Genomic DNA, 144,179 nt, shown 5'->3' with positions numbered 1-144,179 from the left:
GAACAGGACAGGTATGTTGACAGGATTGGAACAGATAGGTGTGGTGACATGGCTGGAACAGGACAGGTACGTTGACAGGATTGGAACAGATAGGTGTGCTGACATGGCTGGAACAGGACAGGTATGTCGACAAGATAGGAACAGGCAGATGTGCTGACATGGTCAGAATAGTACTGGTATGTTGACTTGATTGGAACAGGCAGATGTGGTGAAATGGTCAGTGCTGGTCGGGTATTTTGACAGGATTGGAACAGATAAGTGTCGTGATATGATCGGAACAAGACAGGTATGTTGAAAGGATTGGAGCAGATAGGTGTGGTGACATGGTTGGAACAGGACAGGTATGTTGACAGGATTGGAAGAGGTAGATCTGGTGACATGGTCAGAACAGGACAGGTATGTTGACAGGATTGGAACAGATAGGTGTGGTGACATGATCGGAACAGGAGAGGTATGTTGACAGCATTGGAAAAGGCAGATGTGGTGACATGTTCGAAACACGACAGGTATGTTGACAGGAATGGAACAGATAGGAGTGGTGACATGGCTGAAACACGACATGTATGTTGACAGGATTGGAACAGGTAGGTGTGGTGACACAGCTGGAGCAGGACAGGTATATTGACAGGATTGGAGCAGATTGGTGAGGTGACATGGCTGGAAGAAAACAGGTATCTTGACAAGATTGGAACAGGTAGTTGAGGTTTCATTGTCGGACCAGGACAGGTATGTTTACAGGATTGGAACAGATAGGTGCAGTTACATGGGTGTAATAGGGGAAGTATGTTGACAAGATTTGTACAGGTAGGTGTGGTGACAGGGTCGGAACAGTACAGTTATCTTGACAGCATTGGTACAGATAGGTGTGGTGACATGGCTGGAACAGGACAGGTATGTTGACAGGATTGGAATAGATCGGTGTGGTTAAATGTCTGGAACAGGACAGCTATGTTGACAGGATTGGAACAGATAGGTGTGGTACATGGCTGGAACAGGACAGGTATGTTGATAGGATTGGAACAGTTAGGTATGGTGACATGGTCGGAACAGGACAGGTATGTTGACAGGATTGGAACAGATAGAAGTGGTGACATGGCTTGAACAGGACTGGTATTTTGACAGGATTGGAGCAGATAGGTGTGGTGACATGGCTGGAACAGGACCAGTATGTTGACAGAATTGGAACAGATAGGTGTGGTGACATGTCTGAAGCAGGACAGGTATGTTGACAGGATTGGAACTGATAGGTGTGGTGACATGGTCGGAACAGGACAGGTATGTTTACAGGATTGGAACAGATAGGTTTGGTGACATGATCGGAACAGGACAGGTATGTTGACAGCATTGGAACAGGCAGATGTGGTGACATGGTCAAAACAGGACAGGTATGTTGACAGGAATGGAACAGATAGGAGTGGTGACATGGCTGAAACAGGACAGGTATGTTGACAGGATTGGAACGGATAGGTGTGGTGGCATGGCTGGAACAGAATAGATCTGTTGACAGGATTGGAACAAGCAGGTGTGGTGACATGGCTGGAAAAGGACAGGTATGTTGACAGGATTGGCTCAGGCAGATGTGCTAACATGGTCAGAACAGGACAGGTATGTTGACAGGATTGGAACAGACAGATGTGGTGACATGGTCTGAACAGGACAGGTATGTTGACAGGATTGGAACTGATTGGTGTGTTGACATGTCTGAAACAGGACAGGTATGTTGATAGGATTGGAACGGATAGGTGTGGTGGCATGTCTGGAACAGGACAGGTACGTTGACAGGATTGGAACAGATATGGGTGGTGACTTAGCTGGAACAGTACAGGCATGTTGACAATATTGGAACAGGTAGGTGTGGTGACATGGGTGGAGCAGGAGAGGTATGTTGACAGGATTGGAACAGGCAGATGTGGTGACATTCTCAAAACAGGACAGGTATGTTGACAGGATTGTAGCAAATAGGTGAGGTGACATGGCTGGAAGAAAACAGTTATCTTGACAAGATTGGAACAGGTAGTTGATGTTTCATGGTCGGACCAGGACAGGTATGTTTACAGGATTGGAACAGATAGGTGCAGTGACATGGCTGTAACAGGGGAGTATGTTGACAAGCTTTGTACAGGAAGGTGTGGTGACAACGTCGGAAAAGTACAGTTATGTTGACAGCATTGGAACAGATGGGTGTGGTGACATGGCTGGAACAGGACAGGTATATTGACAGGATTGGAATAGATAGGTGTTTTGAAATGTCTGGAACAGGACAGGTATGTTGACTGGATTGGAACATATAGCTGTGGTGACATGATTGGAACAGGACAGGTATGTTGATGGGATTGGAACAAATAGGTGTGATGACTTAGTCAGAACAGGACAGGTATGTTGACAGCATTGGAACAGGCAGATGTGGTGACATGGTCAGAACAGGACAGGTATGTTGACAGGAACAGAACAGATAAGTGTCGTGATAGGATCGGAACACGACAGGTGTGTTGACAGGATTGGAACAGATAGGTGTGGTGACATGGCTGGAACACGACAGGTGCGTTGACAGGATTGGAACAGATAGGTGTGGTGACATGGGTGGAGCAGGACAGGTATGTTGACAGGATTGGAACAGGCAGATGTGGTGACATTGTCAAAACAGGACAGGTATGTTGACAGGCATGGAGCAGATAGGTGACGTGACATGGCTGGAAGAAAACAGGTATCTTGACAAGATTGGAACAGGTAGTTGAGGTTTCCTGGTCGGATCAGGACAGGTATGTTTACAGGATTGGAACAGATAGGTGCAGTGACATGTCTATAACAGGGGAGTATGTTGACAAACTTTGTACAGGTAGGTGTGGTGACAACGTCGAAAAGTACAGGTATGTTGACAGGATTGGCTCAGGCAGATGTGCTAACATGGTCAGAACAGGACAAGTATGTTGACAGGATTGTAACAGATAGGTACGGTAACGTAGCTGGAACAGGACAGGTATGTTGACAGGATTGGAACAGATAGGTGTGGTGACATGGCTGGAACAGGACAGGTACGTTGACAGGATTGGAACAGATAGGTGTGCTGACATGGCTGGAACAGGACAGGTATGTCGACAAGATAGGAACAGGCAGATGTGCTGACATGGTCAGAATAGTACTGGTATGTTGACTTGATTGGAACAGGCAGATGTGGTGAAATGGTCAGTGCTGGTCAGGTATTTTGACAGGATTGGAACAGATAAGTGTCGTGATATGATCGGAACAAGACAGGTATGTTGAAAGGATTGGAGCAGATAGGTGTGGTGACATGGTTGGAACAGGACAGGTATGTTGACAGGATTGGAAGAGGTAGATCTGGTGACATGGTCAGAACAGGACAGGTATGTTGACAGGATTGGAACAGATAGGTGTGGTGACATGATCGGAACAGGAGAGGTATGTTGACAGCATTGGAAAAGGCAGATGTGGTGACATGTTCGAAACACGACAGGTATGTTGACAGGAATGGAACAGATAGGAGTGGTGACATGGCTGAAACACGACATGTATGTTGACAGGATTGGAACAGGTAGGTGTGGTGACACAGCTGGAGCAGGACAGGTATATTGACAGGATTGGAGCAGATTGGTGAGGTGACATGGCTGGAAGAAAACAGGTATCTTGACAAGATTGGAACAGGTAGTTGAGGTTTCATTGTCGGACCAGGACAGATATGTTTACAGGATTGGAACAGATAGGTGCAGTTACATGGGTGTAATAGGGGAAGTATGTTGACAAGATTTGTACAGGTAGGTGTGGTGACAGGGTCGGAACAGTACAGTTATCTTGACAGCATTGGTACAGATAGGTGTGGTGACATGGCTGGAACAGGACAGGTATGTTGACAGGATTGGAATAGATCGGTGTGGTTAAATGTCTGGAACAGGACAGCTATGTTGACAGGATTGGAACAGATAGGTGTGGTGACATGGGTGGAGCAGGACAGGTATGTTGACAGGATTGGAACAGGCAGATGTGGTGACATTGTCAAAACAGGACAGGTATGTTGACAGGCATGGAGCAGATAGGTGACGTGACATGGCTGGAAGAAAACAGGTATCTTGACAAGATTGGAACAGGTAGTTGAGGTTTCCTGGTCGGATCAGGACAGGTATGTTTACAGGATTGGAACAGATAGGTGCAGTGACATGTCTATAACAGGGGAGTATGTTGACAAACTTTGTACAGGTAGGTGTGGTGACAACGTCGAAAAGTACAGGTATGTTGACAGGATTGGCTCAGGCAGATGTGCTAACATGGTCAGAACAGGACAAGTATGTTGACAGGATTGTAACAGATAGGTACGGTAACGTAGCTGGAACAGGACAGGTATGTTGACAGGATTGGAACAGATAGGTGTGGTGACATGGCTGGAACAGGACAGGTACGTTGACAGGATTGGAACAGATAGGTGTGCTGACATGGCTGGAACAGGACAGGTATGTCGACAAGATAGGAACAGGCAGATGTGCTGACATGGTCAGAATAGTACTGGTATGTTGACTTGATTGGAACAGGCAGATGTGGTGAAATGGTCAGTGCTGGTCAGGTATTTTGACAGGATTGGAACAGATAAGTGTCGTGATATGATCGGAACAAGACAGGTATGTTGAAAGGATTGGAGCAGATAGGTGTGGTGACATGGTTGGAACAGGACAGGTATGTTGACAGGATTGGAAGAGGTAGATCTGGTGACATGGTCAGAACAGGACAGGTATGTTGACAGGATTGGAACAGATAGGTGTGGTGACATGATCGGAACAGGAGAGGTATGTTGACAGCATTGGAAAAGGCAGATGTGGTGACATGTTCGAAACACGACAGGTATGTTGACAGGAATGGAACAGATAGGAGTGGTGACATGGCTGAAACACGACATGTATGTTGACAGGATTGGAACAGGTAGGTGTGGTGACACAGCTGGAGCAGGACAGGTATATTGACAGGATTGGAGCAGATTGGTGAGGTGACATGGCTGGAAGAAAACAGGTATCTTGACAAGATTGGAACAGGTAGTTGAGGTTTCATTGTCGGACCAGGACAGGTATGTTTACAGGATTGGAACAGATAGGTGCAGTTACATGGGTGTAATAGGGGAAGTATGTTGACAAGATTTGTACAGGTAGGTGTGGTGACAGGGTCGGAACAGTACAGTTATCTTGACAGCATTGGTACAGATAGGTGTGGTGACATGGCTGGAACAGGACAGGTATGTTGACAGGATTGGAATAGATCGGTGTGGTTAAATGTCTGGAACAGGACAGCTATGTTGACAGGATTGGAACAGATAGGTGTGGTACATGGCTGGAACAGGACAGGTATGTTGATAGGATTGGAACAGTTAGGTATGGTGACATGGTCGGAACAGGACAGGTATGTTGACAGGATTGGAACAGATAGAAGTGGTGACATGGCTTGAACAGGACTGGTATTTTGACAGGATTGGAGCAGATAGGTGTGGTGACATGGCTGGAACAGGACCAGTATGTTGACAGAATTGGAACAGATAGGTGTGGTGACATGTCTGAAGCAGGACAGGTATGTTGACAGGATTGGAACTGATAGGTGTGGTGACATGGTCGGAACAGGACAGGTATGTTTACAGGATTGGAACAGATAGGTTTGGTGACATGATCGGAACAGGACAGGTATGTTGACAGCATTGGAACAGGCAGATGTGGTGACATGGTCAAAACAGGACAGGTATGTTGACAGGAATGGAACAGATAGGAGTGGTGACATGGCTGAAACAGGACAGGTATGTTGACAGGATTGGAACGGATAGGTGTGGTGGCATGGCTGGAACAGAATAGGTCTGTTGACAGGATTGGAACAAGCAGGTGTGGTGACATGGCTGGAAAAGGACAGGTATGTTGACAGGATTGGCTCAGGCAGATGTGCTAACATGGTCAGAACAGGACAGGTATGTTGACAGGATTGGAACTGATTGGTGTGTTGACATGTCTGAAACAGGACAGGTATGTTGATAGGATTGGAACGGATAGGTGTGGTGGCATGTCTGGAACAGGACAGGTACGTTGACAGGATTGGAACAGATATGGGTGGTGACTTAGCTGGAACAGTACAGGCATGTTGACAATATTGGAACAGGTAGGTGTGGTGACATGGGTGGAGCAGGAGAGGTATGTTGACAGGATTGGAACAGGCAGATGTGGTGACATTGTCAAAACAGGACAGGTATGTTGACAGGATTGTAGCAAATAGGTGAGGTGACATGGCTGGAAGAAAACAGTTATCTTGACAAGATTGGAACAGGTAGTTGATGTTTCATGGTCGGACCAGGACAGGTATGTTTACAGGATTGGAACAGATAGGTGCAGTGACATGGCTGTAACAGGGGAGTATGTTGACAAGCTTTGTACAGGAAGGTGTGGTGACAACGTCGGAAAAGTACAGTTATGTTGACAGCATTGGAACAGATGGGTGTGGTGACATGGCTGGAACAGGACAGGTATATTGACAGGATTGGAATAGATAGGTGTTTTGAAATGTCTGGAACAGGACAGGTATGTTGACTGGATTGGAACATATAGCTGTGGTGACATGATTGGAACAGGACAGGTATGTTGCTGGGATTGGAACAAATAGGTGTGATGACTTAGTCAGAACAGGACAGGTATGTTGACAGCATTGGAACAGGCAGATGTGGTGACATGGTCAGAACAGGACAGGTATGTTGACAGGAACAGAACAGATAAGTGTCGTGATAGGATCGGAACACGACAGGTGTGTTGACAGGATTGGAACAGATAGGTGTGGTGACATGGCTGGAACACGACAGGTGCGTTGACAGGATTGGAACAGATAGGTGTGGTGACATGGGTGGAGCAGGACAGGTATGTTGACAGGATTGGAACAGGCAGATGTGGTGACATTGTCAAAACAGGACAGGTATGTTGACAGGCATGGAGCAGATAGGTGACGTGACATGGCTGGAAGAAAACAGGTATCTTGACAAGATTGGAACAGGTAGTTGAGGTTTCCTGGTCGGATCAGGACAGGTATGTTTACAGGATTGGAACAGATAGGTGCAGTGACATGTCTATAACAGGGGAGTATGTTGACAAACTTTGTACAGGTAGGTGTGGTGACAACGTCGAAAAGTACAGGTATGTTGACAGGATTGGCTCAGGCAGATGTGCTAACATGGTCAGAACAGGACAAGTATGTTGTCAGGATTGTAACAGATAGGTACGGTAACGTAGCTGGAACAGGACAGGTATGTTGACAGGATTGGAACAGATAGGTGTGGTGACATGGCTGGAACAGGACAGGTACGTTGACAGGATTGGAACAGATAGGTGTGCTGACATGGCTGGAACAGGACAGGTATGTCGACAAGATAGGAACAGGCAGATGTGCTGACATGGTCAGAATAGTACTGGTATGTTGACTTGATTGGAACAGGCAGATGTGGTGAAATGGTCAGTGCTGGTCAGGTATTTTGACAGGATTGGAACAGATAAGTGTCGTGATATGATCGGAACAAGACAGGTATGTTGAAAGGATTGGAGCAGATAGGTGTGGTGACATGGTTGGAACAGGACAGGTATGTTGACAGGATTGGAAGAGGTAGATCTGGTGACATGGTCAGAACAGGACAGGTATGTTGACAGGATTGGAACAGATAGGTGTGGTGACATGATCGGAACAGGAGAGGTATGTTGACAGCATTGGAAAAGGCAGATGTGGTGACATGTTCGAAACACGACAGGTATGTTGACAGGAATGGAACAGATAGGAGTGGTGACATGGCTGAAACACGACATGTATGTTGACAGGATTGGAACAGGTAGGTGTGGTGACACAGCTGGAGCAGGACAGGTATATTGACAGGATTGGAGCAGATTGGTGAGGTGACATGGCTGGAAGAAAACAGGTATCTTGACAAGATTGGAACAGGTAGTTGAGGTTTCATTGTCGGACCAGGACAGGTATGTTTACAGGATTGGAACAGATAGGTGCAGTTACATGGGTGTAATAGGGGAAGTATGTTGACAAGATTTGTACAGGTAGGTGTGGTGACAGGGTCGGAACAGTACAGTTATCTTGACAGCATTGGTACAGATAGGTGTGGTGACATGGCTGGAACAGGACAGGTATGTTGACAGGATTGGAATAGATCGGTGTGGTTAAATGTCTGGAACAGGACAGCTATGTTGACAGGATTGGAACAGATAGGTGTGGTACATGGCTGGAACAGGACAGGTATGTTGATAGGATTGGAACAGTTAGGTATGGTGACATGGTCGGAACAGGACAGGTATGTTGACAGGATTGGAACAGATAGAAGTGGTGACATGGCTTGAACAGGACTGGTATTTTGACAGGATTGGAGCAGATAGGTGTGGTGACATGGCTGGAACAGGACCAGTATGTTGACAGAATTGGAACAGATAGGTGTGGTGACATGTCTGAAGCAGGACAGGTATGTTGACAGGATTGGAACTGATAGGTGTGGTGACATGGTCGGAACAGGACAGGTATGTTTACAGGATTGGAACAGATAGGTTTGGTGACATGATCGGAACAGGACAGGTATGTTGACAGCATTGGAACAGGCAGATGTGGTGACATGGTCAAAACAGGACAGGTATGTTGACAGGAATGGAACAGATAGGAGTGGTGACATGGCTGAAACAGGACAGGTATGTTGACAGGATTGGAACGGATAGGTGTGGTGGCATGGCTGGAACAGAATAGGTCTGTTGACAGGATTGGAACAAGCAGGTGTGGTGACATGGCTGGAAAAGGACAGGTATGTTGACAGGATTGGCTCAGGCAGATGTGCTAACATGGTCAGAACAGGACAGGTATGTTGACAGGATTGGAACAGACAGATGTGGTGACATGGTCTGAACAGGACAGGTATGTTGACAGGATTGGAACTGATTGGTGTGTTGACATGTCTGAAACAGGACAGGTATGTTGATAGGATTGGAACGGATAGGTGTGGTGGCATGTCTGGAACAGGACAGGTACGTTGACAGGATTGGAACAGATATGGGTGGTGACTTAGCTGGAACAGTACAGGCATGTTGACAATATTGGAACAGGTAGGTGTGGTGACATGGGTGGAGCAGGAGAGGTATGTTGACAGGATTGGAACAGGCAGATGTGGTGACATTGTCAAAACAGGACAGGTATGTTGACAGGATTGTAGCAAATAGGTGAGGTGACATGGCTGGAAGAAAACAGTTATCTTGACAAGATTGGAACAGGTAGTTGAGGTTTCATGGTCGGACCAGGACAGGTATGTTTACAGGATTGGAACAGATAGGTGCAGTGACATGGCTGTAACAGGGGAGTATGTTGACAAGCTTTGTACAGGTAGGTGTGGTGACAACGTCGGAAAAGTACAGTTATGTTGACAGCATTGGAACAGATAGGTGTGGTGACATGGCTGGAACAGGACAGGTATGTTGACAGGATTGGAATACATAGGTGTGGTGAAATGTCTGTAACAGGACAGGTATGTTGACTGGATTGGAACATATAGCTGTGGTGACATGGTTGGAACAGGACAGGTATGTTGACAGGATTGGAACAGGTGGGTGTGGTGACATCGTTGCAACAGGACAGGTATGTTGACAGGATTGGAAGAGGCAGATGTGTTGGCATGGTCAGAACAGGACAGGTATGCTGACAGGATTGGAACAGATAGGTGTGGTGACATGGTCGGAACAGGACCGGTACGTTGACAGGATTGGAACAGATAGGTGTGGTGACATGGCAGGAACTGGACAGGTATGTTGATAGGATTGGAACAGATAGGTGTGGTTACCTGGTTGGAACAGGACAGGTATGTTCACAGGATTGTAACAGATAGGTACGGTAACATAGCTGGAACAGGACAGGTATGTTGACAGGATTGGAACAGATAGGTGTGGTGACATGGCTGGAACAGGACAGGTATGTTGACTGGATTGGAACATATAGCTGTGGTGGCATGGTTGGAACAGGACAGGTATGTTGACAGGATTGGAACAGGTGGGTGTGGCGACATGGTCGGACCAGGACAGGTATGTTGACAGAGTTGGAACAGATAGGTGTGGTGGCATGGCTGGAACAGGACAGGTATGTTGACAGAATTGGAACAGGTAGGTGTGTTGACATGGTTGGACCAGGACAGGTATGTTGACATGATTGGAACAGATAGTTGTGGTGACATGGCTGGAACAGGACAGGTACGTTGACAGGATTGGAACAGATAGGTGTGGTGACATGATCGGAACAGGAGAGGTATGTTGACAGCATTGGAAAAGGCAGATGTGGTGACATGGTCAAAACAGGACAGGTATGTTGACAGGAATGGAACAGATAGGAGTCGTGACATGGCTGAAACAGGGCAGGTATGTTGACAGGATTGGAACAGATAGGTGTGGTGACATGGTCGGAACAGGACCGGTATGTTGACAGGATTGGAACAGATAGGAGTGGTGACATAGCTGAAGCAGGACAGGTATGTTGACAGGATTGGAACAGATAGGTGTTGTGACATGGTCAGAACAGGACAGGTATGTTGACAGCATTGGAACAGGCAGATGTGGTGACATGGTCAAAACAGGACAGGTATGTTGACAGGAATGGAACAGATAAGTGTCATGATATTATCGGAACAGGACAGGTATGTTGACAGGATTGGAACGGATAGGTGTGGTGGCATGGCTGGAACAGAATAGGTATGTTGACAGGATTGGAACAAGCAGGTGTGGTGACATGGCTGGAAAAGGACAGGTATGTTGACAGGATTGGCTCAGGCAGATGTGCTAACATGGTCAGAACAGGACAGGTATGTTGACAGGATTGGAACAGACAGATGTGGTGACATGGTCTGAACAGGACAGGTATGTTGACAGGATTGGAACTGATTGGTGTGGTGACATGCCTGGAACAGAATAGATATGTTGACAGGATTGGAACAGATTGGTGTGGTGACATGGCTGGAACAGGATAGGTACGTTGACAGGATTGGAACAGATATGGGTGGTGACTTAGCTGGAACAGTACAGGCATGTTGACAATATTGGAACAGGTTGGTGTGGTGACATGTGTGGAGCAGGACAGGTATGTTGACAGGATTGGAACAGGCAGATGTGGTGACATTGTCAAAACAGGACAGGTATGTTGACAGGATTGTAGCAAATAGATGAGGTGACATGGCTGGAAGAAAACAGGTATCTTGACAAGATTGGAACAGGTAGTTGATGTTTCATGGTCGGACCAGGACAGGTATGTTTACAGGATTGGAACAGATAGGTGCAGTGACATGGCTGTAACAGGGGAGTATGTTGACAAGCTTTGTACAGGAAGGTGTGGTGACAACGTCGGAAAAGTACAGTTATGTTGACAGCATTGGAACAGATAGGTGTGGTGACATGGCTGGAACAGGACAGGTATGTTGACAGGATTGGAATAGATAGGTGTGTTGAAATGTCTGGAACAGGACAGGTATGTTGACTGGATTGGAACATATAGCTGTGGTGACATGGTTAGAACAGGACAGGTATGTTGACAGGATTGGAACAGGTGGGTGTGGTGACTTAGCTGGAACAGTACAGGCATGTTGACAATATTGGAACAGGTAGGTGTGGTGACATGTGTGGAGCAGGACAGGTATGTTGACAGGATTGGAACAGGCAGATGTGGTGACATTGTCAAAACAGGACAGGTATGTTGACAGGATTGTAGCAAATAGGTGAGGTGACATGGCTGGAAGAAAACAGGTATCTTGACAAGATTGGAACAGGTAGTTGATGTTTCATGGTCGGACCAGGACAGGTATGTTTACAGGATTGGAACAGATAGGTGCAGTGACATGGCTGTAACAGGGGAGTATGTTGACAAGCTTTGTACAGGAAGGTGTGGTGACAACGTCGGAAAAGTACAGTTATGTTGACAGCATTGGAACAGATGGGTGTGGTGACATGGCTGGAACAGGACAGGTATATTGACAGGATTGGAATAGATAGGTGTTTTGAAATGTCTGGAACAGGACAGGTATGTTGACTGGATTGGAACATATAGCTGTGGTGACATGATTGGAACAGGACAGGTATGTTGACAGGATTGGAACAGGTGGGTGTGGTGACATCGTTGCAACAGGACAGGTATGTTGACAGAGTTGGAACAGATAGGTGTGGTGACATGGCTGGAACAGGACAGGTATGTTTACAGGATAGGAACAGATAGGTGTGGTGACACGGGCGGAACAGAACAGGTATGTTGATGGGATTGGAACAAATAGGTGTGATGACTTAGTCAGAACAGGACAGGTATGTTGACAGCATTGGAACAGGCAGATGTGGTGACATGGTCAGAACAGGACAGGTATGTTGACAGGAACAGAACAGATAAGTGTCGTGATATGATCGGAACACGACAGGTGTGTTGACAGGATTGGAACAGATAGGTGTGGTGACATGGCTGGAACACGACAGGTGCGTTGACAGGATTGGAACAGATAGGTGTGGTGACATGGGTGGAGCAGGACAGGTATGTTGACAGGATTGGAACAGGCAGATGTGGTGACATTGTCAAAACAGGACAGGTATGTTGACAGGCATGGAGCAGATAGGTGACGTGACATGGCTGGAAGAAAACAGGTATCTTGACAAGATTGGAACAGGTAGTTGAGGTTTCCTGGTCGGATCAGGACAGGTATGTTTACAGGATTGGAACAGATAGGTGCAGTGACATGTCTATAACAGGGGAGTATGTTGACAAACTTTGTACAGGTAGGTGTGGTGACAACGTCGAAAAGTACAGGTATGTTGACAGGATTGGCTCAGGCAGATGTGCTAACATGGTCAGAACAGGACAGGTATGTTGACAGGATTGTAACAGATAGGTACGGTAACGTAGCTGGAACAGGACAGGTATGTTGACAGGATTGGAACAGATAGGTGTGGTGACATGGCTGGAACAGGACAGGTACGTTGACAGGATTGGAACAGATAGGTGTGCTGACATGGCTGGAACAGGACAGGTATGTCGACAAGATAGGAACAGGCAGATGTGCTGACATGGTCAGAATAGTACTGGTATGTTGACTTGATTGGAACAGGCAGATGTGGTGAAATGGTCAGTGCTGGTCGGGTATTTTGACAGGATTGGAACAGATAAGTGTCGTGATATGATCGGAACAAGACAGGTATGTTGAAAGGATTGGAGCAGATAGGTGTGGTGACATGGTTGGAACAGGACAGGTATGTTGACAGGATTGGAAGAGGTAGATCTGGTGACATGGTCAGAACAGGACAGGTATGTTGACAGGATTGGAACAGATAGGTGTGGTGACATGATCGGAACAGGAGAGGTATGTTGACAGCATTGGAAAAGGCAGATGTGGTGACATGTTCGAAACACGACAGGTATGTTGACAGGAATGGAACAGATAGGAGTGGTGACATGGCTGAAACACGACATGTATGTTGACAGGATTGGAACAGGTAGGTGTGGTGACACAGCTGGAGCAGGACAGGTATATTGACAGGATTGGAGCAGATTGGTGAGGTGACATGGCTGGAAGAAAACAGGTATCTTGACAAGATTGGAACAGGTAGTTGAGGTTTCATTGTCGGACCAGGACAGGTATGTTTACAGGATTGGAACAGATAGGTGCAGTTACATGGGTGTAATAGGGGAAGTATGTTGACAAGATTTGTACAGGTAGGTGTGGTGACAGGGTCGGAACAGTACAGTTATCTTGACAGCATTGGTACAGATAGGTGTGGTGACATGGCTGGAACAGGACAGGTATGTTGACAGGATTGGAATAGATCGGTGTGGTTAAATGTCTGGAACAGGACAGCTATGTTGACAGGATTGGAACAGATAAGTGTGGTACATGGCTGGAACAGGACAGGTATGTTGATAGGATTGGAACAGTTAGGTATGGTGACATGGTCGGAACAGGACAGGTATGTTGACAGGATTGGAACAGATAGGTACGGTAACATAGCTGGAACAGGACAGGTATGTTGACAGGATTGGAACAGATAGGTGTGGTGACATGGCTGGAACAGGACAGGTATGTTGACTGGATTGGAACATATAGCTGTGGTGGCATGGTTGGAACAGGACAGGTATGTTGACAGGATTGGAACAGGTGGGTGTGGCGACATGGTCGGACCAGGACAGGTATGTTGACAGAGTTGGAACAGATAGGTGTGGTGGCATGGCTGGAACAGGACAGGTATGTTGACAGAATTGGAACAGGTAGGTGTGTTGACATGGTTGGACCAGGACAGGTATGTTGACATGATTGGAACAGATAGTTGTGGTGACATGGCTGGAACAGGACAGGTACGTTGACAGGATTGGAACAGATAGGTGTGGTGACATGATCGGAACAGGAGAGGTATGTTGACAGCATTGGAAAAGGCAGATGTGGTGACATGGTCAAAACAGGACAGGTATGTTGACAGGAATGGAACAGATAGGAGTCGTGACATGGCTGAAACAGGGCAGGTATGTTGACAAGATTGGAACAGATAGGTGTGGTGACATGGTCGGAACAGGACCGGTATGTTGACAGGATTGGAACAGATAGGAGTGGTGACATAGCTGAAGCAGGACAGGTATGTTGACAGGATTGGAACAGATAGGTGTTGTGACATGGTCAGAACAGGACAGGTATGTTGACAGCATTGGAACAGGCAGATGTGGTGACATGGTCAAAACAGGACAGGTATGTTGACAGGAATGGAACAGATAAGTGTCATGATATTATCGGAACAGGACAGGTATGTTGACAGGATTGGAACTGATTGGTGTGGTGACATGCCTGGAACAGAATAGATATGTTGACAGGATTGGAACAGATTGGTGTGGTGACATGGCTGGAACAGGATAGGTACGTTGACAGGATTGGAACAGATATGGGTGGTGACTTAGCTGGAACAGTACAGGCATGTTGACAATATTGGAACAGGTTGGTGTGGTGACATGTGTGGAGCAGGACAGGTATGTTGACAGGATTGGAACAGGCAGATGTGGTGACATTGTCAAAACAGGACAGGTATGTTGACAGGATTGTAGCAAATAGATGAGGTGACATGGCTGGAAGAAAACAGGTATCTTGACAAGATTGGAACAGGTAGTTGATGTTTCATGGTCGGACCAGGACAGGTATGTTTACAGGATTGGAACAGATAGGTGCAGTGACATGGCTGTAACAGGGGAGTATGTTGACAAGCTTTGTACAGGAAGGTGTGGTGACAACGTCGGAAAAGTACAGTTATGTTGACAGCATTGGAACAGATAGGTGTGGTGACATGGCTGGAACAGGACAGGTATGTTGACAGGATTGGAATAGATAGGTGTGTTGAAATGTCTGGAACAGGACAGGTATGTTGACTGGATTGGAACATATAGCTGTGGTGACATGGTTAGAACAGGACAGGTATGTTGACAGGATTGGAACAGGTGGGTGTGGTGACTTAGCTGGAACAGTACAGGCATGTTGACAATATTGGAACAGGTAGGTGTGGTGACATGTGTGGAGCAGGACAGGTATGTTGACAGGATTGGAACAGGCAGATGTGGTGACATTGTCAAAACAGGACAGGTATGTTGACAGGATTGTAGCAAATAGGTGAGGTGACATGGCTGGAAGAAAACAGGTATCTTGACAAGATTGGAACAGGTAGTTGATGTTTCATGGTCGGACCAGGACAGGTATGTTTACAGGATTGGAACAGATAGGTGCAGTGACATGGCTGTAACAGGGGAGTATGTTGACAAGCTTTGTACAGGAAGGTGTGGTGACAACGTCGGAAAAGTACAGTTATGTTGACAGCATTGGAACAGATGGGTGTGGTGACATGGCTGGAACAGGACAGGTATATTGACAGGATTGGAATAGATAGGTGTTTTGAAATGTCTGGAACAGGACAGGTATGTTGACTGGATTGGAACATATAGCTGTGGTGACATGATTGGAACAGGACAGGTATGTTGACAGGATTGGAACAGGTGGGTGTGGTGACATCGTTGCAACAGGACAGGTATGTTGACAGAGTTGGAACAGATAGGTGTGGTGACATGGCTGGAACAGGACAGGTATGTTTACAGGATAGGAACAGATAGGTGTGGTGACACGGGCGGAACAGAACAGGTATGTTGATGGGATTGGAACAAATAGGTGTGATGACTTAGTCAGAACAGGACAGGTATGTTGACAGCATTGGAACAGGCAGATGTGGTGACATGGTCAGAACAGGACAGGTATGTTGACAGGAACAGAACAGATAAGTGTCGTGATATGATCGGAACACGACAGGTGTGTTGACAGGATTGGAACAGATAGGTGTGGTGACATGGCTGGAACACGACAGGTGCGTTGACAGGATTGGAACAGATAGGTGTGGTGACATGGGTGGAGCAGGACAGGTATGTTGACAGGATTGGAACAGGCAGATGTGGTGACATTGTCAAAACAGGACAGGTATGTTGACAGGCATGGAGCAGATAGGTGACGTGACATGGCTGGAAGAAAACAGGTATCTTGACAAGATTGGAACAGGTAGTTGAGGTTTCCTGGTCGGATCAGGACAGGTATGTTTACAGGATTGGAACAGATAGGTGCAGTGACATGTCTATAACAGGGGAGTATGTTGACAAACTTTGTACAGGTAGGTGTGGTGACAACGTCGAAAAGTACAGGTATGTTGACAGGATTGGCTCAGGCAGATGTGCTAACATGGTCAGAACAGGACAGGTATGTTGACAGGATTGTAACAGATAGGTACGGTAACGTAGCTGGAACAGGACAGGTATGTTGACAGGATTGGAACAGATAGGTGTGGTGACATGGCTGGAACAGGACAGGTACGTTGACAGGATTGGAACAGATAGGTGTGCTGACATGGCTGGAACAGGACAGGTATGTCGACAAGATAGGAACAGGCAGATGTGCTGACATGGTCAGAATAGTACTGGTATGTTGACTTGATTGGAACAGGCAGATGTGGTGAAATGGTCAGTGCTGGTCGGGTATTTTGACAGGATTGGAACAGATAAGTGTCGTGATATGATCGGAACAAGACAGGTATGTTGAAAGGATTGGAGCAGATAGGTGTGGTGACATGGTTGGAACAGGACAGGTATGTTGACAGGATTGGAAGAGGTAGATCTGGTGACATGGTCAGAACAGGACAGGTATGTTGACAGGATTGGAACAGATAGGTGTGGTGACATGATCGGAACAGGAGAGGTATGTTGACAGCATTGGAAAAGGCAGATGTGGTGACATGTTCGAAACACGACAGGTATGTTGACAGGAATGGAACAGATAGGAGTGGTGACATGGCTGAAACACGACATGTATGTTGACAGGATTGGAACAGGTAGGTGTGGTGACACAGCTGGAGCAGGACAGGTATATTGACAGGATTGGAGCAGATTGGTGAGGTGACATGGCTGGAAGAAAACAGGTATCTTGACAAGATTGGAACAGGTAGTTGAGGTTTCATTGTCGGACCAGGACAGGTATGTTTACAGGATTGGAACAGATAGGTGCAGTTACATGGGTGTAATAGGGGAAGTATGTTGACAAGATTTGTACAGGTAGGTGTGGTGACAGGGTCGGAACAGTACAGTTATCTTGACAGCATTGGTACAGATAGGTGTGGTGACATGGCTGGAACAGGACAGGTATGTTGACAGGATTGGAATAGATCGGTGTGGTTAAATGTCTGGAACAGGACAGCTATGTTGACAGGATTGGAACAGATAGGTGTGGTACATGGCTGGAACAGGACAGGTATGTTGATAGGATTGGAACAGTTAGGTATGGTGACATGGTCGGAACAGGACAGGTATGTTGACAGGATTGGAACAGATAGAAGTGGTGACATGGCTTGAACAGGACTGGTATTTTGACAGGATTGGAGCAGATAGGTGTGGTGACATGGCTGGAACAGGACCAGTATGTTGACAGAATTGGAACAGATAGGTGTGGTGACATGTCTGAAGCAGGACAGGTATGTTGACAGGATTGGAACTGATAGGTGTGGTGACATGGTCGGAACAGGACAGGTATGTTTACAGGATTGGAACAGATAGGTTTGGTGACATGATCGGAACAGGACAGGTATGTTGACAGCATTGGAACAGGCAGATGTGGTGACATGGTCAAAACAGGACAGGTATGTTGACAGGAATGGAACAGATAGGAGTGGTGACATGGCTGAAACAGGACAGGTATGTTGACAGGATTGGAACGGATAGGTGTGGTGGCATGGCTGGAACAGAATAGGTCTGTTGACAGGATTGGAACAAGCAGGTGTGGTGACATGGCTGGAAAAGGACAGGTATGTTGACAGGATTGGCTCAGGCAGATGTGCTAACATGGTCAGAACAGGACAGGTATGTTGACAGGATTGGAACAGACAGATGTGGTGACATGGTCTGAACAGGACAGGTATGTTGACAGGATTGGAACTGATTGGTGTGTTGACATGTCTGAAACAGGACAGGTATGTTGATAGGATTGGAACGGATAGGTGTGGTGGCATGTCTGGAACAGGACAGGTACGTTGACAGGATTGGAACAGATATGGGTGGTGACTTAGCTGGAACAGTACAGGCATGTTGACAATATTGGAACAGGTAGGTGTGGTGACATGGGTGGAGCAGGAGAGGTATGTTGACAGGATTGGAACAGGCAGATGTGGTGACATTGTCAAAACAGGACAGGTATGTTGACAGGATTGTAGCAAATAGGTGAGGTGACATGGCTGGAAGAAAACAGTTATCTTGACAAGATTGGAACAGGTAGTTGAGGTTTCATGGTCGGACCAGGACAGGTATGTTTACAGGATTGGAACAGATAGGTGCAGTGACATGGCTGTAACAGGGGAGTATGTTGACAAGCTTTGTACAGGTAGGTGTGGTGACAACGTCGGAAAAGTACAGTTATGTTGACAGCATTGGAACAGATAGGTGTGGTGACATGGCTGGAACAGGACAGGTATGTTGACAGGATTGGAATACATAGGTGTGGTGAAATGTCTGTAACAGGACAGGTATGTTGACTGGATTGGAACATATAGCTGTGGTGACATGGTTGGAACAGGACAGGTATGTTGACAGGATTGGAACAGGTGGGTGTGGTGACATCGTTGCAACAGGACAGGTATGTTGATGGGATTGGAACAGATAGGTGTGATGACTTTGTCAGAACAGGACAGGTATGTTGACAGGATTGGAAGAGGCAGATGTGTTGGCATGGTCAGAACAGGACAGGTATGCTGACAGGATTGGAACAGATAGGTGTGGTGACATGGTCGGAACAGGACCGGTACGTTGACAGGATTGGAACAGATAGGTGTGGTGACATGGCAGGAACTGGACAGGTATGTTGATAGGATTGGAACAGATAGGTGTGGTTACCTGGTTGGAACAGGACAGGTATGTTCACAGGATTGTAACAGATAGGTACGGTAACATAGCTGGAACAGGACAGGTATGTTGACAGGATTGGAACAGATAGGTGTGGTGACATGGCTGGAACAGGACAGGTATGTTGACTGGATTGGAACATATAGCTGTGGTGGCATGGTTGGAACAGGACAGGTATGTTGACAGGATTGGAACAGGTGGGTGTGGCGACATGGTCGGACCAGGACAGGTATGTTGACAGAGTTGGAACAGATAGGTGTGGTGGCATGGCTGGAACAGGACAGGTATGTTGACAGAATTGGAACAGGTAGGTGTGTTGACATGGTTGGACCAGGACAGGTATGTTGACATGATTGGAACAGATAGTTGTGGTGACATGGCTGGAACAGGACAGGTACGTTGACAGGATTGGAACAGATAGGTGTGGTGACATGATCGGAACAGGAGAGGTATGTTGACAGCATTGGAAAAGGCAGATGTGGTGACATGGTCAAAACAGGACAGGTATGTTGACAGGAATGGAACAGATAGGAGTCGTCACATGGCTGAAACAGGGCAGGTATGTTGACAGGATTGGAACAGATAGGTGTGGTGACATGGTCGGAACAGGACCGGTATGTTGACAGGATTGGAACAGATAGGAGTGGTGACATAGCTGAAGCAGGACAGGTATGTTGACAGGATTGGAACAGATAGGTGTTGTGACATGGTCAGAACAGGACAGGTATGTTGACAGCATTGGAACAGGCAGATGTGGTGACATGGTCAAAACAGGACAGGTATGTTGACAGGAATGGAACAGATAAGTGTCATGATATTATCGGAACAGGACAGGTATGTTGACAGGATTGGAACGGATAGGTGTGGTGGCATGGCTGGAACAGAATAGGTATGTTGACAGGATTGGAACAAGCAGGTGTGGTGACATGGCTGGAAAAGGACAGGTATGTTGACAGGATTGGCTCAGGCAGATGTGCTAACATGGTCAGAACAGGACAGGTATGTTGACAGGATTGGAACAGACAGATGTGGTGACATGGTCTGAACAGGACAGGTATGTTGACAGGATTGGAACTGATTGGTGTGGTGACATGCCTGGAACAGAATAGATATGTTGACAGGATTGGAACAGATTGGTGTGGTGACATGGCTGGAACAGGACAGGTACGTTGACAGGATTGGAACAGATATGGGTGGTGACTTAGCTGGAACAGTACAGGCATGTTGACAATATTGGAACAGGTTGGTGTGGTGACATGTGTGGAGCAGGACAGGTATGTTGACAGGATTGGAACAGGCAGATGTGGTGACATTGTCAAAACAGGACAGGAATGTTGACAGGATTGTAGCAAATAGATGAGGTGACATGGCTGGAAGAAAACAGGTATCTTGACAAGATTGGAACAGGTAGTTGATGTTTCATGGTCGGACCAGGACAGGTATGTTTACAGGATTGGAACAGATAGGTGCAGTGACATGGCTGTAACAGGGGAGTATGTTGACAAGCTTTGTACAGGAAGGTGTGGTGACAACGTCGGAAAAGTACAGTTATGTTGACAGCATTGGAACAGATAGGTGTGGTGACATGGCTGGAACAGGACAGGTATGTTGACAGGATTGGAATAGATAGGTGTGTTGAAATGTCTGGAACAGGACAGGTATGTTGACTGGATTGGAACATATATCTGTGGTGACATGGTTGGAACAGGACAGGTATGTTGACAGGATTGGAACAGGTGGGTGTGGTGACTTAGCTGGAACAGTACAGGCATGTTGACAATATTGGAACAGGTAGGTGTGGTGACATGTGTGGAGCAGGACAGGTATGTTGACAGGATTGGAACAGGCAGATGTGGTGATATTGTCAAAACAGGACAGGTATGTTGACAGGATTGTAGCAAATAGGTGAGGTGACATGGCTGGAAGAAAACAGGTATCTTGACAAGATTGGAACAGGTAGTTGATGTTTCATGGTCGGACCAGGACAGGTATGTTTACAGGATTGGAACAGATAGGTGCAGTGACATGGCTGTAACAGGGGAGTATGTTGACAAGCTTTGTACAGGAAGGTGTGGTGACAACGTCGGAAAAGTACAGTTATGTTGACAGCATTGGAACAGATGGGTGTGGTGACATGGCTGGAACAGGACAGGTATATTGACAGGATTGGAATAGATAGGTGTTTTGAAATGTCTGGAACAGGACAGGTATGTTGACTGGATTGGAACATATAGCTGTGGTGACATGATTGGAACAGGACAGGTATGTTGACAGGATTGGAACAGGTGGGTGTGGTGACATCGTTGCAACAGGACAGGTATGTTGACAGAGTTGGAACAGATAGGTGTGGTGACATGGCTGGAACAGGACAGGTATGTTTACAGGATAGGAACAGATAGGTGTGGTGACACGGGCGGAACAGAACAGGTATGTTGATGGGATTGGAACAAATAGGTGTGATGACTTAGTCAGAACAGGACAGGTATGTTGACAGCATTGGAACAGGCAGATGTGGTGACATGGTCAGAACAGGACAGGTATGTTGATCGGATTGGATGCAGATAGATGTGGTGACATGGCTGGACCATGACAGGTATGTTGACAGGATTGGAACAGATAGGTGTGGTGACATGATCGGAACAGGACAGGTATGTTGATCGGATTGGAGCAGATAGGTGTGGTGACATGGCTGGACCATGACAGGTATGTTGACAGGATTGGAACAGATAGGTGTGGTGACATGATCGGAACAGGACAGGTATGTTGATCGGATTGGATGCAGATAGATGTGGTGACATAGCTGGAACAGTGCAGGTATGTTGACAGGATTGGAACAGGTAGGTGTGGTGACATGGCTGAAACACGACTGGTGTGTTGACAGGATTGGAACAGATAGGTGTGGTGACATGGCTGGAACACGACAGGTGCGTTGACAGGATTGGAACAGATAGGTGTGGTGACATGGGTGGAGCAGGACAGGTATGTTGACAGGATTGGAACAGGCAGATGTGGTGACATTGTCAAAACAGGACAGGTATGTTGACAGGCATGGAGCAGATAGGTGACGTGACATGGCTGGAAGAAAACAGGTATCTTGACAAGATTGGAACAGGTAGTTGAGGTTTCCTGGTCGGATCAGGACAGGTATGTTTACAGGATTGGAACAGATAGGTGCAGTGACATGTCTATAACAGGAAAGTATGTTGACAAACTTTGTACAGGTAGGTGTGGTGACAACGTCGAAAAGTACAGGTATGTTGACAGGATTGGCTCAGGCAGATGTGCTAACATGGTCAGAACAGGACAGGTATGTTGACAGGATTGGAACTGATTGGTGTGTTGACATGTCTGAAACAGGACAGGTATGTTGATAGGATTGGAACGGATAGGTGTGGTGGCATGTCTGGAACAGGACAGGTACGTTGACAGGATTGGAACAGATATGGGTGGTGACTTAGCTGGAACAGTACAGGCATGTTGACAATATTGGAACAGGTAGGTGTGGTGACATGGGTGGAGCAGGACAGGTATGTTGACAGGATTGGAACAGGCAGATGTGGTGACATTGTCAAAACAGGACAGGTATGTTGACAGGATTGGAGCAAATAGGTGAGGTGACATGGCTGGAAGAAAACAGGTATCTTGACAAGATTGGAACAGGTAGTTGAGGTTTCATGGTCGGACCAGGACAGGTATGTTTACAGGATTGGAACAGATAGGTGCAGTGACATGGCTGTAACAGGGGAGTATGTTGACAAGCTTTGTACAGGTAGGTATCGTGACATGGTCGGAACTGGACAGGTATGTTGACAGGATTGGAACAGACAAGTGTGTTGACATGGTTGGAACAGGACAGGTATGTTGACAGGATTGGAACAGGTGGGTGTGGTGACATCGTTGCAACAGGACAGGTATGTTGATGGGATTGGAACAGATAGGTGTGATGACTTTGTCAGAACAGGACAGGTATGTTGACAGGATTGGAAGAGGCAGATGTGTTGGAATGGTCAGAACAGGACAGGTATGTTGACAGGATTGGAACAGATAGGTGTGGTGACATGGCAGGAACTGGACAGGTATGTTGATAGGATTGGAACAGATAGGTGTGGTTACCTGGTTAGAACAGGACAGGTATGTTCACAGGATTGTAACAGATAGGTACGGTAACATAGCTGGAACAGGACAGATATGTTGACAGGATTGGAACTGATAGGTGTGGTGACATGGCTGGAACAGGACAGGTACGTTGACTGGATTGGAACATATAGCTGTGGTGGCATGGTTGGAACAGGACAGGTATGTTGACAGGATTGGAACAGGTGGGTGTGGCGACATGGTCGGACCAGGACAGGTATGTTGAAAGGATTGGAGCAGATAGGTGTGGTGACATGGCTGGACCATGACAGGTATGTTGACAGGATTGGAACAGATAGGTGTGGTGACATGATCGGAACAGGACAGGTATGTTGATAAGATTGGATGCAGATAGATGTGGTGACATAGCTGGAACAGTGCAGGTATGTTGACAGGATTGGAACAGGTAGGTGTGGTGACATGGCTGAAACACGACAGGTGTGTTGACAGGATTGGAACAGATAGGTGTGGTGACATGGCTGGAACACGACAGGTGTGTTGACAGGATTGGAACAGATAGGTGTGGTGACATGGGTGGAGCAGGACAGGTATGTTGACAGGATTGGAACAGGCAGATGTGGTGACATTGTCAAAACAGGACAGGTATGTTGACAGGCATGGAGCAGATAGGTGACGTGACATGGCTGGAAGAAAACAGGTATCTTGACAAGATTGGAACAGGTAGTTGAGGTTTCCTGGTCGGATCAGGACAGGTATGTTTACAGGATTGGAACAGATAGGTGCAGTGACATGTCTATAACAGGGGAGTATGTTGACAAACTTTGTACAGGTAGGTGTGGTGACAACGTCGAAAAGTACAGGTATGTTGACAGGATTGGCTCAGGCAGATGTGCTAACATGGTCAGAACAGGACAGGTATGTTGACAGGATTGGAACTGATTGGTGTGTTGACATGTCTGAAACAGGACAGGTATGTTGATAGGATTGGAACGGATAGGTGTGGTGGCATGTCTGGAACAGGACAGGTACGTTGACAGGATTGGAACAGATATGGGTGGTGACTTAGCTGGAACAGTACAGGCATGTTGACAATATTGGAACAGGTAGGTGTGGTGACATGGGTGGAGCAGGACAGGTATGTTGACAGGATTGGAACAGGCAGATGTGGTGACATTGTCAAAACAGGACAGGTATGTTGACAGGATTGGAGCAAATAGGTGAGGTGACATGGCTGGAAGAAAACCGTTATCTTGACAAGATTGGAACAGGTAGTTGAGGTTTCATGGTCGGACCAGGACAGGTATGTTTACAGGATTGGAACAGATAGGTGCAGTGACATGGCTGTAACAGGGGAGTATGTTGACAAGCTTTGTACAGGTAGGTATGGTGACATGGTCGGAACTGGACAGCTATGTTGACAGGATTGGAACAGACAAGTGTGGTGACATGGTTGGAACAGGACAGGTATGTTGACAGGATTGGAACAGGTGGGTGTGGTGACATCGTTGCAACAGGACAGGTATGTTGATGGGATTGGAACAGATAGGTGTGATGACTTTGTCAGAACAGGACAAGTATGTTGACAGGATTGGAAGAGGCAGATGTGTTGGAATGGTCAGAACAGGACAGGTATGTTGACAGGATTGGAACAGATAGGTGTGGTGACATGGCAGGAACTGGACAGGTATGTTGATAGGATTGGAACAGATAGGTGTGGTTACCTGGTTAGAACAGGACAGGTATGTTCACAGGATTGTAACAGATTGGTACGGTAACATAGCTGGAACAGGACAGATATGTTGACAGGATTGGAACTGATAGGTGTGGTGACATGGCTGGAACAGGACAGGTATGTTGACTGGATTGGAACATATAGCTGTGGTGGCATGGTTGGAACAGGACAGGTATGTTGACAGGATTGGAACAGGTGGGTGTGGCGACATGGTCGGACCAGGACAGGTATGTTGACAGAGTTGGAACAGATAGGTGTGGTGGCATGGCTGGAACAGGACAGGTATGTTGACAGGATTAGAACAGGTATGTGTGTTGACATGGTTGGACTAGGACAGGTATGTTGACATGATTGGAACAGATAGGTGTGGTGACATGGCTGGAACAGGACAAGTACGTTGACAGGATTGGAACAGATAGGTGTGGTGACATGATCGGAACAGGAGAGGTATGTTGACAGCATTGGAAAAGGCAGATGTGCTGACATGGTCAAAACAGGACAGGTATGTTGACAGGAATGGAACAGATAGGAGTGGTGACATGGCTGAAACAGGACAGGTATGTTGACAGGATTGGAACAGATAGGTGTGGTGACATGGTCGGAACAGGACCGGTATGTTGACAGGATTGGAACAGATAGGAGTGGTGACATAGCTGAAACAGGACAGGTATGTTGACAGGATTGGAACAGATAGGTGTCGTGATATGATCGGAACAGGACAGGTATGTTGAAAGGATTGGAGCAGATAGGTGTGGTGACATGGCTGGACCATGACAGGTATGTTGACAGGATTGGAACTGGTAAGTGTGGTGACATGGCAGGAACTGGATAGGTATGTTGATAGGATTGGAACAGATAGGTGTGGTGACATGATCGCAACAGTACAGGTATGTTGACAGGATTGGAACAGGTAGGTGTGGTGACATGGCTGTAACACGACAGGTGTGTTGACAGGATTGGAACAGATAGGTGTGGTGACATGGCTGGAACACGACAGGTGTGTTGACAGGATTGGAACAGATAGGTGTGGTGACATGGGTGGAGCAGGACAGGTATGTTGACAGGATTGGAACAGGCAGATGTGGTGACATTGTCAAAACAGGACAGGTATGTTGACAGGATTGGAACAGGCAGATGTGGTGACATTGTCAAAACAGGACAGGTATGTTGACAGGAATGGAGCAGATAGGTGAGGTGACATGGCTGGAAGAAAACAGGTATCTTGACAAGATTGGAACAGGTAGTTGAGGTTTCAAGGTCGGACCAGGACAGGTATGTTTACAGGATTGGAACAGATAGGTGCAGTGACATGGCTGTAACAGGGGAGTATGTTGACAAGCTTTGTACAGGTAGGTGTGGTGACAACGTCGGAAAAGTACAGTTATGTTGACAGCATTGGAACAGATAGGTGTGGTGACATGGCTGGAACAGGACAGGTATGTTGACAGGATTGGATTAGATAGGTGTGGTGAAATGTCTGGAACAGGACAGGTATGTTGACTGGATTGGAACATATAGCTGTGGTGACATGGTTGGAATAGGACAGGTATGTTGACAGGATTGGAACAGGTGGGTGTGGTGACATCGTTGCAACAGGACAGGTATGTTGACAGAGTTGGAACAGATATGTGTGGTGACATGGCTGGAACAGGACAGGTATGTTGACAGGACTGGAACAGATATGTGTGGTGACACAGGCGGAACAGAACAGGTATGTTGATGGGATTGGAACAGATAGGTATGATGACTTAGTCAGAACAGGACAGGTATGTTGACAGGATTGGAAGAGGCAGATGTGGTGACATGGTCAGAACAGGACAGGTATGTTGACAGGATTGGAACAGATAGGTGTGCTGACATGTTCGGAACAGGACCGGTATGTTGACAGGATTGGAACAGATAGGTGTGGTGACATAGCTGGAACAGGACAGGTACGCTGACAGGATTGGAACAGGTTGGTCTGGTGACATGGTCAGAACAGGACAGGTATGTTGACAGGATTGCAACTGATTGGGGTGGTGACATGTCTGAAACAGGACAGGTATGTTCATAGGATTGGAACGGATAGGTGTGGTGGCATGTCTGGAACAGAATAGATATGTTGACAGGATTGGAACAGGTAGGTGTGGTGACATGGCTGGAACAGGACAGGTACGTTGACAGGATTGGAACAGATATGGGTGGTGACTTAGCTGAAACAGTACAGGTATGTTGACAATATTGGAACAGATAGGTGTGGTGACATGGCTGGAACAGGACTGGTATGATGACAGGATTGGAGCAGATTGGTGTGGTGACATGGCTGGAACAGGACAGGTATGTTGACAGGATTGGAACAGGTAGGTCTGGTGACATGGTCAGAACAGGACAGGTATGTTGACAGCATTAGAACAGGCGGATGTGGTGACATGGTCAAAACAGGACAGGTATGTTGACAGGAATGAAACAGATAATTGTCGACGTATGATCGGAACAGGACAGGTATCTTGAAAGGATTGGAGCAGATAGGTGTGGTGACATGGCTGGAACAGGACATGTATGTTGACAGGATTGGAACAGATAAGTGTCGTGATATGATCGGAACAAGTCAGGTATGTTGAAAGTATTGGAGCAGATAGGTGTGGTGACATGGTTGGAACAGGACAGGTATGTTGACAGGATTGGAAGAGGTAGATGTGGTGACATGGTCAGAACAGGACAGGTATGTTGACAAGATTGGAACAGATAGGTGTGGTGACATGATCGGAACAGAAGAGGAATGTTGACAGCATTCGAAAAGGCAGATGTGGTGACATGGTCAAAACAGGACAGGTATGTTGACAGGAATGAAACAGATAATTGTCGACGTATGATCGGAACAGGACAGGTATCTTGAAAGGATTGGAGCAGATAGGTGTGGTGACATGGCTGGAACAGGTCATGTATGTTGACAGGATTGGAACGGATAAGTGTCGTGATATGATCGGAACAAGTCAGGTATGTTGAAAGTATTGGAGCAGATAGGTGTGGTGACATGGTTGGAACAGGACAGGTATGTTGACAGGATTGGAAGAGGTAGATGTGGTGACATGGTCAGAGCAGGACAGGTATGTTGACAAGATTGGAACAGATAGGTGTGGTGACATGATCGGAACAGAAGAGGAATGTTGACAGCATTCGAAAAGGCAGATGTGGTGACATGGTCAAAACAGGACAGGTATGTTGACAGGAATGGAAGATAGGAGTGGTGACATGGCTGAAACAGGACATGTATGTTGACAGGATTGGAACAGGTAGGTGTGGTGACACAGCTGGAACAGGACAGGTATATTGACAGGATTGGAACAGATTGGTGAGGTGACATGGCTGGAAGAAAACAGGTATCTTGACACGATTGGAACTGGTAGTTGAGGTTTCATTGTCGGACCAGGACAGGTATGTTTACAGGATTGGAACAGATAGGTGCAGTGACATGGGTGTAATAGGGAAAGTATGTTGACAAGATTTGTACAGGTAGGTGTGGTGACAAGGTCGGAAAAGTACAGTTATGTTGACAGCATTGGTACAGATAGGTGTGGTGACATGGCTGGAACAGGACAGGTATGTTGACAGGATTGGAATAGATCGGTGTGGTGAAATGTCTGGAACAGGACAGCTATGTTGACAGGATTGGAACAGATAGGTGTGGTACATGGCTGGATCAGGACAGGTCTGTTGAAAGGATTGGAACAGATATGTGTGGTGACATGGCTGGAACAGGACAGGTACGTTGATAGGATTGGAACAGATAGGTATGGTGACATGGTCGGAACAGGACAGGTATGTTGACAGGATTGGAACAGATAGAAGTGGTGACATGGCTGGAACAGGACTGGTATTTTGACAGGATTGGAGCAGATAGGTGTGGTGACATGGCTGGAACAGGACAGGTATGTTGACAGGATTGGAGCAGGTATGTCTGGTGACATGGTCAGAACAGGACAGGTATGTTGACAGGATTGGAACAGATAGGTGTGGTGACATGGCTGGAACAGGACAGGTATGTTTACAGGATAGGAACAGATAGGTGTGGTGACACGGGCGGAACAGAACAGGTATGTTGATGGGATTGGAACAAATAGGTGTGATGACTTAGTCAGAACAGGACAGGTATGTTGACAGCATTGGAACAGGCAGATGTGGTGACATGGTCAGAACAGGACAGGTATGTTGATCGGATTGGATGCAGATAGATGTGGTGACATGGCTGGACCATGACAGGTATGTTGACAGGATTGGAACAGATAGGTGTGGTGACATGATCGGAACAGGACAGGTATGTTGATCGGATTGGAGCAGATAGGTGTGGTGACATGGCTGGACCATGACAGGTATGTTGACAGGATTGGAACAGATAGGTGTGGTGACATGATCGGAACAGGACAGGTATGTTGATCGGATTGGATGCAGATAGATGTGGTGACATAGCTGGAACAGTGCAGGTATGTTGACAGGATTGGAACAGGTAGGTGTGGTGACATGGCTGAAACACGACAGGTGTGTTGACAGGATTGGAACAGATAGGTGTGGTGACATGGCTGGAACACGACAGGTGCGTTGACAGGATTGGAACAGATAGGTGTGGTGACATGGGTGGAGCAGGACAGGTATGTTGACAGGATTGGAACAGGCAGATGTGGTGACATTGTCAAAACAGGACAGGTATGTTGACAGGCATGGAGCAGATAGGTGACGTGACATGGCTGGAAGAAAACAGGTATCTTGACAAGATTGGAACAGGTAGTTGAGGTTTCCTGGTCGGATCAGGACAGGTATGTTTACAGGATTGGAACAGATAGGTGCAGTGACATGTCTATAACAGGAAAGTATGTTGACAAACTTTGTACAGGTAGGTGTGGTGACAACGTCGAAAAGTACAGGTATGTTGACAGGATTGGCTCAGGCAGATGTGCTAACATGGTCAGAACAGGACAGGTATGTTGACAGGATTGGAACTGATTGGTGTGTTGACATGTCTGAAACAGGACAGGTATGTTGATAGGATTGGAACGGATAGGTGTGGTGGCATGTCTGGAACAGGACAGGTACGTTGACAGGATTGGAACAGATATGGGTGGTGACTTAGCTGGAACAGTACAGGCATGTTGACAATATTGGAACAGGTAGGTGTGGTGACATGGGTGGAGCAGGACAGGTATGTTGACAGGATTGGAACAGGCAGATGTGGTGACATTGTCAAAACAGGACAGGTATGTTGACAGGATTGGAGCAAATAGGTGAGGTGACATGGCTGGAAGAAAACAGGTATCTTGACAAGATTGGAACAGGTAGTTGAGGTTTCATGGTCGGACCAGGACAGGTATGTTTACAGGATTGGAACAGATAGGTGCAGTGACATGGCTGTAACAGGGGAGTATGTTGACAAGCTTTGTACAGGTAGGTATCGTGACATGGTCGGAACTGGACAGGTATGTTGACAGGATTGGAACAGACAAGTGTGTTGACATGGTTGGAACAGGACAGGTATGTTGACAGGATTGGAACAGGTGGGTGTGGTGACATCGTTGCAACAGGACAGGTATGTTGATGGGATTGGAACAGATAGGTGTGATGACTTTGTCAGAACAGGACAGGTATGTTGACAGGATTGGAAGAGGCAGATGTGTTGGAATGGTCAGAACAGGACAGGTATGTTGACAGGATTGGAACAGATAGGTGTGGTGACATGGCAGGAACTGGACAGGTATGTTGATAGGATTGGAACAGATAGGTGTGGTTACCTGGTTAGAACAGGACAGGTATGTTCACAGGATTGTAACAGATAGGTACGGTAACATAGCTGGAACAGGACAGATATGTTGACAGGATTGGAACTGATAGGTGTGGTGACATGGCTGGAACAGGACAGGTACGTTGACTGGATTGGAACATATAGCTGTGGTGGCATGGTTGGAACAGGACAGGTATGTTGACAGGATTGGAACAGGTGGGTGTGGCGACATGGTCGGACCAGGACAGGTATGTTGAAAGGATTGGAGCAGATAGGTGTGGTGACATGGCTGGACCATGACAGGTATGTTGACAGGATTGGAACAGATAGGTGTGGTGACATGATCGGAACAGGACAGGTATGTTGATAAGATTGGATGCAGATAGATGTGGTGACATAGCTGGAACAGTGCAGGTATGTTGACAGGATTGGAACAGGTAGGTGTGGTGACATGGCTGAAACACGACAGGTGTGTTGACAGGATTGGAACAGATAGGTGTGGTGACATGGCTGGAACACGACAGGTGTGTTGACAGGATTGGAACAGATAGGTGTGGTGACATGGGTGGAGCAGGACAGGTATGTTGACAGGATTGGAACAGGCAGATGTGGTGACATTGTCAAAACAGGACAGGTATGTTGACAGGATTGTAGCAAATAGGTGAGGTGACATGGCTGGAAGAAAACAGTTATCTTGACAAGATTGGAACAGGTAGTTGAGGTTTCCTGGTCGGATCAGGACAGGTATGTTTACAGGATTGGAACAGATAGGTGCAGTGACATGTCTATAACAGGGGAGTATGTTGACAAACTTTGTACAGGTAGGTGTGGTGACAACGTCGAAAAGTACAGGTATGTTGACAGGATTGGCTCAGGCAGATGTGCTAACATGGTCAGAACAGGACAGGTATGTTGACAGGATTGGAACTGATTGGTGTGTTGACATGTCTGAAACAGGACAGGTATGTTGATAGGATTGGAACGGATAGGTGTGGTGGCATGTCTGGAACAGGACAGGTACGTTGACAGGATTGGAACAGATATGGGTGGTGACTTAGCTGGAACAGTACAGGCATGTTGACAATATTGGAACAGGTAGGTGTGGTGACATGGGTGGAGCAGGACAGGTATGTTGACAGGATTGGAACAGGCAGATGTGGTGACATTGTCAAAACAGGACAGGTATGTTGACAGGATTGGAGCAAATAGGTGAGGTGACATGGCTGGAAGAAAACCGTTATCTTGACAAGATTGGAACAGGTAGTTGAGGTTTCATGGTCGGACCAGGACAGGTATGTTTACAGGATTGGAACAGATAGGTGCAGTGACATGGCTGTAACAGGGGAGTATGTTGACAAGCTTTGTACAGGTAGGTATGGTGACATGGTCGGAACTGGACAGCTATGTTGACAGGATTGGAACAGACAAGTGTGGTGACATGGTTGGAACAGGACAGGTATGTTGACAGGATTGGAACAGGTGGGTGTGGTGACATCGTTGCAACAGGACAGGTATGTTGATGGGATTGGAACAGATAGGTGTGATGACTTTGTCAGAACAGGACAAGTATGTTGACAGGATTGGAAGAGGCAGATGTGTTGGAATGGTCAGAACAGGACAGGTATGTTGACAGGATTGGAACAGATAGGTGTGGTGACATGGCAGGAACTGGACAGGTATGTTGATAGGATTGGAACAGATAGGTGTGGTTACCTGGTTAGAACAGGACAGGTATGTTCACAGGATTGTAACAGATTGGTACGGTAACATAGCTGGAACAGGACAGATATGTTGACAGGATTGGAACTGATAGGTGTGGTGACATGGCTGGAACAGGACAGGTATGTTGACTGGATTGGAACATATAGCTGTGGTGGCATGGTTGGAACAGGACAGGTATGTTGACAGGATTGGAACAGGTGGGTGTGGCGACATGGTCGGACCAGGACAGGTATGTTGACAGAGTTGGAACAGATAGGTGTGGTGGCATGGCTGGAACAGGACAGGTATGTTGACAGGATTAGAACAGGTATGTGTGTTGACATGGTTGGACTAGGACAGGTATGTTGACATGATTGGAACAGATAGGTGTGGTGACATGGCTGGAACAGGACAAGTACGTTGACAGGATTGGAACAGATAGGTGTGGTGACATGATCGGAACAGGAGAGGTATGTTGACAGCATTGGAAAAGGCAGATGTGCTGACATGGTCAAAACAGGACAGGTATGTTGACAGGAATGGAACAGATAGGAGTGGTGACATGGCTGAAACAGGACAGGTATGTTGACAGGATTGGAACAGATAGGTGTGGTGACATGGTCGGAACAGGACCGGTATGTTGACAGGATTGGAACAGATAGGAGTGGTGACATAGCTGAAACAGGACAGGTATGTTGACAGGATTGGAACAGATAGGTGTCGTGATATGATCGGAACAGGACAGGTATGTTGAAAGGATTGGAGCAGATAGGTGTGGTGACATGGCTGGACCATGACAGGTATGTTGACAGGATTGGAACTGGTAAGTGTGGTGACATGGCAGGAACTGGATAGGTATGTTGATAGGATTGGAACAGATAGGTGTGGTGACATGATCGCAACAGTACAGGTATGTTGACAGGATTGGAACAGGTAGGTGTGGTGACATGGCTGTAACACGACAGGTGTGTTGACAGGATTGGAACAGATAGGTGTGGTGACATGGCTGGAACACGACAGGTGTGTTGACAGGATTGGAACAGATAGGTGTGGTGACATGGGTGGAGCAGGACAGGTATGTTGACAGGATTGGAACAGGCAGATGTGGTGACATTGTCAAAACAGGACAGGTATGTTGACAGGATTGGAACAGGCAGATGTGGTGACATTGTCAAAACAGGACAGGTATGTTGACAGGAATGGAGCAGATAGGTGAGGTGACATGGCTGGAAGAAAACAGGTATCTTGACAAGATTGGAACAGGTAGTTGAGGTTTCAAGGTCGGACCAGGACAGGTATGTTTACAGGATTGGAACAGATAGGTGCAGTGACATGGCTGTAACAGGGGAGTATGTTGACAAGCTTTGTACAGGTAGGTGTGGTGACAACGTCGGAAAAGTACAGTTATGTTGACAGCATTGGAACAGATAGGTGTGGTGACATGGCTGGAACAGGACAGGTATGTTGACAGGATTGGATTAGATAGGTGTGGTGAAATGTCTGGAACAGGACAGGTATGTTGACTGGATTGGAACATATAGCTGTGGTGACATGGTTGGAATAGGACAGGTATGTTGACAGGATTGGAACAGGTGGGTGTGGTGACATCGTTGCAACAGGACAGGTATGTTGACAGAGTTGGAACAGATATGTGTGGTGACATGGCTGGAACAGGACAGGTATGTTGACAGGACTGGAACAGATATGTGTGGTGACACAGGCGGAACAGAACAGGTATGTTGATGGGATTGGAACAGATAGGTATGATGACTTAGTCAGAACAGGACAGGTATGTTGACAGGATTGGAAGAGGCAGATGTGGTGACATGGTCAGAACAGGACAGGTATGTTGACAGGATTGGAACAGATAGGTGTGCTGACATGTTCGGAACAGGACCGGTATGTTGACAGGATTGGAACAGATAGGTGTGGTGACATAGCTGGAACAGGACAGGTACGCTGACAGGATTGGAACAGGTTGGTCTGGTGACATGGTCAGAACAGGACAGGTATGTTGACAGGATTGCAACTGATTGGGGTGGTGACATGTCTGAAACAGGACAGGTATGTTCATAGGATTGGAACGGATAGGTGTGGTGGCATGTCTGGAACAGAATAGATATGTTGACAGGATTGGAACAGGTAGGTGTGGTGACTTAGCTGAAACAGTACAGGTATGTTGACAATATTGGAACAGATAGGTGTGGTGACATGGCTGGAACAGGACTGGTATGATGACAGGATTGGAGCAGATTGGTGTGGTGACATGGCTGGAACAGGACAGGTATGTTGACAGGATTGGAACAGGTAGGTCTGGTGACATGGTCAGAACAGGACAGGTATGTTGACAGCATTAGAACAGGCGGATGTGGTGACATGGTCAAAACAGGACAGGTATGTTGACAGGAATGAAACAGATAATTGTCGACGTATGATCGGAACAGGACAGGTATCTTGAAAGGATTGGAGCAGATAGGTGTGGTGACATGGCTGGAACAGGACATGTATGTTGACAGGATTGGAACAGATAAGTGTCGTGATATGATCGGAACAAGTCAGGTATGTTGAAAGTATTGGAGCAGATAGGTGTGGTGACATGGTTGGAACAGGACAGGTATGTTGACAGGATTGGAAGAGGTAGATGTGGTGACATGGTCAGAACAGGACAGGTATGTTGACAAGATTGGAACAGATAGGTGTGGTGACATGATCGGAACAGAAGAGGAATGTTGACAGCATTCGAAAAGGCAGATGTGGTGACATGGTCAAAACAGGACAGGTATGTTGACAGGAATGAAACAGATAATTGTCGACGTATGATCGGAACAGGACAGGTATCTTGAAAGGATTGGAGCAGATAGGTGTGGTGACATGGCTGGAACAGGTCATGTATGTTGACAGGATTGGAACGGATAAGTGTCGTGATATGATCGGAACAAGTCAGGTATGTTGAAAGTATTGGAGCAGATAGGTGTGGTGACATGGTTGGAACAGGACAGGTATGTTGACAGGATTGGAAGAGGTAGATGTGGTGACATGGTCAGAGCAGGACAGGTATGTTGACAAGATTGGAACAGATAGGTGTGGTGACATGATCGGAACAGAAGAGGAATGTTGACAGCATTCGAAAAGGCAGATGTGGTGACATGGTCAAAACAGGACAGGTATGTTGACAGGAATGGAAGATAGGAGTGGTGACATGGCTGAAACAGGACATGTATGTTGACAGGATTGGAACAGGTAGGTGTGGTGACACAGCTGGAACAGGACAGGTATATTGACAGGATTGGAACAGATTGGTGAGGTGACATGGCTGGAAGAAAACAGGTATCTTGACACGATTGGAACTGGTAGTTGAGGTTTCATTGTCGGACCAGGACAGGTATGTTTACAGGATTGGAACAGATAGGTGCAGTGACATGGGTGTAATAGGGAAAGTATGTTGACAAGATTTGTACAGGTAGGTGTGGTGACAAGGTCGGAAAAGTACAGTTATGTTGACAGCATTGGTACAGATAGGTGTGGTGACATGGCTGGAACAGGACAGGTATGTTGACAGGATTGGAATAGATCGGTGTGGTGAAATGTCTGGAACAGGACAGCTATGTTGACAGGATTGGAACAGATAGGTGTGGTACATGGCTGGATCAGGACAGGTCTGTTGAAAGGATTGGAACAGATATGTGTGGTGACATGGCTGGAACAGGACAGGTACGTTGATAGGATTGGAACAGATAGGTATGGTGACATGGTCGGAACAGGACAGGTATGTTGACAGGATTGGAACAGATAGAAGTGGTGACATGGCTGGAACAGGACTGGTATTTTGACAGGATTGGAGCAGATAGGTGTGGTGACATGGCTGGAACAGGACAGGTGTGTTGACAGGATTGGAACAGATGGGTGTGGTGACATGGCTGGAACACGACAGGTGTGTTGACAGGATTGGAACAGATAGGTGTGGTGACATGGGTGGAGCAGGACAGGTATGTTGACAGGATTGGAACAGGCAGATGTGGTGACATTGTCAAAACAGGACAGGTATGTTGACAGGCATGGAGCAGATAGGTGAGGTGACATGACTGGAAGAAAACAGGTATCTTGACAAGATTGGAACAGGTAGTTGAGGTTTCATGGTCGGACCAGGACAGGTATGTTTACAGGATTGGAACAGATAGGTGCAGTGACATGGCTGTAACAGGGGAGTATGTTGACAAGCTTTGTACAGGTAGGTATCGTGACATGGTCGGAACTGGACAGGTATGTTGACAGGATTGGAACAGACAAGTGTGTTGACATGGTTGGAACAGGACAGGTATGTTGACAGGATTGGAACAGGTGGGTGTGGTGACATCGTTGCAACAGGACAGGTATGTTGATGGGATTGGAACAGATAGGTGTGATGACTTTGTCAGAACAGGACAGGTATGTTGACAGGATTGGAAGAGGCAGATGTGTTGGAATGGTCAGAACAGGACAGGTATGTTGACAGGATTGGAACAGATAGGTGTGGTGACATGGCAGGAACTGGACAGGTATGTTGATAGGATTGGAACAGATAGGTGTGGTTACCTGGTTAGAACAGGACAGGTATGTTCACAGGATTGTAACAGATAGGTACGGTAACATAGCTGGAACAGGACAGATATGTTGACAGGATTGGAACTGATAGGTGTGGTGACATGGCTGGAACAGGACAGGTACGTTGACTGGATTGGAACATATAGCTGTGGTGGCATGGTTGGAACAGGACAGGTATGTTGACAGGATTGGAACAGGTGGGTGTGGCGACATGGTCGGACCAGGACAGGTATGTTGAAAGGATTGGAGCAGATAGGTGTGGTGACATGGCTGGACCATGACAGGTATGTTGACAGGATTGGAACAGATAGGTGTGGTGACATGATCGGAACAGGACAGGTATGTTGATAGGATTGGATGCAGATAGATGTGGTGACATAGCTGGAACAGTACAGGTATGTTGACAGGATTGGAACAGGTAGGTGTGGTGACATGGCTGGAACACGACAGGTGTGTTGACAGGATTGGAACAGATGGGTGTGGTGACATGGCTGGAACACGACAGGTGTGTTGACAGGATTGGAACAGATAGGTGTGGTGACATGGGTGGAGCAGGACAGGTATGTTGACAGGATTGGAACAGGCAGATGTGGTGACATTGTCAAAACAGGACAGGTATGTTGACAGGCATGGAGCAGATAGGTGAGGTGACATGACTGGAAGAAAACAGGTATCTTGACAAGATTGGAACAGGTAGTTGAGGTTTCCTGGTCGGACCAGGACAGGTAAGTTTACAGGATTGGAACAGATAGGTGCAATGACATGGCTATAACAGGGGAGTATGTTGACAAGCTTTGTACAGGTAGGTGTGGTGACAACGTCGGATAAGTAAAGTTATGTTGACAGCATTGGGACAGGTAGGTGTGGTGACATGGCTGGAACAGGACAGGTATGTTGACAGGATTGGAATAGATAGGTGTGGTGAAATGTCTGGAACAGGACAGGTATGTTGACTGGATTGGAACATATAGCTGTGGTGACATGGTTGGAACAGGACAGGTATGTTGACAGGATTGGAACAGGTGGGTGTGGTGACATCGTTGCAACAGGACAGGTATGTTGACAGAGTTGGAACAGATAGGTGTGGTGACATGGCTGGAACAGGACAGGTATGTTGACAGGATTGGAACAGATATGTGTGGTGACACGGGCGGAACAGAACAGGTATGTTGATGGGATTGGAACAGATAGGTGTGATGACTTAGTCAGAACAGGACAGGTATGTTGACAGGATTGGAAGAGGCAGATGTGGTGACATGGTAAGAACAGGACAGGTATGTTGACAGGATTGGAACAGATAGGTGTGGTGACATGGTCGGAACAGGACCGGTATGTTGACAGGATTGGAACAGATAGGTGTGGTGACATGGCAGGAACTGGACAGGTATGTTTACAGGATTGGAACAGATAGGTGTGGTTACCTGGTTGGAACAGGACAGGTATGTTCACAGGATTGTAACAGATAGGTACGGTAACATAGCTGGAACAGGACAGGTATGTTGACAGGATTGGAACAGATAGGTGTGGTGACATGGCTGGAACAGGACAGGTATGTTGACTGGATTGGAACATATAGCTGTGGTGGCATGGTTGGAACAGGACAGGTATGTTGACAGGATTGGAGCAGGTGGGTGTGGCGACATGGTTGGACCAGGACAGGTATGTTGACATGATTGGAACAGATAGGTGTGGTGACATGGCTGGAACAGGACAGGTACGTTGACAGGATTGGAACAGATAGGTGTGCTAACATGGCTGGAGCAGGACATGTAAGTCGACAAGATAGGAACAGGCAGATGTGCTGATATGGTCAGAATAGGACAGGTATGTTGACAGGATTGGAACAGGCAGATGTGGTGAAACGGTCAGTACTGGTCGGGTATGTTGACAGGATTGGAACAGATAGGTTTTGTGACATGGCTGGAACAGGACAGGTATGTTGACAGGATTGGAACAGGCATATGTGGTGACATGGTCAGAACAGGACAGGTATGTTGATAGGATTGGAACAGGCAGATGTGGTGACATGGTCAGAACTGGACAGGTATGTTGACAGGATTGGAACAGATAGGTGTGGTGACATAGTTGGACAGGACAGGTATGTTGACAGGATTAGAACAGACAGGTGTGGTGACATGGCTGGAACAGGACAAGTATGTTAACAGGACTGGAACAGATAAGTGTGGTGACATGATCGGAACAGAACAGGTATGTAGACAGGATTGGAGCAGGCAGATGAGGTGACATAGCTGGAACAGGGCAGGTATGTTGACAGGATTGGAACAGACAGGTGTGGTGACATGGCTGGAACAGGACAGGTATGTTGACAGGATTGGAACATATAGCTGTGGTGACATGGTTGGAACAGGACAGGTATGTTGACAGGATTGGAACAGGTGGGTGTGGTGACATCGTTGCAACAGGACAGGTATGTTGACAGAGTTGGAACAGATAGGTGTGGTGACATGGCTGGAACAGGACAGGTATGTTGACAGGATTGGAATAGATATGTGTGGTGACACGGGCGGAACAGAACAGGTATGTTGATGGGATTGGAACAGATAGGTGTGATGACTTAGTCAGAACAGGACAGGTATGTTGACAGGATTGGAAGAGGCAGATGTGGTGACATGGTCAGAACAGGACAGGTATGTTGACAGGATTGGAACAGATAGGTGTGGTGACATGGCAGGAACTGGACAGGTATGTTTACAGGATTGGAACAGATAGGTGTGGTTACCTGGTTGGAACAGGACAGGTATGTTCACAGGATTGTAACAGATAGGTACGGTAACATAGCTGGAACAGGACAGGTATGTTGACAGGATTGGAACAGATAGGTGTGGTGACATGGCTGGAACAGGACAGGTATGTTGACTGGATTGGAACATATAGCTGTGGTGGCATGGTTGGAACAGGACAGGTATGTTGACAGGATTGGAACAGGTGGGTGTGGCGACATGGTCGGACCAGGACAGGTATGTTGACAGGATTGGAACAGATAGGTTTGGTGACATGGTTGGAATAGGACAGGTATTTTGACAGGATTGGAATAGATTGGTGTGGTGAAATGTCTGGAACAGGACAGGAAAGTTGACAGGATTAGAACAGGTGTGTGAGGTGACATGGTCGGACCAGGACAGGTATGTTGACAGGATTGGAACAGAGAGGTGTGGTGACATGGCTGGAACAGGACAGGTATGTTGACAGGATTGTAACAGATAGGTACGTTGACAGAGCTGGAACAGGACACGAATGTTGACAGTATTGTAACAGATAGGTGTGGTGACATGGGCGGAACAGAACAGGTATGTTGACAGAATTTGGAACAGATAGGTGTTGTGACATGGTCAGAACAGGACAGGTATGTTGTCAGTATTGGAACACGCAGATGTGGTGACATGGTCAAAATAGGACAGGTATGTTGACAGGAATGGAACAGATAAGTGTCGTGATATAATCGGAACAGGACAGGTATGTTGAAAGGATTGGAGCAGATAGGTGTGGTGACATGGCTGGAACAGGACAGGTATGTTGACAGCATTGGAACAGATAGGTGTGGTGACATGGCAGGAACTGGACAGGTATGTTGATAGGATTGGAACAGATAGGTGTGGTTACCTGGTTGGAACAGGACAGGCATGTTGACAGGATTGTAATAGATAGGTACGGTAACATAGCTGGAACAGGACAGGTATGTTGACAGGATTGGAACAGGTAGGTGTGGTGACATGGCTGGAACAGGACAGGTACGTTGACAGGATTGGAACAGGTTGGTCTGGTGACATGGTCAGAACAGTACAGGTATGTTGACAGGATATGACAGAAGGTGTGCTGACATGGCAGGAACAGCACAGGTATTTTGACAGGATTGGAACAGGTAGGTGTGTTGACATGGCTGGAACAGGACAGGTATGTTTACAGCATTGGAACAGATAGCAGTGGTGACATGGTTGGAACAGGACAGGTATGTTGACAGGATTGGAACAGATAAGTGTGGTGACATGATCGGAACAGGACTGGTGTGTTGACAGGATTGGAACAGATAGGTGAGGTGACATGCCTGGAACAGGACAGGTATGTTGACAGGATTGGAACAGATAGGTGTGGTGACCTGGTTGGAACAGGGCAGGTATGTTGACAAGATTGTAACAGAGAGGTACGGTGACATAGCTTGATCAGGACACGTATGTTGACAGGATTGTAACAGATAGGTTTGGTGACATGGGCGGAATAGAACAGGTATGTTGACAGGTTTGGAACAGATAGGTGAGGTGACCTGGTTGGAACTGGACAGGTATGTTGACAGAATTGGAACAGATTGGTATGGTGACATAGCTGGAACAGGACAGGTATGTTGACAGGATTGGAACAGATAAGTGTGGTGACATGGTCGGACCAGGACAGGTATGTTGACAGAGTTGGAACAGATAGGAGTGGTGACATGCTGGAACAGGACAGGTATCTTGTCAGGATTGGAACATGTAGGTCTGGTGACATGGTCAGAACAGGACAGGTATGTTTACAGGATTGGAACAGGTAGGTGTGGTGACATGGCTGAAACAGAACTAGTATTTTGACAGAATTGGAACAGATAGGTGTGGTGACATGTCTGAAACTGGACAGGTATGTTGACTGGATTGGAACGGATAGGTGTGCTGGCATGTTCGGAACAGGACAGGTATGTTGACAGGATTGGAACAGGCAGATGTGGTGACATGGACAGAACAGGACAAGTATGTTTACAGGATTGGAACAGATGAGTGTGGTGACATGATCGGAACAGGACTGGTATGTTGACAGGATTGGAGCAGATAGGTGTGGTGACATGGCTGGAACAGGGCAGGTATGTTGACAGGATTGTAACAGGTAGTTGTGGTGACGTGGTCAGAACAGGACAGGTATGTTGACAGGATTGATACTGATAGGTGTGGTGACATGGTCGGACCAGGACAGGTATGTTTACAGGATTGGAACAGGTAGGTGTGGTGACATGGCTGGAACAGGACAGGTACGTTGACAGTTTTGGAACAGATAGGAGTGGTGACATGGCTGAAACAGGACAGTTACGTTGACAGGATTGGATCAGTTAGGTGTGGTGACATGGCTGGAACTGGACAGGTATGTTGACAGGATTGGAACAGGTAGGTCTGTTAACATGGTCAAAACAGGACAGGTATGTTGACAGCATCGGAACAGGCAGATATGGTGACATGGTCAGAACAGGACAGGTACGTTGACAGGAATCGAACAGATAAGTGTGGTGATATGATCGGAACAGGACAGGTATGTTGAAAGGATTGGAGCAGATACGTGTGGTGACATGGCTGGAACAGGACAGGTATGTTGACAGGATTGGAACAGATAGGTGTGGTGACCTGGTTGGAACAGGGCAGGTATGTTGACAAGATTGTAACAGAGAGGTACGGTGACATAGCTTGAACAGGACACGTATGTTGACAGGATTGTAACAGATAGGTTTGGTGACATGGGCGGAATAGAACAGGTATGTTGACAGGTTTGGAACAGATAGGTGAGGTGACCTGGTTGGAACTGGACAGGCATGTTGACAGAATTGGAACAGATTGGTATGGTGACATAGCTGGAACAGGACAGGTATGTTGACAGGATTGGAACAGATAAGTGTGGTGACATGGTCGGACCAGGACAGGTATGTTGACAGAGTTGGAACAGATAGGTGTGGTGACATGCTGGAACAGGACAGGTATCTTGTCAGGATTGGAACATGTAGGTCTGGTGACATGGTCAGAAGAGGACAGGTATGTTTACAGGATTGGAACAGGTAGGTGTGGTGACATGGCTGAAACGGAACTAGTATTTTGACTGAATTGGAACAGATAGGTGTGGTGACATGTCTGAAACTGGACAGGTATGTCGACTGGATTGGAACGGATAGGTGTGCTGGCATGTTCGGAACAGGACAGGTATGTTGACAGGATTGGAACAGGCAGATGTGGTGACATGGACAGAACAGAACAAGTATGTTGACAGGATTGGAACAGATGAGTGTGGTGACATGATCGGAACAGGACTGGTATGTTGACAGGATTGGAGCAGATAGGTGTGGTGACATGGCTGGAACAGGGCAGGTATGTTGACAGGATTGTAACAGGTAGTTGTGGTGACGTGGGCAGAACAGGACAGGTATGTTGTCAGGATTGGAACATGTAGGTCTGGTGACATGGTCAGAACAGGACAGGTATGTTGACAGGATTGGAACTGATAGGTGTGGTGACATGCTGAAGCAGGACTATTATGTTGACAGAATTGGAACAGATATGTGTGGTGACATGGTTGGAATAGGACAGGTATGTTGACAGGATTGGAATAGATTGCTGTGGTGATATGTCTGGAACAGGACAGGTATGTTGACAGGATTAGAACAGGTGTGTGAGGTGACATGGTCGGACCAGGACAGGTATGTTGACAGGATTGGAACAGAGAGGTGTGGTGACATGGCTGGAACAGGACAGGTATGTTGACAGGAATGGAACAGATAAGTGTCGTGATATGATCGGAACAGGATAGGTATGTTGAAAGGATTGGAGCAGATAGTTGTGGTGACATGGCTGGAACAGGACAGGTATGTTGACAGGAATGGAACAGATAAATGTCGTGATATGATCGGAACAGGACAGGTATGTTGAAAGGATTGGAGCAGATATGTGTGGTGACATGGCGGGAACAGAACATGTATGTTGATAGGATTGGAAAAGATAGGTGTGGTGACATGGCAGGAACTGGACAGGTATGTTGATAGAATTGGAACAGATAGGTGTGCTGACCTGGTTGGAACAGTACAGGTATGTTGACAGGATTGTAACAGATAGGTACGGTGACATAGCTGGAATAGGACACAGATGTTGACAGGATTGTAACAGATAGGTGTGCTGACATGGGCCTAACGAAACAGGTATGTTGATAGGATTGGAACAGATAGGTGTGGTGACCTGGTTGGAACAGGATAGGTATGTTGACCGGATTGGAACAGATAGGTGTGGTGACATGGCTGTAACAGGACAGGTATGTTGACAGGATTAGAACAGTTGTGTGTGGTGACATGGTCGGACCAGGACAGGTATGTTGACAGGATTGGAACAGATAGGTGTGGTGACATGGATGGAACAGGACAGGTATTTTGACAGGATTGTAACAGATAGGTACGGTGACAGAGCTGGAACAGGACACGTATGTTGACAGGATTGTAACAGATGGGTGTGGTGACATTGGCGGTGCAGAATAGATATGTTAACGGGATTGGAGCAGGTAGGTGTGGTGCCATGGCTGGAACAGGACAGGTATGTTGACAGGATTGGAACAGGCAGATGTGGTGACTTTGTCAGAACAGTTCAGGTATGTTGAAAGGATTGGAACAGATAGGTGTGGTGACATAGCTGGAACAGGACAGGTATGATGACAGGATTGGAACAGGCAGATGTGGTGACATGGTCAGAACAGGACAAGTATGTTGACAGGATTGGAACAGATAAGTGTGGTGACATGATCGGAACAGGACTGGTGTGTTGACAGGATTGGGGCAGATAGGTGTGGTGACATGGCTGGAACAGGACAGGTATGTTGACAGGATTGTAACAGGTAGGTCTGGTGACATGGACATAACAGGACAGGTATGTTTACAGGATTGATACTGATAGGTGTGGTGACATGGTCGGAACAGGACAGGTATGTTTACAGGATTGGAACAGGTAGGTGTGGTGACATGGCTGGAACAGGACAGGTATGTTGACAGCATTGGAACAGATAGGTGTGGTGACATGGCAGGAACTGGACAGGTATGTTGATAGGATTGGAACAGATAGGTGTGGTTACCTGGTTGGAACAGGACAGGCATGTTGACAGGATTGGAACAGGTAGGTGTGGTGACATGGCTGGAACAGGACAGGTACGTTGACAGGATTGGAACAGGTTGGTCTGGTGACATGGTCAGAACAGTACAGGTATGTTGACAGGATATGACAGAAGGTGTGCTGACATGGCAGGAACAGCACAGGTATTTTGACAGGATTGGAACAGGTAGGTGTGTTGACATGGCTGGAACAGGACAGGTATGTTTACAGCATTGGAACAGATAGCAGTGGTGACATGGTTGGAACAGGACAGGTATGTTGACAGGATTGGAAAAGATAGGAGTGATGACATGGTCAGAACAGGACAGGAATGTTGACAGGATTGGAACAGGCAGATGTGGTGACATGGTCAGAAAAGGATAGGTATGTTGACAGGATTGGAACAGATAAGTGTGGTGACATGATCGGAACAGGACTGGTGTGTTGACAGGATTGGAACAGATAGGTGAGGTGACATGCCTGGAACAGGACTGGTTTGTTGACAGGATTGGAACAGATAGGTGTGGTGACATGTCTGAAACTGGACAGGTATGTTGACTGGATTGGAACGGATAGGTGTGGTGGCATGTTCGGAACAGGACAGGTATGTTGACAGGATTGGAACAGGCAGATGTGGTGACATGGATAGAACAGGACAAGTATGTTCACAGGATTGGAACAGATGAGTGTCGTGATATGATCGGAACAGGATAGGTATGTTGAAAGGATTGGAGCAGATAGTTGTGGTGACATGGCTGGAACAGGACAGGTATGTTGACAGCATTGGAACAGATAGGTGTGGTGACATGGCAGGAACCGGACAGGTATGTTGATAGGATTGGAACAGATAGGTGTGGTTACCTGGTTGGAACAGGACAGGTATGTTGACAGGATTGTAATAGATAGGTACGGTAACATAGCTGGAACAGGACAGGTATGTTGACAGGATTGGAACAGGTAGGTGTGGTGACATGGCTGGAACAGGACAGGTACGTTGACAGGATTGGAACAGGTTGGTCTGGTGACATGGTCAAAACAGGACAGGTATGTTGACAGGAATGGAACAGATAAATGTCGTGATATGATCGGAACAGGACAGGTATGTTGAAAGGATTGGAGCAGATATGTGTGGTGACATGGCGGGAACAGAACATGTATGTTGATAGGATTGGAAAAGATAGGTGTGGTGACATGGCAGGAACTGGACAGGTATGTTGATAGAATTGGAACAGACAGGTGTGCTGACCTGGTTGGAACAGAACAGGTATGTTGACAGGATTGTAACAGATAGGTACGGTGACATAACTGGAATAGGACACAGATGTTGACAGGATTGTAATAGATAGGTGTGCTGACATGGGCCTAACAAAACAGGTATGTTGATAGGATTGGAACAGATAGGTGTGGTGACCTGGTTGGAACAGGATAGGTATGTTGACAGGATTGGAACAGATGGATGTGGTGACATGGCTGGAACAGGACAGGTATTTTGACAGGATTAGAACAGTTGTGTGTGGTGACATGGTCGGACCAGGACAGGTATGTTGACAGGATTGGAACAGATAGGTGTTGTGACATGGCTGGAACAGGACAGGTATTTTGACAGGATTGTAACAGATAGGTACGGTGACAGAGCTGGAACAGGACACGTATATTGACAGGATTGTAACAGATGGGTGTGGTGACATGGGCGGTGCAGAATAGATATGTTAACAGGATTGGAGCAGGTAGGTGTGGTGCCATGGCTGGAACAGGACAGGTATGTTGACAGGATTGGAACAGGCAGATGTGGTGACTTTGTCAGAACAGTTCAGGTATGTTGAAAGGATTGGAACAGATAGGTGTGGTGACATAGCTGGAACAGGACAGGTATGATGACAGGATTGGAACAGGCAGATGTGGTGACGTGGTCAGAACAGGACAAGTATGTTGACAGGATTGGAACAGATAAGTGTGGTGACATGATCGGAACAGGACTGGTGTGTTGACAGGATTGGGGCAGATAGGTGTGGTGACATGGCTGGAACAGGACAGGTATGTTGACCGGATTGTAACAGGTAGGTCTGGTGACATGGACAGAACAGGACAGGTATGTTGACAGGATTGATACTGATAGGTGTGGTGACATGGTCGGAACAGGACAGGTATGTTTACAGGATTGGAACAGGTAGGTGTGGTGACATGGCTGGAACAGAATAGGTATGTTGACAGGATTGGAACAGTTAGGTGTGGTGACATGCTGAAGCAGGACTATTATGTTGACAGAATTGGAACAGATCGGTGTGGTGACATGTCTGAAACAGGACAGGTATGTTGACAGGATTGGAACAGATATGTGTCGTGATATGATCGGAACTGGACAGGTATGTTGAAAGGATTGGAGCAGATAGGTGTGGTAAACATGGCTGGAACAGAAAATGTATGTTGACAGGATTGGAACAGATAGGTGTGGTGACATGGCAGGAACTGGACAGGTATATTGATAGGATTGGAACAGATTGGTGTGGTGACATTGTTGGAACAGGACAGGTATGTTGACGGGATTGGAACAGGTGGGTGTGGTGACATTGTCTAGCCAGAACAGGTGTGTTGACAGAGTTGGAACAGACAGGTGTGGTGACATGGCTGGAACAGGGGAAGTATGTTGACAAGATTTGTACAGGTAGGTGTGGTGACAAGGTCGGAACAGTACAGGTATGTTGACAGGATTGGAACAGATAGGTGTGGTGACATGGTTGGAATTGGACAGGTATTTTGACAGGATTGGAATAGATTGGTGTTGTGAAATGTCTGGAACAGGACAGGAAAGTTGACAGGATTAGAACAGGTGTGTGAGGTGACATGGTCGGACCAGGACAGGTATGTTGACAGGATTGGAACAGAGAGGTGTGGTGACATGGCTGGAACAGGACAGGTATGTTGACAGGATTGTAACAGATAGGTACATTGACAGAGCTGGAACAGGACACGAATGTTGACAGTATTGTAACAGATAGGTGTGGTGACATGGGCGGAACAGAACAGGTATGTTGACAGAATTTGGAACAGATAAGGTGTTGTGACATGGTCAGAACAGGACAGGTATGTTGTCAGCATTGGAACACGCAGATGTGGTGACATGGTCAAAATAGGACAGGTATGTTGACAGGAATGGAACAGATAAGTGTCGTGATATGATCGGAACAGGACAGGTATGTTGAAAGGATTGGAGCAGATAGGTGTGGTGACATGGCTGGAACAGGACAGGTATGTTGACAGCATTGGAACAGATAGGTGTGGTGACATGGCAGGAACTGGACAGGTATGTTGATAGGATTGGAACAGATAGGTGTGGTTACCTGGTTGGAACAGGACAGGCATGTTGACAGGATTGTAATAGATAGGTACGGTAACATAGCTGGAACAGGACAGTTATGTTGACAGGATTGGAACAGGTAGGTGTGGTGACATGGCTGGAACAGGACAGGTACGTTGACAGGATTGGAACAGGTTGGTCTGGTGACATGGTCAGAACAGTACAGGTATGTTGACAGGATATGACAGAAGGTGTGCTGACATGGCAGGAACAGCACAGGTATTTTGACAGGATTGGAAAAGGTAGGTGTGTTGACATGGCTGGAACAGGACAGGTATGTTTACAGCATTGGAACAGATAGCAGTGGTGACATGGTTGGAACAGGACAGGTATGTTGACAGGATTGGAAAAGATAGGAGTGATGACATGGTCAGAACAGGAGAGGTATGTTGACAGGATTGGAACAGATACGTGCAGTGACATGGCTGGAACAGAAGAGGTATGTTGACAAGATTTTTACATGTAGGTGTGGTGACAAGGTCGGAACAGGACAGGTATGTTAACAGGATTGGAACAGATAGGTGTGGTGGCATGTTCGGAACAGGACAGGTATGTTGACAGGATTGGAACAGGCAGATGTGGTGACATGGATAGAACAGGACAAGTATGTTTACAGGATTGGAACAGATGAGTGTGGTGACATGATCGGAACAGGACTGGTATGTTGACAGGATTGGAGCAGATAGGTGTGGTGACATGGCTGGAACAGGGCAGGTATGTTGACAGGATTGTAACAGGTAGTTGTGGTGACGTGGTCAGAACAGGACAGGTATGTTGACAGGATTGATACTGATAGGTGTGGTGACATGGTCGGAACAGGACAGGTATGTTTACAGGATTGGAACAGGTAGTTGTGGTGACATGGCTGGGACAGGACAGGTACGTTGACAGTTTTGGAACAGATAGGAGTGGTGACATGGCTGAAACAGGACAGTTACGTTGACAGGATTGGATCAGTTAGGTGTGGTGACATGGCTGGAACTGGACAGGTATGTAGACAGAATTGGATCAGGTAGGTCTGTTAACATGGTCAAAACAGGACAGGTATGTTGACAGCATTGGAACAGGCAGATATGGTGACATGGTCAGAACAGGACAGGTACGTTGACAGGAATCGAACAGATAAGTGTGGTGATATGATCGGAACAGGACAGGTATGTTGAAAGGATTGGAGCAGATAGGTGTGGTGACATGGCTGGAACAGGACAGGAATGTTGACAGGATTGGAACAGATAGGTGTGGTGACCTGGTTGGAACAGGGCAGGTATGTTGACAAGATTGTAACAGAGAGGTACGGTGACATAGCTTGAACAGGACACGTATGTTGACAGGATTGTAACAGATAGGTTTGGTGACATGGGCGGAATAGAACAGGTATGTTGACAGGTTTGGAACAGATAGGTGAGGTGACCTGGTTGGAACTGGACAGGTATGTTGACAGAATTGGAACAGATTGGTATGGTGACATAGCTGGAACAGGACAGGTATGTTGACAGGATTGGAACAGATAAGTGTGGTGACATGGTCGGACCAGGACAGGTATGTTAACAGAGTTGGAACAGATAGGTGTAGTGACATGCTGGAACAGGACAGGTATCTTGTCAGGATTGGAACATGTAGGTCTGGTGACATGGTCAGAACAGGACAGGTATGTTTACAGGATTGGAACAGGTAGGTGTGGTGACATGGCTGAAACAGAACTGGTATTTTGACAGAATTGGAACAGATAGGTGTGGTGACATGTCTGAAACTGGACTGGTATGTTGACTGGATTTGAACGGATAGGTGTGCTGGCATGTTCGGAACAGGACAGGTATGTTGACAGGATTGGAACTGGCAGATGTGGTGACATGGACAGAACAGGACAAGTATGTTGACAGGATTGGAACAGATGAGTGTGGTGACATGATCGAAACAGGACTGGTATGTTGACAGGATTGGAGCAGATAGGTGTGGTGACATGGCTGGAACAGGGCAGGTATGTTGACAGGATTGTAACAGGTAGTTGTGGTGACGTGGGCAGAACAGGACAGGTACATTGACAGGATTGGAACAGGTAGGTGTGGTGACATGTCTGGAACAGGACAGGTACGTTGACAGGATTGGAACAGATAGGAGTGGTGACATGGCTGAAACAAGACATTTACGTTGACAGGATTGGAACAGTTAGGTGTGGTGACATGGCTGGAACAGGACAGGTATGTTGACAGAGTTGGAACAGATAGGTGTGGTGACATGCTGGAACAGGACAGGTATCTTGACAGGATTGGAACATGTAGGTCTGGTGACATGGTCAGAACAGGACAGGTATGTTGACAGGATTGGAACTGATAGGTGTGGTGACATGCTGAAGCAGGACTATTATGTTGACACAATTGGAACAGATAGGTGTGGTGACATGTCTGAAACAGGACAGGGATGTTGACAGGATTGGAACAGATATGTGTTGTGATATGATCAGAACAGGACAGGTATGTTGAAAGGATTGGAGCAGATAGGTGTGGTAGACATGGCTGGAACAGAACATGTATGTTGACAGGATTGGAACAGATAGGTGTGGTGACATGGCAGGAACTGGACAGGTATATTGATAGGATTGGAACAGATAGGTGTGGTGACCTGGTTGGAAGAGGACAGGTATGTTGACAGGATTGGAACAGGTGGGTGTGGTGACATGGTCTAGCCAGAACAGGTGTGTTGACAGAGTTGGAACAGATAGGTGTGGTGACATGGCTGGTTTAGGGGAAGTATGTTGACAAGATTTGTACAGGTAGGTGTGGTGACAAGGTCGGAACAGTACAGGTATGTTGACAGGATTGGAACAGATATGTGTGGTGACATGGTTGGAATCGGACAGGTATGTTGACAGGATTGGAATAGATTGCTGTGGTGATATGTCTGGAACAGGACAGGTATGTTGACAGGATTAGAACAGGTGTGTGAGGTGACATGGTCGGACCAGGACAGGTATGTTGACAGGATTGGAACAGAGAGGTGTGGTGACATGGCTGGAACAGGACAGGTATGTTGACAGGAATGGAACAGATAAGTGTCGTGATATGATCGGAACAGGATAGGTATTTTGAAAGGATTGGAACAGATAGGTGTGGTTACCTGGTTGGAACAGGACAGGTATGTTGACAGGATTGTAATAGATAGGTACGGTAACATAGCTGGAACAGGACAGGTATGTTGACAGGATTGGAACAGGTAGGTGTGGTGACATGGCTGGAACAGGACAGGTACGTTGACAGGATTGGAACAGGTTGGTCTGGTGACATGGTCAAAACAGGACAGGTATGTTGACAGGAATGGAACAGATAAATGTCGTGATATGATCGGAACAGGACAGGTATGTTGAAAGGATTGGAGCAGATATGTGTGGTGACATGGCGGGAACAGAACATGTATGTTGATAGGATTGGAAAAGATAGGTGTGGTGACATGGCAGGAACTGGACAGGTATGTTGATAGAATTGGAACAGATAGGTGTGCTGACCTGGTTGAAACAGAACAGGTATGTTGACAGATTGTAACAGATAGGTACGGTGACATAGCTGGAATAGGACACAGATGTTGACAGGATTGTAACGGATAGGTGTGCTGACATGGGCCTAACAAAACAGGTATGTTGATAGGATTGGAACAGATAGGTGTGGTGACCTGGTTGGAACAGGATAGGTATGTTGACAGGATTGGAACAGATAGGTGTGGTGACATGGCTGGAACAGGACAGGTATGTTGACAGGATTAGAACAGTTGTGTGTGGTGACATGGTCGGACCAGGACAGGTATGTTGACAGGATTGGAACAGATAGGTGTGGTGACATGGCTGGAACAGGACAGGTATTTTGACAGGATTGTAACAGATAGGTACGGTGACAGAGCTGGAACAGGACACGTATGTTGACAGGATTGTAACAGATGTGTGTGGTGACATGGGCGGTGCAGAATAGATATGTTAACAGGATTGGAGCAGGTATGTGTGGTGCCATGGCTGGAACAGGACAGGTATGTTGACAGGATTGGAACAGGCAGATGTGGTGACTTTGTCAGAACAGTTCAGGTATGTTGACAGGATTGGAACAGATAGGTGTGGTGACATAGCTGGAACAGGACAGGTATGATGACAGGATTGGAATCAGGCAGATGTGGTGACATGGTCAGAACAGGACAAGAATGTTGACAGGATTGGAACAGATAAGTGTGGTGACATGATCGGAACAGGACTGGTGTGTTGACAGGATTGGGGCAGATAGGTGTGGTGACATGGCTGGAACAGGACAGGTATGTTGACAGGATTGTAACAGGTAGGTCTGGTGACATGGACAGAACAGGACAGGTATGTTGACAGGATTGATACTGATAGGTGTGGTGACATATTCGGAACAGGACAGGTATGTTTACAGGATTGGAACAGGTAGGTGTGGTGACATGGCTGGAACAGGACAGGTATGTTTACATGATTGGAACAGTTAGGTGTGGTGACGTAGCTGGAACAAAACAGTTATCTTGACAATATTTAACAGGAAGTTGAGGTTTCATGGTCGGACCAGGACAGTTATGGTGACAGGATTGGAAAAGATAGGAGTGTTGACATGGCTGGAACAGAACAGGTATGTTGACTGGATTGGAACATATAGCTGTGGTGACATGGTTGGAACAGGACAGGTATGTTGACAGGATTGGAACAGGTGGGTGTGGTGACATGGTCGGAACAGGACAGGTATGTTGACAGAGTTGGAACAGATAGGTGTGGTGACATGGCTGGAACATGTCAGGTATGTTGACAGGATTGGAACAGGTAGGTGTGTTGACATGGTTGGACCAGGACAGGTATGTTGACAGGATTGGAACAGATAGGTGTGGTGACATGGCTGGAACAGGACAGGTACGTTGACAGGATTAGAACAGATAGGTGTGCTGACATGGCTGGAACAGTACAGGTATGTCGACAGGATTGGAACAGGCAGATGTGCTGACATGGTCAGAATAGGACAGGTATGTTGACAGGATTGGATCAGGCAGATGTGGTGACATTGTCAGAACTGGATGGATATGTTGACAGGATTGGAACAGATAGGTGTGGTGACATGGCTGGAACAGGACAGGTATGTTGACAGGATTAGAACAGTTGTGTGTGGTGACATGGTCGGACCAGGACAGGTAGGTTGACAGAATTGGAACAGATAGGTGTGGTGACATGGCTGGAACAGGACGGCTATGTTGACAGGATTGTAACAGATAGGTACGGTGACAGAGCTGGAACAGGACACGTATGTTGACAGGATTGTAACAGATGGGTGTGGTGACATGGGCGGAACAGGACAGGTATGTTGACAGGATTGGAACAGGCAGATGTGGTGACATGGTCAAAACAGGACAGGTATGTTGACAGGAATGGAACAGATAGGTGTGTTGACGTGGCTGGAACAGGACAGGTATGTTGACAGGATTGGAACAGATAGGTGTGGTAACAACGCTGGCACAGGACAGGTGTGTTGACAGCATTGGAACTGATAGGTGTGGTGACATGGTCGGAACAGGACAGGTATGTTGACAGGATTGGAACAGAGAGGTGTGGTGACATGGCTGGAACAGGACAGGTATGTTGACAGGATTGTAACAGATAGGTACATTGACAGAGCTGGAACAGGACACGAATGTTGACAGTATTGTAACAGATAGGTGTGGTGACATGGGCGGAACAGAACAGGTATGTTGACAGAATTTGGAACAGATAAGGTGTTGTGACATGGTCAGAACAGGACAGGTATGTTGTCAGCATTGGAACACGCAGATGTGGTGACATGGTCAAAATAGGACAGGTATGTTGACAGGAATGGAACAGATAAGTGTCGTGATATGATCGGAACAGGACAGGTATGTTGAAAGGATTGGAGCAGATAGGTGTGGTGACATGGCTGGAACAGGACAGGTATGTTGACAGCATTGGAACAGATAGGTGTGGTGACATGGCAGGAACTGGACAGGTATGTTGATAGGATTGGAACAGATAGGTGTGGTTACCTGGTTGGAACAGGACAGGCATGTTGACAGGATTGTAATAGATAGGTACGGTAACATAGCTGGAACAGGACAGTTATGTTGACAGGATTGGAACAGGTAGGTGTGGTGACATGGCTGGAACAGGACAGGTACGTTGACAGGATTGGAACAGGTTGGTCTGGTGACATGGTCAGAACAGTACAGGTATGTTGACAGGATATGACAGAAGGTGTGCTGACATGGCAGGAACAGCACAGGTATTTTGACAGGATTGGAAAAGGTAGGTGTGTTGACATGGCTGGAACAGGACAGGTATGTTTACAGCATTGGAACAGATAGCAGTGGTGACATGGTTGGAACAGGACAGGTATGTTGACAGGATTGGAAAAGATAGGAGTGATGACATGGTCAGAACAGGAGAGGTATGTTGACAGGATTGGAACAGATACGTGCAGTGACATGGCTGGAACAGAAGAGGTATGTTGACAAGATTTTTACATGTAGGTGTGGTGACAAGGTCGGAACAGGACAGGTATGTTAACAGGATTGGAACAGATAGGTGTGGTGGCATGTTCGGAACAGGACAGGTATGTTGACAGGATTGGAACAGGCAGATGTGGTGACATGGATAGAACAGGACAAGTATGTTTACAGGATTGGAACAGATGAGTGTGGTGACATGATCGGAACAGGACTGGTATGTTGACAGGATTGGAGCAGATAGGTGTGGTGACATGGCTGGAACAGGGCAGGTATGTTGACAGGATTGTAACAGGTAGTTGTGGTGACGTGGTCAGAACAGGACAGGTATGTTGACAGGATTGATACTGATAGGTGTGGTGACATGGTCGGAACAGGACAGGTATGTTTACAGGATTGGAACAGGTAGTTGTGGTGACATGGCTGGGACAGGACAGGTACGTTGACAGTTTTGGAACAGATAGGAGTGGTGACATGGCTGAAACAGGACAGTTACGTTGACAGGATTGGATCAGTTAGGTGTGGTGACATGGCTGGAACTGGACAGGTATGTAGACAGAATTGGATCAGGTAGGTCTGTTAACATGGTCAAAACAGGACAGGTATGTTGACAGCATTGGAACAGGCAGATATGGTGACATGGTCAGAACAGGACAGGTACGTTGACAGGAATCGAACAGATAAGTGTGGTGATATGATCGGAACAGGACAGGTATGTTGAAAGGATTGGAGCAGATAGGTGTGGTGACATGGCTGGAACAGGACAGGAATGTTGACAGGATTGGAACAGATAGGTGTGGTGACCTGGTTGGAACAGGGCAGGTATGTTGACAAGATTGTAACAGAGAGGTACGGTGACATAGCTTGAACAGGACACGTATGTTGACAGGATTGTAACAGATAGGTTTGGTGACATGGGCGGAATAGAACAGGTATGTTGACAGGTTTGGAACAGATAGGTGAGGTGACCTGGTTGGAACTGGACAGGTATGTTGACAGAATTGGAACAGATTGGTATGGTGACATAGCTGGAACAGGACAGGTATGTTGACAGGATTGGAACAGATAAGTGTGGTGACATGGTCGGACCAGGACAGGTATGTTAACAGAGTTGGAACAGATAGGTGTAGTGACATGCTGGAACAGGACAGGTATCTTGTCAGGATTGGAACATGTAGGTCTGGTGACATGGTCAGAACAGGACAGGTATGTTTACAGGATTGGAACAGGTAGGTGTGGTGACATGGCTGAAACAGAACTGGTATTTTGACAGAATTGGAACAGATAGGTGTGGTGACATGTCTGAAACTGGACTGGTATGTTGACTGGATTTGAACGGATAGGTGTGCTGGCATGTTCGGAACAGGACAGGTATGTTGACAGGATTGGAACTGGCAGATGTGGTGACATGGACAGAACAGGACAAGTATGTTGACAGGATTGGAACAGATGAGTGTGGTGACATGATCGAAACAGGACTGGTATGTTGACAGGATTGGAGCAGATAGGTGTGGTGACATGGCTGGAACAGGGCAGGTATGTTGACAGGATTGTAACAGGTAGTTGTGGTGACGTGGGCAGAACAGGACAGGTACATTGACAGGATTGGAACAGGTAGGTGTGGTGACATGTCTGGAACAGGACAGGTACGTTGACAGGATTGGAACAGATAGGAGTGGTGACATGGCTGAAACAAGACATTTACGTTGACAGGATTGGAACAGTTAGGTGTGGTGACATGGCTGGAACAGGACAGGTATGTTGACAGAGTTGGAACAGATAGGTGTGGTGACATGCTGGAACAGGACAGGTATCTTGACAGGATTGGAACATGTAGGTCTGGTGACATGGTCAGAACAGGACAGGTATGTTGACAGGATTGGAACTGATAGGTGTGGTGACATGCTGAAGCAGGACTATTATGTTGACACAATTGGAACAGATAGGTGTGGTGACATGTCTGAAACAGGACAGGGATGTTGACAGGATTGGAACAGATATGTGTTGTGATATGATCAGAACAGGACAGGTATGTTGAAAGGATTGGAGCAGATAGGTGTGGTAGACATGGCTGGAACAGAACATGTATGTTGACAGGATTGGAACAGATAGGTGTGGTGACATGGCAGGAACTGGACAGGTATATTGATAGGATTGGAACAGATAGGTGTGGTGACCTGGTTGGAAGAGGACAGGTATGTTGACAGGATTGGAACAGGTGGGTGTGGTGACATGGTCTAGCCAGAACAGGTGTGTTGACAGAGTTGGAACAGATAGGTGTGGTGACATGGCTGGTTTAGGGGAAGTATGTTGACAAGATTTGTACAGGTAGGTGTGGTGACAAGGTCGGAACAGTACAGGTATGTTGACAGGATTGGAACAGATATGTGTGGTGACATGGTTGGAATCGGACAGGTATGTTGACAGGATTGGAATAGATTGCTGTGGTGATATGTCTGGAACAGGACAGGTATGTTGACAGGATTAGAACAGGTGTGTGAGGTGACATGGTCGGACCAGGACAGGTATGTTGACAGGATTGGAACAGAGAGGTGTGGTGACATGGCTGGAACAGGACAGGTATGTTGACAGGAATGGAACAGATAAGTGTCGTGATATGATCGGAACAGGATAGGTATTTTGAAAGGATTGGAACAGATAGGTGTGGTTACCTGGTTGGAACAGGACAGGTATGTTGACAGGATTGTAATAGATAGGTACGGTAACATAGCTGGAACAGGACAGGTATGTTGACAGGATTGGAACAGGTAGGTGTGGTGACATGGCTGGAACAGGACAGGTACGTTGACAGGATTGGAACAGGTTGGTCTGGTGACATGGTCAAAACAGGACAGGTATGTTGACAGGAATGGAACAGATAAATGTCGTGATATGATCGGAACAGGACAGGTATGTTGAAAGGATTGGAGCAGATATGTGTGGTGACATGGCGGGAACAGAACATGTATGTTGATAGGATTGGAAAAGATAGGTGTGGTGACATGGCAGGAACTGGACAGGTATGTTGATAGAATTGGAACAGATAGGTGTGCTGACCTGGTTGAAACAGAACAGGTATGTTGACAGGATTGTAACAGATAGGTACGGTGACATAGCTGGAATAGGACACAGATGTTGACAGGATTGTAACGGATAGGTGTGCTGACATGGGCCTAACAAAACAGGTATGTTGATAGGATTGGAACAGATAGGTGTGGTGACCTGGTTGGAACAGGATAGGTATGTTGACAGGATTGGAACAGATAGGTGTGGTGACATGGCTGGAACAGGACAGGTATGTTGACAGGATTAGAACAGTTGTGTGTGGTGACATGGTCGGACCAGGACAGGTATGTTGACAGGATTGGAACAGATAGGTGTGGTGACATGGCTGGAACAGGACAGGTATTTTGACAGGATTGTAACAGATAGGTACGGTGACAGAGCTGGAACAGGACACGTATGTTGACAGGATTGTAACAGATGTGTGTGGTGACATGGGCGGTGCAGAATAGATATGTTAACAGGATTGGAGCAGGTATGTGTGGTGCCATGGCTGGAACAGGACAGGTATGTTGACAGGATTGGAACAGGCAGATGTGGTGACTTTGTCAGAACAGTTCAGGTATGTTGACAGGATTGGAACAGATAGGTGTGGTGACATAGCTGGAACAGGACAGGTATGATGACAGGATTGGAACAGGCAGATGTGGTGACATGGTCAGAACAGGACAAGAATGTTGACAGGATTGGAACAGATAAGTGTGGTGACATGATCGGAACAGGACTGGTGTGTTGACAGGATTGGGGCAGATAGGTGTGGTGACATGGCTGGAACAGGACAGGTATGTTGACAGGATTGTAACAGGTAGGTCTGGTGACATGGACAGAACAGGACAGGTATGTTGACAGGATTGATACTGATAGGTGTGGTGACATATTCGGAACAGGACAGGTATGTTTACAGGATTGGAACAGGTAGGTGTGGTGACATGGCTGGAACAGGACAGGTATGTTTACATGATTGGAACAGTTAGGTGTGGTGACGTAGCTGGAACAAAACAGTTATCTTGACAATATTTAACAGGAAGTTGAGGTTTCATGGTCGGACCAGGACAGTTATGGTGACAGGATTGGAAAAGATAGGAGTGTTGACATGGCTGGAACAGAACAGGTATGTTGACTGGATTGGAACATATAGCTGTGGTGACATGGTTGGAACAGGACAGGTATGTTGACAGGATTGGAACAGGTGGGTGTGGTGACATGGTCGGAACAGGACAGGTATGTTGACAGAGTTGGAACAGATAGGTGTGGTGACATGGCTGGAACATGTCAGGTATGTTGACAGGATTGGAACAGGTAGGTGTGTTGACATGGTTGGACCAGGACAGGTATGTTGACAGGATTGGAACAGATAGGTGTGGTGACATGGCTGGAACAGGACAGGTACGTTGACAGGATTAGAACAGATAGGTGTGCTGACATGGCTGGAACAGTACAGGTATGTCGACAGGATTGGAACAGGCAGATGTGCTGACATGGTCAGAATAGGACAGGTATGTTGACAGGATTGGATCAGGCAGATGTGGTGACATTGTCAGAACTGGATGGATATGTTGACAGGATTGGAACAGATAGGTGTGGTGACATGGCTGGAACAGGACAGGTATGTTGACAGGATTAGAACAGTTGTGTGTGGTGACATGGTCGGACCAGGACAGGTAGGTTGACAGAATTGGAACAGATAGGTGTGGTGACATGGCTGGAACAGGACGGCTATGTTGACAGGATTGTAACAGATAGGTACGGTGACAGAGCTGGAACAGGACACGTATGTTGACAGGATTGTAACAGATGGGTGTGGTGACATGGGCGGAACAGGACAGGTATGTTGACAGGATTGGAACAGGCAGATGTGGTGACATGGTCAAAACAGGACAGGTATGTTGACAGGAATGGAACAGATAGGTGTGTTGACGTGGCTGGAACAGGACAGGTATGTTGACAGGATTGGAACAGATAGGTGTGGTAACAACGCTGGCACAGGACAGGTGTGTTGACAGCATTGGAACTGATAGGTGTGGTGACATGGTCGGAACAGGACAGGTATGTTGACAGAATTGGAACAGTTATGTCTGCTGACATGGCTGGAACAGGACAGGTGTGTTGACAGCATTGGAACAGGTAGATGTGGTGACATGGTCGAAACAGGACAGGTATGTTGACAGGATTGGAACAGATAGGTGTGGTGACATAGCTGGAACAGGACAGGTATGTTGACAGGATATGAACAGAAGGTGTGGTGAGATGGCAGGAACAGGACAGGTATTTTGACAGGATTGGAACAGGTAGGTGTGGTGACATGGCTGGAACAGAACAGGTATGTTTGCAGTATTGGAACAGGTAGCAGTGGTGACATGGTCGGAACAGGACAGGTATGTTGACAGGATTGGAACAGGCAGATGTGGTGACATGGTCCGAACAGGACATGTATGTTGACAGGATTGGAACAGATAGGGGTGGTGAAATGGTCGGAACAGGACAGGTATTTTGACAAGATTGGAAGAGGTAGGTGTTGTGACATAGCTGGAACACTACAGGTATGTTGACAGGATTAGAACAGTTGTGTGTGGTGACATGGTCGGACCAGGACAGGTAGGTTGACAGAATTGGAACAGATAGGTGTGGTGACATGGCTGGAACAGGACGGCTATGTTGACAGGATTGTAACAGATAGGTACGGTGACAGAGCTGGAACAGGACACGTATGTTGACAGGATTGTAACAGATGGGTGTGGTGACATGGGCGGAACAGGACAGGTATGTTGACAGGATTGGAACAGGCAGATGTGGTGACATGGTCAAAACAGGACAGGTATGTTGACAGGAATGGAACAGATAGGTGTGTTGACGTGGCTGGAACAGGACAGGTATGTTGACAGGATTGGAACAGATAGGTGTGGTAACAAAGCTGGCACAGGACAGGTGTGTTGACAGCATTGGAACTGATAGGTGTGGTGACATGGTCGGAACAGGACAGGTATGTTGACAGAATTGGAACAGTTATGTCTGCTGACATGGCTGGAACAGGACAGGTGTGTTGACAGCATTGGAACAGGTAGATGTGGTGACATGGTCGAAACAGGACAGGTATGTTGACAGGATTGGAACAGATAGGTGTGGTGACATAGCTGGAACAGGACAGGTATGTTGACAGGATATGAACAGAAGGTGTGGTGAGATGGCAGGAACAGGACAGGTATTTTGACAGGATTGGAACAGGTAGGTGTGGTGACATGGCTGGAACAGAACAGTTATGTTTGCAGTATTGGAACAGGTAGCAGTGGTGACATGGTCGGAACAGGACAGGTATGTTGACAGTATTGGAACAGGCAGATGTGGTGACATGGTCCGAACAGGACATGTATGTTGACAGGATTGGAACAGATAGGGGTGGTGAAATGGTCGGAACAGGACAGGTATTTTGACAAGATTGGAAGAGGTAGGTGTTGTGACATAGCTGGAACACTACAGGTATGTTGACAGGATTGGAATAGGTAGGTGTGCTGACATGGCTGGAAGAGGACAAGTATGTTGCCAGGTTTGGAACAGATAGGTGCAGTGACATGGCTGGAGCAGGAGAGGTATGTTGACAAGATTTGTACATGTAGGTGTGGTGACAAGGTCGGAACAGGACAGGTATGTTGAGAGGATTGGAACGGATAGATGTGGTGATATGGCTGGAAAAGGACAGGTATGTTGACAGGATTGGAATAGATAGGTGTGGTGACATTGCTGGAACAGGATAGGTATGTTGACAGGATCGGAACAGGTGTGTGTGGAGACATGGTCGGACAAGGACAGGTATGTTGACATGATTGGAACAGATAGGTGTGGTGACATGGCTGGAACAGGACAGGTATGTTGACTGGACTGGAAGATATAGGTGTGGTGACATTGTTGGAAGAGGACAGGTATGTTGACAGGATTGGAACAGATAAGTGTGGTGACATGGTCGGACTAGGACAGGTATGTTGACAGAGTTGGAACAGATAGGTGTGGTGACATTGCTGGAACAGGATAGGTATGTTGACAGGATCGGAACAGGTGTGTGTGGAGACATGGTCGGACAAGGACAGGTATGTTGACATGATTGGAACAGATAGGTGTGGTGACATGGCTGGAACAGGACAGGTATGTAGACTGGACTGGAAGATATAGGTGTGGTGACATTGTTGGAAGAGGGCAGGTATGTTGACAGGATTGGAACAGATAAGTGTGGTGACATGGTCGGACTAGGACAGGTATGTTGACAGAGTTGGAACAGATAGGTGTGGTGACATTCTGGAACAGGACAGGTATGTTGTTATGATTGGAACAGATATGTGTGGTGACATGGCTGGAACAGGACAGGTATGTTGACAGGATTGGAACAGGCAGATCTGGTGACATGGTCAAAACAGGACAGGTATGTTGACAGGAATGGAACTGATAAATGTCGTGATATGATCGGAACAGGACAGGTATGTTGACTGGACTGGAAGATATAGGTGTGGTGACATTGTTGGAAGAGGACAGGTATGTTGACAGGATTGGAACAGATAAGTGTGGTGACATGGTCGGACTAGGACAGGTATGTTGACAGAGTGGGAACAGATAGGTGTGGTGACATGCTGGAACAGGACAGGTATGTTGTTAGGATTGGAACAGATAGGTGTGGTGACATGGGCGGAACAGGACAGGTATGTTGACAGGATTGGAACAGATATGTGTGGTGACATGGTTGGAACAGGGCAGGTATGTTGACAGGATTGGAACAGGCAGATCTGGTGACATGGTCAAAACAGGACAGGTATGTTGACAGGAATGGAACAGATAAATGTCGTGATATGATCAGAACAGGACAGGTATGTTGAAAGGATTGGAGCAGATAGGTGTGGTGACATGGCGGGAACAGAACATGTATGTTGACAGGTTTGGAAAAGATAGGTGTGGTGACATGGCAGGAACTCGACAGGTATGTTGATAGAATTGGAACAATTAGGTGTGCTGACCTGGTTGGAACAGAACAGGTATGTTGACAGGATTGTAACAGATAGGTACGGTGACATAGCTGGAACAGGACACATATGTTGACAGGATTGTAACAGATAGGTGTGCTGACATGGGGCCAACAGAACAGGTATGTTGATAGGATTGGAACAGATAGGTGTGGTGACCTGGTTGGAACAGGATAGGTATGTTGACAGGATTGGAACAGATAGGTGTGGTGACATGGCTGGAACAGGACAGGTATGTTGACAGGATTAGAACAGTTGTGTGTGGTGACATGGTCGGACCAGGACAGGTATGTTGACAGGATTGGAACAGATAGGTGTGGTGACATGGCTGGAACAGGACAGGTATGTTGACAGGATTGTAACAGATAGGTACGGTGACAGAGCTGGAACAGGACACGTATGTTGACAGGATTGTAACAGATGGGTGTGGTGACATGGGCGGAGCAGAAGAGGTATGTTGACGGGATTGGAACAGATAGGTGTTGTGACATGATCGGAACAGGACAAGTATGTTGACAGGATTGGAACAGGCAGATGTGGTGACATGGTCAAAACAGGACAGGTATGTTGACAGGAATGGAACAGATAGGTGTGTTGACATGGCTGGAACAGGACAGGTATGTTGACAGGATTGGAACAGGTAGGTGTGGTGACATGGCTGGAACAGGACAGGTGTGTTGACAGCATTGTAACAGATATGTGTGGTGACATGGTCGGAACAGGGCAGATATGTTGACAGGATTGGAACAGATAGGTCTGGTGACATGGCTGGAACAGAACAGGTGTGTTGACAGCTTTGGAACAGGCAGATGTTGTGACATGGTCGAAACAGGAATGGTATGTTGACAGGATTGGAACAGATAGGTCTGATGACATTGCTGGAACAGGACTGGTATGTTGACAGGATTGGAACAGACAGGTGTGGTGACATAGCTGGAACAGGACTGGTATGTTGACAGGATTGGAACAGATAGCAGTAGTGACATGGTCGGAACAGGACAGGTATGTTGACAGGATTGGAAAAGATAGGAGTGGTGACATGGTCGGAACAGGACAGGTATGTTGACAGGATTGGAACAGATACGTGCAGTGACATGGCTGGAACAGAAGAGGTATGTTGACAAGATTTTTACATGTAGGTGTGGTGACAAGGTCGGAACAGGACAGGTATGTTAACAGGATTGGAACAGATATGTGTGGTGACATGTTCGGAACAGGGCAGGCTTGTTGACAGGATTGGATCAGATCTGTCTGGTGACATGGCTGGAACAGAACAGGTGTGTTGACAGCATTGGAAAAGGCAGATGTGGTGACATGGTCGAAACAGGAATGGTATGTTGACAGGATTGGAACAGATAGGCGTGGTTACATTGCTGGAACAGGACTGGTATGTTGACAGGAAATGAGCAGAAGGTGTGGTGACATGGCAGGAACAGGACAGGTATTTTGACAGTATTGGAACAGGTAGGTGTGGTGACATGGCTGGAACAGGACAGATATGTTTACAGGATTGTAACAGATAGGTACGGTGACATAGCTGGAACAGGACAGGTATGTTGACAGGATTGGAAATGATAGGAGTGGTGACATAGTCGGAACAGGACCGGTATGTTCACAGGATTGGAACAGAAGGTGTGGTGACATGGCTGTAACAGGACAGGTATGTTGACAGGATTGGAACAGATAGGTTTGGTGACATGTTCAGAACAGAACAGGTATGTTGACAGGATTGGAACAGATAGGTGCAGTGACATGTTCGGAACAGGACAAGTATGTTGGCAGGATTGGAACAGATAAGTGTGGTGACATGTTCAGAACAGGACGGGTATGTTGACAGGATTGGAACAAATAAGTGTGGTGACATGATCGGAACAGGACTGGTAGGTTGACAGGTTTGGAACAGACAGGTGTGGTGACATGGCTGGAACAGGACAGGTATGTTGACAGGATTGGAACAGATAGGTGTGGTGATAGGATCGGAACAAGACAGGAATGTTGACAGGGTTGGAGCAGGCAGATGTGGTGACATAACTGGTACAGGGCAGGTATGTTGACAGGATTGGAACAGATATGTGTGGTGACATGGTCGGAACAGGGCAAGTGTGTTGACAGGTTTGTAACAGGCAGATGTGGTGACATGATCGGTACAGGACAGGTATGTTGACAGGATTGGAACAGATAGGTGTGGTGACATAGCTGGGACAGGACAGGTATGTTGACAGGATTGTAACAGATAGGTGTGGTGACATAGCTGGAACAGGACAGGTATGTTGACAGGATTGGAACTGATAGGTGTGGTGACATGGTCGGAACAGGACATGTATGTTGACAGGATTGGAACAGATAGGGGTGGTGAAATGGTCGGAACAGGACAGGTATTTTGACAGGATTGGAAGAGATAGGTGTTGTGACATAGCTGGAACACTACAGGTATGTTGACAGGATTGGAACAGGTAGGTGTGCTGACATGGCTGGAAGAGGACAAGTATGTTGCCAGGTTTGGAACAGATACTTGTGGTGAGATGGCTGGAACAAAACAGGTATCTTGAAAAGATTGAAACAGGTAGTTGTGGTTTCATGGTCGGACCAGGACAGGTCTTTTTATAGGATTGGAACAGATAGGTGCAGTGACATGGCTGGAACAGGAGAGGTATGTTGACAAGATTTGTAAATGTAGGTGTGGTGACAAGGTCGGAACAGGACTGGTATGTTGAGCGGATTGGAACGGATAGATGTGGTGATATGGCTGGAAAAGGACAGGTATGTTGACAGGATTGGAATAGATAGGTGTGGTGACATTGCTGGAACAGGACAGGTATGTTGACAGGATCGGAGCAGGTGGGTGTGGTGACATGGTCGGACAAGGACAGGTATGTTGACATGATTGGAACAGATAGGTGTCGTGACATGGCTGGAACAGGACAGGTATGTTGACTGGACTGGAAGATATAGGTGTGGTGACATGGTCAGAACAGGACAAGTATGTTGACAGGATTGGAACAGATAAGTGTGGTGACATGATCGGAACAGGACTGGTATGTTGACAGGATTGGAACAGGTAGGTCTGGTGACATGGACAGAACAGGACAGGTATGTTGACAGGATTGATACTGATAGGTGTGGTGACATGGCCGGAACAGGACAGGTATGTTTACAGGATTGGAACATGTAGGTGTGGTGACATGGCTGGAACAGGACAGGTATGTTGACATGATTGGAACAGTTAGGTGTGGTGACATAGCTGGAACAAAACAGTTATCTTGACAATATTGGAACAGGTAGTTGAGGTTTCATGGACGGACCAGGACAGTTATGGTGACAGGATTGGAACAGATAGGAGTGGTGACATGGCTGGAACAGGACAGGTATGTTGACTGGATTGGAACATATAGCTGTGGTGACATGGCTGGTACAGGACAGGTATGTTGACATGATTGGAACAGTTAGGTGTGGTGACATAGCTGGAACAAAACAGTTATCTTGACAATATTGGAACAGGTAGTTGAGGTTTCATGGACGGACCAGGACAGTTATGGTGACAGGATTGGAACAGATAGGAGTGGTGACATGGCTGGAACAGGACAGGTATGTTGACTGGATTGGAACATATAGCTGTGGTGACATGGTTGGAACAGGACAGGTATGTTGACAGGATTGGAACAGGTGGGTGTGGTGACATGGTCGGACCAGGACAGGTATGTTGACAGAGTTGGAACAGATAGGTGTGGTGACATGGCTGGAACAGGACAGGTATGTTGACAGGATTGGAACAGATAGGTCTGGTGACATGGCTGGAACAGAACAGGTGTGTTGACAGCATTGGAACAGGCAGATGTGGTGACTTGGCTGGAACAGGACAGGTGTGTTGACAGCATTGTAACAGATATGTGTGGTGACATGGTCGGAACAGGGCAGATATGTTGACAGGATTGGAACAGATAGATCTGGTGACATGGCTGGAACAGAACAGGTGTGTTGACAGCATTGGAGCAGGCAGATGTGGTGACATGGTCGAAACAGGAATGGTATGTTGACAGGATTGGAACAGATAGGTGTGGTGACATTGCTGGAACAGGACTGGTATGTTGACAGGGTATGAACAGAAGGTGTGGTGACATGGCAGGAACAGGACAGGTATTTTCACAGGATTGGAACAGGTGGGTGTGGTGACATGGCTGGAACAGGACAGGTATGTTTACAGGATTGAAACAGATATCAGTGGTGACATGGTCGGAACAGAACAGGTATGTTGACAAGATTGGAACAGATAGGTGCAGTGAAATGGCTGGAACAGGAGAGTTATGTTGACAAGATTTGTACATGTAGGTGTGGTGACATGGTCGGAACAGGACAGGTATGATAACAGGATTGGAACAGATAGGTGTGGTGACATGATCGGAACAGAACAGGTATATTGACAGGATTGGAACAGATAGGTGTGGTGACATAGTTGGACAGGACAGGTATGTTGACAGGATTGGAACATACAAGTGTGGTGACGTGGCTGGAGCAGGACAGGTATGTTGACAGGATTGGAACAGACAGGTGTGGTGACATAGCTTGAACAGGACTGGTATGTTGACAGGATTGGAACAGATAGCAGTAGTGACATGGTCGGAACAGGACAGGTATGTTGACAGGATTGGAAAAGATAGGAGTGGTGACATGGCCGGAACAGGACAGGTATGTTCAAAGGATTGGAACAGATAGTTGTGGTGACATGGCTGTAACAGGACAGGTATGTTGACAGGATTGGAACAGATAGGTTTGGTGACATCCTCGGAACAGGACAGGTATGTTGACAAAATTCGAACAGATAGGTGCTGTGACATGTTCGGAACAGAACAGGTATGTTGACAGGATTGGAACAGATACGTGCAGTGACATGGCTGGAACAGGAGAGGTATGTTGACAAGATTTTTACATGTAGGTGAGGTGACAAGGTCGGAACAGGACAGGTATGTTAACAGGATTGGAACAGATAGGTGTGGTGACATGGTCAGAACAGGACAGGTATGTTGACCCGATTGGAACAGGCAGATGTGGTGACATGGCTGGAACAGGTCAGGTGTGTTGACAGCATTGGAACAGATATGTGTGGTGACATGTTCGGAACAGGGCAGGCTTGTTGACAGGATTGGAACAGATCGGTCTGGTGACATGGCTGGTACAGAACAGGTGTGTTGACAGCATTGGAAAAGGCAGATGTGGTGACATGGTCGAAACAGGAATGGTATGTTGACAGGATTGGAACAGATAGGCGTGGTTACATTGCTGGAACAGGACTGGTATGTTGACAGGAAATGAGCAGAAGGTGTGGTGACATGGCAGGAACAGGACAGGTATTTTGACAGGATTGGAACAGGTAGGTGTGGTGATATGGCTGGAACAGGACAGATATGTTTACAGGATTGTAACAGATAGGTACGGTGACATAGCTGGAACAGGACAGGTATGTTGACAGGATTGGAAATGATAGGAGTGGTGACATTGTCGGAACAGGACAGGTATGTTCACAGGATTGGAACAGAAGGTGTGGTGACATGGCTGTAACAGGACAGGTATGTTGACAGGATTGGAACAGATAGGTTTGGTGACATGTTCAGAACAGAACAGGTATGTTGACAGGATTGGAACAGATAGGTGCAGTGACATGGTCGGAACAGGACAAGTATGTTGGCAGGATTGGAACAGATAAGTGTGGTGACATGGTCAGAACAGGACTGGTAGGTTGACAGGTTTGGAACAGACAGGTGTGGTGACATGGCTGGAACAGGACAGGTATGTTGACAGGATTGGAACAGATAGGTGTGGTGATATGATCGGAACAAGACAGGTATGTTGACAGGGTTGGAGCAGGCAGATGTGGTGACATAACTGGTACAGGGCAGGTATGTTGACAGGATTGATACTGATAGGTTTGGTGACATGGTCGGAACAGGACAGGTATGTTTACAGGATTGGAACAGGTAGGTGTGGTGACATGGCTGGAACAGGACAGGTAAGTTGACATGATTGGAACAGTTAGGTGTGGTGACATAGCTGGAACAAAACAGGTATGTTGACAAGATTGGAACAGGCAGATGTGGCGACATGGTCAGAACAGGACCGGTATGTTGACCCGATTGGAACAGGCAGATGTGGTGACATGGCTGGAACAGGACAGGTGTGTTGACAGGATTGGAAAAGATAGGAGTGGTGACATGGTCGGAACAGGACAGGTATGTTGACAGGATTGGAACAGATAGGTGTGGTGACATGGCTGTAACAGGACAGATATGTTGACAGGATTGGAACAGGCAGATGTGGTGACATGGTCAGAACAGGACAGGTATGTTGATAGGATTGGAAGAGATAGGTGTCGTGACATGGCTGGAACTGGACAGGTGTGTTGACAGAGTTGGAACAGATAGGTTTGGTGACATAGCTGGAACAGGACAGGAATGTTAACAGGATTGGAACATATAGGTGTGGTGACATGGTCGGAACAGGACAGGTATGTTGACTGGATTGGAACAGATAGGGGTGGTGACATGGTCCGAACAGGACATGTATGTTGACAGGATTGGAACAGATAGGGGTGGTGAAATGGTCGGAACAGGACAGGTATTTTGACAGGATTGGAAGAGATAGGTGTTGTGACATAGCTGGAACACTACAGGTATGTTGACAGGATTGGAACAGGTAGGTGTGCTGACATGGCTGGAAGAGGACAAGTATGTTGCCAGGTTTGGAACAGATACTTGTGGTGAGATGGCTGGAACAAAACAGGTATCTTGAAAAGATTGAAACAGGTAGTTGTGGTTTCATGGTCGGACCAGGACAGGTCTGTTTATAGGATTGGAACAGATAGGTGCAGTGACATGGCTGGAACAGGAGAGGTATGTTGACAAGATTTGTACATGTAGGTGTGATGACAAGGTCGGAACAGGACAGGTATGTTGAGAGGATTGGAACGGATAGATGTGGTGATATGGCTGGAAAAGGGCAGGTATGTTGACAGGATTGGAATAGATACGTGTGGTGACATTGCTGGAACAGGACTGGTATGTTGACAGGATCGGAACAGGTGGGTGTGGTGACATGGTCGGACAAGGACAGGTATGTTGACATGATTGGAACAGATAAGTGTCGTGACATGGCTGGAACAGGACAGGTATGTTGACTGGACTGGAAGATATAGGTGTGGTGACATTGTTGGAAAAGGACAGGTATGTTGACAGGATTGGAACAGATAAGTGTGGTGACATGGTCGGACTAGGACAGGTATGTTGACAGAGTTGGAAGAGATAGGTGTGGTGACATGCTGGAACAGGACAGGTATGTTGTTAGGATTGGAACAGATAGGTGTGGTGACATGCGTGGAACAGGACAGGTATGTTGACAGGATTGGAACAGATGTGTGTGGTGACATGGCTGGAACAGGACAGGTATGTTGACAGGATTGGAACAGGTAGGCCTGGTGACATGGTCAGAACAGGACAGGTATGTTGACAGCATTGGAACAGGCAGATGTGGTGACATGGTCAAAACAGGACAGGTATGTTGACAGGAATGGAACAGATAAATGTCGTGATATGATTGGAACAGGACAGGTAAGTTGAAAGGATTGGAGCAGATAGGTGTGGTGACATGGCGGGAACAGAACATGTATGTTGACAGGATTGGAACAGATAGGTGTGGTGACATGGCAGGAACTGGACAGGTATGTTGATAGAATTGGAACAGATAGGTGTGGTGGCATGGTTGGAACAGAACAGGTATGTTGACAGGATTGTAACAGATAGGTACGGTGACATAGCTGGAACAGGACACGTATGTTGACAGGATTGGAACAGATAGGTGTGGTGACCTGGTTGGAACAGGATAGGTATGTTGACAGGATTAGAACAGGTGTGTGAGGTGACATGGTCGGACCAGGACAGGTATGTGGACAGGATTGGAACAGATAGGTGTTGTGACATGATCGGAACAGGACAAGTATGTTGACAGGATTGTAACAGGCAGATGTGGTGACATGGTCAAAACAGGACAGGTATGTTGACAGGAATGGAACGGATAGGAGTGGTGACATGGCTGAAACAGGACAGGTATGTTGACAGGATTGGAACAGATAGGTGTCGTGACATGATCGGAACAGGACCGATATGTTGACAGGATTGGAACAGATAGGAGTGTTGACATGGCTGAAACAGGACAGATATGTTGACAGAATTGGAACAGATAGATGTTGTGACATGGTCAGAACAGGAGAGGTATGTTGTCAGCATTGGAACAGGCAGTTGTGGTGACATGGTCAAAACAGGACAGGTATGTTGATAGGATTGGAACAGATAGGTGTGGTGACATAGCTGGAACAGGAAAGGTATGCTGACAGGATTGGAACAGATAGGTGTGGTAACATATTTGGAACAGGACAGGTATGCTGACAGGATTGGAACAGATAGGTGTAGTGACATGGATGGAATAGGACAGGTACGTTGACAGGAGTGGGCAGATAGGTGTGGTTACATGGTCGGAACAGGACAGGTCGGTTGACAGGATTGGAACAGGTAGGTGTGGTGAAATGGCTGGAACAGGACAGGTATGTTGACAGGATTGGAACAGATATGTGCGGTGACATGGCTGGAACAGGACAGGTATGTTGACAGGATTGGAACAGATAGGTGTGGTGACATGGTCGGAACAGGACAAGTATGTTGGCAGGATTGGAACAGATAAGTGTGGTGACATGGCTGGAACAAGACAGGTATGTTGACAGGATTGGAACAGATAAGTGTGGTGACAGGATCGTAACAGGACAGGTTCGTTGACAGGATTGGAATCAGATAGGTGTGGTGACATAGCTGGAACAGGACAGGTATATTGACAGGATTCGAACAGATAGGTGTGGTGACATAGGTTGAACATGACAGGTGTGTTGACATGATTGGAACAGGCAGATGTTGTGACATGGTCGGAACAGGACAGGTATGCTGACAGGATTGGAACTGATAGGTGTGGTGACATGATCGGAACAGGACAGGTATGTTGACAGGATTGGAACAGACATGTGTGGTGACATGGCTGGAACAGGACAGGTATGTTGACAGTATTGGAACAGATAGGTGTGGTGACATGGGTGGAACAGGAAAGGTATGTTGACAGGATTGGAACAGATAGGTGTGGTGACCTGGTTGGAACAGGACAGGTATGTTGACAGGATTGGAACAGATTGGTATGGTGACAGAGCCTGAACAGGACAGGTATGTTGACAGGGTTGGAACTAATAAGTGTGGTGACATGGTCGGACTAGGACAGGTATGTTGACAGAGTTGGAAGAGATAGGTGTGGTGACATGCTGGAACAGGACAGGTATGTTGTTAGGATTGGAACAGATAGGTGTGGTGACATGCGTGGAAAAGGACAGGTATGTTGACAGGATTGGAACAGATGTGTGTGGTGACATGGCTGGAACAGGACAGGTTTGTTGACAGGATTGGAACAGGTAGGTCTGGTGACATGGTCAGAACAGGACAGGTATGTTGACAGCATTGGAACAGGCAGATGTGGTGACATGGTCAAAACAGGACAGGTATGTTGACAGGAATGGAACAGATAAATGTCGTGATATGATTGGAACAGGACAGGTAAGTTGAAAGGATTGGAGCAGGTAGGTGTGGTGACATGGCGGGAACAGAACATGTATGTTGACAGGATTGGAACAGATAGGTGTGGTGACATGGCAGGAACTGGACAGGTATGTTGATAGAATTGGAACAGATAGGTGTGGTGGCATGGTTGGAACAGAACAGGTATGTTGACAGGATTGTAACAGATAGGTACGGTGACATGGCTGGAACAGGACAGGTATTTTGACAGGATTGTAACAGATAGGTACGGTGACAGAGCAGGAACAGGACACGTATGTTGACAGGATTGTAACAGATGGGTGTGGTGACATGGGCGGAACAGAACAGGTATGTTGACGGGATTGGAACAGATAGGTGTGGTACCTGGTCAGAACAGGACAGGTATGTTGACAGGATTGGAAGAGGCAGATGTGGTGACATGCTCAGAATAGGACAGGTATGTTGAAAGGAATGGAACAGATAGGTGTGGTGACATGATCGGAACAGGACAGGTATGTTGACAGCTTTGGAACAGGCAGATGTGGTGACATGGTCAAAACAGGACAGGTATGTTGACAGGAATGGAACGGATAGGAGTGGTGACATGGCTGAAACAGGACAGGTATGTTGACAGGATTTGAACAGATAGGTGTCGTGACATGGTCGGAACAGGACCGATATGTTGACAGGATTGGAACAGATAGGAGTGTTGACATGGCTGAAACAGGACAGATATGTTGACAGAATTGGAACAGATAGATGTTGTGACATGGTCAGAACAGGACAGGTATGTTGTCAGCATTGGAACAGGCAGTTGTGGTGACATGGTCAAAACAGGACAGGTATGTTGATAGGATTGTAACAGATAGGTACGGTAACATAGCTGGAACAGGACAGGTATGTTGACAGGATTGGAACAGGTAGGTGTGGTTACATGGCTGGAACAGGACAGGTACGTTGTCAGGATTGGAGCAGGTTGGTCTGGTGACATGGTCAGAACAGGAAAGGTATGCTGACAGGATTGGAACAGATAGGTGTGGTGTCATAGCTGGAACAGGACAGGTATGTTGACAGGATTGGAACGGATAGGTATGGTGGCATGGCTGGAACAGAATAGATATGTTAACAGGATTGGAACAGGTAGGTGTGGTGACATGGCTGGAACAGGACAGGTATGTTGACAGGATTGGAACAGGCAGATGTGGTGACTTTGTCATAACAGTACAGGTATGTTGACAGGATTGGAACAGATAGGTGTGGTGACATAGCTGGAACAGGAAAGGTATGCTGACAGGATTGGAACAGATAGGTGTGGTAACATATTTGGAACAGGACAGGTATGTTGACAGGATTTGAACAGATAGGTGTGGTGACATGGCTGGAATAGTTCAGGTATGCTGACAGGATTGGAACAGATAGGTGTAGTGACATGGATGGAATAGGACAGGTACGTTGACAGGAGTTGGCAGATAGGTGTGGTTACATGGTCGGAACAGGACAGGTCGGTTGACAGGATTGGAACAGGTAGGTGTGGTGACATGGCTGGAACAGGACAGGTATGTTGACAGGATTGGAACAGGCAGATGTGGTGACTTTGTCATAACAGTACAGGTATGTTGACAGGATTGGAACAGATAGGTGTGGTGACATAGCTGGAACAGGAAAGGTATGCTGACAGGATTGGAACAGATAGGTGTGGTAACATATTTGGAACAGGACAGGTATGTTGACAGGATTTGAACAGATAGGTGTGGTGACATGGCTGGAATAGTTCAGGTATGCTGACAGGATTGGAACAGATAGGTGTAGTGACATGGATGGAATAGGACAGGTACGTTGACAGGAGCTGGCAGATAGGTGTGGTTACATGGTCGGAACAGGACAGGTCGGTTGACAGGATTGGAACAGGTAGGTGTGGTGACATGGCTGGAACAGGACAGGTATGTTGACAGGATTGGAACAGATAGGTGTGGTGACATGGTCGGAACAGGACAAGTATGTTGGCAGGATTGGAACAGATAAGTCTGGTGACATGGCTGGAACAGGACAGGTATGTTGACAGGATTGGAACAGATAAGTGTGGTGACAGGATCGTAGCAGGACAGGTTCGTTGACAGGATTGGATCAGATAGGTGTGGTGACATAGCTGGAACAGGACAGGTATATTGACAGGATTCGAACAGATAGGTGTGGTGACATAGGTTGAACATGACCGGTGTGTTGACATGATTGGAACAGGCAGATGTTGTGACATGGTCGGAACAGGACAGGTATGCTGACAGGATTGGAACTGATAGGTGTGGTGACATGATCGGAACAGGACAGGTATGTTGACAGGATTGGAACAGACATGTGTGGTGACATGGCTGGAACAGGACAGGTATGTTGACGGTATTGGAACAGATAGGTGTGGTGACATGTGTGGAACAGGAAAGGTATGTTGACAGGATTGGAACAGATAGGTGTGGTGACCTGGTTGGAACAGGACAGGTATGTTGACAGGATTGGAACAGATTGGTATGGTGACAGAGCCTGAACAGGACAGGTATGTTGACAGGGTTGGAACAGATAGGTGTGGAGACATTGTCGGAACATGAAAGATATGTTTACAGGATTTTAACAGATAGGTGTGGTGACATGGGGGAAACAGGACAGGTATGTTGACAGAATTGGAACAGGCAGATGTGGTGACTTGGTCAGAACTGGACAGGTATGTTGACAGGATTGGAATAGGCAGATGTGGTGACATGGTCAGAACAGGGCAGGTATGTTGACACGATTGGAACAGATAGGTGTGGTAACATATTTGGAACAGGACAGGTATGTTGACAGGATTTGAACAGATAGGTGTGGTGACATGGCTGGAATAGTTCAGGTATGTTGACAGGATTGGAACAGATAGGTGTAGTGACATGGATGGAACAGGACAGGTATGTTGACGGTATTGGAACAGATAGGTGTGGTGACATGGGTGGAACAGGAAAGGTATGTTGACAGGATTGGAACAGATAGGTGTGGTGACCTGGTTGGAACAGGACAGGTATGTTGACAGGATTGGAACAGATGGGTATGGTGACAGAGCCTGAACAGGACAGGTATGTTGACAGGGTTGGAACAGATAGGTGTGGAGACATTGTCGGAACATGAAAGATATGTTCACAGGATTGTAACAGATAGGTGTGGTGACATGGGGGAAACAGGACAGGTATGTTGACAGAATTGGAACAGGCAGATGTGGTGACTTGGTCAGAACTGGACAGGTATGTTGACAGGATTGGAATAGGCAGATGTGGTGTCATGGTCAGAACAGGGCAGGTATGTTGACACGATTGGAACAGATAGGTGTGGTGACATGGCTGGAACAGGACAGGTATGTTGACAGGATTGGAACAGATTGGTGTGGTAACATGAATGGAACAGGACAGGTATGTTGACAGGATTGGAACAAATAGGTGTGGTGACATGGCTGGAACAGGACAGGTACGTTGACAGGACTGGGCAGATAGGTGTTGTGACATGGTCGGAACAGGATAGGTATGTTGACAGGATTGGAACAATAAGGTGTGGTGACATAGCTGGAACAGGACAGGTATATTGACAGAATTGAAACAGATAGGTGAAGAGACATGGTCGGAAAAGGACAGGTACGTTGACAGGATGGAACAGACAGGTGCGGTGACATTGCTGGAACAGGACAGGTATGTTGACTGGATTGGAACAGGTAGGTGTGGTGACATGGCTGGAACTGGACACGAATGCTGACAGGATTGGAACAGACATGTGTGGTGACAGGATCGGAACAGGACAGGTATGTTGATAGGATTGAAACTGATAGGAGTGGTGACATGACTGTAACAGGACAGGTATGTTGACAGGATTGGAGCAGTCTGATGTTGTGACATGGCTGGAATAGGGCAGGTATGTTGACAGGATTGGAACAGATAGGTGTAGTTACATGGCTGGAATAGGACAGTTACGTTGACAGGATTGGGCAGATAGGTGTGGTGACATGGTCGGAACAGGACAGGTATGTTGACAGGACTGGAACAGGTAGATGTGGTGACATGGCTGGAACAGGACAGGTATGTTGACAGGATTGGAACAGGCAGATGTGCTGACTTGGTCAGAACATGACAGGTATGTTGACAGGATTGGAACAGGCAGTTGTGGTGACATGGTCAGAACAGGACAGTTATGTTGACAGGATTGGAAAATATAGGTGTGGGGACATGGTTGGAACAGGACAGGTATGTTGACAGGATTGGAACAGGTGGGTGTGGTGGCATGGTCGGACCAGGACAGGTATGTTGACAGAGTTGGAACAGATAGGGGTGGTGACATGGCTGGAACCGGACAGGTATGGTGACAGGATTGGTATAGGTAGGTGTGGTGACATGGTTGTAACAGGACAGGTATGTTAACAGGATTGGAACAGGCAGATGTGGTGACATGGTCAGAACAGGACAGGTATGTTGACAGGATTGGAACAAATAGGTGTGGTGACATGGCTGGAACAGGACAGGTATGTTGATAGGATTGGAACAGATAGGTGTGTTGACATGATCGGAATAGGACAGGTATGTTGACAGGATTGGAACAGATAGGTGTGGTGTGTGGTGACATAGCTGGAACATGACAGGTATATTGACAGGATTGGAACAGATAGGTGTGGTGACATGCTCGGAACAGGACAGGTATGTTGACAGGATTGGAACGATAGGTGTGGTGACATTGCTGGAAAAGGACAGGTATGTAGACAGGATTGGAACAGGTAAGTGTGGTGACATGGTCGGACCAGGACAGGTATGTAGACAGGATTGGAACAGATAGGTGAGGTGACATGGCTGGAAGTGGGCAGGTATTTTGATAGGATTGGAACAGATAGGTGTGGTCACATGGCTGGAACAGGACAGGTATGTTGACAGGATTCGATCAGATAGGTGTGGTGACATAGTTGGAACAGGACAGGTATGTTGACAGGATTGGAACAGATAAGTGTGGTGACATGGCTGGAATAGGACAGGTATGTTGACAGGTTTGGAACAGATAGGTGTAGTGACATGGCATGAATAGGACAGGTATTTTGACAGGATTGGGCAGATAAGTGTGGTGACATGGTCGGAACAGGACAGGTATGTTGACAGGATTGGAACAGGTAGGTGTGGTGACGTGGCTGGAACAGGACAGGTATGTTGACGGGATTGGAATAGGTAGGTGTGTTCACATGGCTGGAATAGAACAGGTATGTTGACAGGATTGGAACAGATAGGTTTGGGGACTTGGCTGGACCAGGATAGGTAAGTTGAATGGATTGGAGCAGATAGGTGTTGTGAAATGGCTGGAACAGGGAAGGTATGTTGACAGGATTGGAACAGGTAGGTGTGGTGACATCATTTGACCAGGACAGGTGTGTTGACAGGATTGGAACAGATAGGCTTGTTGACATGGCTGGAACAGGACAGGTACGTTGAGAGGATTGGAACAGATAGGTGCGGTGACATTGCTGGAACAGGATAGGTATGTTGACAGGATTGGAACAGATATGTGTGGTGACAGCATCGGAACAGGTCAGGTATGTTGATAGGATTGAAACTGATAGGTGTGGTGACATGGCTGTAACAGGACAGGTATGTTGACAGGATTGGAGCAGTCTGATGTTGTGACGTGGCTGGAACAGGACAGGTATGTTGGCAGGATTGGAACAGATAGGTGTGGTGACATGATCGGAACAGGACAGGTATGTTGACAGGATTGGAACATATAGGTGTGATGACACAGCTGGAACAGGGCAGGTATGTAGACAGCATTGGAACAGATTGGTATGGTGACAGAGCCTGAACAAGACAGGTATGTTGACAGGGTTGGAACAGATAGGTGTGGAGACATGGTCGGAACATGAAAGATATGTTTACAGGATTGTAACAGATAGGTGTGGTGAAATGGGGGAAACAGGACAGGTATGTTGACAGAATTGGAACAGGCAGATGTGGTGACATGGTCAGAACTGGGCAGGTATGTTTACAGGATTGGAATAGGCAGATGTGGTGACATGGTCAGAACAGGGCAGGTATGTTGACACGAATGGAACAGATAGTGTGGTGACATGGCTGGAACAGGACAGGTATGTTGACAGGATTGGAACAGATTGGTGTGGTGACATGATTGGAACAGGACAGGTATGTTGACAGGATTGGAACAGATAGGAGTGGTGACATGGCTGGAATAGGGCAGGTATGTTGACAGGATTGGCACAGATAGGTGTAGTGACATGGCTGGAACAGGACAGGTACGTTGACAGGATTGGAACAGATAGGTGTGGTGACATGATCGGAACAGGATAAGTATGTTGACAGGATTGGAACAGATAGGTGTGGTGACATGGCTGGAACGGGACAGGTATGTTGACAGGATTGGAACAGATAGGTGTGGTGACATGATCGGAACAGGATAAGTATGTTGACAGGATTGGAACAATTAGGTGTGGTTTCATAGCTGGAACAGGACAGGTATATTGACAGGATTGAAACAGACAGGTGTAGAGACATGTTCGGAAAAGGACAGGTACGTTGTCAGGATGGAACAGATAAGTGCGGTGACATTGCTGGAACAGGACAGGTATGTTGACTGGATTGGAACAGGTAGGTGTGGTGACATGGCTGGAACTGGACACGTATGTTGACAGGATTGGAACAGACATGTGTGGTGACAGGATCGGAACAGGACAGGTATGTTGACAGGATTGGAACAGAGAGGTGTGGTGACATGGCTGGAACAGGACAGGTATGTTGATAGGATTGGAACAGATAGGTGTGTTGACATGATCGGAATAGGACAGGTATGTTGACAGGATTGGAACAGATTGGTGTGGTGACGTAGCTGGAACATGACAGGTATATTGACAGAATTGGAACAGATAGGTGTGGTGACATGCTCGGAACAGGACAGGTATGTTGACAGGATTGCAACGATAGGTGTGGTGACATTGCTGGAAAAGGACAGGTATGTAGACAGGATTGGAACAGGTAAGTGTGGTGACATGGTCGGACCAGGACAGGTATGTTGACAGGATTGGAACAGATAGGTGAGGTGACATGGCTGGAAGTGGGCAGGTATTTTGATAGGATTGGAACAGATAGGTGTGGTCACATGGCTGGAACAGGACAGGTATGTTGACAGGATTAGAACAGATTGGTCTGGTGACATGATCGGAACAGGACAGATATGTTGACAGGATTGGAATAGATAGGAGTGGCGACCTGGTTGGAACAGGACAGGTGTGTTGACAGGATTCGATCAGATAGGTGTGGTGACATAGTTGGAACAGGACAGGTATGTTGACAGGATCGGAACAGGTAAGTGTGGTGACATGGCTGGAATAGGACAGGTATGTTGATAGGTTTGGAACAGATAGGTGCAGTGACATGGCATGAATAGGACAGGTATTTTGACAGGATTGGGCAGATAAGTGTGGTGACATGGTCGGAACAGGACAGGTATGTTGACAGGATTGGAACAGGTAGGTGTGGTGACGTGGCTGGAACAGGACAGGTATGTTGACGGGATTGGAATAGGTAGTTGTGTTCACATGGCTGGAATAGAACAGGTATGTTGACAGGATTGGAACAGATAGGTTTGGGGACTTGGCTGGACCAGGATAGGTAAGTTGACAGGATTGGAGCAGATAGGTGTTGTGAAATGGCTGGAACAGGGAAGGTATGTTGACAGGATTGGAACAGGTAGGTGTGGTGACATCATTTGACCAGGACAGGTGTGTTGACAGGATTGGAACAGATAGGCTTGTTGACATGGCTGGAACAGGACAGGTACGTTGAGAGGATTGGAACAGATAGGTGCGGTGACATTGCTGGAACAGGATAGGTATGTTGACAGGATTGGAACAGATATGTGTGGTGACAGCATCGGAACAGGACAGGTATGTTGATAGGATTGAAACTGATAGGTGTGGTGACATGGCTGTAACAGGACAGGTATGTTGACAGGATTGGAGCAGTCTGATGTTTTGACATGGCTGGAACAGGACAGGTATGTTGACAGGATTGGAACAGATAGGTGTGGTGACATGATCGGAACAGGACAGGTATGTTGACAGGATTGGAACATATAGGTGTGGTGACATAGGTGGAACAGGACAGGTATGTAGACAGGATTGGAACTGATTGGTATGGTGACAGAGCCTGAACAAGACAGGTATGTTGACAGGGTTGGAACAGATAGGTGTGGAGACATGGTCGGAACATGAAAGATATGTTTACAGGATTGTAACAGATAGGTGTGGTGAAATGGGGGAAACTGGACAGGTATGTTGACAGAATTGGAACAGGCAGATGTGGTGACATGGTCAGAACTGGGCAGGTATGTTGACAGGATTGGAATAGGCAGATGTGGTGACATGGTCAGAACAGGGCAGGTATGTTGACACGAATGGAACAGATAGTGTGGTGACATGGCTGGAACTGGACAGGTATGTTGACAGGATTGGAACAGATTGGTGTGGTGACATGATTGGAACAGGACAGGTATGTTGACAGGATTGGAACAGATAGGAGTGGTGACATGGCTGGAATAGGGCAGGTATGTTGACAGGATTGGCACAGATAGGTGTAGTGACATGGCTGGAACAGGACAGGTACGTTGACAGGATTGGGCAGATAGGTGTGGTGACATGGTCAGAACAGGACAGGTATGTTGACAGGATTGGAACAGATAGGTGTGGTGACATGGCTGGAACGGGACAGGTATGTTGACAGGATTGGAACAGATAGGTGTGGTGACATGATCGGAACAGGATAAGTATGTTGACAGGATTGGAACAATTAGGTGTGGTGACATAGCTGGAACAGGACAGGTATATTGACAGGATTGAAACAGACAGGTGTAGAGACATGTTCGGAAAAGGACAGGTACGTTGTCAGGATGGAACAGATAAAGTGCGGTGACATTGCTGGAACAGGACAGGTATGTTGACTGCATTGGAACAGGTAGGTATGGTGACATGGCTGGAACTGGACACGTATGTTGACAGGATTGGAACAGATATGTGTGGTGACATGGCTGGAACAGGACAGGTAAGTTGACGGTATTGGAACAGATATGTGTGGTGACATGGGTGGAACAGGAAAGGTATGTTGACAGGATTGGAACAGATAGGTGTGGTGAGCTGGTTGGAACAGGACAGGTATGTTGACAGGGTTGGAACAGATAGGTGTGGAGACATTGTCGGAACATGAAAGATATGTTTACAGGATTGTAACAGATAGGTGTGGTGACATCGGGGAAACAGGACAGGTATGCTGCCAGAATTGGAACAGGCAGATGTTCTGACTTGGTCAGAACTGGACAGGTATGTTGACAGGATTGGAATAGGCAGATGTGGTGACATGGTCAGAACAGGGCAGGTATGATGACACGATTGGAACAGATAGGTGTGGTGACATGGCTGGAACAGGACAGGTATGTTGACAGGATTGGAACAGATTGGTGTGGTGACATGATTGGAACAGGACAGGTATGTTGACAGGATTGGAACACATAGGTGTGGTGACATGGCTGGAATAGGGCAGGTATGTTGACAGGATTGGAACAGATAGGTGCAGTGACATGGCTGGAATAGGACAGGTACGTTGACAGGATTGGGCAGATAGGTGTGGTGACATGGTCGGAACAGGACAGGTATGTTGACAGGACTGGAACAGGTAGATGTGGTGACATGGCTGGAACAGGACAGGTATGTTGACAGGATTGGAACAGGCAGATGTGCTGACTTGGTCAGAACATGACAGGTATGTTGACAGGATTGGTACAGGCAGTTGTGGTGACATGGTCAGAACAGGACAGTTATGTTGACAGGATTGGTACAGGCAGTTGTGGTGACATGGTTGGAACAGGACAGGTATGGTGACAGGATTGGTATAGGTAGGTGTGGTGACATGGTTGTAACAGGACAGGTATGTTAACAGGATTGGAACAGGCAGATGTGGTGACATGGTCAGAACAGGACAGGTATGTTGACAGGATTGGAACAGAGAGGTGTGGTGACATGGCTGGAACAGGACAGGTATGTTGATAGGATTGGAACAGATAGGTGTGTTGACATGATCGGAATAGGACAGGTATGTTGACAGAATTGGAACAGATAGGTGTGGTGACATGCTCGGAACAGGACAGGTATGTTGACAGGATTGCAACGATAGGTGTGGTGACATTGCTGGAAAAGGACAGGTATGTAGACAGGATTGGAACAGGTAAGTGTGGTGACATGGTCGGACCAGGACAGGTATGTTGACAGGATTGGAACAGATAGGTGAGGTGACATGGCTGGAAGTGGGCAGGTATTTTGATAGGATTGGAACAGATAGGTGTGGTCACATGGCTGGAACAGGACAGGTATGTTGACAGGATTAGAACAGATTGGTCTGGTGACATGATCGGAACAGGACAGGTATGTTGACAGGATTGGAATAGATAGGTGTGGCGACCTGGTTGGAACAGGACAGGTGTGTTGACAGGATTCGATCAGATAGGTGTGGTGACATAGTTGGAACAGGACAGGTATGTTGACAGGATCGGAACAGATAAGTGTGGTGACAAGGCTGGAATAGGACAGGTATGTTGATAGGTTTGGAACAGATAGGTGCAGTGACATGGCATGAATAGGACAGGTATTTTGACAGGATTGGGCAGATAAGTGTGGTGACATAGTCGGAACAGGACAGGTATGTTGACAGGATTGGAACAGGTAGGTGTGGTGACGTGGCTGGAACAGGAGAGGTATGTTGACGGGATTGGAATAGGTAGGTGTGTTCACATGGCTGGAATAGAACAGGTATGTTGACAGGATTGGAACAGATAGGTTTGGGGACTTGGCTGGACCAGGATAGGTAAGTTGACAGGATTGGAGCAGATAGGTGTTGTGAAATGGCTGGAACCGGGAAGGTATGTTGACAGGATTGGAACAGGTAGGTGTGGTGACATCATTTGACCAGGACAGGTGTGTTGACAGGATTGGAACAGATAGGCTTGTTGACATGGCTGGAACAGGACAGGTACGTTGAGAGGATTGGAACAGATAGGTGCGGTGACATTGCTGGAACAGGATAGGTATGTTGACAGGATTGGAACAGATATGTGTGGTGACAGCATCGGAACAGGACAGGTATGTTGATAGGATTGAAACTGATAGGTGTGGTGACATGGCTGTAACAGGACAGGTATGTTGACAGGATTGGAGCAGTCTGATGTTTTGACATGGCTGGAACAGGACAGGTATGTGGACAGGATTGGAACAGATAGGTGTGGTGACATGATCGGAACAGGACAGGTATGTTGACAGGATTGGAACATATAGGTGTGGTGACATAGGTGGAACAGGACAGGTATGTAGACAGGATTGGAACTGATTGGTATGGTGACAGAGCCTGAACAAGACAGGTATGTTGACAGGGTTGGAACAGATAGGTGTGGTGACATGGTCGGAACATGAAAGATATGTTTACAGGATTGTAACAGATAGGTGTGGTGAAATGGGGGAAACAGGACAGGTATGTTGACAGAATTGGAACAGGCAGATGTGGTGACATGGTCAGAACTGGGCAGGTATGTTGACAGGATTGGAATAGGCAGATGTGGTGACATGGTCAGAACAGGGCAGGTATGTTGACACGAATGGAACAGATAGTGTGGTGACATGGCTGGAACAGGACAGGTATGTTGACAGGATTGGAACAGATTGGTGTGGTGACATGATTGGAACAGGACAGGTATGTTGACAGGATTGGAACAGATAGGAGTGGTGACATGGCTGGAATAGGGCAGGTATGTTGACAGGATTGGCACAGATAGGTGTAGTGACATGGCTGGAACAGGACAGGTACGTTGACAGGATTGGGCAGATAGGTGTGGTGACATGGTCAGAACAGGACAGGTATGTTGACAGGATTGGAACAGATAGGTGTGGTGACATGGCTGGAACGGGACAGGTATATTGACAGGATTGAAACAGACAGGTGTAGAGACATGTTCGGAAAAGGACAGGTACGTTGTCAGGATGGAACAGATAAAGTGCGGTGACATTGCTGGAACAGGACAGGTATGTTGACTGGATTGGAACAGGTAGGTGTGGTGACATGGTTGGAACTGGACACGTATGTTGACAGGATTGGAACAGACATGTGTGGTGACAGGATCGGAACAGGACAGGTATGTTGATAGGATTGAAACTGATAGATGTGGTGACAAGGCTGTAACAGGACAGGTATGTTGACAGGATTGGAGCAGTCTGATGTTGTGACATCGCTGGAACAGGACTGGTATGTTGAAAGGATTGGAACAGATAGGTGTGGTGACATGATCGGAACAGGACAGGTATGTTGACAGGATTGGAACAGATATGTGTGGTGACATGGCTGGAACAGGACAGGTAAGTTGACGGTATTGGAACAGATATGTGTGGTGACATGGGTGGAACAGGAAAGGTATGTTGACAGGATTGGAACAGATAGGTGTGGTGACCTGGTTGGAACAGGACAGGTATGTTGACAGGGTTGGAACAGATAGGTGTGGAGACATTGTCGGAACATGAAAGATATGTTTACAGGATTGTAACAGATAGGTGTGGTGACATCGGGGAAACAGGACAGGTATGCTGACAGAATTGGAACAGGCAGATGTTCTGACTTGGTCAGAACTGGACAGGTATGTTGACAGGATTGGAATAGGCAGATGTGGTGACATGGTCAGAACAGGACAGGTATGTTGACAGGATTGGTACAGATTGGTGTGGTGACATGATTGGAAGAGGACAGGTATGTTGACAGGATTGGAACACATAGGTGTGGTGACATGGCTGGAATAGGGCAGGTATGTTGACAGGATTGGAACAGATAGGTGCAGTGACATGGCTGGAATAGGACAGGTACGTTGACAGGATTGGGCAGATAGGTGTGGTGACATGGTCGGAACAGGACAGGTATGTTGACAGGACTGGAACAGGTAGATGTGGTGACATGGCTGGAACAGGACAGGTATGTTGACAGGATTGGAACAGGCAGATGTGCTGACTTGGTCAGAACATGACAGGTATGTTGACAGGATTGGTACAGGCAGTTGTGGTGACATGGTCAGAACAGGACAGTTATGTTGACAGGATTGGTACAGGCAGTTGTGGTGACATGGTTGGAACAGGACAGGTATGGTGACAGGATTGGTATAGGTAGGTGTGGTGACATGGTTGTAACAGGACAGGTATGTTAACAGGATTGGAACAGGCAGATGTGGTGACATGGTCAGAACAGGACAGGTATGTTGACAGGATTGGAACAGAGAGGTGTGGTGACATGGCTGGAACAGGACAGGTATGTTGATAGGATTGGAACAGATAGGTGTGTTGACATGATCGGAATAGGACAGGTATGTTGACAGGATTGGAACAGATTGGTGTGGTGACATAGCTGGAACATGACAGGTATATTGACAGAATTGGAACAGATAGGTGTGGTGACATGCTCGGAACAGGACAGGTATGTTGACAGGATTGCAACGATAGGTGTGGTGACATTGCTGGAAAAGGACAGGTATGTAGACAGGATTGGAACAGGTAAGTGTGGTGACATGGTCGGACCAGGACAGGTATGTTGACAGGATTGGAACAGATAGGTGAGGTGACATGGCTGGAAGTGGGCAGGTATTTTGATAGGATTGGAACAGATAGGTGTGGTCACATGGCTGGAACAGGACAGGTATGTTGACAGGATTAGAACAGATTGGTCTGGTGACATGATCGGAACAGGACAGGTATGTTGACAGGATTGGAATAGATAGGTGTGGCGACCTGGTTGGAACAGGACAGGTGTGTTGACAGGATTCGATCAGATAGGTGTGGTGACATAGTTGGAACAGGACAGGTATGTTGACAGGATCGGAACAGATAAGTGTGGTGACATGGCTGGAATAGGACAGGTATGTTGATAGGTTTGGAACAGATCGGTGCAGTGACATGGCATGAATAGGACAGGTATTTTGACAGGATTGGGCAGATAAGTGTGGTGACATGGTCGGAACAGGACAGGTATGTTGACAGGATTGGAACAGGTAGGTGTGGTGACGTGGCTGGAACAGGACAGGTATGTTGACGGGATTGGAATAGGTAGTTGTGTTCACATGGCTGGAATAGAACAGGTATGTTGACAGGATTGGAACAGATAGGTTTGGGGACTTGGCTGGACCAGGATAGGTAAGTTGACAGGATTGGAGCAGATAGGTGTTGTGAAATGGCTGGAACAGGGAAGGTATGTTGACAGGATTGGAACAGGTAGGTGTGGTGACATCATTTGACCAGGACAGGTGTGTTGACAGGATTGGAACAGATAGGCTTGTTGACATGGCTGGAACAGGACAGGTACGTTGAGAGGATTGGAACAGATAGGTGCGGTGACATTGCTGGAACAGGATAGGTATGTTGACAGGATTGGAACAGATATGTGTGGTGACAGCATCGGAACAGGACAGGTATGTTGATAGGATTGAAACTGATAGGTGTGGTGACATGGCTGTAACAGGACAGGTATGTTGACAGGATTGGAGCAGTCTGATGTTTTGACATGGCTGGAACAGGACAGGTAAGTTGACGGTATTGGAACAGATATGTGTGGTGACATGGTCAGAACAGGGCAGGTATGATGACACGATTGGAACAGATAGGTGTGGTGACATGGCTGGAACAGGACAGGTATGTTGACAGGATTGGAACAGATTGGTGTGGTGACATGATTGGAACAGCACAGGTATGTTGACAGGATTGGAACAGATAGGAGTGGTAACATGGCTGGAATAGGGCAGGTATGTTGACAGGATTGGAACTGATTGGTATGGTGACTGAGCCTGAACAAGACAGGTATGTTGACAGGGTTGGAACAGATAGGTGTGGAGACATGGTCGGAACATGAAAGATATGTTTACAGGATTGTAACAGATAGGTGTGGTGAAATGGGGGACACAGGACAGGTATGTTGACAGAATTGGAACAGGCAGATGTGGTGACATGGTCAGAACTGGGCAGGTATGTTGACAGGATTGGAATAGGCAGATGTGGTGACATGGTCAGAACAGGGCAGGTATGTTGACACGAATGGAACAGATAGTGTGGTGACATGGCTGGAACAGGACAGGTATGTTGACAGGATTGGAACAGATTGGTGTGGTGACATGATTGGAACAGGACAGGTATGTTGACAGGATTGGAACAGATAGGAGTGGTGACATGGCTGGAATAGGGCAGGTATGTTGACAGGATTGGCACAGATAGGTGTAGTGGCATGGCTGGAACAGGACAGGTACGTTGACAGGATTGGGCAGATAGGTGTGGTGACATGGTCAGAACAGGACAGGTATGTTGACAGGATTGGAACAGATAGGTGTGGTGACATGGCTGGAACGGGACAGGTATGTTGACAGGATTGGAACAGACAGGTGTGGTGACATGATCGGAACAGGATAAGTATGTTGACAGGATTGGAATAATTAGGTGTGGTGACATAGCTGGAACAGGACAGGTATATTGACAGGATTGAAACAGACAGGTGTAGAGACATGTTCGGAAAAGGACAGGTACGTTGTCAGGATGGAACAGATAAAGTGCGGTGACATTGCTGGAACAGGACAGGTATGTTGACTGGATTGGGACAGGTAGGTGTGGTGACATGGTTGGAACTGGACACGTATGTTGACAGGATTGGAACAGACATGTGTGGTGACAGGATCGGAACAGGACAGGTATGTTGATAGGATTGAAACTGATAGATGTGGTGACAAGGCTGTAACAGGACAGGTATGTTGACAGGATTGGAGCAGTCTGATGTTGTGACATCGCTGGAACAGGACTGGTATGTTGAAAGGATTGGAACAGATAGGTGTGGTGACATGATCGGAACAGGACAGGTATGTTGACAGGATTGGAACAGATATGTGTGGTGACATGGCTGGAACAGGACAGGTAAGTTGACGGTATTGGAACAGATATGTGTGGTGACATGGGTGGAACAGGAAAGGTATGTTGACAGGGTTGAAACAGATAGGTGTGGAGACATTGTCGGAACATGAAAGATATGTTTACAGGATTGTAACAGATAGGTGTGGTGACATCGGGGAAACAGGACAGGTATGCTGACAGAATTGGAACAGGCAGATGTTCTGACTTGGTCAGAACTGGACAGGTATGTTGACAGGATTAGAGCAGTCTGATGTTGTGACATCGCTGGAACAGGACTGGTATGTTGAAAGGATTGGAACAGATAGGTGTGGTGACATGATCGGAACAGGACAGGTATGTTGACAGGATTGGAACAGATATGTGTGGTGACATGGCTGGAACAGGACAGGTAAGTTGACGGTATTGGAACAGATATGTGTGGTGACATGGGTGGAACAGGAAAGGTATGTTGACAGGATTGGAACAGATAGGTGTGGTGAGCTGGTTGGAACAGGACAGGTATGTTGACAGGATTGGAACAGATTGGTATGGTGACACAGCCTGAACAGGACAGGTTTGTTGACAGGGTTGGAACAGATAGGTGTGGAGACATTGTCGGAACATGAAAGATATGTTTACAGGATTGTAACAGATAGGTGTGGTGACATCGGGGAAACAGGACAGGTATGCTGACAGAATTGGAAAATTCAGATGTTCTGACTTGTTCAGAACTGGACAGGTATGTTGACAGGATTGGAATAGGCAGATGTGACATGGTCAGAACAGGGCAGGTATGATGACACGATTGGAACAGATAGGTGTGGTGACATGGCTGGAACAGGACAGGTATGTTGACAGGATTGGAACAGATTGGTGTGGTGACATGATTGGAACAGGACAGGTATGTTGACAGGATTGGAACACATAGGTGTGGTGACATGGCTGGAATAGGGCAGGTATGTTGACAGGATTGGAACAGATAGGTGTAGTGACATGGCTGGAATAGGACAGGTACGTTGACAGGATTGGGCAGATAGGTGTGGTGACATGGTCGGAACAGGACAGGTATGTTGACAGGACTGGAACAGGTAGATGTGGTGACATGGCTGGAACAGGACAGGTATGTTGACAGGATTGGAACAGGTAGGTGTGGTGACATGGGTGGAACAGGACCGGTATGTTAACAGGATTGGAACAGGCAGATGTGGTGACATGGTCAGAACAGGACAGGTATGTTGACACGAATGGAACAGATAGTGTGGTGACATGGCTGGAACAGGACAGGTATGTTGACAGGATTGGAACAGATTGGTGTGGTGACATGATTGGAACAGCACAGGTATGTTGACAGGATTGGAACAGATAGGAGTGGTAACATGGCTGGAATAGGGCAGGTATGTTGACAGGATTGGAACTGATTGGTATGGTGACAGAGCCTGAACAAGACAGGTATGTTGACAGGGTTGGAACAGATAGGTGTGGAGACATGGTCGGAACATGAAAGATATGTTTACAGGATTGTAACAGATAGGTGTGGTGAAATGGGGGACACAGGACAGGTATGTTGACAGAATTGGAACAGGCAGATGTGGTGACATGGTCAGAACTGGGCAGGTATGTTGACAGGATTGGAATAGGCAGATGTGGTGACATGGTCAGAACAGGGCAGGTATGTTGACACGAATGGAACAGATAGTGTGGTGACATGGCTGGAACAGGACAGGTATGTTGACAGGATTGGAACAGATTGGTGTGGTGACATGATTGGAACAGGACAGGTATGTTGACAGGATTGGAACAGATAGGAGTGGTGACATGGCTGGAATAGGGCAGGTATGTTGACAGGATTGGCACAGATAGGTGTAGTGGCATGGCTGGAACAGGACAGGTACGTTGACAGGATTGGGCAGATAGGTGTGGTGACATGGTCAGAACAGGACAGGTATGTTGACAGGATTGGAACAGATAGGTGTGGTGACATGGCTGGAACGGGACAGGTATGTTGACAGGATTGGAACAGACAGGTGTGGTGACATGATCGGAACAGGATAAGTATGTTGACAGGATTGGAATAATTAGGTGTGGTGACATAGCTGGAACAGGACAGGTATATTGACAGGATTGAAACAGACAGGTGTAGAGACATGTTCGGAAAAGGACAGGTACGTTGTCAGGATGGAACAGATAAAGTGCGGTGACATTGCTGGAACAGGACAGGTATGTTGACTGGATTGGAACAGGTAGGTGTGGTGACATGGTTGGAACTGGACACGTATGTTGACAGGATTGGAACAGACATGTGTGGTGACAGGATCGGAACAGGACAGGTATGTTGATAGGATTGAAACTGATAGATGTGGTGACAAGGCTGTAACAGGACAGGTATGTTGACAGGATTGGAGCAGTCTGATGTTGTGACATCGCTGGAACAGGACTGGTATGTTGAAAGGATTGGAACAGATAGGTGTGGTGACATGATCGGAACAGGACAGGTATGTTGACAGGATTGGAACAGATATGTGTGGTGACATGGCTGGAACAGGACAGGTAAGTTGACGGTATTGGAACAGATATGTGTGGTGACATGGGTGGAACAGGAAAGGTATGTTGACAGGGTTGAAACAGATAGGTGTGGAGACATTGTCGGAACATGAAAGATATGTTTACAGGATTGTAACAGATAGGTGTGGTGACATCGGGGAAACAGGACAGGTATGCTGACAGAATTGGAACAGGCAGATGTTCTGACTTGGTCAGAACTGGACAGGTATGTTGACAGGATTGGAATAGGCAGATGTGGTGACATGGTCAGAACAGGGCAGGTATGATGACACGATTGGAACAGATAGGTGTGGTGACATGGCTGGAACAGGACAGGTATGTTGACAGGATTGGAACAGATTGGTCTGGTGACATGATTGGAACAGGACAGGTATGTTGACAGGATTGGAACACATAGGTGTGGTGACATGGCTGGAATAGGGCAGGTATGTTGACAGGATTGGAACAGATAGGTGTAGTGACATGGCTGGAATAGGACAGGTACGTTGACAGGATTGGGCAGATAGGTGTGGTGACATGGTCGGAACAGGACAGGTATGTTGACAGGACTGGAACAGGTAGATGTGGTGACATGGCTGGAACAGGACAGGTATGTTGACAGGATTGGAACAGGTAGGTATGGTGACATGGGTGGAACAGGACCGGTATGTTAACAGGATTGGAACAGGCAGATGCGGTGACATGGTCAGAACAGGACAGGTATGTTGACACGAATGGAACAGATAGTGTGGTGACATGGCTGGAACAGGACAGGTATGTTGACAGGATTGGAACAGATTGGTGTGGTGACATGATTGGAACAGGACAGGTATGTTGACAGGATTGGAACAGATAGGAGTGGTAACATGGCTGGAATAGGGCAGGTATGTTGACAGGATTGGCACAGATAGGTGTAGTGACGTGGCTGGAACACGACAGGTACGTTGACAGGATTGGGCAGATAGGTGTGGTGACATGGTCGGAACAGGACAGGTATGTTGACAGGATTGGAACCGATAGGTGTGGTGACATGGCTGGAACGGGACAGGTATGTTGACAGGATTGGAACAGATAGGTGTGGTGACATGATCGGAACAGGATAAGTATGTTGACAGGATTGGAACAATTAGGTGTGGTGACATAGCTGGAACAGGACAGGTATATTGACAGGATTGAAACAGATAGGTGTAGAGACATGGTCAGAAAAGGACAGGTACGTTGTCAGGATGGAACAGATAAGTGCGGTGACATTGCTGGAACAGGACAGGTATGTTGACTGGATTGGAACAGGTAGGTGTGGTGACATCGCTGGAACTGGACACGTATGTTGACAGGATTGGAACAGACATGTGTGGTGACAGGATCGGAACAGGACAGGTATGTTGATAGGATTGAAACTGATAGGTGTGGTGACATGGCTGTAACAGGACAGGTATGTTGACAGGATTGGAGCAGTCTGCTGTTGTGACATGGCTGGAACAGGACAGGTATATTGACAGGATTGCAACGATAGGTGTGGTGACATTGCTGGAAAAGGACAGGTATGTAGACAGGATTGGAACAGGTAAGTGTGGTGACATGGTCGGACCAGGACAGGTATGTTGACAGGATTGGAACAGATAGGTGAGGTGACATGGCATGAATAGGACAGGTATTTTGACAGGATTGGGCAGATAAGTGTGGTGACATGGTCGGAACAGGACAGTTATGTTGACAGGATTGGAACAGGTAGGTGTGGTGACGTGGCTGGAACAGGACAGGTATGTTGACGGGATTGGAATAGGTAGGTGTGTTCACATGGCTGGAATAGAACAGGTATGTTGACAGGATTGGAACAGATAGGTTTGGGGACTTGGCTGGACCAGGATAGGTAAGTTGACAGGATTGGAGCAGATAGGTGTTGTGAAATGGCTGGAACAGGGAAGGTATGTTGACAGGATTGGAACAGGTAGGTGTGGTGACATCATTTGACCAGGACAGGTGTGTTGACAGGATTGGAACAGATAGGCTTGTTGACATGGCTGGAACAGGACAGGTACGTTGAGAGGATTGGAACAGATAGGTGCGGTGACATTGCTGGAACAGGATAGGTATGTTGACACGATTGGAACAGATATGTGTGGTGACAGCATCGGAACAGGACAGGTATGTTGATAGGATTGAAACTGATAGTGGTGGTGACATGGCTGTAACAGGACAGGTATGTTGACAGGATTGGAGCAGTCTGATGTTTTGACATGGCTGGAACAGGACAGGTATGTTGACAGGATTGGAACAGATAGGTGTGTTTACATGATCGGAACAGGACAGGTATGTTGACAGGATTGGAACATATAGGTGTGGTGACATAGCTGGAACAGGACAGGTATGTAGACAGGATTGGAACTGATTGGTATGGTGACAGAGCCTGAACAAGACAGGTATGTTGACAGGGTTGGAACAGATAGGTGTGGAGACATGGTCGGAACATGAAAGATAAGTTTACAGGATTGTAACAGATAGGTGTGGTGAAATGGGGGAAACAGGACAGGTATGTTGACAGAATTGGAACAGGCAGATGTGGTGACATGGTCAGAACTGGGCAGGTATGTTGACAGGATTGGAATAGGCAGATGTGGTGACATGGTCAGAACAGGGCAGGTATGTTGACACGAATGGAACAGATAGTGTGGTGACATGGCTGGAACAGGACAGGTATGTTGACAGGATTGGAACAGATTGGTGTGGTGACATGATTGGAACAGGACAGGTATGTTGACAGGATTGGAACAGATAGGAGTGGTGACATGGCTGGAATAGGGCAGGTATGTTGACAGGATTGGCACAGATAGGTGTAGTGACATGGCTGGAACAGGACAGGTATGTTGACAGGATTGGAACAGATAGGTGTGGTGACATGGCTGGAACGGGACAGGTATGTTGACAGGATTGGAACAGATAGGTGTGGTGACATGATCGGAACAGGATAAGTATGTTGACAGGATTGGAACAATTAGGTGTGGTGACATAGCTGGAACAGGACAGGTATATTGACAGGATTGAAACAGATAGGTGTAGAGACATGTTCGGAAAAGGACAGGTACGTTGTCAGGATGGAACAGATAAGTGCGGTGACATTGCTGGAACAGGACAGGTATGTTGACTGGATTGGAGCAGTCTGATGTTTTGACATGGCTGGAACAGGACAGGTATGTTGACAGGATTGGAACAGATAGGTGTGTTTACATGATCGGAACAGGACAGGTATGTTGACAGGATTGGAACATATAGGTGTGGTGACATAGCTGGAACAGGACAGGTATGTAGACAGGATTGGAACTGATTGGTATGGTGACAGAGCCTGAACAAGACAGGTATGTTGACAGGGTTGGAACAGATAGGTGTGGAGACATGGCTGGAACGGGACAGGTATGTTGACAGGATTGGAACAGATAGGTGTGGTGACATGATCGGAACAGGATAAGTATGTTGACAGGATTGGAACAATTAGGTGTGGTGACATAGCTGGAACAGGACAGGTATATTGACAGGATTGAAACAGATAGGTGTAGAGACATGGTCAGAAAAGGACAGGTACGTTGTCAGGATGGAACAGATAAGTGCGGTGACATTGCTGGAACAGGACAGGTATGTTGACTGGATTGGAACAGGTAGGTGTGGTGACATCGCTGGAACTGGACACGTATGTTGACAGGATTGGAACAGACATGTGTGGTGACAGGATCGGAACAGGACAGGTATGTTGATAGGATTGAAACTGATAGGTGTGGTGACATGGCTGTAACAGGACAGGTATGTTGACAGGATTGGAGCAGTCTGCTGTTGTGACATGGCTGGAACAGGACAGGTATATTGACAGGATTGCAACGATAGGTGTGGTGACATTGCTGGAAAAGGACAGGTATGTAGACAGGATTGGAACAGGTAAGTGTGGTGACATGGTCGGACCAGGACAGGTATGTTGACAGGATTGGAACAGATAGGTGAGGTGACATGGCATGAATAGGACAGGTATTTTGACAGGATTGGGCAGATAAGTGTGGTGACATGGTCGGAACAGGACAGTTATGTTGACAGGATTGGAACAGGTAGGTGTGGTGACGTGGCTGGAACAGGACAGGTATGTTGACGGGATTGGAATAGGTAGGTGTGTTCACATGGCTGGAATAGAACAGGTATGTTGACAGGATTGGAACAGATAGGTTTGGGGACTTGGCTGGACCAGGATAGGTAAGTTGACAGGATTGGAGCAGATAGGTGTTGTGAAATGGCTGGAACAGGGAAGGTATGTTGACAGGATTGGAACAGGTAGGTGTGGTGACATCATTTGACCAGGACAGGTGTGTTGACAGGATTGGAACAGATAGGCTTGTTGACATGGCTGGAACAGGACAGGTACGTTGAGAGGATTGGAACAGATAGGTGCGGTGACATTGCTGGAACAGGATAGGTATGTTGACACGATTGGAACAGATATGTGTGGTGACAGCATCGGAACAGGACAGGTATGTTGATAGGATTGAAACTGATAGTGGTGGTGACATGGCTGTAACAGGACAGGTATGTTGACAGGATTGGAGCAGTCTGATGTTTTGACATGGCTGGAACAGGACAGGTATGTTGACAGGATTGGAACAGATAGGTGTGTTTACATGATCGGAACAGGACATGTATGTTGACAGGATTGGAACATATAGGTGTGGTGACATAGCTGGAACAGGACAGGTATGTAGACAGGATTGGAACTGATTGGTATGGTGACAGAGCCTGAACAAGACAGGTATGTTGACAGGGTTGGAACAGATAGGTGTGGAGACATGGTCGGAACATGAAAGATAAGTTTACAGGATTGTAACAGATAGGTGTGGTGAAATGGGGGAAACAGGACAGGTATGTTGACAGAATTGGAACAGGCAGATGTGGTGACATGGTCAGAACTGGGCAGGTATGTTGACAGGATTGGAATAGGCAGATGTGGTGACATGGTCAGAACAGGGCAGGTATGTTGACACGAATGGAACAGATAGTGTGGTGACATGGCTGGAACAGGACAGGTATGTTGACAGGATTGGAACAGATTGGTGTGGTGACATGATTGGAACAGGACAGGTATGTTGACAGGATTGGAACAGATAGGAGTGGTGACATGGCTGGAATAGGGCAGGTATGTTGACAGGATTGGCACAGATAGGTGTAGTGACATGGCTGGAACAGGACAGGTATGTTGACAGGATTGGAACAGATAGGTGTGGTGACATGGCTGGAACGGGACAGGTATGTTGACAGGATTGGAACAGATAGGTGTGGTGACATGATCGGAACAGGATAAGTATGTTGACAGGATTGGAACAATTAGGTGTGGTGACATAGCTGGAACAGGACAGGTATATTGACAGGATTGAAACAGATAGGTGTAGAGACATGTTCGGAAAAGGACAGGTACGTTGTCAGGATGGAACAGATAAGTGCGGTGACATTGCTGGAACAGGACAGGTATGTTGACTGGATTGGAGCAGTCTGATGTTTTGACATGGCTGGAACAGGACAGGTATGTTGACAGGATTGGAACAGATAGGTGTGTTTACATGATCGGAACAGGACAGGTATGTTGACAGGATTGGAACATATAGGTGTGGTGACATAGCTGGAACAGGACAGGTATGTAGACAGGATTGGAACTGATTGGTATGGTGACAGAGCCTGAACAAGACAGGTATGTTGACAGGGTTGGAACAGATAGGTGTGGAGACATGGCTGGAACGGGACAGGTATGTTGACAGGATTGGAACAGATAGGTGTGGTGACATGATCGGAACAGGATAAGTATGTTGACAGGATTGGAACAATTAGGTGTGGTGACATAGCTGGAACAGGACAGGTATATTGACAGGAGTGAAACAGATAGGTGTAGAGACATGGTCAGAAAAGGACAGGTACGTTGTCAGGATGGAACAGATAAGTGCGGTGACATTGCTGGAACAGGACAGGTATGTTGACTGGATTGGAACAGGTAGGTGTGGTGACATCGCTGGAACTGGACACGTATGTTGACAGGATTGGAACAGACATGTGTGGTGACAGGATCGGAACAGGACAGGTATGTTGATAGGATTGAAACTGATAGGTGTGGTGACATGGCTGTAACAGGACAGGTATGTTGACAGGATTGGAGCAGTCTGCTGTTGTGACATGGCTGGAACAGGACAGGTATATTGACAGGATTGCAACGATAGGTGTGGTGACATTGCTGGAAAAGGACAGGTATGTAGACAGGATTGGAACAGGTAAGTGTGGTGACATGGTCGGACCAGGACAGGTATGTTGACAGGATTGGAACAGATAGGTGAGGTGACATGGCATGAATAGGACAGGTATTTTGACAGGATTGGGCAGATAAGTGTGGTGACATGGTCGGAACAGGACAGTTATGTTGACAGGATTGGAACAGGTAGGTGTGGTGACGTGGCTGGAACAGGACAGGTATGTTGACGGGATTGGAATAGGTAGGTGTGTTCACATGGCTGGAATAGAACAGGTATGTTGACAGGATTGGAACAGATAGGTTTGGGGACTTGGCTGGACCAGGATAGGTAAGTTGACAGGATTGGAGCAGATAGGTGTTGTGAAATGGCTGGAACAGGGAAGGTATGTTGACAGGATTGGAACAGGTAGGTGTGGTGACATCATTTGACCAGGACAGGTGTGTTGACAGGATTGGAACAGATAGGCTTGTTGACATGGCTGGAACAGGACAGGTACGTTGAGAGGATTGGAACAGATAGGTGCGGTGACATTGCTGGAACAGGATAGGTATGTTGACACGATTGGAACAGATATGTGTGGTGACAGCATCGGAACAGGACAGGTATGTTGATAGGATTGAAACTGATAGTGGTGGTGACATGGCTGTAACAGGACAGGTATGTTGACAGGATTGGAGCAGTCTGATGTTTTGACATGGCTGGAACAGGACAGGTATGTTGACAGGATTGGAACAGATAGGTGTGTTTACATGATCGGAACAGGACAGGTATGTTGACAGGATTGGAACATATAGGTGTGGTGACATAGCTGGAACAGGACAGGTATGTAGACAGGATTGGAACTGATTGGTATGGTGACAGAGCCTGAACAAGACAGGTATGTTGACAGGGTTGGAACAGATAGGTGTGGAGACATGGTCGGAACATGAAAGATAAGTTTACAGGATTGTAACAGATAGGTGTGGTGAAATGGGGGAAACAGGACAGGTATGTTGACAGAATTGGAACAGGCAGATGTGGTGACATGGTCAGAACTGGGCAGGTATGTTGACAGGATTGGAATAGGCAGATGTGGTGACATGGTCAGAACAGGGCAGGTATGTTGACACGAATGGAACAGATAGTGTGGTGACATGGCTGGAACAGGACAGGTATGTTGACAGGATTGGAACAGATTGGTGTGGTGACATGATTGGAACAGGACAGGTATGTTGACAGGATTGGAACAGATAGGAGTGGTGACATGGCTGGAATAGGGCAGGTATGTTGACAGGATTGGCACAGATAGGTGTAGTGACATGGCTGGAACAGGACAGGTATGTTGACAGGATTGGAACAGATAGGTGTGGTGACATGGCTGGAACGGGACAGGTATGTTGACAGGATTGGAACAGATAGGTGTGGTGACATGATCGGAACAGGATAAGTATGTTGACAGGATTGGAACAATTAGGTGTGGTGACATAGCTGGAACAGGACAGGTATATTGACAGGATTGAAACAGATAGGTGTAGAGACATGTTCGGAAAAGGACAGGTACGTTGTCAGGATGGAACAGATAAGTGCGGTGACATTGCTGGAACAGGACAGGTATGTTGACTGGATTGGAACAGGTAGGTGTGGTGACATGGCTGGAACTGGACACGTATGTTGACAGGATTGGAACAGACATGTGTGGTGACAGGATCGGAACAGGACAGGTATGTTGATAGGATTGAAACTGATAGATGTGGTGACAAGGCTGTAACAGGACAGGTATGTTGACAGGATTAGAGCAGTCTGATGTTGTGACATCGCTGGAACAGGACTGGTATGTTGAAAGGATTGGAACAGATAGGTGTGGTGACATGATCGGAACAGGACAGGTATGTTGACAGGATTGGAACAGATATGTGTGGTGACATGGCTGGAACAGGACAGGTAAGTTGACGGTATTGGAACAGATATGTGTGGTGACATGGGTGGAACAGGAAAGGTATGTTGACAGGATTGGAACAGATAGGTGTGGTGAGCTGGTTGGAACAGGACAGGTATGTTGACAGGATTGGAACAGATTGGTATGGTGACACAGCCTGAACAGGACAGGTTTGTTGACAGGGTTGGAACAGATAGGTGTGGAGACATTGTCGGAACATGAAAGATATGTTTACAGGATTGTAACAGATAGGTGTGGTGACATCGGGGAAACAGGACAGGTATGCTGACAGAATTGGAAAATTCAGATGTTCTGACTTGTTCAGAACTGGACAGGTATGTTGACAGGATTGGAATAGGCAGATGTGACATGGTCAGAACAGGGCAGGTATGATGACACGATTGGAACAGATAGGTGTGGTGACATGGCTGGAACAGGACAGGTATGTTGACAGGATTGGAACAGATTGGTGTGGTGACATGATTGGAACAGGACAGGTATGTTGACAGGATTGGAACACATAGGTGTGGTGACATGGCTGGAATAGGGCAGGTATGTTGACAGGATTGGAACAGATAGGTGTAGTGACATGGCTGGAATAGGACAGGTACGTTGACAGGATTGGGCAGATAGGTGTGGTGACATGGTCGGAACAGGACAGGTATGTTGACAGGACTGGAACAGGTAGATGTGGTGACATGGCTGGAACAGGACAGGTATGTTGACAGGATTGGAACAGGTAGGTGTGGTGACATGGGTGGAACAGGACCGGTATGTTAACAGGATTGGAACAGGCAGATGTGGTGACATGGTCAGAACAGGACAGGTATGTTGACACGAATGGAACAGATAGTGTGGTGACATGGCTGGAACAGGACAGGTATGTTGACAGGATTGGAACAGATTGGTGTGGTGACATGATTGGAACAGCACAGGTATGTTGACAGGATTGGAACAGATAGGAGTGGTAACATGGCTGGAATAGGGCAGGTATGTTGACAGGATTGGCACAGATAGGTGTAGTGACGTGGCTGGAACACGACAGGTACGTTGACAGGATTGGGCAGATAGGTGTGGTGACATGGTCGGAACAGGACAGGTATGTTGACAGGATTGGAACCGATAGGTGTGGTGACTTGGCTGGAACGGGACAGGTATGTTGACAGGATTGGAACAGATAGGTGTGGTGACATGATCGGAACAGGACAGGTCTGTTGACAGGATTGGAACATACAGGTGTGGTGACATAGCTGTTACAGGACAGGTATGTAGACAGGATTGGAACAGATTGGTATGGTGACAGAGCCTGAACAAGACAGGTATGTTGACAGGGTTGGAACAGATAGGTGTGGAGACATGGTCGGAACATGAAAGATATGTTTACAGGATTGTAACAGATAGGTGTGGTGAAATGGGGGAAACAGGACAGGTATGTTGACAGAATTGGAACATGCTGATGTGGTGACATGGTCAGAACAGGGCAGGTATGCTGACACGAATGGAACAGTTAGTGTGGTGACATGGCTGGAACAGGACAGGTATGTTGACAGGATTGGAACAGATTGGTGTGGTGACATGATTGGAACAGGACAGGTATGTTGACAGGATTGGAACAGATAGGAGTGGTGACATGGCTGGAACAGGACAGGTACTTTGACAGGATTGGGCAGATAGGTGTGGTGACATGGTCGGAACAGGACAGGTATGTTGACAGGATTGGAACAGATAGGTGTGGTGACATGGCTGGAACGGGACAGGTATGTTGACAGGATTGGAACAGATAGGTGTGGTGACATGATCGGAACAGGATAAGTATGTTGACAGGATTGGAACAATTAGGTGTGGTGACATAGCTGCACAGGACAGGTATATTGACAGGATTGAAACAGATAGGTGTAGAGACATGGTCGGAAAAGGACAGGTACGTTTTCAGGATGGAACAGATAAGTGCGGTGACATTGCTGGAACAGGACAGGTATGTTGACTGGATTGGAACAGGTAGGTGTGGTGACAGGATCGGAACAGGACAGGTATGTTGACAGGATTGGAACAGATAGGTGTGGTGACATGATCGGAACAGGACAGGTATGTTGACAGGATTGGAACAGATATGTGTGGTGACATGGCTGTAACAGGACAGGTAAGTTGACGGTATTGGAACAGATAGGTGTGGTGACATGTGTGGAACAGGAAAGGTATGTTGACAGGATTGGAACAGATAGGTGTGGTGACCTGGTTGGAACAGGACAGGTATGTTGACAGGATTGGAACAGATTGGTATGGTGACAGAGCCTGAACAGGACAGGTATGTTGACAGGGTTGGAACAGATAGGTGTGGAGACATTGTCGGAACATGAAAGATATGTTTACAGGATTGTAACAGATAGGTGTGGTGACATGGGGGAAACAGGACAGGTATGCTGACAGAATTGGAACAGGCAGATGTTCTGACTTGGTCAGAACTGGACAGGTATGTTGACAGGATTGGAATAGGCAGATGTGGTGACATGGTCAGAACAGGGCAGGTATGATGACACGATTGGAACAGATTGGTGTGGTGACAAGATTGGAACAGGACAGGTATGTTGACAGGATTGGAACAGATAGGTGTGGTGACATGGCTGGAATAGGGCAGGTATGTTGACAGGATTGGAACAGGTAGGTGTGGTGACATGGGTGGAACAGGACCGGTATGTTAAAAGGATTGGAACAGGCAGATGTGGTGACATGGTCAGAAAAGGACAGGTATGTTGACAGGATTGGAACAGATAGGTGTGGTGACATGGCTGGAACAGGACAGGTATGTTGATAGGATTGGAACAGATAGGTGTGGTGACATGATCGGAATAGGACAGGTATGTTGACAGGATTGGAACAGATAGGTGTGGTGACATATCTGGAATAGGACAGGTATATTGACAGGATTGTAACAGATAGGTGTGGTGACATGCTCGGAACAGGACAGGTATGTTGACAGGATTGGAACAGATACGTGTGGTGACATTGCTGGAACAGGACAGGTATGATGACAGGATTGGAACAGATAGGTGTGGTGACATGAATGGAACAGGACAGGTATGTTGACAGGATTGGAACAGATAGGTGTGGTGACATGGCTGGAAGTGGACAGGTATGCTGACAGGATTGTAACAGATAAGTATGGTGACATGGCTGGAACAGCACAGTTCTGTTGATAGGATTGGAACAGATATGTGTAGTGACAGGATCGGAGCAGGAAAGGTATGTTGACAGGATTGGAGCAGATAGGTGTGGTGACATAGCTGTAACAGGACAGGTATGTTGACAGGATAGGAGCAGGCAGATGTGGTGCCATGTTCAGAACTAGACAGGTATGTTGACAGGATTGGAGAAGCTAGGTGTGGTGACATGGCTGGAACAGGACAGGTATAATGTCAGGATTGGAACAGACAGGTGTGGTGACATTATTGGAACAGGACAGGTATGTTGACAGGATTGGAACAGGTAGGTGTGGTGACATGGCTGGAACTGGACAGGTATGTTCACAGGATAGGAACAAATAGGTGTGGTGCCATGGCTGGAACAAGACAGCTATGTTGACAGGATTGGAACAGATATGTGCGGTGACATGGTCGGAACACGACAGGTATGTTGACAGGATTGGAATAGATAGGTGTGGTGACATGGCTGGAACAGGACAGGTATGCTGACAGGATTGGAACAGATAGGTATGGTGGCATGGTTGGAACAGGACAGGTATGTTGACAGGATTGGAACAGATAGGTGTGGTGACATGGCTGGAATAGGTCAGGTATGTTCACAGGATTGGAACAGATAGGTGTAGTGACATGACTGGAATAGGACAGGTATGTTGACAGGATTGGAACAGATTGGTATGGTTACAGAGCCTGAACAGGACAGGTATGTTGACAGGGTTGGAACAGATAGGTGTGGTGACTTGGAGGAAACAGGACAGGTATGTTGACAGAATTGGAACAGGCAGATGTCGTGACTTGGTCAGAACTGGACAGGTATGTTGACAGGATTGGAATAGGCAGATGTGGTGACATGGCCAGAACAGGGCAGGTATGTTGACACGATTGGAACAGATAGGTGTGGTGACATGGCTGGAATAGGGCAGGTATGTTGACAGGATTGGAACAGATAGGTATGGTGACATGGCTGGAACAGGACAGTTATGTTGATAGGATTGGAACAGATATGTATGGTGACAGGATCGGAGCAGGACAGGTATGTTGACAGGATTCGAGCAGATAGGTGTGGTGACATGGCTGGAACCGGACAGGTATGTTGACAGGATTGGAACTGATAGGTGTGGTGACATGGTCGGAACAGGACAGGTATGTTGACAGGATTGGAACAGATAGGTGTAGTGACATGGCTGGAACAGGACAGGTATGTTGACAAGATTGGAACAGGTAGGTGTGGTGACATGGGGGAAACAGGACCGGTATGTTGACAGGATTGGAACTGGCAGATGTGCTGACTTGGTCAGAACATGACAGGCATGTTGACAGGTTTGGAACAGGCAGTTGTGGTGACATGGTCAGAACAGGACAGTCATGTTGACAGGATTGGAACATATAGGTGTGGTGACATCTTTGGGACAGGACAGGTATGTTGACAGGATTGGAACAGGTGGGTGTGGTGGCATGGTCGGACAAGGACAGGTATGTTGACAGATTTGGAACAGATAGGTTTGGTGACATGGCTGGAACAGGACAGGTATGTTGATAGGATTGGAACAGATAGGTGTGGTGACATGATCGGAATACGACAGGTATGTTGACAGGATTGGAACAGATAGGTGTGGTGACATGGCTGGAACGAGACAGGTAAGTTGACAGGATTGGAACGGATAGGTGTTGTGACATGGTCGGAACAGCTCAGGTATGTTGACAGGATTGGAACAGATAGGTGTGGTGACATGGCTGGAATAGGTCAGGTATGTTCACAGGATTGGAACAGATAGGTGTAGTGACATGGCTGGAATAGGACAGGTATGTTGACAGGATTGGAACAGATTGGTATGGTTACAGAGCCTGAACAGGACAGGTATGTTGACAGGGTTGGAACAGATAGGTGTGGTGACTTGGAGGAAACAGGACAGGTATGTTGACAGAATTGGAACAGGCAGATGTGGTGACTTGGTCAGAACTGGACAGGTATGTTGACAGGATTGGAATAGGCAGATGTGGTGACATGGCCAGAACAGGGCAGGTATGTTGACACGATTGGAACAGATAGGTGTGGTGACATGGCTGGAATAGGGCAGGTATGTTGACAGGATTGGAACAGATAGGTATGGTGACATGGCTGGAACAGGAGAGTTATGTTGATAGGATTGGAACAGATATGTATGGTGACAGGATCGGAGCAGGACAGGTATGTTGACAGGATTGGAGCAGATAGGTGTGATGACATAGCTGGACCAGGACAGGTATGTTGACAGGATTGGAACTGATAGGTGTGTTGACATGGTCGGAATAGGACAGGTATGTTGATAGGATTGGAAAAGATAGGTGTGGTGACATGCCTGGAACAGGACAGGTATGTTGACAGGATTGGAACAGATAGGTGTGGTGACATTATTGGAACAGGACAGGTATGTTGACGGGATTCGACAGGTAGGTGTGGTGACATGGCTGGAACTGGACAGGTATGTTGACAGGATTGGAACAGATAGGTGTGGTGCCATAGCTAAAACAAGACAGGTATGTTGACAGGATTGAAACAGATATGTGCGGTGACATGGTCGGAACAGGACAGGTATGTTGACAGGATTGGTACAGGTAGGTGTGGTGACATGGCTGTAACAGGACATGTATGTTGACAGGATTGGAGTAGGCAGATGTGGTGCCTTGGTCAGAACTGGACAGGTATGTTGACAGGATTGGAACAGATAGGTGTGGTGACATGGCTGGAACAGGACAGGTATGTTGACAGGATTGGAACAGATAGGTGTGGTGACATCGTCGGAACAGGACAGGTATGTTGACATGGTTGGAACAGATAAGGGTGGAGACATGCTCGGAACATGACAGGTATGTTGACAGGGTTGGAACAGATAGGTGTGGATACATGGTCGGAACATGAAAGATATGTTTACATAATTGTAACAGATAGGTGTAGTGACATGGCTGGAATAGGACAGGTACGTTGACAGGATTGGGCAGATAGGTGTGGTGACATGGTCGGAACAGGACAGGTATGTTGACAGGATTCGAGCAGATAGGTGTGGTGACATGGCTGGAACCGGACAGGTATGTTGACAGGATTGGAACTGATAGGTGTGGTGACATGGTCGGAACAGGACAGGTATGTTGACAGGATTGGAACAGATAGGTGTAGTGACATGGCTGGAACAGGACAGGTATGTTGACAAGATTGGAACAGGTAGGTGTGGTGACATGGGGGAAACAGGACCGGTATGTTGACAGGATTGGAACTGGCAGATGTGCTGACTTGGTCAGAACATGACAGGCATGTTGACAGGTTTGGAACAGGCAGTTGTGGTGACATGGTCAGAACAGGACAGTCATGTTGACAGGATTGGAACATATAGGTGTGGTGACATCTTTGGAACAGGACAGGTATGTTGACAGGATTGGAACATATTCGTGTGGTGACTTGGCTGAAACAGGACAGGTATTGACAGGATTGGAACAGGCAGAGAGGGTGACATGGTCAGAACAGGACAGGTATGTTAACAGGATTGGAACAGGTAGAAGTGGTGACATGGTCAGAACAGGGCAGGTATGTTGACACGATTGGAACAGATAGGTGTGTTGACATGGCTAGAATAGGACAGGTATGTTGACAGGATTGGTACAGATAGTTGTGGTGACATGATCGGAACAGGACAGGTATGTTGACAGGATTGGAACAGATAGGTGTGGTGACCTAGTTGGAACAGGACAGATATGTTGACAGGATTGGAACAGATAAGTGTGGTGACATGGCTGGAATAGGTCAGGTATGTTGACAGGATTGGAACAGATAGGTGTAGTGACAATGCTGGAATAGGTCTGGTACGTTGACAGGATTGGGCAGATAGGTGTGGTGACATGGTCGGAACAGGTCAGGTCTGTTGACAGGATTGGAACAGGTAGGTGTGGTGACATGGCTGGAACAGGACTGGTATGTTGACAGGATTGGAACAGGTAGGTGTGGTGATATGTCTGGAACAGGACAGGTATGTTGACAGGATTGGAACAGATAGGTGTGGTGACATGGTTGGACAGGACAGGTATGTTGACAGGATTGGAACAGACAGGTGTGGTGACATGGCTGGAACAGGACAGGTTTGTTGACAGTATTGGAGCAGATAGTTGTGGTGACATGATCGGAACAGGACACGAATGTTGACAGGATTGGAGCTGGCAGATGTGGTGACATAGCTGGAACAGGGCAGGTATGTTGACAGGATTGGAACAGATAGGTGTGGTGACATGGGCGGAACGGGACAGATATGTTGTCAGGATTTTAGCAGATAGGTGTGGTGACATGGCTGGAACAGGACAGGTATGTTGACAGGATTGGAACTATTAGGTGTGGTGACATGGTCGGAACAGGACAGGTTTGTTGACAGGATTGGAACAGATAAGGGTGGAGACATGCTCGGAACATGACAGGTCTGTTGACAGGATTGGAACAGATAGGAGTGGTGACATGGTTGGAACAGGACAGGTATGTTGACAGGATTGGAACATATACGTGTGGTGACTTGGCTGAAACAGGACAGGTATTGACAGGATTGGAACAGGCAGAGAGGGTGACATGGTCAGAACAGGACAGGTATGTTAACAGGATTGGAACAGGTAGAAGTGGTGACATGGTCAGAACAGGGCAGGTATGTTGACACGATTGGAACAGATAGGTGTGGTGACATGGCTAGAACAGGACAGGTATGTTGACAGGATTGGTACAGATAGTTGTGGTGACATGATCGGAACAGGACAGGTATGTTGACAGGATTGGAACAGATAGGTGTGGTGACCTAGTTGGAACAGGACAGGTATGTTGACAGGGTTGGAACAGATAGGTGTGGAGACATGGTCGGAACAGGACAGGTCTGTTGACAGGATTGGAACAGATAGGAGTGGTAACATGGTCGGAACAGGAGAGGTATGTTGATAGGATTGGAACAGATAGGTGTGAGACATGGTCGGAACATGACAGGTATGTTTGCATGATTGCAACAGATAGGTTTGGACATGGCTGAAACAGTACAGGTATGTTGACAGAATTGGAACAGGCAGATGTAGTGACATGGCTGGAACAGGACAGGTATGTTGACAGGATTGGAACAGATATGTGTGGTTACATGATAGGAATAGGACAGGTCTGTTGACAGGATTGGAACAGATAGGAGTGGTGACCTGGTTGGAACAGGACCGGGATGTTGACAGGATTGGAACAGATAGGTTTGGACATGGCTGAAACAGTACAGGTATGTTGACAGAATTGGAACAGATAGGTGTGGTGACATGGCTGGAACAGGTCAGGTATGTTGACAGGATTGGAACAGGCAGATGTGGTGACATGGTCAGAACAGGACAGGGATGTTGACAGGATTGGAACAGGCAGATGTGGTGACTTGGTTGGAACAGGACAGGTATGTTGTCAGGGTTGGAAGGGATATGTGTGGTTATATGATCGGAACAGGACAGGTATGTTGACAGGAGTGGAGCAGGCAGATATGGTGACATAGCTGGAACAGGGCAGGTATGTTGACAGGATTGGAACAAATTGGTGTCGTGACCTGGTTGGAACAGGATAGGTATGTGACAGGATTGGAACGGATAGGTGTGGTGACATGGTTGGAACAGGACAGTTATGTTGAAAGGATTGGAATAGATAGGTATAGTGACATAGCTGTAACAGGACAGGTATGTTAACAGGATTGGAACAGATAAGTGTGGTGACATGGTCGGAACAGGACAGGTATGTTGACAGAATTGCAACAGGTAGGTGTGGTGACATGGCTGGAACAGGACAGGTATGTTGACAGGATTGGTACAGATAGTTGTGGTGACATGATCGGAACAGGACAGGTATGTTGACAGGATTGGAACAGATAGGTGTGGTGACCTAGTTGGAACAGGACAGGTATGTTGACAGGGTTGGAACAGATAGGTGTGGAGACATGGTCGGAACAGGACAGGTCTGTTGACAGGATTGGAACAGATAGGAGTGGTAACATGGTCGGAACAGGAGAGGTATGTTGATAGGATTGGAACAGATAGGTGTGAGACATGGTCGGAACATGACAGGTATGTTTGCATGATTGCAACAGATAGGTTTGGACATGGCTGAAACAGTACAGGTATGTTGACAGAATTGGAACAGGCAGATGTAGTGACATGGCTGGAACAGGACAGGTATGTTGACAGGATTGGAACAGATATGTGTGGTTACATGATAGCAATAGGACAGGTCTGTTGACAGGATTGGAACAGATAGGAGTGGTGACCTGGTTGGAACAGGACCGGGATGTTGACAGGATTGGAACAGATAGGTTTGGACATGGCTGAAACAGTACAGGTATGTTGACAGAATTGGAACAGATAGGTGTGGTGACATGGCTGGAACAGGTCAGGTATGTTGACAGGATTGGAACAGGCAGATGTGGTGACATGGTCAGAACAGGACAGGGATGTTGACAGGATTGGAACAGGCAGATGTGGTGACTTGGTTGGAACAGGACAGGTATGTTGTCAGGGTTGGAAGGGATATGTGTGGTTATATGATCGGAACAGGACAGGTATGTTGACAGGAGTGGAGCAGGCAGATATGGTGACATAGCTGGAACAGGGCAGGTATGTTGACAGGATTGGAACAAATTGGTGTCGTGACCTGGTTGGAACAGGATAGGTATGTGACAGGATTGGAACGGATAGGTGTGGTGACATGGTTGGAACAGGACAGTTATGTTGAAAGGATTGGAATAGATAGGTATAGTGACATAGCTGTAACAGGACAGGTATGTTAACAGGATTGGAACAGATAAGTGTGGTGACATGGTCGGAACAGGACAGGTATGTTGACAGAATTGCAACAGGTAGGTGTGGTGACATGGCTGGAACAGGTCAGGTACGGTGACAGGATTGGAACAGGTTGGTGTGGTGACAAGGCTTTAACAGCACAGGTATGTTGACAAGATTGGAACAGACAGATGTGGTAACATGGGCTGAACAGGACAGGTATGTTGACAGGATTGGAACAGGTAGGTGTGGTGACATGGCTGGAACAGGACAGGTGTGTTGACAGGAGTGGAACAGATAGGTGTGGTGAAATGGCTGGAACAGGACAGGTGTGTTGACAGGATTGGAACAGATAGGTGTGGTGACATGGCTGGAACAAGACAGATATGTAGACAGGATTGGAACAGGTAAGTGTGGTGACATGGTCGGACCAGGACAGGTATGTTGACTGGATTGGAACTGATACGTGTGGGGACATGGCTGGAAGTGGGCAGGTATTTTGACAGGATTGGAACAGGTAGGTGTGGTGACATGGCTTGAACAGGACAGGTATGGTGACAGGATTGGTAGAGGTAGGTGTGGTGACATGGCTGTAACAGGACAGGTATGTTGACAGGATTGGAGCAGGCAGATGTGGTGCCTTGATCGGAACTGGACAGGTATGTTGACAGGATTGGAGCAGATAGGTGCGGTGACATTGCTGGATCTGGACAGGTATGTTGACTGGATTGGAACAGGGACGTGTGGTGACATGGCTGGAACTGGACACATATATTTACAGGATTGGAACAGATAGGTGTGGTGACATGGCTGGAACAGGACAGGTATGTTGATAGGATTGGAACAGATAGGTGTGGAGACATGGTCGGAACTTGACAGGTATGTTTACAGGATTGCAACAGATAGGTGTGGTGACATGGCTGAAACAGGACAGGTATTGGCAGGATTGGAACAGGCAGATGTGGTGACATGGTCAGAACAGGACTGGTATGTTGACAGTATTGGAACAGGCAGATCTGGTGACATGGTCAGAACAGGGCAGGTATGTTGACACGATTGGAACAGATAGGTGTGGTGACATGGCTAGAACAGGACAGGTATGTTGACAGGATTTGAACAGATAGGTGGTGACATAGGTTGAACAGGACTGGTGTGTTGACAGGATTGGAACAGGCAGATGTAGTGACATGGCTGGAACAGGACAGGTATGTTGACAGGATTGGAACAGATATGTGTGGTTACATGATAGGAATAGGACAGGTATGTTGACAGGATTGGAAAAGATAGGAGTGGTGACATGGCTGGAACAGGACAGGTATGTTGGCTGGATTGGAACAGATAGGAGTGGTGACATGGCTGGAACAGGACAGGTGTGTTGACAGGATTGGAACAGATAGGTGTGGTGACATGGCTGGAACAAGACAGGTATGTAGACAGGATTGGAACACGTAACTGTGGTGACATGGTCGGACCAGGACAGGTATGTTGACAGGATTGGAACAGATAGGTGTGGTGACATGGCTGGAAGTGGGCACGTATTTTGACTGGATTGGAACAGGTAGGTGTGGTGACATGGCTGGAACAGGACAGGTATCGTGACAGGATTGGTACAGGTAGGTGTGGTGACATGGCTGTAACAGGACAGGTATATTGACAGGATTGGAGCAGGCAGATGTTGTGCCTTGGTCAGAACTGGACAAGTATGTTGACAGTATTGGAACAGATAGGTGTGGTGACATGGCTGGAACAGGACAGGTGTGTTGACAGGATTGGAACAGATAGGTGTGGTGACATGGCTGAAACAAGACAGGTATGTAGACAGGATTGGAACAGATAAGTGTGGTGAAATGGTCGGACCAGGACAGGTATGTTGACAGGATTCGAATAGATTGGTGTGGTGACATAGGTTGAACAAGACAGGTATGTTGACAGGATTGGAACAGATTGGTCTGGTGACTTGGTCGGATCAGGACAGGTATGTTGACAGGATTGGAACAGATATGTGCGGTGACATGGCTGGAACAGGACAGGTATGTTGACAGGATTGGAACAGATAGGTGTGGTAACATGGTCGGAACAGGACAGGTATGTTGGCAGGATTGGAACAGATAGGTGTGGTGACATGGCTGGAACAGGACAGGAATGTTGACAGGATTGGAACAGATAGGTATGGTGACATGGCTGGAACAGGACAGGTATGTTGACAGGATTGGAACAGATAAGTGTGGTGACAGGATCGGAATAGAACAGGTATGTTGACAGGATTGGATCAGATAGGTGTGGTGACATAGTTGGAACAGGACAGGTATATTGACAGGATTCGAAGAGATAGGTGTGGTGACATAGGTTGAACAGGACAGGTGTGTTGACAGGATTGGAACAGGCAGATGTAGTGACATGGTCGGAACAGGACAGGTATGTTGACAGGATTGGAACAGGTAGGAGTGGTAACATGGTCGGAACAGGACAGATATGTTGATAGGATTGGAACAGATAGGTGTGGAGACATGGTCGGAACATGACAGGTGTGTTTACAGGATTGCAACAGATAAGTGTGGTGACATGGCTGAAACATTACAGGTATGTTGACAGAATTGGAACAGATAGGTGTGGTGACATGGCTGGAACAGGACAGCTTTATTGACAGCTTTTGAACAGATAGGTGTGGTGACATGTTCGTAACAGGACAGGTTTGTTGACAGGTTTGGAACAGATACGTGTGTTGACATGGCTGGAACCGGACAGGTATGTTGACAGGATTGGAACAGGTAGGTGTGGTGACATGGCTGGAACAGGACAGGTGTGTTGACAGGATTGGAACAGATAGGTGTGGTGACATGGCTGGAACAAGACAGGTATGTAGACAGGATTGGACCAGATAAGTGTGGTGACCTGGTCGGACCAGGGCAGGTATGTTGACAGGATTGGAACAGATAGGTGTGGTGACATGGCTTGAAGTGGGCAGGATTTTGATAGGATTGGAACAGATAGTTGTGGTCACATGGCTGGAACAGGACAGGTATGTTGACAGGATTAGAACAGATTGGTCTGGTGACATGATCGGACCAGGACAGGTATGTTGACAGGATTGGAACAGATAGGTGTGGTGACATAGTTGGAACAGGACAGGTATGTTGACAGGATTGGAACAGATAGGTGTGGTGACATGGTTGGAACAGGACAGTTATGTTGAAAGGATTGGAATAGATAGGTATAGTTACATAGCTGGAACAGGACAGGTATGTTGACAGGATTGGAGCAGGCAGATGTTCTGCCTTGGTCAGAACTGGACAAGTATGTTGACAGGATTGGGACAGATAGGTGTGGTGACATGGCTGGAACAGGACAGGTGTGTTGACAGGATTGGAACAGATAGGTGTGGTGACATGGCTGGAACAAGACAGGTATGTAGACAGGATTGGAACAGATAAGTGTGGTGAAATGGTCGGACCAGGACAGGTATGTTGACAGGATTCGAACAGATAGGTGTGGTGACATAGGTTGAACAAAACAGGTATGTTCACAGGATTGGAACAGATTGGTGTGGTGACTTGGTCGGATCAGGACAGGTATGTTGACAGGATTGGAACAGATAGGTGTGGTGACATGGTTGGAACAGGACAGTTATGTTGAAAGGATTGGAATAGATAGGTATAGTGACATAGCTGGAACAGGACAGGTATGTTAACAGGATTGGAACAGATAAGTGTGGTGACATGGTCGGAACAGGACAGGTATGTTGACAGAATTGCAACAGGTAGGTGTGGTGACATGGCTGGAACAGGTCGGGTATGGTGACAGGATTGGAACAGGTTGGTGTGGTGACAAGGCTTTAACAGCACAGGTATGTTGACAGGATTGGAACAGGCAGATGTGGTAACATGGGCTGAACAGGACAGGTATGTTGACAGGATTGGAACTGGTAGGTGTGGTGACATGGCTGGAACAGGACAGGTGTGTTGACAGGAGTGCAACAGATAGGTGTAGTGACATAGCTGGAACAGGACCGGTATGTTAAGAGGATTGGAACAGATAAGTCTGGTGACATGGTCGGAACAGGACAGGTATGTTGACAGAATTGCAACAGGTAGGTGTGGTGACATGGCTGGAACAGGTCAGGTATGGTGACAGGATTGGAACAGGTTGGTGCGGTGACAAGGCTTTAACAGCACAGGTATGTTGACAGGATTGGAACAGGCAGATGTGGTAACATGGGCTGAACAGGACAGGTATGTTGACAGGATTGGAACTGGTAGGTGTGGTGACATGGCTGGAACAGGACAGGTGTGTTGACAGGAGTGCAACAGATAGGTGTGGTGACATGGCTGGAACCGGACAGGTAGGTTAACATGATTGGAACAGGTAGGTGTGGTGAAATGGCTGGAACAGGACAGGTGTGTTGACAGGATTGGAACAGATAGGTGTGGTGACATGGCTGGAACAAGACAGATATGTAAACAGGATTGGAACAGGTAAGTGTGGTGACATGGTCGGACCAGGACAGGTATGTTGACTGGATTGGAACAGATACGTGTGGGGACATGGCTGGAAGTGGGCAGGTATTTTGATAGGATTGGAACAGGTAGCTGTGGTGACATGGCTGGAACAGGACAAGTATGGTGAGAGGATTGGTAGAGGTAGGTGTGGTGACATGGCTGTAACAGGACAGGTATGTTGACAGGATTGGTGCAGGCAGATGTGGTGCCTTGATCAGAACTGGACAGGTATGTTGACAGGATTGGAGCAGATAGGTGCGGTGACATTGCTGGAACTGGACAGGTATGTTGACTGGATTGGAACAGGGACGTGTGGTGACATGGCTGGAACTGGACACCTATATTGACAGGATTGGAACAGATAGGTGTGGTGACATGGCTGGAACAGGACAGGTATGTTGATAGGATTGGAACAGATAGGTGTGGAGACATGGTCGGAACATGACAGGTATGTTTACAGGATTGCAACAGATAGGTGTGGTGACATGGCTGAAACAGGACAGGTATTGACAGGATTGGAACAGGCAAATGTGGTGACATGGTCAGAACTGGACTGGTATGTTGACAGTATTGGAACAGGCAGATGTGGTGACATGGTCAGAACAGGGCAGGTATGTTGACACGATTGGAACATATAGGTGTGGTGACATGGCTAGAACAGGACAGGTATGTTGACAGGATTTGAACAGATAGGTGGTGACATAGGTTGAACAGGACAGGTGTGTTGACAGGATTGGAATAGGCAGATGTAGTGACATGGCTGGAACAGGACAGGTATGTTGACAGGATTGGAACAGATAGGAGTGGTGACATGGCTGGAACAGGACAGGTATGTTGGCTGGATTGGAACAGATAGGAGTGGTGACATGGCTGGAACAGGACAGGTGTGTTGACAGGATTGGAATAGATAGGTGTGGTGACATGGCTGGAACAAGACAGGTATGTAGACAGGATTGGAACACGTAACTGTGGTGACATGGTCGGACCAGGACAGGTATGTTGACAGGATTGGAACAGATAGGTGTGGTGACATGGCTGGAAGAGGGCACGTATTTTGACTGGATTGGAACAGGTAGGTGTGGTGACATGGCTGGAACAGGACAGGTATGTTGACAGGATTAGAACAGATTGGTCTGGTGACATGATCGGACCAGGACAGGTATGTTGACAGGATTGGAACAGATAGGTGTGGTGACATAGTTGGAACAGGACAGGTATGTTGACAGGATTGGAACAGATAGGTGTGGTGACATGGTTGGAACAGGACAGTTATGTTGAAAGGATTGGAATAGATAGGTATAGTGACATAGCTGGAACAGGACAGGTATGTTGACAGGATTGGAGCAGGCAGATGTTGTGCCTTGGTCAGAACTGGACAAGTATGTTGACAGGATTGGGACAGATAGGTGTGGTGACATGGCTGGAAGAGGACAGGTGTGTTGACAGGATTGGAACAGATAGGTGTGGTGACATGGCTGGAACAAGACAGGTATGTAGACAGGATTGGAACAGATAAGTGTGGTGAAATGGTCGGGCCAGGACAGGTATGTTGACAGGATTCGAACAGATAGGTGTGGTGACATAGGTTGAACAAAACAGGTATGTTGACAGGATTGGAACAGATTGGTGTGGTGACTTGGTTGGATCAGGACAGGTATGTTGACAGGATTGGAACAGATAGGTGTGGTGACATGGTTGGAACAGGACAGGTGTGTTGACAGGAGTGCAACAGATAGGTGTAGTGACATATCTGGAACAGGCCAGGTATGTTAACAGGATTGGAACAGATAAGTCTGGTGACATGGTCGGAACAGGACAGGTATGTTGACAGAATTGCAACAGGTAGGTGTGGTGACATGGCTGGAACAGGTCAGGTATGGTGACAGGATTGGAACAGGTTGGTGTGGTGACAAGGCTTTAACAGCACAGGTATGTTGACAGGATTGGAACAGGCAGATGTGGTAACATGGGCTGAACAGGACAGGTATGTTGACAGGATTGGAACTGGTAGGTGTGGTGACATGGCTGGAACAGGACAGGTGTGTTGACAGGAGTGCAACAGATAGGTGTGGTGACATGGCTGGAACCGGACAGCTAGGTTGACAGGATTGGAACAGGTAGGTGTGGTGAAATGGCTGGAACAGGACAGGTGTGTTGACAGGATTGGAACAGATAGGTGTGGTGACATGGCTGGAACAAGACAGATATGTAAACAGGATTGGAACAGGTAAGTGTGGTGACATGGTCGGACCGGGACAGGTATGTTGACTGGATTGGAACAGATACGTGTGGGGACATGGCTGGAAGTGGGCAGGTATTTTGATAGGATTGGAACAGGTAGCTGTGGTGACATGGCTGGAACAGGACAGGTATGGTGACAGGATTGGTAGAGGTAGGTGTGGTGACATGGCTGTAACAGGACAGGTATGTTGACAGGATTGGTGCAGGCAGATGTGGTGCCTTGATCAGAACTGGACAGGTATGTTGACAGGATTGGAGCAGATAGGTGCGGTGACATTGCTGGAACTGGACAGGTATGTTGACTGGATTGGAACAGATAGGAGTGGTGACATGGCTGGAACAGGACAGGTGTGTTGACAGGATTGGAACAGATAGGTGTGGTGACATGGCTGGAATAAGACAGGTATGTAGACAGGATTGGAACACGTAACTGTGGTGACATGGTCGGACCAGGACAGGTATGTTGACAGGATTGGAACAGATAGGTGTGGTGACATGGCTGGAAGAGGGCACGTATTTTGACTGGATTGGAACAGGTAGGTGTGGTGACATGGCTGGAACAGGACAGGTATGTTGACAGGATTAGAACAGATTGGTCTGGTGACATGATCGGACCAGGACAGGTATGTTGACAGGATTGGAGCAGGCAGATGTTGTGCCTTGGTCAGAACTGGACAAGTATGTTGACAGTATTGGAACAGATAGGTGTGGTGACATGGCTGGAACAGGACAGGTGTGTTGACAGGATTGGAACAGATAGGTATGGTGACATGGCTGAAACAAGACAGGTATGTAGACAGGATTGGAACAGATAAGTTTGGTGAAATGGTCGGACCAGGACAGGTATGTTGACAGGATTCGAACAGATAGGTGTGGTGACATAGGTTGAACAAGACAGGTATGTTGACAGGATTGGAACAGATTGGTGTGGTGACTTGGTCGGATCAGGACAGGTCTGTTGACAGGATTGGAACAGATATGTGCGGTGACATGGCTGGAACAGGACAGGTATGTTGACAGGATTGGAACAGATAGGTGTGGTAACATGGTCGGAACAGGACAGGTATGTTGGCAGGATTGGAACAGATAGGTGTGGTGACATGGCTGGAACAGGTCAGGAATGTTGACAGGATTGGAACAGATAGGTATGGTGACATGGCTGGAACAGGACAGGTATGTTGACAGGATTGGAACAGGCCGATGTAGTGACATGGTCGGAACAGGACAGGTATGTTGACAGGATTGGAACAGATAGGTTTGGTGACATGATCGGAACAGGGCAGGTATGTTGACAGGATTGGAACAGATAGGAGTGGTAACATGGTCGGAACAGGACAGATATGTTGATAGGATTGGAACAGATGGGTGTGGAGACATGGTCGGAACATGACAGGTGTGTTTACAGGATTGCAACAGATAGGTGTGGTGACATGGCTGAAACATTACAGGTATGTTGACAGAATTGGAACAGATAGGTGTGGTGACATGGCTGGAACAGGACAGCTTTATTGACAGCTTTTGAACAGATAGGTGTGGTGACATGTTCGTAACAGGACAGGTTTGTTGACAGATTTGGAACAGATACGTGTGTTGACATGGCTGGAACCGGACAGGTATGTTGACAGGATTGGAACAGGTAGGTGTGGTGACATGGCTGGAACAGGACAGGTGTGTTGACAAGATTGGAACAGGTAGGTGTGGTGACATGGCTGGACCAAGACAGGTATGTAGACAGGATTGGACCAGGTAAGTGTGGTGACCTGGTCGGACCAGGACAGGTATGTTGACAGGATTGGAACAGATAGGTGTGGTGACATGGCTGGAAGTGGGCACGTATTTTGACTAGATTGGAACAGGTAGGTGTGGTGACATGGCTGGAACAGGACAGGTATCGTGACAGGATTGGTACAGGTAGGTGTGGTGACATGGCTGTAACAGGACAGGTATGTTGACAGGATTGGAGCAGGCAGATGTTGTGCCTTGGTCAGAACTGGACAGGTATGTTGACAGTATTGGAACATTTAGGTGTGGTGACATGGCTGGAACAGGACAGGTGTGTTCACAGGATTGGAACAGATAGGTGTGGTGACATGGCTGAAACAAGACAGGTAGGTAGACAGGATTGGAACAGATAAGTGTGGTGAAATGGTCGGACCAGGACAGGTATGTTGACAGGATTCGAACAGATAGGTGTGGTGACATAGGTTGAACAAGACAGGTATGTTGACAGGATTGGAACAGATGTTGTGGTGACTTGGTCGGATCAGGACAGGTATGTTGACAGGATTGGAACAGATATGTGCGGTGACATGGCTGGAACAGGACAGGTATGTTGACAGGATTGGAACAGATAGGTGTGGTAACATGGTCGGAACAGGACAGGTATGTTGGCAGGATTGGAACAGATAGGTGTGGTGACATGGCTGGAACAGGACAGGAATGTTGACAGGATTGGAACAGATAGGTATGGTGACATGGCTGGAACAGGACAGGTATGTTGACAGGATTGGAACAGATAAGTGTGGTGACAGGATCGGAATAGAACAGGTACGTTGACAGGATTGGATCAGATAGGTGTGGTGACATAGTTGGAACAGGACAGGTATATTGACAGGATTCGAAGAGATAGGTGTGGTGGCATAGGTTGAACAGGACAGGTGTGTTGACAGGATTGGACCAGGTAAGTGTGGTGACCTGGTCGGACCAGGACAGGTATGTTGACAGGATTGGAACAGATAGGTGTGGTGACATGGCTGGAAGTGGGCACGTATTTTGACTAGATTGGAACAGGTAGGTGTGGTGACATGGCTGGAACAGGACAGGTATCGTGACAGGATTGGTACAGGTAGGTGTGGTGACATGGCTGTAACAGGACAGGTATGTTGACAGGATTGGAGCAGGCAGATGTTGTGCCTTGGTCAGAACTGGACAAGTATGTTGACAGTATTGGAACATTTAGGTGTGGTGACATGGCTGGAACAGGACAGGTGTGTTCACAGGATTGGAACAGATAGGTGTGGTGACATGGCTGAAACAAGACTGGTATGTAGACAGGATTGGAACAGATAAGTGTGGTGAAATGGTCGGACCAGGACTGGTATGTTGACAGGATTCGAACAGATAGGTGTGGTGACATAGGTTGAACAAGACAGGTATGTTGACAGGATTGGAACAGATGTTGTGGTGACTTGGTCGGATCAGGACAGGTATGTTGACAGGATTGGAACAGATATGTGCGGTGACATGGCTGGAACAGGACAGGTATGTTGACAGGATTGGAACAGATAGGTGTGGTAACATGGTCGGAACAGGACAGGTATGTTGGCAGGATTGGAACAGATAGGTGTGGTGACATGGCTGGAACAGGACAGGAATGTTGACAGGATTGGAACAGATAGGTATGGTGACATGGCTGGAACAGGACAGGTATGTTGACAGGATTGGAACAGATAAGTGTGGTGACAGGATCGGAATAGAACAGGTACGTTGACAGGATTGGATCAGATAGGTGTGGTGACATAGTTGGAACAGGACAGGTATATTGACAGGATTCGAAGAGATAGGTGTGGTGGCATAGGTTGAACAGGACAGGTGTGTTGACAGGATTGGAACAGGCAGATGTAGTGACATGGTCGGAACAGGACTGGTATGTTGACAGTATTGGAACAGGCAGATCTGGTGACATGGTCAGAACAGGGCAGGTATGTTGACACGATTGGAACAGACAGGACAGGTGTGTTGACAGGATTGGAACAGGCAGATGTAGTGATATGGTCGGAACAGGACTGGTATGTTGACAGTATTGGAACAGGCAGATCTGGTGACATGGTCAGAACAGGGCAGGTATGTTGACACGATTGGAACAGATAGGTGTGGTGACATGGCTAGAACAGGACAGGTGTGTTGACAGGATTGGAACAGATAGGTGTGGTGACATGGCTGGAACAAGACAGGTATGTAGACAGGATTGGACCAGGTAAGTGTGGTGACCTGGTCGGACCAGGACAGGTATGTTGACAGGATTGGAACAGATAGGTGTGGTGACATGGCTTGAAGTGGGCAGGATTTTGATAGGATTGGAACAGATAGGTGTGGTCACATGGCTGGAACAGGACAGGTATGTTGACAGGATTAGAACAGATTGGTCTGGTGACATGATCGGACCAGGACAGGTATGTTGACAGGTTTGGAACAGATAGGTGTGGTGACATAGTTGGAACAGGACAGGTATGTTGACAGGATTTGAACAGATAGGTGTGATGACATGGCTGGAATAGGACAGGTATGTTGACAGGTTTGGAACAGATATGTGTAGTGACATGGCCTGAATAGGACAGGTACTTTGACAGGATTGGGCAGATAGGTGTGGTGACATGGTCGGAACCGGACATGTATGTTGACAGGATTGGAACAGGTAGGCGTGGTGACATGGCTGGAGCTGGACAGTTATGTTGATGGGATTGGATTAGATAGGTGTGTTCACATGGCTGGAATAGAACAGGTATGTTGACAGGATTGGAACAGGTAGGTGTGGTCACATTGTCGGACCAGGATAGGTAAGTTGACTGGATTGGAGCAGATAAGTGTTGTGAAATGGCTGGAACAGGGCAGGTATGTTGACAGAATTGGAACAGGTATGTGTGGTGACATCATTTGACCAGGACAGGTGTGTTGACCGGATTGGAACAGATAGGTTTGGTGAAATGGCTGGAACAGGACAGGTATGTTGACAGGATTGGAACAGACAGGTGTGGTGACATGATCGGAACAGGACAGGAATGTTGACAGGATTGGAACAATTAGGTGTGGTGACATAGCTGGAACAGGACTGGTATATTGACAGGATTGAAATAGATAAGTGTAGAGACATGGTCGGAAAAGGACAGGTATGTTGACAGGATTGGAACAGATAGGTGCGGTGACATTGCTGGAACAGGACAGGTATGTTGACAGGATTGGAACAGGTAGGTGTGGTGACATGTTCGGAACAGGACAGGTATGTTGATAGGATTGGAACAGATATGTGTGGTGACAGGATCGGAACAGGACAGGTATGTTGACAGGATTGGAGCAGATAGGTGTGGTGACATGGCTGGAACAGGACAGGTTTGTTGACAGGATTGGAACTGATAGGTGTGGTGACATGTTCGGAACAGGACAGGTTTGTTGACAGGATTGGAACAGATAGGTGTAGTGACATGGGTTGAACAGGACAGGTGAGTTGACAGGATTGGAACAGATATGTATGGTGACACTGCTGGAACAGGACAGGTAAGTTGACAGGGTTGGAACAGATAAGGGTGGAGACATGGTCGGAACATGACAGGTCTGTTGATAGGATTGGAACAGATAGGAGTGGTGACATGATCGGAACAGGACAGGAATGTTGACAGGATTGGAACAATTAGGTGTGGTGACATAGCTGGAACAGGACTGGTATATTGACAGGATTGAAATAGATAAGTGTAGAGACATGGTCGGAAAAGGACAGGTATGTTGACAGGATTGGAACAGATAGGTGTGGTGACATGGCTGGAACTGGACACGTATGTTGACAGGATTGGAACAGATATGTGTGGTTACATGATCGGAACAGGACAGGTATGTTGACAGGATTGGAACAGATAGGTGTGGTGACATAGCTGGAACAGGACAGCTATATTGACAGGTTTTGAACAGATAGGTTTGGTGACATTGTCGTAACAGGACAGGTTTGTTGACAGGATTGGAACAGATAGGTGTGTTGACATGTCTGGAACCGGACAGGTATGTTGACAGGATTGGAACAGATAGGTATGGTGACATGGTTGGACAGGACAGGTATGTTGACAGGATTGGAACAGATACTTGTGGTGACATGATCGGAACAGGACACGAATGTTGACAGGAGTGGAACAGGGAGATGTGGTGACATGGTCAGAACAGGACAGGTATGTTGACAGGATTGGAACAGATAGGTGTGTTGACATGTCTGGAACCGGACAGGTATGTTGACAGGATTGGAACAGGTAGGTGGTGACATGGCTGGAACAGGACCGGTATGTTGACAGGATGGGAGCAGGCAGATGTGGTGCCTTGGTCCGAACTGGACAGGTATGTTGACAGGATTGGAACAGATAGGAGTGGTAACATCATCGTAACAGGACAGGTTTGTTGACAGGATTTGAACAGATAGGTGCGGTGACATTGCTGGAACAGGACAGGTATGTTGACTGGATTGGAACAGGTAGGTGTGGTGACATGGCTGGAACTGGACACGTATGTTGACAGGATTGGAACAGATAGGTGATGGTGACATGGCTGGAACAGGACAGGTTTGTTGACAGGATTGGAACTGATAGGTGTGGTGACATGTTCGGAACAGGACAGGTTTGTTGACAGGATTGGAACAGATAGGTGTAGTGACATTGGTTGAACAGGACAGGTGAGTTGACAGGATTGGAACAGATAGGTATGGTGACATTGCTGGAACAGGACAGGTAAGTTGACAGGGTTGGAACGGATAAGGGTGGAGACATGGTCGGAACATGACAGGTCTGTTGATAGGATTGGAACTGATAGGAGTGGTGACATGGTTGGAACAGGACAGGTATGTTTACAGGATTGTAACAGATAGGTGTGGTGACATGGCTGAAACAGGACAGGTATTGACAGGATTGGAACAGGCAGATGTGGTGACATGGTCAGAACAGGACAGGTACGTTGACAGTATTGGAACAGGTAGATGTGGTGACATGGTCAGAACAGGGCAGGTATGTGACACGATTGGAACAGATAGGTGTGGTGACATGGCTAGAACAGGACAGGTATGTTGACAGGATTGGAACAGATAGGTGTGGTGACATGATAGGAACAGGAAAGGTATGCTGACAGGATTGGAACAGATAAGTGTCGTGACATATTTGGAACAGGACAGGTATGTTGACAGGATTGGAACAGATAGGTGTGGTGACATGGCTGGAACAGGACAGGTTTGTTGACAGGATTGGAACTGATAGGTGTGGTGACATGTTCGGAACAGGACAGGTTTGTTGACAGGATTGGAAAAGATAGGTGTAGTGACATTGGTTGAACAGGACAGGTGAGTTGACAGGATTGGAACAGATAGGTATTGTGACATTGCTGGAACAGGACAGGTAAGTTGACAGGGTTGGAACGGATAAGGGTGGAGACATGGTCGGAACATGACAGGTCTGTTGATAGGATTGGAACAGATAGGAGTGGTGACATGGTTGGAACAGGACAGGTATGTTTACAGGATTGCAACAGATAGGTGTGGTGACATGGCTGAAACAGGACAGGTATTGACAGGATTGGAACAGGCAGATGTGGTGACATGGTCAGAACAGGACAGGTACGTTGACAGTATTGGAACAGGTCGATGTGGTGACATGGTCAGAACAGGGCAGGTATGTGACACGATTGGAACAGATAGGTGTGGTGACATTGCTAGAACAGGACAGGTATGTTGACAGGATAGGAACAGATAGGTGTGGTGACATGATAGGAACAGGAAAGGTATGCTGACAGGATTGGAACAGATAAGTGTGGTGACATATTTGGAACAGGACAGGTATGTTGACAGGATTGGAACAGATAGGTGTGGTGACATGGCTGGAATAGGTCAGGTATGCTGACAGGATTGGAACAGATAGGTGTAGTGACATGGCTGGAATAGGACAGGTACGTTGACAGGAGTGGGCAGATAGGTGTGGTGACATGGTCGGAACAGGAAGGGCTGTTGACAGGATTGCAACAGATAGGTGTGGTGACATGGCTGGAACAGAACAGGTATGTTGACAGGATTGGAACAGACAGGTGTGGTGACATGATCGGAACAGGACAGGAATGTTGACAGCATTGGAACAATTAGGTGTGGTGACATAGCTGGAACAGGACAGGTATATTGACAGGATTGAAATAGATAAGTGTAGAGACATGGTCGGAAAAGGACAGGTATGTTGACAGGATTGGAACAGATAGGTGCGGTGACATTGCTGGAACAGGACAGGAATGTTGACTGGATTGGAACAAGTAGGTGTGGTGACATGGCTGGAACTGGACACGTATGTTGACAGGATTGGAACAGATATGTGTGGTTACATGATCGGAACAGGACAGGTATGTTGACAGGATTGGAACAGATAGGTGTGGTGACATAGCTGGAACAGGACAGCTATATTGACAGGTTTTGAACAGATAGGTTTGGTGACATTGTCGTAACAGGACAGGTTTGTTGACAGGATTGGAACAGATAGGTGTGTTGACATGGCTGGAACCGGGCAGGTATGTTGACAGGATTGGAACAGGTTGGTGTGGTAACATGGCTGGAATAGGACCGGTATGTTGACAGGATTGGAGCAGGCAGATATGGTGCCTTGGTCAGAACTGGACAGGTATGTTGACAGGATTGGAACAGATAGGTGTGGTAACATGATCGGAACAGGACAGGTATGTTGACAGGATTTGAACAGATTGGTGCGGTGACTTTGCCGGAACTGGACAGGGATGTTGACTGGATTGGAACAGGTAGGTGTGGTGACATGGCTGGAACTGGACACGTATGTTGACAGGATTGGAACAGATAGGTGTGGTGACATGGCTGGAACAGGACAGGTATGTTGACAGGATTGGAGCAGGCTGATGTGGTGACATAGCTGGAACAGGGCAGGTATGTTGACAGGCTTGGAACAGGTAGGTGTGGTGACATGTTCGGAACAGGACAGGTATGTTGATAGGATTGGAACAGATATGTGTGGTGACAGGATCGGAACAGATAGGTGTGGTGACATGGCTGGAACAAGACAGGTATGTTGACAGGATTGGAACACGTAACTGTGGTGACATGGTCGGACCAGGACAGGTATGTTGACAGGATTGGAACAGATAGGTGTGGTGACATGGCTGGAAGAGGGCACGTATTTTGACTGGATTGGAACAGGTAGGTGTGGTGACATGGCTGGAACAGGACAGGTATGTTGACAGGATTAGAACAGATTGGTCTGGTGACATGATCGGACCAGGACAGGTATGTTGACAGGATTGGAACAGATAGGTATGGTGACATTGCTGGAACAGGACAGGTAAGTTGACAGGGTTGGAACAGATAAGGGTGGAGACATGGTCGGAACATGACAGGTCTGTTGATAGGATTGGAACAGATAGGAGTGGTGACATGATCGGAACAGGACAGGAATGTTGACAGGATTGGAACAATTAGGTGTGGTGACATAGCTGGAACAGGACTGGTATATTGACAGGATTGAAATAGATAAGTGTAGAGACATGGTCGGAAAAGGACAGGTCTGTTGACAGGATTGGAACAGATAGGTGTGGTGACATGTCTGGAACTGGACACGTATGTTGACAGGATTGGAACAGATATGTGTGGTTACATGATCGGAACAGGACAGGTATGTTGACAGGATTGGAACAGATAGGTGTGGTGACATAGCTGGAACAGGACAGCTATATTGACAGGTTTTGAACAGATAGGTTTGGTGACATTGTCGTAACAGGACAGGTTTGTTGACAGGATTGGAACAGATAGGTGTGTTGACATGGCTGGAACCGGACAGGTATGTTGACAGGATTGGAACAGGTTGGTGTGGTGACATGGCTGGAATAGGACCGGTATGTTGACAGGATTGGAGCAGGCAGATATGGTGCCTTGGTCAGAACTGGACAGGTATGTTGACAGGATTGGAACAGATAGGTGTGGTAACATGATCGGAACAGGACAGGTATGTTGACAGGATTTGAACAGATTGGTGCGGTGACTTTGCCAGAACAGGACAGGGATGTTGACTGGATTGGAACAGGTAGGTGTGGTGACATGGCTGGAACTGGACACGTATGTTGACAGGATTGGAACAGATAGGTGTGGTGACATGGCTGGAACAGGACAGGTATGTTGACAGGATTGGAGCAGGCTGATGTGGTGACATAGCTGGAACAGGGCAGGTATGTTGACAGGCTTGGAACAGGTAGGTGTGGTGACATGTTCGGAACAGGACAGGTATGTTGATAGGATTGGAACAGATATGTGTGGTGACAGGATCGGAACAGGACAGGTATGTTGACAGGATTGGAGCAGATAGGTGTGGTGACATGGGTTGAACAGGACAGGTGAGTTGACAGGATTGGAACAGATAGGTATGGTGACATTGCTGGAACAGGACAGGTATGTTGACAGGATTGGAACAGATAGGTGTGGAGACATGGTCGGAACATGACAGGCATGTTTACAGGATTGCAACAGATAGGTGTGGTGACATGGCTGATACAGGACAGGTATTGACAGGATTGGAACTGGCAGATGTGGTGACATGGTCAGAACAGGACAGGTATGTTGACAGGATTGGAACAGATAGGTGTGGTGACATGATAGGAACAGGAAAGGTATGCTGACAGGATTGGAACAGATAGGTGTGGTGACATATTTGGAACAGGACAGGTATGTTGACAGGATTGGAACAGATAGGTGTGGTGACATGGCCGGAATAGATCAGGTATGCTGACAGGATTGGAACAGATAGGTGTAGTGACATGGCTGGAATAGGACAGGTACGTTGACAGGAGTGGGCAGATAGGTGTGGTGACATGGTCGGAACAGGACAGGTCTGTTGACAGGATTGCAACAGATAGGTGTGGTGACATGGCTGGAACAGGACAGGTATGTTGACAGGATTGGAACAGATAGGTGTGGTGACATAGCTGGAACAGGACAGCTATATTGACAGGTTTTGAACAGATAGGTTTGGTGACATTGTCGTAACAGGACAGGTTTGTTGACAGGATTGGAACAGATAGGTGTGTGACATGGCTGGAACCGGACAGGTATGTTGACAGGATTGGAACAGGTAGGTGTGGTGACATGGCTGGAACAGGACGGGTATGTTGACAGGATTGGAGGAGGCAGATGTGGTGCCTTGGTCAGAACTGGACAGGTATGTTGACATGATTTGAACAGATAGGTGTAGTGACATGGCTGGAATAGGACAGGTACGTTGACAGGAGTGGGCAGATAGGTGTGGTGACATGGTCGGAACAGGAAGGGCTGTTGACAGGATTGCAACAGATAGGTGTGGTGACATGGCTGGAACAGAACAGGTATGTTGACAGGATTGGAACAGACAGGTGTGGTGACATGATCGGAACAGGACAGGAATGTTGACAGCATTGGAACAATTAGGTGTGGTGACATAGCTGGAACAGGACAGGTATATTGACAGGATTGAAATAGATAAGTGTAGAGACATGGTCGGAAAAGGACAGGTATGTTGACAGGATTGGAACAGATAGGTGCGGTGACATTGCTGGAACAGGACAGGAATGTTGACTGGATTGGAACAAGTAGGTGTGGTGACATGGCTGGAACTGGACACGTATGTTGACAGGATTGGAACAGATATGTGTGGTTACATGATCGGAACAGGACAGGTATGTTGACAGGATTGGAACAGATAGGTGTGGTGACATAGCTGGAACAGGACAGCTATATTGACAGGTTTTGAACAGATAGGTTTGGTGACATTGTCGTAACAGGACAGGTTTGTTGACAGGATTGGAACAGATAGGTGTGTTGACATGGCTGGAACCGGACAGGTATGTTGACAGGATTGGAACAGGCTGGTGTGGTAACATGGCTGGAATAGGACCGGTATGTTGACAGGATTGGAGCAGGCAGATATGGTGCCTTGGTCAGAACTGGACAGGTATGTTGACAGGATTGGAACAGATAGGTGTGGTAACATGATCGGAACAGGACAGGTATGTTGACAGGATTTGAACAGATTGGTGCGGTGACTTTGCCGGAACTGGACAGGGATGTTGACTGGATTGGAACAGGTAGGTGTGGTGACATGGCTGGAACTGGACACGTATGTTGACAGGATTGGAACAGATAGGTGTGGTGACATGGCTGGAACAGGACAGGTATGTTGACAGGATTGGAGCAGGCTGATGTGGTGACATAGCTGGAACAGGGCAGGTATGTTGACAGGCTTGGAACAGGTAGGTGTGGTGACATGTTCGGAACAGGACAGGTATGTTGATAGGATTGGAACAGATATGTGTGGTGACAGGATCGGAACAGATAGGTGTGGAGACATGGTCGGAACATGACAGGCATGTTTACAGGATTGCAACAGATAGGTGTGGTGACATGGCTGATACAGGACAGGTATTGACAGGATTGGAACTGGCAGATGTGGTGACATGGTCAGAACAGGACAGGTATGTTGACAGGATTGGAACAGATAGGTGTGGTGACATGATAGGAACAGGAAAGGTATGCTGACAGGATTGGAACAGATAGGTGTGGTGACATATTTGGAACAGGACAGGTATGTTGACAGGATTGGAACAGATAGGTGTGGTGACATGGCCGGAATAGATCAGGTATGCTGACAGGATTGGAACAGATAGGTGTAGTGACATGGCTGGAATAGGACAGGTACGTTGACAGGAGTGGGCAGATAGGTGTGGTGACATGGTCGGAACAGGACAGGTCTGTTGACAGGATTGCAACAGATAGGTGTGGTGACATGGCTGGAACAGGACAGGTATGTTGACAGGATTGGAACAGATAGGTGTGGTGACATAGCTGGAACAGGACAGCTATATTGACAGGTTTTGAACAGATAGGTTTGGTGACATTGTCGTAACAGGACAGGTTTGTTGACAGGATTGGAACAGATAGGTGTGTGACATGGCTGGAACCGGACAGGTATGTTGACAGGATTGGAACAGGTAGGTGTGGTGACATGGCTGGAACAGGACGGGTATGTTGACAGGATTGGAGGAGGCAGATGTGGTGCCTTGGTCAGAACTGGACAGGTATGTTGACATGATTTGAACAGATAGGTGCGGTGACATTGCTGGAACAGGACAGGTATGTTGACTGGATTGGAACAGGTAGGTGATGGTGACATGGCTGGAACAGGACAGGTATGTTGACAGGATTGGAGCAGGCTGATGTGCTGACATAGCTGGAACAGGGCAGGTATGTTGACAGGCTTGGAACAGGTAGGTGTGGTGACATGTTCGGAACAGGACAGGTATGTTGATAGGATTGGAACAGATATGTGTGGTGACAGGATCGGAACAGGACAGGTATGTTGACAGGATTGGAGCAGATAGGTGTGGTGACATGGCTGGAACAGGACAGGTTTGTTGACAGGATTGGAACTGATAGGTGTGGTGACATGTTCGGAACAGGACAGGTTTGTTGACAGGATTGGAACAGATAGGTGTAGTGACATTGGTTGAACAGGACAGGTGAGTTGACAGGATTGGAACAGATAGGTATGGTGACATTGCTGCAACAGGACAGGTAAGTTGACAGGGTTGGAACGGATAAGGGTGGAGACATGGTCGGAACATGACAGGTCTGTTGATAGGATTGGAACTGATAGGAGTGGTGACATGGTTGGAACAGGACAGGTATGTTTACAGGATTGCAACAGATAGGTGTGGTGACATGGCTGAAACAGGACAGGTATTGACAGGATTGGAACAGGCAGATGTGGTGACATGGTCAGAACAGGACAGGTACGTTGACAGTATTGGAACAGGTAGATGTGGTGACATGGTCAGAACAGGGCAGGTATGTGACACGATTGGAACAGATAGGTGTGGTGACATGGCTAGAACAGGACAGGTATGTTGACAGGATTGGAACAGATAGGTGTGGTGACATGATAGGAACAGGAAAGGTATGCTGACAGGATTGGAACAGATAAGTGTGGTGACATATTTGGAACAGGACAGGTATGTTGACAGGATTGGAACAGATAGGTGTGGTGACATGGCTGGAACAGGACAGGTTTGTTGACAGGATTGGAACTGATAGGTGTGGTGACATGTTCGGAACAGGACAGGTTTGTTGACAGGATTGGAACAGATAGGTGTAGTGACATTGGTTGAACAGGACAGGTGAGTTGACAGGATTGGAACAGATAGGTATTGTGACATTGCTGGAACAGGACAGGTAAGTTGACAGGGTTGGAACGGATAAGGGTGGAGACATGGTCGGAACATGACAGGTCTGTTGATAGGATTGGAACAGATAGGAGTGGTGACATGGTTGGAACAGGACAGGTATGTTTACAGGATTGCAACAGATAGGTGTGGTGACATGGCTGAAACAGGACAGGTATTGACAGGATTGGAACAGGCAGATGTGGTGACATGGTCAGAACAGGACAGGTACGTTGACAGTATTGGAACAGGTAGATGTGGTGACATGGTCAGAACAGGGCAGGTATGTGACACGATTGGAACAGATAGGTGTGGTGACATTGCTAGAACAGGACAGGTATGTTGACAGGATTGGAACAGATAGGTGTGGTGACATGATAGGAACAGGAAAGGTATGCTGACAGGATTGGAACAGATAAGTGTGGTGACATATTTGGAACAGGACAGGTATGTTGACAGGATTGGAACAGATAGGTGTGGTGACATGGCTGGAATAGGTCAGGTATGCTGACAGGATTGGAACAGATAGGTGTAGTGACATGGCTGTAATAGGACAGGTACGTTGACAGGAGTGGGCAGATAGGTGTGGTGACATGGTCGGAACAGGAAGGGCTGTTGACAGGATTGGAACAGGTAGGTGTGGTGACATGGCTGGAACAGGACAGGTATGTTGACCGGATTGGAATAGATAGGTGCGTTGACATGGCTGGAATAGAACAGGTATGTTGACAGGATTGGAACAGGACAGGTATTTTGACAGGATTGGATCAGATAGGTGTGGTGACATAGCTGGAACTGGACAGGTATATTGACAGTATTGGAACTTATAGGTGTAATGACATGTTCGGAACAGGACAGGTATGTTGACAGGATTCTAACAGATAGGTGTGGTGACACGGCTGGAAGAGGGCAGGTATTTTGACAGGATTGGAACAGATAGGTGTGGTCACATGGCTGGAACAGGACAGGTATGTTGACAGGATTGGAACAGATTGGTCTGGTGACATGATCGGAACAGGACAGATATGTTGACAGGATTGGAATAGATAGGTGTGGTGACCTGGTTGGAACAGGAGAGGTATGTTGACAGGATTGGAACAGATAGGTGTGGTGACATAGTTGGAACATGACAGGTATGTTGACAGGATTGGAACAGATAGGTGTGGTGACATGGCTGGAATAGGACAGGTATGTTGACAGGATTGGAACAGATAGGTGTAGTGACATGGCTGGAATAGGACTGGTACTTTGACAGGATTGGGCAGATAGGTGTGGTGACATGTTCGGAACAGGACAAGTATGTTGACAGGATTGGAACAGGTAGGTGTGGTGACATGGCTGGAACAGGACAGGTATGTTGACCGGATTGGAATAGATAGGTGCGTTGACATGGCTGGAATAGAACAGGTATGTTGACAGGATTGGAACAGGACAGGTATTTTGACAGGATTGGAACAGATAGGTGTGGTGACATGGTCGGACCAGGATATGTATGTTGACAGGATTGGAGCAGATAGGTGTTGTGACATGGCTGGAACAGGGCAGGTATGTTGACAGGATTGGAACAGGTAGGTGTGGTGACATCGTTTGACCAGGACAGGTATGTTGACAGGATTGGAACAGATAGGTGTAGTGCCATGGCTGGAACAGGACAGGTATATTGACAGGATTGGAACAGATAGGTGTGGTGACATGGTCGGAACAGACAGGCTATTGCTGATGTTCAATCCCAGCAACTTGAAGTGCTTGTTTCCTCAGTCATGGCACCATTGATGTAAACATGAGAAAGTACACCATCCCTATTCCTGTATTTTGTTGTTCTGCTATTGAAGGAAACGTTATTGTCATGACACCATGTCACTAGGCTCTCTTTCTCCTTCCTGTGCTCCTCCTCATCAGTATTGTGGATCACACCTACTGTGGTGGTACCACTTGCAAACTTGTGGATGGAGTTACTGTATAACCTGGTCACACTGGGCATAGACTAAAGGGCTGAGAACACAACCTTGTGGAGCGTCAGTGTTGAGTATAATCATGGTGGATGTTTTTCTGTCTATCCTTATTGATTGTGATCTATTGATCAGAAAGTAAAGGATCCAGTTGCTGATGAATTTCCTGCCTCCCAGAGCTCAGAATTTTTTGATGATATTACGGAAATTTTACTATATTGGATGTTTAAGCTGACCCCTAGGCAGTATATTTTTTGTCTGAAATTCAACTTTTCTCTCCCTCTATTTCACCCTGTTCATAAGCTCCTGAAATAATGACTCAGTTGTAAATGCAGCCTGGCCTGTTGTGCTAGCTGAGAATCCTTGAGTAATATTTAGACCAGAGATTATGAGATGTTGCCCTACTCTGTTGCTGCACGGTTGGAGGAATCATTTTTCAAAGGATGCATCAAAATGAAGACTGGTCTGCCATAAAGTTGAACACACAAGATCCTCATGATCTGTGTTAAGAAACATCATGGGAGCTTCCTAGTCTCCAATATTTATCCCTCAAGCTAATATGTTTGAGATCATCATTTTGCATTCTGAAGGAGCTACTCTGAGAAAACTCCCCAGGATGTTTCCTGCAACTTTATCGAGACTGCACTTCAAAAGTCATGCTCTGTAAGATACGTGGAGTATCCAAAGCCTGCATGGCCAATGCCACAGTGCAGACACCAGGTATCACACTGTTGCTCATTCTCCATATACAGGGGTGAGAAGCAAAAAGAAAACTACTCGAAGAACTTAGTGGGTCAAGCAGCAGCTGTAGAGACAGAAGGATGACAATTCAGGCTAGATACTGAATCATTCCAAAAATGTTGTGTATCCCTCTGTCTCTACAGGTTCTGCTCGACCTGCTGAGTTCCAGCAGTTTGTTATTTGCTCAAGATTATAGCACCTGCAGTCTCTGGTTACACCAGGATTTAGAAACTCTATCAACTCTGGCACATGTTTTTTAAGTATATATGATTGATTCAATCATGAAGTTTGGTCAGAACTATGGATATTCCTGTGTGGGACAGCTATTCACTGTCTGGTCTTTCTCTTTCCCTTCTGTGCTCAGTCTATGGTCATCCTGCTTTGTAACAGGTTATTGCAATGACAGTGTAGTCATTCTCTGTAACTTAAAACGTAATTATTTATTTATTGAGATACAGTGCAAAATAGGCCCTTCTGACCATTCAAGCTGCCTAGCAACCCCCGATTTAATCCTAGCCTAACCATGGGAAAATTTACGATGGCCAATTAACTTGTGAAGCGGTACATCTTGGACAGTGGGACTGTGGGAAGCACCCAGAGGAAACTCACAGGGAGAACATGCAAACCCCTTTCAGACAGCGTCCGGAATTGAACCCAGGTTCTTGGTACTGAAAAGCGTTGTGCTAACCACTGCACTGCTACCATGCTGCTCTCACGATAGCCATGTCTGTTTTCTCAGATACCTTTGTAGCATTTGCATTGGGATCTCTGGCTGTGACTGTGTTAGGAGAGCCATTGAGAGCTTGGTATCAGTATTTGCTCCAGTGGAGTTCATTGCCTCAATAACACATAAGGTTCAATGGTTTGATATTTCCATTTAATATCAGAGAATGTATGGAGTACACAACCTAAAATTCTTACTCTTCACAGACATCCATGAAACAGAAGAAAACCCCCAAAGAATGAATGACAGAAAAACATTAGGACCCCAAAGCCCCTTCCCTCCCACACACAAGCAGCAGAAAAGCATCAACCCTCCCTGTCCCCCATTTGTCCTAGCAGGAAGCGTCAGCATCCACCACCCACCAAGAAAGCAATAGTAAGCCCCTGAAGAGAGACCATGAACTGCAGTCCAACTAAAACTCAACTCTTCAACATGCCACAGGCTCTCTCTCACTAACAAGGGGCAGAGAAGTGTCACCCTTCCCACAGCGAGAGGAAGATGAGCAGATTGCTGTTACGATCTTACAACCTGAAACAATGCTTATTCCTGCTCACCTGACTTGAGAATCAGCGTACAAGAACACAAATGCAAACATAGGGCGCCTCCTTGATAGTGTGGAGGATTTTCCAGAGGCACTTTCAGTGGTGTATACCTTGGGATTTTTAGACAATATTGGTGCATCATCTGAATTTCAAGCTCTGTAACTCAGTCCTTGAGTTTCTTCCATACTTAGCTGCTCATGAAGATACAGTGAAGTAACTTCCCAAAGGAGTAAACGCATTACCTGTAAACCACTTTAATACTAATACACTGGGCAGATTAATGCTAATACAGCACATAGGATACATTAACACTGATACACCAGACATGTTAATGCTTGAATGCTGAAACACTGCCATAATCAATATCAGAATCAATAACTTCAGGTAACTTCTCTATCAGTGTCAAGTGGCCAATGGGCAGTTCAGGTGTAGTTTATCCTCTTACACCATTAATTGAGTTTTTCCCTCTCTCTCAGCCTGGTCTGAATTGAATTGAATTGACTTTATTCCTTACATCCGTCATATATATGAGGAGTAAAAATCTTTACGTTACATCTCTGTCTAAATGTGCAGTGTGCAATTTATAGTAATTTATAATAAATAGTATGTACAACAGGACAGTCAATCTAACATAGAAATACAATTGTATCAGCATGAATTAATCAGTCCTGGTGGAAGAAGCTGTCCTGGAGCCTGTTGGTCCTGGCTTTTATGCTGTAGTATCATTTCCCAGATGGTAGCAGCTGGAACAGTTTGTGGTTGGGGTGACTCAGGTCCCCAATAATCCTTTGGGCCCTTTTTACGCACCTGTCACTGTAAATAGCCTGAATAGTGGGAAGTTCACATCTACAGATGCGCTGGACTGTCCGCACCACTCTCTGCAGAGTCCTGTGATTGAGGGAAGTACCGTTCCCATACCAGGCAGTGATGTAGCCAGTCAGGATGCTCTCGATTGTGCCCCTGTAGAAAGCTCTTAAGATTTAAGGGCCTATACCAAACTACTTCTGCCATCTGAAGTGAAAGAGAGCATTTCACAGCTTTTACATATTCTTTTCTATGTTTTCCCTCATCTAACTGTCCACGTTCATCTATTAATCAGGTGGCTTCATCACCATGGCAACTTACTTTGGTGCAGCCCTTATCCTCTACAGTATTTGTCCATCTGTAGCGGTAACACTCATTCTCTTTTCTTTTTGCTACTTTAATATAATTAAGTATGGCATGACCTTTCTGATGACCTGCAAACACATGTCTCAGGAAAGCAGAGACAACAGAATTTTACCGGACTAACGGACCTGGACAGGACTTTCACTGTGCCTTTCTGAGGCCTGCGACAGGTTAATGAGGATTGTACTACTCCTGATTGAGTACTCAAAGCTACTCTTGGATCTAGAATATAGATCATATCAGTAGTTACATGAAATAGCACAAAATTACACCAAGATGCCAACATTCTTTCAAATGAAGATTCGGCCAGAGCTTGTTGGGAAATCTCAGTCAGCGAATACAGTGGAAACTCCAGAGAAGTGTTCATGGAGGGTCATGTTGTAGGAGAGAGCAATGTAGAATGGCATGCTGTGGGAGGGGGCAATGTAGAATGGCATGCTGTGGGAGGGAGCAATGTAGAATGGCATGCTGTGGGAGGGAGCAATGCAATGTAGAATGGCATGCTGTGGGAGGGAGCAATGCAATGTAGAATGGCATGCTGTAGGAGGGAGCAATGTAGAATGGCATACTGTGGGAGAGAGCAATGTAAAATGGCATGCTGTGGGAGGGAGCAATGTAGAATGGCATGCTGTGGGAGGGAGCACTGTAGAATGGCATGCTGTGGGAGGCAGCAATGTAGAATGGCATGTTGTGGCAGGGAGCAATGTAAAATGGCATGCTGTGGGAGGGAGCAATGTAAAATGGCATGCTGTGGGGGGGAGCAATGTAGAACGGCATGCTGTAGGAGGGAGCAATGTAAAATGGCATGCTGTAGGAGGGAGCAATGTAGAATGGCATGCTGTGGGAGGCAGCAATGTAGAATGGCATGCTGTAGGAGGGAGCAATGTAGAATGGCATGCTGTAGGAGGGAGCAATGTAGAATGGCATGCTGTGGGAGGCAGCAATGTAGAATGGCATGCTGTAGGAGGGAGCAATGTAAAATGGCATGCTGTAGGAGGGAGCAATGTAGAATGGCATGCTGTGGGAGGGAGCAATGCAATGTAGAATGGCATGCTGTGGGAGGGAGCAATGTAGAATGGCATGCTGTAGGAGGGAGCAATGTAGAATGGCATGCTGTAGGAGGGAGGGTCATAGTGGTTGATGGGTAAAGGGGGTTAGGAAGAGAAGGATGTCAAAAAAAATCAGCCATGATTGAATGACGATAGGCTTGATTTGATGGGCCAAATGGCCTAAATCTGCTCATGTACCCATAGATGGGTCATATGGAGAGGGGATTTACTGTAAGAGAGGAGTGCTGCAGGAGGTTGCTGTGGGAGGGAATGACATAGGAGGCAGTGCTGATGAAAGGGAGTGCTCGAGTAGGGAATGTTGTAGGAGGGAGTGAAATATGACAGAGTGATGTGGGAGGGATGTCGAGTAAGACAGTGATGTAGGAGGGAGTGATGTAGAAAGGGAGTGCTGGAGCATGGAATATCATAGGAGGGAGTGATGTCGGAGGGATGTCAAGTAGGACAGAATGATATCGGAGGGATGTTGAGTTGGAAAGAGTGACATAGGAGGGATGTTGAGTTGAAAAGAGTGACGTAGGAGGGAGTGATGTAGAAAGGGAGTGCTGGAGTATGGAATATCGTTGGACAGAGTAATATAGGAGGGATGTCAAGTTGGAGGGAGTGATGCTGGCAGGGAATGCTGATTGGTTAGAGATGTTGCCTATTAGAGGAGATGCTGAACTTTGATATCTCAGATTTTGACAACATATTTTTGAGAACGGGTGAGCTTTCCCCCGTGTCCTATTCTTGAGTCAACAATCACTGAAACAGATTATATAGTGATTATCACACTGCTGTCTATGGGAGCGTGCTCTGCATACATTGTTATAGTTATGGAATCTACACTTTAAAATACTTCACTGTCTATAAATTACTTCAGAATGCCCTGTGATCAAGAAAGGGGCTGTAAAAATGCATCTTTTTCTTTTTACATCTTAATTAATATCACAACCAGTAAAACTATTTCAAGGACATTGAGAGCTCGAATCTGCAGGGGAGTGTCAGCGCATGTACCGCAGGAGATTTTAGTCAGATGACCTTCTCCCTCCAACATGTGAGAAGGAAAGCCAACGGAGTTCATTACAGAAATTTTCCTTTACCAACTTTACTATTTTTACAGGTAATAAATAAAATATTGGAGTAAATATTATTTTACTAATGCCCCTCCCTCTGACTCTGTTCCTATTTGTGACAAGATATGAAAATAGAAACTCCATTTCCCACAGCCTGGGTAGTTGTTGATTTGATTCTATGTGACTCTGTAGGTTTTCAGCAATGAAATGGCAGATGCATTTTATGTTTAGGGAAATCCGTAGCAACCCATTTATTGAACACCAGAACGCCGAACTCCAAATGCGGTATAAGTCCTTTACGTAATTACCTCATCACATCAGACTAGCCTTTTAAAGTGAACCCCAACCCAGAGTTGGTGGTTATAAATTATATACGTTTCCACCATTTATTTACCCTGCAACTCCCAGCAGGATACGTTTCCAGATGGTTCAGGAGCTCCACCCTGGATGACTCATTTGAACAACATTTAGAGTCCATGAGAGGCAAGACATCAGTTCTTTCTGCTGCTGAGACAAGTGATGATTCTGGGTGTGTTGTTGAGACTACTGCTGCAGAACTCTGTGCTATCCTGCCTTTCGTACTTGAGGAAGAATACACTCCCTGTAGATAGAGTGCAGGAAATGTTCACTGTTTTAGCCCTGTGAAGTCAGGGCTGTGGTAATTGGAGAGACTAGGTTGACTCGGTTTGTATTTATTAAAAGTTTAGTAGAATGACTGTTATCTCGTTAAAACATACCAAAAACTAACAGGCCTCAATAGGTTAGGTGCAGGGGTCCAGACTGAGGAAGCACAATCTCAGGATAAGGGTAAGACATTTAGGACTGAATGAAGAAAAATATCTTCACTCACGGACTGATGACCCAATGAAATTCTCTTCCATAGGAGGGAGTTGCACCAAGTCACTGAATATATTTGGGAAGGAGGCTGATCTATTTCTTTGACACAAATGAATCAAAGAGCATGCAGGTATGAAAATGTAGTCTTAAGAAGAGACACAGTCAACATCATATTGAATGACAGAGCAGGCCTATTCCTGCTCTTGTCTTTGACATTTCCATAATTCCTGTCAATCTTGTTATTCTAATACATTTCTGTCCAACCTTCCTTATTGTAGTCTCTATAAACCTGACATCATCCAAGGTTAACGCTCCATGTCTATAGATTCAACACATCACTTCCAGTACACAAGTATCAAGGAAAAACAAAATAGTTGTTATTCCGGATCTGATGCAGCACCAAAAAAAAACACAGTAAGATGAATAACACAATAATAATTAAGAAACACCATGAATATGAATATGTAAGATGGTTTATATGAAAAGATTGATTGTATGTCCATAATGTGATACTAGGTATCGGAGTGTCTATATATAAGGTGACTGTCAGAAAATGATAAAGTAGTGGTGGTTGAGGGAGTGAAGGATGTGTTAGTGGGTGAAGGTGTTGATCAGCCTTCCTGCTTACATACATTGAGTCCTGCTTTTACATCACCCTGAGCTTGTTGCCTTAAAATGTGTCAGTCACAAATTTGTTTTAAAATTCTTCATCCCTGCTTTAATCTCCCAGTATTGCCTAGTTCCAAAACCTATGAGAAATCCTTTGATAATTCCTGAATTTAATTACTCTTCCTGTGGTGACCATGTCCTCAGCTGCCAAAGCCCAGGCTCTGCGTACACAGCATCACTGAAGCAGAGGGCCCGGATGTCAAACCAAAACAGGTTTGAGGGTCATCCACCCAGGCATGGAGCTCGACGTTTCGGGCTGAGACCCTTCATCAGGACTGGAGAAAAATGATGAGAGGTCAAAGTAAAATGGTGGGGGGAGAAGATTCTCTGACTTCTCATCTTTTTTCTCCAGTCCTGATGAAGGGTCTTGGCCTGAAATGTCGACTGTTTACTCTTTTCCATAGATGCTGCCTGGCCTGCTGAGTTCCTCCAGCATTCTATGTATGTTGGTAAGATTTCCAGCATCTGTAGCTTCTCTCGTGTTTGTTTAGCTGTTGTTGCTTGTTGTGTTCTATATTTGTTGCCCTCTGTATTGTTCTGCCAGGCATTGTGGGCGCACTATACTGGCGCCAGAATACGTGGCGACACTTGCTGGTTTCCCTCAGTACATCCATGGGTGTGCCGGTTGTTAAGGAAACGGTACAGTTCACTGTATATTTTGATGAACATGTGATAAATAGATCTGAGTCTGAATCTACAGGCAGGTGCTGGTGGACATGGTATGAAAACAGTGAGCGTGGGCAGCTTGTTTCTCATTGAGAAGAGGTAGATACTCATCAAAGCCCTCAGGTTTACGATTCCCTCCCAAGACTTCTCCACCTCAACTGCCTCTCTTTAAAGCCACTCAACGTGCTCCCATGTAGCTTCTTGCTACATCAGAGTCTCTACGTGAATGAAAGCTGTTTCTGTTGATGAGACTTCCATGTCTGCCATTCAGTAGTCCTCTCTTAGGCATGCACTCAGGAGTGAGAATGACTTGCTTCCATGAAGTGGTGAGATGACTAATGTGTCTGGTTTGGATCAGCTACCAAACAAGACAAGAATAGACTCCAAAAAACCGACAGGGCTGCAGAAAGGATTATTGGTGTGAAGCTGCTCTTGATCCAGGACTTATATGCATCTAGAGGCAGGAAGCGAGCAAGCAGCTTCATTGTAGACCCATCACACCCTGGACATCACCTGTTCCAACTCCCTCCTTCTGATAGGCACTTTAGATCACTGTATGCCAGGACAAATAGGTACAAGAACAATTTCTTTCCGTATGCCATCAGTCTTATGAACACTTGAATTTTAGTCTATTATAAACCAAGTCCACCTGTACATACACAGGTATACCTCATTGTATATAGTTCATGATTATTTGCACTATTGTTTTGTTTGCTTTCTGATTCTGTACAGCGAGAGCTCAGGGAAACCGGCATCAAATTCCCTGTATGTGTCCACATAATTGGCGATAATAAAAGATTCTGATTCTGAGAATGGCAAACTGGTCCACACGGTGGAACAGGATGGTACCTGACAGGATACAGACCTTCCTACGCATTTGTCACCATACTCAATGCCTCTTCTCCATGGGGTCAGGAATTAGCATGAATCAATCGAGATGTGGACACTTTTTGAGTACATTCCTATTTTCATTCATATCTAACTCATCAGAGCCATTGGGCAGAGGAATGATGGCAGATGGGGTTTAATTTTGATGAATATGAGGTGTTGCTAACCAGGTGTGGTAAGACAAATCAGGGCAGGACTTTATTTATTTATTTATTTCATGATAAATGCTGCAGTTAACCTTAACCTAGTCATGGGACAATCTACAATGACTAATTATCCTACCCGGTATGCCTTTGAGTGCGGGAGGAGACCGGAGCACCTGGGGAAACCAATGCATTTCACGGGGTAGACATACAGATGCCTTACAGCACGACACCCAAGTCGAACTCTGAACTCCAGATCACCCTGAGACATCATAGCATTGCAGGATCTGCTGTGCAACTATGGCGCCGCCTTGCAGGGCTCTGGGGAACGTTGCCATACAGAGAGACCCAGGGGAACAGGTTAATAATATTTTGATGTAGACAGGGCGGTGAAGAAGGTACTTGGCATGCTGGCCTTCGTCAGTGTGGCCATTGAATATACGAGCTAGGATATCATGTTACAGTTGTACAAGACGTAGGTAAGCCCATGTTCGGAGTATTGCATGCAATTCTGGTCACTCTGCTTTGTCATTTAACTAAAAAGGGTGCAAAACGGATTTAAGAGGGTGTTATCAGGGCTAGAGGTTTTAAGTAATAAGGAGGGGCTGGAAAGGCTGAGAACATTTTACCTGGAACAAAGGAGGCTAAGGGGTTGCCTTACAGCTATTTCTATTTTGTGTGTGGGGGGCATTCATTCAAGGAACATGTGAACTGTTATTATGCTTCATGGTTTATGAGGAGCAAATATAAGATGAATATCATTAGTCCTCTCCCCAGGGTCAGGGAGCAGGAAACTAGAAAGTGAGAGAACAACATTTAGAAGGGACATTAAAGGGAATTTTTTCACACAAATGATGATGGATATGTGGAGCAAACTACCACCAAGAGAGGCAGAGTTACAACATTGCAAAGACCTTCAGCAATGTTTAGATACGGGTCAATCACAGGAAAATGGGATTAGCTCTGTTACGCAGCTTGGCTGGCATGGGTGAGGGGCTGAAGGGCCTGTTTTCCATCCTGTGTTGTTCTATGTTTTCCATCCTGTGTGGTTCCATGTTTTCCATCCTGTGTGGTTCTATGTTTTCCATCCTGTGCAGTTCTATGTTTTCCATCCTGTGTCGTTCCATGTTTTCCATCCTGTGTGGTTCCATGTTTTCCATCCTGTGTGGTTCTATGTTTTCCATCCTGTGTTGTTCCATGTTTTCCATCCTGTGCAGTTCTATGTTTTCCATCCTGTGTGGTTCTATGTTTTCCATCCTGTGTGGTTCTATGTTTTCCATCCTGTGTGGTTCGATGTTTTCCATCCTGCGTCGTTCCATGTTTTCCATCCTGTGTGGTTCTATGTTTTCCATCCTGTGTGGTTCTATGTTTTCCATCCTGTGTGGTTCGATGTTTTCCATCCTGCGTCGTTCCATGTTTTCCATCCTGTGTGGTTCGATGTTTTCCATCCTGTTTCGTTCTATGTTTTCCATCCTGTGTCGTTCCATGTTTTCCATCCTGTGTGGTTCTATGTTTTCCATCCTGTGTGGTTCTATGTTTTCCATCCTGTGTCGTTCCATGTTTTCCATCCTGTGTGGTTCAATGTTTTCCATCCTGTGCGGTTCCATGTTTTCCATCCTATGTCGTTCAACATTTTCCAATCTGTGTGCCACCTCCAACGGGATCCCACCACTAAGCACATCGTTCCCTCCCCCTCTCTCTGCTTTCCGCAGGGATCGCTCCTTATGCGACTCCCTTGTCCATTCGTCCCCCCCATCCCTCCCACTGATCTCCCTCCTGGCACTTATCCTTGTAAGCGGAACAAGTGCTACACATGCCCTTACACCTCCTCCCTTACCACCATTCAGGGCCCCAGACAGTCCTTCCAGGTGAGGCAACACTTCACCTGTGAGTCGGCTGGGGTGATATACTGCGTCCGGTGCTCCCGATGTGGCCTTCTATATATTGGTGAGACCCGACGCAGACCGGGAGACCGCTTTGTTCAACACCTACGCTCTGTCCGCCAGGGAAAGCAGGATCTCCCAGGGGCCACACATTTTAATTCCACATCCCATTCCCATACTGACATGTCTATCCACGGCCTCCTCTACTGTAAAGATGAAGCCACACTCAGGTTGGAGGAACAACACCTTATATTCCGTCTGGGTAGCCTCCAACCTGATGGCATGAACATTGACTTCTCTAACTTCCGCTAATGCCCCACCTCCCCCTCGTACCCCATCCGTTATTTATTTTTATATACACATTCTTTCTTGCACTCTCATTTTTCTCCCTCTGTCCCTCTGACTATACCCCTTGCCCATCCTCTGGGATCCCCCCCCCCACCTTGTCTTTCTCCCCGGACCTCCTGTCCCATGATCCTCTCATATCCCCTTTGCCAATCACCTGTCCAGCTCTTGGCTCCATCCCTCCCCCTCCTGTCTTCTCCTATCATTTTGGATCTCCCCCTCCCCCTCCAACTTTCAAATCTCTTACTAACTCTTCCTTCAGTTAGTCCTGACGAAGGGTCTCGACCTGAAAAGTCGACTGCACCTCTTCCTACAGATGCTGCCTGACCTGCTGCGTTCACCAGCAACTTTGATGTGTGTTACTTGAATTTCCAGCATCTGCAGAACTCCTGTTGTCTGTGTTGTTTTATGTTTTCCATCCTGTGTCGTTCTATGTTTCCATCCTGTGTTGTTCTATGTTTTCCATCCTGTGTGGTTGCATGTTTTCCATCCTGTGTCGTTCTATGTTTTCCATCCTGTGTGTTTCTATGTTTCCATCCTGTGTCGTTCTATGTTTTCCATCCTGTGTGGCTCTATGTTTCCATCCTGTGTGGTTCGATGTTTTCCATCCTGTGTGGCTCTATGTTTTCCATCCTGTGTGGCTCTATATTTTCCATCCTATGTCGTTCTATGTTTTCCATCCTGTGTCGTTCTATGTTTTCCATCCTGTGTGGTACTATGACTATGACATTATTAGTGTAATGTTAACCACAATAAATTCCCTGAGACCTCAGGTCCACTCGGTGCCTTTTCTAATCAACTTCTCAATACCAAGCAGTCTGTTCTACAGGGATAGTGTTCAGACATAAGTTAAGGGTTAAACTGTCCTCAATCAATTTACAGTGAATATAGAAATTCATTATCTAAACCAAACTCTGCTGTTGCTGGCACTGGATATGCTGCAGCCAGTGTCATTAACATTTAAATTATTTTAACACACTTGTGGATTTTCTGAGACTTTTCCTATACTTTGCTCTGGACTGCAATGTTCCTGAGAGGTTCCAACAATTCACACTTTAAAAAAGAAATGAGAGCAGGCAGCCAAAGCAACAGGGAGCGAGCTCATAGGCAGCCGGCCCTAACGCTGAGAGCTGCGCTCGGGAGGAGGGAATCAGCCCTGATCACACAACACTGTCGAAGTAAATCTGACTCCCGCTGACTGGAGGTGCTGGAGAGAAGGGGGCATTCATTAGCCTGCAGTTTAGGTTGGATAGCGGCAGGAGAATCAATAAACTACTCTTAAGTTACCCCAGAATACTGGCAGGAGTTATCCTCAACCAATAGCAGCACTGTTTTGCATCAGGCTTTTACAGCAGAGATACAGATCCCTTGTCCCAGCTCGAGCGTCTGCGCCCCAGGGAAAC

This window comes from Mobula birostris, chromosome 9 (assembly GCF_030028105.1).
Source record: "Mobula birostris isolate sMobBir1 chromosome 9, sMobBir1.hap1, whole genome shotgun sequence".
NCBI classification, from domain to species: domain Eukaryota; kingdom Metazoa; phylum Chordata; class Chondrichthyes; order Myliobatiformes; family Myliobatidae; genus Mobula; species Mobula birostris.
The sequence above is the reverse complement of the archived record's forward strand: the minus strand, read 5'-3'. Positions refer to the sequence as shown.